This window comes from Equus przewalskii, chromosome 8, assembly GCF_037783145.1.
Source record: "Equus przewalskii isolate Varuska chromosome 8, EquPr2, whole genome shotgun sequence".
In the NCBI taxonomy this organism is placed as follows: Eukaryota; Metazoa; Chordata; class Mammalia; order Perissodactyla; family Equidae; genus Equus; species Equus przewalskii.
The window spans coordinates 42,522,043-42,632,907 of record NC_091838.1 but is presented as its reverse complement, the minus strand read 5'-3'; the positions used below and the strand labels follow the sequence as shown (position 1 = coordinate 42,632,907).

The 110,865-nt window shown below is 38.8% G+C and overlaps 2 protein-coding genes, 1 long non-coding RNA gene and 1 pseudogene across 20 annotated transcripts; 3 read left to right on the top strand and 1 right to left on the bottom strand.

Moving 5' to 3' along the window:
- Positions 1 to 6,646: 6,646 nt before the first annotated feature.
- ESRP1 (epithelial splicing regulatory protein 1) lies at positions 6,647 to 63,433 on the bottom strand. Of its 17 annotated transcripts, none has more exons than XM_008540108.2 (16): positions 60,894 to 62,591; positions 60,253 to 60,381; positions 58,893 to 59,006; positions 55,919 to 56,033; positions 45,217 to 45,315; positions 45,026 to 45,080; positions 43,650 to 43,760; positions 43,394 to 43,526; positions 43,257 to 43,299; positions 40,978 to 41,279; positions 37,566 to 37,784; positions 35,018 to 35,216; positions 31,625 to 31,793; positions 18,142 to 18,292; positions 14,656 to 14,764; positions 6,647 to 8,195 (listed from the first exon to the last, which is right to left on the bottom strand). In XM_008540108.2, the coding sequence occupies exons 1-15, from the start codon at positions 61,023 to 61,025 to the stop codon at positions 14,690 to 14,692; spliced, it is 2,046 nt and encodes a 681-aa protein (XP_008538330.2). In that variant the 5' UTR covers positions 61,026 to 62,591; the 3' UTR covers positions 6,647 to 8,195; positions 14,656 to 14,689. The 17 variants fall into 17 exon arrangements, with proteins under 17 accessions (XP_008538330.2, XP_008538333.2, XP_008538332.2 ...); XM_008540111.2 differs by having other exon boundaries at positions 31,625 to 31,763; XM_008540110.2 differs by having other exon boundaries at positions 35,030 to 35,216.
- Positions 62,703 to 64,417, top strand: LOC103564396 (uncharacterized). Of its 2 annotated transcripts, none has more exons than XM_070631748.1 (3): positions 62,703 to 63,853; positions 64,077 to 64,147; positions 64,259 to 64,417. In XM_070631748.1, exon 1 carries the CDS (start codon positions 62,703 to 62,705, stop codon positions 63,423 to 63,425), a length of 723 nt encoding a protein of 240 aa, XP_070487849.1. In that variant the 3' UTR covers positions 63,426 to 63,853; positions 64,077 to 64,147; positions 64,259 to 64,417. The 2 variants fall into 2 exon arrangements, with proteins under 2 accessions (XP_070487849.1, XP_070487848.1); XM_070631747.1 differs by having other exon boundaries at positions 64,077 to 64,166.
- Positions 64,091 to 71,638, top strand: LOC103564399 (large ribosomal subunit protein uL11 pseudogene; annotated as a pseudogene).
- Positions 71,639 to 74,038: 2,400 nt separating this feature from the next.
- LOC139085245 (uncharacterized) lies at positions 74,039 to 100,744 on the top strand. The gene is made up of 3 exons (XR_011543444.1): positions 74,039 to 74,186; positions 80,379 to 80,471; positions 100,663 to 100,744. It is a non-coding gene; the product is annotated as an uncharacterized lncRNA (long non-coding RNA).
- Positions 100,745 to 110,865: the final 10,121 nt, after the last annotated feature.

Here is a 110,865-nt window from a genome sequence, read left to right as displayed (position 1 = left end):
TACTTTGGTGCCTCGTGAATACATTTGCCCGTTATCACTCATCATAAGGGTCTGCTGTCTTTCTTTTCCACTGACTGGGAGAGCTACAATCTTACAAACCAGCAGAGTCAAACTGGGACTATATAATTCTCCCAAGTGGGATATATTAAACAATGTGTATTCTATTTAAACATTTTTAAATTGAACATATTAAACATCTTAGGATATTTTCTAAAGTACAGTTTTTTTCTAGAGTTAAAACTCCTCCAGGAAGAGATTTCTGACCAAATGGCATATGAAATAATACTCATCAATTAAGCAAAGAATTATTGTTACCAGGTGGCCTATTGTTGAGATTTTCCCAGGCAAAGCTTCTATTATATTTTATTTATTAATCTTTTTGTTGAGGAAGAGTAGCCCTGTGCTAACATCTGTTGCTAATCTTCCTCTTTTTCTTTTTTTTGCTTGAGAAAGATCAGCCCAGAGCCAACAGCTGTGCCAATCTTCCTCCACTTTATATTTGGGTTGCTGCCACAGCATGGCTAACAAGTGGTGTAGGTCTGCACCAAAGATCTGAACCAGTGAACCTAAGCTGCCAAAGTGGAGCATGCCAAACTTAACCACTATGCCATGGGAGTGGCCCCAAAGCTTCTATTTTAGTAGACAAAGTTTGCCAACTTTGTACCAAGATTTCTTCCTCTCTTCTTTCAGATAGTAAGCCCTCTAAATATTTGTGAAATTGAGTTGAATTGAATTATATTAGAGTTGCCAGATAAAATACGGGACATTTAGCATATGTCCCATTCAATATTTGGGCCATACTTAAACCAAAATTATTTGTAGGGGCTGGCCCCGTGGCCGAGTGGTTAAGTTCGCGTGCTCCACTGCAGGCGGCCCAGTGTTTCGTTGGTTCGAATCCTGGGCGAGGACATGGCACTGCTCATCAAACCACGCTGAGGTGGCGTCCCACATGCCACAACTAGAAGGACCCACAACGAAGAATATACAGCTATGTACCTGGGGGCTTTGGGGAGAAAAAGGAAAAAAATAAAATCTTTAAAACAAAAATTATTTGTTGTTTATCTGAAATTCCCATTTGATTGAGTATGCTGTTTTTGGTTTGGTTTGGTTTTTTATTTGTTTTTACTAACTCTGTCAATCCTATTTATGACTTGAGACTGCCCTATTAGAAGCCATCTATCATCGATTACTCTCAAGCTTTCTGGGCACATGTAAATAACAAATTGAATTCTTTCTTCTAATAGAGTGAAGGCAGTTAGATAGCACACGGCCTCTGAGTACCTCAGTTGCATTAATTCAGAAAAGCAGCTGCCATTCCTAAAGTCCTGATGCATGAACTTGCTTCTGCTATTTTCCCACCCTGCAAAAGGCTCGGTCAAGACCTTGGCGGGTCTAGTGCAGTCTGGAGCTGCTTCTGAACAGTTTCTCAGTCGACCAGCCAGTGAAGATGACTTACCAGGCATATTTAGACCTGCCATGTTGAGGACTAACCCCACTTCCAAATTCTAGGTATCTTAAAACCAAAAGAGCACAATGATTTTTTGGGAAAAAAATGTTTCCCACCAAAAGTATGGCTTACCACCGTAATAATTTAGGTGTAACAGGGAAATTGCCACGACACTTTTTATCTTTTTATACAGTAAAAAAAAAAAATTCACCAATTATGACGTAATTTTAAAATCGTTTTGGAATCCTGGATAACCACTCTGGCTGAGAATAGGACCCTGAATAGCCAGTACTAGTACGTGTCCAGTAGATGGCAGAAGCAGCCGATATCATCCTATTTAGGTAAATTTCATACCAAACTCTCTTTGGATGAATTGAATTTTTACTTCAATGTAAAAAGCATACCATTAATAACTGGATTAATACTAACATTTTAAACTTTTTTTTTAAATGGTGCTAAAGAAAAACAGTTTTTGCTGTTTAGCAACATTTGAATTCATAAAAATTCTTAAAAGAAAACTATACAGGGGCTGGCCCCGTGGCCGAGTGGTTAAGTTCTCGCACTCTGCTGCAGGCGGCCCAGTGTTTCATTGGTTCGAATCCTGGGCACGGACTTGGCACCGCTCATCACTCATCAAACCACGCTGAGGCGGTGTCCCACATGCCACAACTAGAAGGACCCACAACGAAGAATATACAAGTATGTACCAGGGGGCTTTGGGGATAAAAAGGAAAAAAGAAAGAGAAAACTATATAGAATCACATTAGTTTTCCCTGCAGGAATGACCATAAATTTATTTGTTCAACAAATATTTATTGTGTATATCCCAAGCACTGGCTAGCTTCTAAGGATCCAGTGGGAAAGAAGACATACACTGCTGTGATGGAAGTTATAGCCAATTACAGGGAGATCTCACTGAGTCTAGTGAGTCAGAAAAGCTCTTCCACAGAAAATAAGATTTCTGAGTAGCAGTTAAGCAGTGAAGAGAGGAATAACAGAAAAAAAGTTATTTCAGGCAGAAGAAACAAAGACTAAAGCCCATCACTCCTGCAAAAAACTAGAAAATGTACAATAAAGAGTAGAACATGAAAGGGAGAGTGCCTTGAAAGAAGCTCAAGAGGTAGGCAGGAGTCAGCTCATGCAATATCATGCAGTCATACAGGTGTTTCCTGTAGCAAATGGGAACCTTTAAGAACCCATAATCACATTGTGTTCTTATCACACATACACAAAGAAGCAAAGAGGGCAGGAGGAAATTTGGGGAGGTGATGGATGTTTGTGGCATTGATGGTGGTGATGGTTTCACTGGTGTAGACTTACCTCCAAACTCATCAAGCTGTACACATTAAATATGTACACCTTTTTGTATTTCACGCATACCTCAAAAGAGGTTTTAAAAAAAAAACACGTAATCAGATGTGGTTTTTTTTTTAAAGATTTTATTTTTTCCTTTTTCTCCCCAAAGCTCCCCGGTACATAGTTGTATATTCTTCGTTGTGGGTCCTTCTAGTTGTGGCATGCGGGACACTGCCTCAGCATGGCTTGATGAGCAGTGCCATGTCCTCGCCCAGGATTCAAACCAACGAAGCACTGGGCCGCCTGCAGCGGAGCGCGCTAACTTAACCACTTGGCCACGGGGCCAGCCCCATCAGATGTGTTTTTAAAAGGTTTTTTTTTTTTTTTTTTAAGAAAAAAGCATTCTGTGCAAATCAAAACTACATTGAGATATTACCTTACACCTGTTAGAATGGCTATAATCGCCAAGACAAAAAATAACAAACATTGGAGAGGATGTGAAGGAAAGGGAACCCTCATACACTGCTGGTGGGAATGCAAACTGGTGCAGCCTCTATGGAAAACAGTATGGAGATTTTTCAAAAATTTAAAAGTAGAAATACCTTATGACCCAGCTATCCCACTACTGGGTATTTATCCAAACAACTAGAAATCAACAATTCAGAGACACATGCACCCCTATGTTCATTGCAGCACTATTCACAACAGCCAAGACATGGAAGCAACCCAGGTGCCCATGGACTGATGAGTGGATAAAGAAGATGTGGTATACAAATACAATGGAATACTACTCAGCCATAAAAAAGACAAAATTGTCCCATTTGCAACAACATGGATGGCCCTTAAGGGTATTATATTAAGTGAAATAAGCCAGACAGAGAAAGACAAACACCGTATGATTTCACTCATATGTGGAAGATAAACAAACACATGGACAAAGAGAACAGATTAATGGTTACCAGAGAGGAAAGGGGTTGGGGGGTGGGCATAACAGGTAAAGGGGCACAGATTTGGTGACAAATAATAATGTACAACTGAAATTTCACAATCTTACAAACTATTATGATCTCAATTTAAAAAAACTTTTAAAGACTTTCTTTTAAAGATTTTTCTTTTTCCTTTTTCTCACCAAAGCGCCCTGGCACATAGTTGTGTATTTTTACTTGTGAGTCCTTCTAGCTGTGGCACGTGGGAAGCCACCTCAGCATGGCTTGATGAGCAGTGCCATGTCCGCGCCCAGGATCAGAACCAGCAAAACCCTGGGCCGCCGCAGCGGAGCACGCAGACTTAACCACTCGGCCACGAGCTGCCCCAAAAAAGGCTTTCTTAACCTTAACACCCAGCAGTATATGCTGCTGCTTCCTGAAGTAAAAAGAACGCAAGGAGCAGCAGGTTTTTGGACACAGAAAGCTAAGTTCTATTTTAAGCGTGTTGAATTTGAAATGTCTAGAGAGAAGTCCTAATGGAAATGTCTGTTATATTGTTGGGTAAAGATGTCTGTAGCTCCACAGAGGGGTGTGGGAGTAAATGACTGAGTTTGCCCGGAGAACGAATAGATGGAGAAGGCACCTGAGGAAGTAACCATGAGAAACACCATCAGGTAGGGGAAGATGAATCACAAAGGAGGCTGGGAACCAGAACAAGCTGAGAATTCCACATTGATTTTTTTAAATGTGTTTCTAGTGTTTAACTCTACTATCACACGGGTTTCAGTTATAAAACACAAATTTGAGTCTGTAACCAGCAACTTTGCTACCCATTTATCAACATTCACTTTTATATTTACATTTTTTTTTATTTTTGAGGAAGATTAGCCCTGAGCTAACTACTGCCAGTCTTCCTCTTTTTGCTGAGGAAGCCTGGCCCTGAGCTAACATCCCTGCCCATCTTCCTCTACTTTATATGTGGGACACCTGCACAGCATGGCATGCCAAGTGGTGCCATGTCCGCACCCAGGATCTGAACGGGCAAACCCTGGGCCGCCAAGAAGTGGAATATGGGAACTTAATTGCTGCGCCACTGGGCCAGCCCCTCAACATTCACTTTTAGAACAGCAATAATATGCAGCTGCTGAATAATTCAGCTGCTGAATTAATGGCACACTGACAATAGGGTAAAAAGGCAGGAACACTATGAAGTCCCACTCTGTGACAATGTAAACAATGAACTACATTTGTGCAATGCAAAGAAAAGAACCACAGCAGATAAAGCAACTATGAGAACACTAATCACATCAACTGGTCTCTTATTTTATCTTCCAGATCCCTTCCTTTACTTTGTGCAACCACGAGCAGCTTTTACTTAACCTATGTTTCAGTTTCCTACTCTATAGAATAATAGTAGTACCTACTGTAATAGGTTGTTGTGAAGATTCATTTAACCAATACAATGCTTATTATTGTTGGGCATACATGATCTCAGCGGTTGTTTTGTTGTAGCTAGAGCTCCATTTTTAACTTGACCCAAAGAATTTGCTTCAAAATAATTCAACAGGGGGGAAAGTGGGAAGAAACATAAAGCAAAATTGGCCTGGAGTTCATAATTGTTGAAACTTGGTTCATTATATTACTCTATCTACTTTTTATAAATTCTCCCCAAAGCCCCCCAGTACATAGTTGTTTACTCTAGTTTTAAATGCCCCTCGTTGTCCCATGTGGGATGCCACCCCAGCGTGGCCTGATGAGCAGTGCCATGTCGGCACCTGGGATCTGAACCCACGAAACCCCAGGCCACTGAAGAGGAGTGCACGGGGCCAGCCCCCTCTATAAGTTTTTAAAAGACTTTTTTTCCCCCCAAAGAGCTGGAGAAAGCAGGGAGAACAGAAATTATGTTATTAACTATAAACCTAAGAGATGGGCTTTTTAAGATCTTTTGTGTATTTTGGTCCTCTTTACTCTTTCTCCCTTTTTACCCCCCTCAGCCTTACTCAATTCCACATCCTCCTAACTACCCATTTTCTTTTCTGCCAGGAGGAGAGCAGCTACACGGGGTACTATTTCAGGGAGGTAAATAGGGAAACCAGTTTAGCCCAGGCAACTCTGTTTTTGCTGAAGGCAGGGATGAGCCTGGGCAACATCAAATGCCTGCCAGAGACATCAAAGCAAAGAGGACCATGGTCAGAATCTCTGCTTGCTTAGAGAACTCTGCTGCCTCCTTGCACATAATGGCCAGAGAAACCCAAAGCTGAAGTACAAACCTGAAAGCAGTTGCTCCATTTTTGTAAATGATGTTGGTAAGGACTAGGACTGAAAAACCTCCCCAGGTGAACTAAACTTCAATGAATGCTTAACAAGGGCATATTCAGTCGACAGAATTTGCTAGAAATGAGGGAAATAGAGATATACTTCCTGCCCTTGAGGTTATATTCTAAATTTGGAATTGATACACTTGAGCTCTATAACAAGAGTATATAGGTCAAGTGATACTGACAATAAATATAGCTCTGAAATGGTAGAAGTTAAGCAAGACTTAACGATGGCCCTAAGGAATGGATAGAATTTTGATTAGAGAATATTGGAAAACTTGGTATCAGCAAAGACAGAGTAATCAGAATAGAGGAGGAGCGTATGGGATACAGAAACACGCAAGTTGTAGATCTTATTAGATTTACGTGGCTTAAATTTTCCAAACTGTCAAGCAAATAGAACTCCAGTAATAAGATGCAAGGACAAATATTAATATCTATGACTACCATAATTGTTAAGAGTTTCAAAATCAAAGTCAATGATTTATGCTCTAAGGATAGTTGTGTGAACTGGTCTCTGGAGCACGTTTATCATTGATAGCTTTTACAAATACCTATGGAAAGCTTAGGAAAAACCTTACCACCTACGGAAAAGATGGCTTACCACACCCTTCCACCATTACCACAACTTCTCCTACTAACAAAAAAGAACGCAAACATTGAGGTTAAACAGGTGAGTTTTATTATCAAATGTAACAATTCTACAAAAACTCAGTAGTACTGCAGCAAGTCTTACTGCCTATCGTAAAGTCTTTCAGAGCTTTGGTCAGACAGCATTTTAAGGCATCAAGTATAAAGAACTTTTTTCTGATCTTAAGTGCCAGTTATAACCAATTTCCACACACAATAGTTTTTGTTTTATTTTTATTTTTCCTACTGTAGTTGAAGGGCCATTGCTGGTCAGCTGAAGAGGGAATGTTTGGGTCTCCATTCAAGGTGTTAATGAAAGTAATGTAAAGTAAATAAAAATAGCAGCCACATAAATCTGCATGGCATTGCATCCAAGCAAAGGACAATGAGTAACTTAAAGAAACATGTGCACTTAGTTGATCAAATCCTGTTTTCCTCTTTGGAGTTACATGAGGCAGCAGTACTAGCTAGCTAGTGTCTAATATTGCACTTTCATAGCATAAACACAGCTAAACACATAGTGCTAAACACTGACAGCAACAGTACCTGCTCTAATCACATCAGTGTTTACTTCTCAGTCTAGCATGCTGAGTATAATCCTATGCTTTTAAAAGTTTTAATTATTTGACAGTTAAGGCATTAGAGAAAAAGGTTTAAGGTTATCTTAATATATACAAGCATTTACTTCAGTTCAGTTAGTATATTGCTTTCTAGAATACACTGTTCAAATAGTCTGATTTTTGTGATATTAAAAACTATGGAATTTCTCTTATTAAAGTCCAAACCATCGATAATAGGAAAAGTACAATATAAAATAATACACATGAAGCCACAATATTCACTTATGTTCAAACTAGAAATTACTAACTACATGTAGCTGCTTCATTTTTGGTTTTGCATTTTGGCCCCTAATTCATTCTTATTTACAAGTGGTACCTGCTGAGAAGAAAGATCCAATTTCTTAACTATGTATGTTTTGTAATGGGTGTGCTATTTCTTCTACTTAATCCCAAGGTGTTTTAAGAAACATTTATTGATTTTTGACTATAAGACATCATGATGGCCAAGAGACTGGGAAAATATTAGTTTTATTTCTTTTAAGTTTGTGATTTAAGTTTTCCAAGACCCTATTCTTGAATTATTTAGTAAGAGGGCATGACTGTGCAGAAGATAGGGAGATGGAGAGAGAAGAGTGGGAACACACAAAAGTGAAGTTTCCATTACAGAGTTCCTCGTGGAGACGGCGGACATTGGTGGAGTATTCTTTTTTTTCCAAGACTTAAAACTTAGGAAACACCTATGATGCCATGTTAGCTGGAAGTAATGGAGATATCCGATTTCAAATTCACATTTTAAATGCCTATTTGCAATCAGCAAGGAGCCAGTCATACTGCTTGCTATAAGGATTTGGCTTCACTGGCTCAAATTTTTCACTCCACCAAAAGATAGAGCATAGGCCCACTGTCCAATCATGTTTGCTAAAAATACTGCAGCCTGAGTGTAGACAAACTTCCTCTGAAGTTGCCAGAAGCTGTCTTACATCTGATGGTTTCAGGATCACCATACATCTTTCAAACACTGAAAAAAATGAATAAAAGGAAATATTATAGTCTCTAAATTTTTCAATTCTTAGCAACCATTAAAAAAATTATTTTGAATTCCTAAAGGTCTAAAAAAGCCTTAAAGTAGTCCAAATCTTTATTTTACAGAGATATAGTTTGCATTTACATGCCAAATACTCAGGGAGTACAGTGCTGCTGAGTGAAGTTTATGTGATAATTGGCATTTCCATAACTCCCTACCCTTTGCATTATCATGTGTGGAATAATGTGTATGTTTTCACCTCCCCACTTGACTCCTTTGTGGAGACTATTTTATTCATTCCTTAGTCTGGGCCCCCAACTTATCACAGCATTCTTCTGATATCAGAGGCTCAATATCATTTTAAAAATAAAACCATTAAGACAAACTTTAAAAATTAAATTCTAATACATGAAATTTCAAACAAAAATATTTGAATCAATAAGCAGCACTGGGGAATGACATGACAGCAAACATGACAGTGACTAGTTGATAAGCAACCTTTATGTGGATTATTTCATCCTCCTGACCACCCCATTACTATGTTATCCCCATTTTACAGATGTGGGAACTGAGGCACAGAGCAATTAAGCCAATAATTGGCAGATCCAGAATTTGAATGCAGATTGATTCCACTGTGCTATTTCACTTATATACCAAAATCTTTAAAATGAAAACTTTAACTAGACATTGTGCATACTTTCACATGTAAATGAAAAACAGAAATAAAGATAGAAATGAAAACAGCTTTTGAGATTCAGTCTTGTTCATATGACCAGTTTGAAATTGTGGTAAAGATTAGATTTGCTTTAATGACAGATTCTAAAATTGGTACAAATTTAGAATCAGGTATTTAAAAAAGAGAAATATTTGTTAGAATTCATTTTTGAAATGCAGTTTACAAAGTGACCATAATTTAACACAACTTAAAATACTGTGTGCTGAAAGCTTCTCCTTGGATACTAAATACAGATAAGAAAATCTCTATCAATGACCCAACAACACTATTGCCCCAAATGAATTACTGTTATTTTGGCAATAGCACCTGAATTTTCCTTAAATAACTGCCCCCTCACCCAGTCTCAAGGCCATAAAGAGGTAACTTTATCACTGAACCCAATAAGTGACCTAGACATTGCTAATTAGAGCTCTGTATGTCCCTGGCCATAGTGGTTTCAGAGATAGACTTAAGCCAGGCCAGTGAAACTCAATTCCTGCCTTGCTTCTGGACTTAAAATGGAAGGGTATAAGCCAAGAGTTGCTGGGGGCATGTCATGGAGAGAGTCCGGCTGAGAGTGAGCCCTTGGATCCAGCCAAATCAGTCAACCCTGGTCCTGTCTGTTATCAGAGTCAATGAAATGCCACCTTTCCCATTCCCAGCCCATATTATTATTTATTATTCCAGTAGGCAACCACTGTAGATGCTGAAAATTATACCTTCATATTCTGTAAAAATGTGGGAAAGGATGGAAGAAATTAAAAGTTTAACCTGCTTTTCAATTTGAGTGTATCCAACGGAGTCTTAGTGTTTAGCAGTTAAAACTGCAGACTCCTAGCTGCTAGCTAAAAAAACCCAAACAAACCTAGGATAAGGAGAAAATGTTTCCTATTCTTTACCTGCAGAAAAGTAAACACTATTATGCAAAGACAATTTTGAAGTTACGACTGCAATCGTTCATGACTCTTTCCTTTCTAGTAAGATCTGCGTTAAAATATATAGTTTTATTTTGCACTAAACTGTCATGAAAAGTAGTACATACACAAAAGTCTTATAAGATGTCTAGATTTCACCAACCGGTGTTATGGCCTATGTGATGAATCTAAACCCTTAAAAAGGCTGCAACTCTGAATGGTTGTAATATTTTATTTCCTTATAGTAATTTTGACATCTCTTTTCTGAAAAGTATAATCATTTGTGAGATTTCTTAAGAAGAGGAACAGTTTCTTCTTCCTTATATAAAAGATAAAATAAAACCCGTAACTCAGATTCTTCAATCAAAGAAAGTTTGACGGCCTTTTGGTTATTTAAATCAATACCATCAGCATTCATTTAGCTGTTCTTGCCCACTATTATAAATATTAGCTGGAAGAGGAAGAGAGAGAAATTTTGTCTAATTTTGAAAGCTGTTTATTCTCCAAAAGATACCTTGAATTACAGGGGCAGTGGTTTTGTAATGATTATTGCAATCACCACAACAAAATAGTTATTTGTGTGTGTGCGTGTGTATATATATCTTTATAGCTCATAAAACTGCTTTATACTCACTAATCCACCTGAATCTCACCCCCTAAAAATGTTAAGTCACATATGTAGAAGTGATTTTATGGCCATTTTATAGAGCAGGAAAATGTCATCTTAAAGACATGCCTTCTCCATACGTCTGAAAATAGTCATATCCAAGCACTTGTGGACAGATTTAAATTTATGAGCTGACCCTGCCCATTTAAGACCCTAGGAGTACAAGACTTTGAGCTTTAAAAAACAACAGTAACGACAAAAAGCAACAAAAGCTGGGGAAAAACAAACAAACTCTCGCCATCTGAGGAGGCATTTTTTCCAGTCAGCCATCAAACCTCCTTCCCTGGAGGGCCCCTTGGGCACCTTCAATGGCTTGTGAGCTCTCTGTCAGGGGTCTTATATGACAAAAGAGGCATGTCTACAGTAGTTCCTGCGGGCAGTCAACAAATGTCAGTGAGGTTGAGAGGACAAGACTACACGAGCAGACAGAATAGTATGCCTTCTTTACCTTATCATGGGCTTTGGCTACCTTTATCTGATTCTATAACCAGCGACAACATCATTCTTTCATTCAGTTTTTAGAGCACTATATTAGTTTCCTATGGCTGCTGTAACAAATTACTACAAATTTGGTGACTAACAACAACAGAAATTTATTCTCTTATGATTCTGGAGGCCAGAAGTCAAAAATCAAGGTGTCAGCCAGGCTGTACACTCTCTGGTGGCTCTAGGGAACAATCTGTTCTTTGCCTCTTCCAGCTCCTGGTGGCTGCAGGTGTTCCTTGGTTTGTGTCCGCATCACGCCAATCTCTGCCTCCATGGTCACACTGCCTCCTCCTCTCCTATACATGTCTGTCTGATCCCCCTCTGCCTCTCTACAATCACATTTAGGGTCTACCCAGATAATCCAGGATACACTCCTCCTCTCAAGATCCTTAATTTACATCTTTTGCTAGGTAAGATAATAGTCACAGGTCCCAGGGATTAGGATGTGGACATATATTGGGGGCCACCATTCAGCCCACTACAAGAACTTACTCTGCCATGCTCTTATTTGGTCATCAGAAAAGACCACCAAGACCGAAGCTAGAAGTTACAGTCTTTTGGTCAGCTTGGTCATTAGCTATATTACTCTGTGAAAGTTGTCTAACCTCTCCAGCTTTCATTTCCTCATCTGTCAAATGAAGCCATGGGTGCCCACCCAGATGCCTCACAGGGCTCTGGTGAGACTCAAATGAGACTGTAGATATAAAAGTGCTTTAAGAGCACAAGCTGCTCTATGGGTGTAAAAGATGACTGGTGATGATGAATTTGGTATCAATATGGCTGAGGAGAAAACTGTATCAACATATAGTTACAACATAAGGTTAAGGGGAAAGAAACAAGGTCCAACATTGTATGAGGGCATACAAAAAAAGAAGCTGAAAGGAAATAGTCATTGTGGTTATTTCTGGATAGTGGGATTATTAGTGATTTCTTTGTACCTGTCTATATGTTCCAAATTCTTTACAATGAGCACACAATACTTTTATGATCCTTACTTCCTAGGGTTGTTGCGATAATTAAATAACTTATGCCAAATATTTCACACAGTACTCAATGTGAATTTTTAAAAATTCTCAATATAAAGGTAGATTAATCTGATGTTATTAGAATAAGAAAATGCAATCACCAGGATTTTAACAAAGTACCTGATTTGTTATTCTAGCATGACCCCAAATATATAAACATAAGATAGAATTAGAGGTATCGAGCAATGGTTATATTCAATTTAGGACATTTCTAATGAAATGACAAAAGGGTACATTTCTAGTCATTTCTTATTCAATATACTCATTTTACAATATAGATAGTATGCTTATCAAATTCATAGACATCATTAAGGGGTTGAATAAAGGACATTTGGAAAGACAAAGTGTGGACTATAAAGAACACCAACAGGCTAAAACAATGTGCTCTCACCACTATGAACTAAAGAAGAAAAGACTCGATTCCCACTGCAAAGTGTCTGGACAAGATGCTCTCTGCTAGTACCAAGATATCTTTTTTTTTTTTTTTGAGGAAGATTAGCCCTGAGCTAACTGCTGCCAATCCTCCTCTTTTTGCTGAGGAAGACTGGCTCTGAGCTAACATCCGTACCCATCTTCCTCTACTTTAAACACAGCATGGTGTGCCAAGCAGTGCCATGTCCTCACCAAGGATCCGAACCAGTGAACCACGGGCCACCAAAGCGGAACGTGTGTACTTAACCGCTGCGCCACTGGGCCAGCCCCATACCAAGATATCTTGAAACCTCACTGAAAATGGCAGAGAATCATCGCTTCCAATCCAGACCTGGGGTTTCTACATCTTCAGAATGAGAGGCTAAGACACCAATTGCCATTTCTCAAGGACAACACTTTACTTAGCAACCCTGTATCCAATTTAGAAACCCATATGGTTGAAGCCCACAGGCTCCTCAGCCATGAAAACGGTATTTGAAAATGACACGCCAGCATACCAACTTCAGCAAATCTAACAAGAAAAAATGAAGAAATAAGCCACATCAATTCCTGACCATGTCCTTACAACTCCATCTCTTGGGGAGGCTCACACAGAATGCCAATATCCTTTAAGAAAAGGTTATGAGATAGAAAGAAAAAAACCTATTTTCAAAAACTATCAGTTTTCCTTCCCTCTAGATTTAGTTTTAGAAGAGGAGAAAGACATGCAACAAAATGCTCACCATCATTTTGGAATGAAGCACCTTTAAAAGCATACCCAGATGAACCTTAAAAACATTATACTAGGTGAAATGTCAGTCATGAAAGGACAAATATTGTGTTATTCCACTTTTGAGGTACCTAGAATAGTCAAATGCATAGAAACAGAAAGTAGAATGGTGATTGCTAGGGGCTGGGAGAAGAGGGAAATGGAGATTTATGGTTTAATGTATACAGAGTTTCAATTTAAGAAGATGAAGAAATTCTAGAGCTAGATGGTGGTGACAGGTGTGTAACAATGTGCATGTACTTAATGCCACTAAACTATACACTTAAAAATGGTTAAAATGGCAAATTTTATGTTATGTGTATTTTACCCCAATTTTTTTAGAAAAGAAACTGCGGAAAAAAGTATACCCATCTCAGTAGAATTGTCATACAACTCAGTGATTCTACTCGTAGATATACACCCTAGAGAATTAAAAACAGGTACTCAAGGGCCCAGTCCGGTGGCATAGTGGTTGAATTCTCACACTCTGTTTTGGGGCCCAGGGTTCACAGTTTCAGATCCCAGGCACGGAACTAGCACCGCTTGTCAAGCCACACTGTGGCATCATCCCACATAAAATAGAGAAGATTGGCACATACGTTAGCTCAGGGCCAATCTTTCTTACAAAAAACCCTCAAAAACAAAAAAAAGACAGGTACTCAAATATTTGTACATAAATGTTCATGTCTACACTGTGTGCAATAGCTAGAAGATGGAAACAACCCAAACACCCATCAATGGATAAATGAATAAACAAAATGTTGCATATCCATACAATGGAATATTGAATTATTCAGCCATGAAAAAGAATGAAATACTGATACATGCTACAACATGGATAAACCTCAAAAACATGTGAAGTGAAAGAAGCCAGTCACAAAAGATCATATATGGTATGATTCCATTTATATGAAATATCCAGAATAGGTAAATCCATATAGACAAGAAGATCGGTTGCCAGGGTCTATCAGGAAGGAAAACAGGGAGCTACAGCTTAATGAGCATGGGATTTTCTTTTGGAGTGATGAAAATATTTTGGAACTAGATAGAAATAGTAGTTGCACAATGTTGTAAACATAATACCACCGAATTACATACTTTAAAATGATTACTTTTATGTCACATGATTTTTTTTAACCTCAATTTAAAAAAACAAAACAAAGCATACCCACCCTGTAGTATTCCACATGAGATAGAGCAAGTGAATTTCCAAATGGAAATTTTTCCCTTACCCCAAAATTACATACAACTATCATCCATAAAGATTGCTTAGATACTACCTACTTAGACAACAACCTGAATTCCAGTCTCCATTCCTTCCAGGATTTCTGACACTCTTACATCACACTAAAAGAAAGAGGGAATCTCTCACCTGACTCCTAAAATAAGTCCTAAAAGAACTTTCAGATTCTTTGCCTCTATTTGTTTGGCCCTTCATAATTTAACTTTCACATCATGGAGCCTTACCTTCTTTTCTGAGATGGTCTAACTGCTGGGGCCCTTAAATACAAACCCATTCTTTGGGTAGAGTCCTGGCCTGGTCATTTGTGTGTACAAGTCCATCCTCGGTTGCATACTAAAATGCAAGTTAAAACAAAAAGGATCAAAAGATGGACAAACTGTCACTATGGATGGTTAGTATTTTAACTGAATAGATCTACCCACAGTATTATAGGACATTTAGATGGTAGGAAACAAGTTAACACTGGTAGGAGCCATACACATAAATGTTAACCCCAAATCTTCATTTCTTAAAATATCTAAATACCATAAAAAGTCCCCTCTAGGAGGGAAGTTAGATTGACCATATGGATAAAAAAAAGAACACCATACCACAATAAACACCACTAAACACTTCAGATCTTGCTAACAGTACACTTTCCATACCACCCACAGTTGTGACTAGATAGCAAATATTTGAGCACCAACTATTTGCAAGGTATTGTACAGGAAGCCCAATATCTCCAAACAACTCTGCGAACTTTAAATAGTATTAAATGTATCTGTAATATCAATCTAATTCTCTTAGTAGGATGGCAAGTAAAAATCTTAGCAGTGAGAGGCCCCAAGAGATGATGATTAAAGTCCATCCTTTGAGGAGAGACAAAAACTAGCACTACTGAAAATGCAAAGCCACTGACAGTAAAGAGTAATGCAAAGAGCAAATGAAAAAGTTACAGGAAATATATAAGGATATCTGAGAGTTCATTTCAGAATAAGAGGCTCATAAATCAGAGCATAGATACAGGTTTACTTTCATGACCAGAATGACATTCTCATTAGCAAATATTTTCATGGTAGTTTGTCCTCATAAATTCCATCCTCATTCTATTAATCTCATTTATCAAAATGGGCCTAACTCAATTACTTTAACTTTATAAGATTGCAGATTTGATAGCAGAGCCCATGTCCTGCATCTTGCTTTGGCCGTCAGAATTCTTTCCCTTTTGAAAATCCTTGCCCTTTCCAGCTTTACCCTTTCCCAACCCCAAATGAAGCATGGAAAAATTAAGTTCGAGTTGTTTTATGGAAGGAATTTTGCTGAGGGTACAGGAAACATACATCCAAAAATTGTATTTAAATATAATGTTTATAGAGCATGATATACACCATTATTACATCAGGATACATATATTCTTAAAAAGACATAATCAGAAACCATCGAGAGACTTAGGTCAATCAATTATTACCAAGAATTTGCTTAATTATACAAATAAAATATTATTATGTAAAATTAATCATAAATAACTGGATATCAAATGAGATCCTCCCATTAGACCAGTAACAGTGATAAATACACCATAGGTAAAGACAAGCACAGATTACACTCACGAGAACACAGTTTTAAAACAAGTCATCCACTGATTTTGTCTTATGACAAACCTATACCTGAAGAACCTGGAATCCCATAACTACTGGCTATTACCAAAATAAGTGAGAACAGAAAAAAAAATAAATAAGAAAGCATGTGTTCCTAAAGATAGTAGAAAATATGAGCTTTAAACATGAGCTTTAGAGAGATTTGAAATTGGGTTAGATACAAAAGACTTTGAATGTGTACACTGTAACTACCTTAAAGCTCAAATTACTGAAGACAGACATTGGAATAATTTGATATATGGCATTGGATAATTGAGGTTCTTATGTAATCCGAATTCATTGATCCAGTTCAAAAATTCCAAGCACTTCAGAAATGCAGGCCAAATGCCTTGAGAGTAAATAATTTTGCACAATCTTTGTGCTTCTGATTATACCAGATGACTCTACTCCAACATTGAATTGATTCCCTAGAAAATACTAGAAAGATAAAATAACTTCAGTCTGTAGTGGCTTATCTCAATTTTGAAGCATGTCAATCTTGTAGCCATGAATCTAGAAATAACGGGTATTACTCCTTTGTGGCAGAATAAATACCCACAAAAGCCAGCCATGACACTCTTCATAAGAGTTTTGCTTAATCTCATCATCAACTTATGTGTATAACTGCTTAATTCTATTCAGTGTGAATTTAAAAGTTGATTAATCAAAACAAATAAAATTAATTCAGCTGACCACTGAAACCTAAAACTTTGTACTTTCTAGAATTGTAAAACAATGGAGAAAATATAAAATTCAAATGTTTTCTCCAGGAGATTAAGCAACATTTCCTTCAGTAACATTCTCTATTCCTTTCATAATCTAACGAATCAGATATGAAGTTTGGAAAGTAACTTTTTTACCCCTGCAAGGGCTTCCAATAGGCAGCATAATTGTTTAAGAAGAGCAAAGTATCTGCTAATCTCTGAAAAAAATCTTACTTCCAGTGAGAATGTGCTAAGCTAGGCAGTAACAAGAGATAACTTTTGCCCACTTTCAGTCAGTTTTTCGCTAAGAGTCATAGATTTTCTTCATTTGTCAGAAAATATCCTTTGTACGTTAAAAGCCTGTAAGACCATTTTGGTAACTTGGTAGGTTTGGGGCATCCCTACTGAGATAATTATCGGAGATCCAGAATCCTCCATGATTCACGGATATCAGGCTTGTAAACCCATTCTAATAATGAAACAGCCTCCGTAGGCACAACTCTTAGAAAGCTGCTCAAAGGCGATTTTAGGATTTGATGATTATGTCTATAAACACTTCTCAACTCTAAACTCAAGCAAGGTTCAGCTCCAAGAGGAAAGACAATTTTTGCTGCAAGGTACTGATTTTTAGACATTGCAGAAAAGAAGGCGTTCAGGCTCTAGGTAACTATGTGATTTGAGGAAGCAAAGGCATCTGCTCCGATGAGACGGCAGGGAGGAGATTTTGCTCACAAAGAGCTCTCGCCAAGAAACACCTCATTCTGTAAGCCAGAAAACTTAACTGATGGACACAGGCAGTGGGAAAAAACCTGACAAGAATAAATAGGAATTTCATGAAAACTAACAGGAGATCATCATAAAAGGCTGACTACCCTAGGGCTCATTTGAAGGAGTTACCGTCTAGTCTAAAGATTCATCGAGTCTCTTTTGTTTTTTCCAGGTTAGGCAGGGAGGCCTCTGACCACTTTTTAACTACCCAACTTAAGCTCCATGTTTAAGTACTTTTTTTGTTAGTCAAGAATTTGACTTTGAGGAAAACTTCTTAGCCAATTGTATTCCAGATGAAAAGACCCACACTGCTCTATGCCCTAAAGAGCTTTCCCAAAATACTCCAATTTAAAAGAAAAAAAAAAAGCACCAACAGATTAAGTTGAAACAATTAGAACAGCATGGAAAAGCCCTAATCTTGTCAAAGGGATGAGTTTGAAGTTAGCACTCACACTAGTCCCCCCGACTTTCACTCTGGTTCTTTTTGCCTCCATAAGCAAATCTATTAGCACAGGTACACACATGAGTTTCAGAAGTTCTGCTTCTTTCCTGGCTGCATTCTTCAGGCAAATCAGCTAAAGTGATACGGGCACTGAGTATTTTTCTTCTTCAAGCTACTGACCTGGTAACCTTGGAAGAAGTTAAGAATTTCCTTAACTCCAGTATTGTAGGCCAGGCCCTGCATTCTGACCACCGTGCCAGGCTGTGGAGGGACACCGCTAAGATTAGCAGCTGTAGGGAAGTAGCCAAGACTATTGGGCGAACCTGGGGGGCTAAAGGGAGAAAAAGCACAGTGAACCAATAGAAACAGACAATGTCGAATATTTACTCTAAAAACATTAGTTACTTAAGGAAATAGACTTTCTCAGGGTGATCGTTCTTAGACTTCTCAGAGTCTTCTTCCAAGACAGGTAAGAACACCATAGCTGTTCTGTCCCACATTTCCACAAAAGCCAAAGGTTGAAAGGTAGAAGGGTTACTGTAGAGTTAAAAGCAGTGCTTCCCCAAAGATCCAGTTCTGAGATTCTTAAAGGGAAAGGAAGGAAAAAATTAAGACTTCACAGTCATTCAACCACACAGCACCACTTCCGAAGCCCAGCTCATTGACGATTAACTGGCTAGTTATCAGGAATACTAAGGCATAAAAAGGCATGAATACAAAGGACTGATAGGGACCTTAGCCACAGAGACCAAAAGTATCCAAAGTGACAGCTCCAAAAAATAGACTGTTCTACCCATATACAGCAAATGTACAGCACAATACTACAGCAAGGTATAATAGTGCTCAAGAGTTATTTCTTCCAACCTGACTGAAAGAAACAGAAAAAACAGAGGGGAGGTGAAAATCGAAAGGGATGCATAACAAATTAAATCAATCACAAGTAACACGAGGGGAAATTGATGCATGGGTTCTCTTAGTGCATCTGCAGTAATTACCTCCAAGGAGCACAAGCCAAGTGAACACCTAATTATTCTTTACGTGGCAACTCAAGTTGTTAACCATATTGTTCATTTAGTTTCACCCTGTCCTCCACCCAATCTGTTTTCTACCACAATTGGTGGCTAGTTGTGAAAATTGAAAATACATATAGGGAAATTTTTTAAAGAAGTCATTAGCTTAAAGAGTAATAAAAACCCACAGCCTTAAATTATTAATGATTATAAATCTTTCTGAGTAGGTAATTATTGCATTTCAAAGACAAGTAAACACATACTGGAAGGGACTAAAAAATCATTGCGATTGTCTATCTTACATAATCCTAACTAATGGGTTAATAGAAAGAAGGGTACCAGATGTGCATCTAGTCCCAACTTCCATTTTTTATTAGCACAGTTACATTGAGCAAGTCACTTAATTTCTCTTATCTCTATTTCACCATTTGCTAAATGGAGATGATAGCACCTTCCCAGTTTCACAGAATGTTCTTCGGATTCAATGATTTAACATATCAAATTACTCTATAAACCATAAAATTTATGCTATCTCACTCTTGCTATATCCATAACCATCATTCTATTTCATCATTTTTAAAATATGGGAATCTGAAAATATTACTTGACATCAAGCTGCCCTTAACCTTTTAAGCCTCTAAAGCAGTGATCTTCAACTTATTTGCATATTGAGTCATTTAGCGAGATTTTCAACTCTCTGTATGGAGAGCCTATTTAGACACTAAATGTCAATCTGTGTGCAACTGTGAGAGCAGAGACAGAGGGAATGCAGAACTTTAGGACTTTAGCCATCATTCAGCCACACCACCTCATTTTTCCCTGAGGTGGAAACAGAAACTAAGAGTTAAATAATTTCACACAACCAGTTAGCTCTTCACCAAACCAGAAGAACCAGCCAGATTTCTCAACTTCTAGTTCAGTGCTTCCCCCTATATAATCATCATTCAAAGACTGTATTTGCTCTGTCAAATGCCTGATAGAACACCACTCATCTGTCAGTGGTCATGCTGTGGTGGTGGCTCACATACAAAAAAGAGGAAGATTGACAGTGGATGTTCCTCTGTCTTCCTCAGCAAAAAAACCCCAAAAAACAAACAAACAAAAAACCTGATAGATAACTAACTCTAATTCTCAAAGACCTTCAAGACATCTTCATGTATTTCATTATGAGTTATTCAGACTTTCCAAACTGGATAAGAAAGTCAGATAATTTCCAAAACATACAACTTACTTCCATGACTCTGTCCTGGCATATTCTATTCCTTTTGATAAAGATCTCCTATAAATCTAGGTGTCTAGTGCCTTCAAAATACAACCAAGATAAAATAATAGCAAGATAAAAGTTATCCAACTAGAAATCTAAGGTTATAAATGACAATTACATTCAGCATCTGTAAGGTAGCACCTATTCTGATGAAGCCTAAACACAACACAACTTGGATTCACATCTTTATTTTTTGCACTATGGTTACTTGTTGTATACAAGGCATCTTAAGGAAAATTAAATAATCTATTATCGGGGCCGGCCCCATGGCCGAGTGGTTAAGTTCGAGTGGTTAAGTTCAAGTGCTCCGCTTCGGTGGCCCAGGGTTTCACTGGTTGGGATCCTGGGTGTGGACAAGGCACCGCTCATTAGACCATGTTGAGGCAGCGTCCCACATACCACAACTAGAAGGACCCACAACTAAAATATACAACTATGTACTGGGGGGGTTTGGGGAGAAAAAGCAGGGAAAAAAAAAGATTCGCAACAGTTGTTAGCTCAGGTGCCAATCTTTAGAAAAGAAAATAATAATAATAATCTATTATCTACCTAACAGGGCATGAGAATAAGAATTTTCTATCTACCTAAATTCCACATTCTTTCACAGATTATTGAAAAAAGAATCAGTAAAATAATTTATAGAATAAAACGATAGGATAAAGACAAGGTACACTTATATGCAGAAAATCAGAATTTACTAAAAAACTACTAGAATAAACTAGGTTAGCAAAGTTACAAGATACAAGATGAATACACAAAATAAGTCAATTGCATTTCTATACACTACAATGAACAATTAAAAAATGAAATTAAGAAAGCAATTCCAGTCACAATAGCATCAAAAAGATTAGAATACTTAGGAAAAAATTTAACAAAAGAAGAGCAAAACTTGTACACTGAAAACTACTAACCATTGTTTAAAAAAAAAATCATGTAAATAAATGGAAAGCTAGCCCATGTTCATAAAGATGACATAATATTGCTAAAATGGCATTTCCAAATTGATCTACAGATTCAGTGCAATAACTATCAAATTTCAACAGGCTTCTTTGAAGAAATTAACAAAGCTGAACCTAAAACATGTATGGAATGCAAAGGACTCAGGCAAACTCTCTTGAAAAAGAACAAAGTAAGAGGACTTTTATACTTCCTAAGTTCAAAACTTACTACAACACTGTAGTAATCAAGATAGTGTGGTACTTACATAAAGGTAGTCATATAGGCATACACATCAATGGAATAGAATTGAAAGGCCAGAAATAAACCCTTACATTTATGGTCAATTCAATTTTTTTTTTCCTGGTGAGGAAGACTGGCCCTGAGCTAACATCCATGCCAATCTGCCTCTATTTCGTATGTGGGATGCTGCCACAGCATGACTTGATGAGTGGTGTATAGGTCCACACCCGAGATGCAAACCCATGAATACAAGGCTGCTGAACCATAGTGCGCGAACTTAACCACTATGCCATGGGACCGGCCCCTATGGTCAATTGATTTTTGACAAGAGTTCCGAGACAATTTGATGAAGAAAGAACTGTTTTTTCAATAAATGGTGCTGGAACAACAGAATAGCCACATGCAAAAGGATGAATTTAGACCCCTACCACACACTATACAAAAACCTCAAATTGAATAATATACCTAAATGTAAAAGCCAAAACTCTCACAAGAATATATAGCAGTAAAGCTTCATGACCTCATGTTATACATGAGACCAAAAGTCTAAGTAAGAAAAAACAAATAAATTGGACTTGATCAAGATGTGAAACTTTTGTGCTTTAAAGGACACCATCAAGAAAATGAAGATATTCCACAGACTGGGAGAAAATATTTGTAAATCATATCCTACATGGTCTCATATCTAGAAAGTATAAAGAAATTTGACAACTGAAAATAAGAAAAATAACCCAATTTAAAAGTGTGCAAAGAACTGGAATAAACATGGCTCCAAAGAAAATATACAAATGGCTAATAAGCACATATAAAGATGCTCAAAATCAATAGTCATTAAGGAAATGCCAATCAAAACCATAATTAAATAGCAAATCCACACCCACAATGATGGTTAAAATAAAAGAGTAAGAGTTGGAAAGAATGTAGAGAAATTGGAACTTTCTCTTATACACTGCTAGTGGGAATGTAAAATGCTGAGGCCCCTTTGGAAAACACTTTGGCTGTTTCTCAAAGGTTAAACAGTTACCACATGATGCAGCAATTTCACTCCTACATACATACCCTACCCAAGAAAAGTGAAAATCTATGTCCGTACAAAGACTTGAAACACAAATGTGCACAGCAGCATTATTCCTAATAGCTAAAATGTATAAACAATTCCAAATGTCAAACAACTGATGAATGGATGATAAACTAAATGTGGTACATCCTTATGATGGAATATTATTTAGTCATAAAAAGGAACGAAGTACTGATACATGCTACAACCTGAATGAACTTCAAAAACATGCTAAATGTAAGAAACCAGTCACAAAAGACCATATACAGGGACTGGCCCCATGGCCGAGTGGTTAAGTTCATGTGCTCCGCTTTGGCGGCCCAGGGTTTCGCTGGTTCAGATCCTGGGCGCAGACATGGCACTGCTCGCCAGGCCACACTGAGGTGGCGTCCCACATGCTACAACTAGAAGGACCCACAACTAAAAATACACAACTATGTACCGGGGGGGGGATCTGGGGAGGAAATGCAGGGGAAAAAAAGACCATAAATGAAATGTGATTTCATTTATATGAAACATCCAGAACAGGCAAATCAATAGAACCAGAAAATAAATTGGTAGTTGTTTAGGGATGGGGGAGGGGAAAATGAAGGGGGTAAAAGTGAGGCAAATAGGAGTTGCTACTAACGGGCACCAGGTTTCTTTTTGGGGTGATGATTATTCTAAAATTAGATTGTTAATTATCCAAAAATTAGACTGTAAAATTATTCTAAAATTAGCAACACAACTCTGTAAATACACTAAGAACCAATGAATTGTATACTTAAATTGGGTTAATGGTATGGTATGTAAATTACCTCAATAAAATTGTTTTAAAAACCTAAAAACCAAATCTCAAAATTAACTTTTGAACTAATTCAATTCAGTTAACCATCAATTTACAGTCAATGTTTGAGAAATGTAATGCTTTTCATGAAAAATACATTACTCAGTTATCAGAAAACCTTAGTCTTTTTCAGATTGCACGTAGTTTAAGGAATGTTAGTGAGTGCCGTATGTTATAGGATAAGGGATACAACTTTAAACACAAGAATAGCTTCAAAGTATGTATGGATTTTTCTGACACCACAGAATAAGGATAACATAAAAATCATGTGTGTGCTTTATGGCAGTGGTTTAGAGATAGATAAGGAATTCAAACAGGAAATTTTCTATCCTCACTCCAAATAAGAGAATAAAAGAGAGCTGCCCATCAAAACCAGGCCACATCAGTAGCTCGTCCTAATCTTTATGTTCAATTGTTAGTCACTGTTTTGGGTTCTCACTTCCATTAATATCTTTAGTTAGGTTTCAGATTCTCAAGTACCAGTATTTATCAACGTCTCAGGTGTGCATGATGTCAATAATGTAACTTCTACTCAAATGCTACAAAAGTTCACAAATTGATAGGACTACAAAGGAACCAAAGGGTTAGGGCCAAATGAACAAGTCAATTTAACACTGAATCCAAAAGTCCCACAGTGTTGAAGAGATTGTATCACTTCAAGTAAACCAACCAGGGGAGTGTACGTGAGCTGATGAGAAAGCCCGTTGGGGTTGCCTGAACAAAGAACTGAGGGGAGGTGGGAGGAAATGAAGGAAACAGTAAATAGCACGAGAGGGGCTTTTCTAAAGCTTTACACTCAGAAAACCGCCAGAGCATCACAGCCGTGAAGACATTACTGCTGAGGCTCCTTCAGCAAGTTGCACTGAGATCACGTTAAGAAACTGCTGAACGAAACAAGTGACTGAATGTATTATAAAGTTGATGACGATTTCCTCCACTGCAGCGCTCCGTGTCCTCTCTACATATTTAGGTAAAAATTTTCAAACCCAATGTAGAGAAAAACTATTTCGCTGAGAAGTTATGACTTCCTTTCCTTTGAAGTTATGAGTTTTGCAATTTAAGTTTCCTTTTGTCTGACTACCTGGGCAGAGGCCATGACTGTTATGCCAATTATTAATTTAATTGTCTAATTTTCTGTTGCCAGACTATCCAAATGTTTCTTCCTATCCTATATTTTCCCAGATCCTAATTTATCTCATCTAATTTTATAATATTCAACACATCCTAATAAGTGTGACAAACTTCTTTGTAGAACAAGGAAAGGTATATGAAAATACTGGGGGCCATGATACCTACCATATCTAAACACTCATAATACACACTATTGAAAACTAAGTTCATCATACCCTTCTTCATTTACTTAATAATTAGAAATTACTAAACATTGGTAACACAATGTTATCATATTCATAATTTGAGGACTTGTCACATTTCTCTATAGAAGAGAAGATCAAAGTTTATCCTGTTAGAGAATTAGGTTAAGTGAAAGAAGATCAGAGAACTGTATTCTTCCCTCTGGATGAGTCACAACACATTAACATAGGAAGCACTCTGAGAAGTCCTGCAGAAAGAAATCTATTTCCAATGCCTTGTAAAATTGCTGCACAGAGGCTTTGTACTAACATTCACTAAAACTTCTAGCGTTGCAAAGACCATATATTTTGGAAGTAAAAGGAGAAATATTGTTTCATTCCTGGCAAGTGTGAAGGCTGGAGTCAACTTTCACGGAGGAAATTTTTGAACTTTAAGTTTTCATCTGACATCAACAATCTCAAGGTTAACTTAGCATTCTTTGTGAATATTGCAGCTGCCCACAGACTGATTACTACATCTGGATCCTGGATTTCTGTTAGCTTTTTAAAGGCCAGACAAGCTTCTCTACATACGTGCATCTATCTCTTGTAGAAAGTTTAAGTAGCCAACAAATATAAAAACACATAGGAACAAATAAAGAAATCTTTCAAGGATCTATTTCACCTAAACAGTCAGCAAATTTATGTACTTTCAGAACAGTTTGGTAGCTAAACTTAAATTTACTCCAGTTATGTCAAAGATTATAAAAAGTAACCCTCTACTACAGTTATAATATGCTCCAAAAACATAGTAGACTGCTTACTCAAAACAAAGATAGCCCTGATAAAGACCAACTTCTAATTTGAAAACTGAATCCTATACTAGAAATTATTTTGAAAGTAATCTTGTTGCTCAAGGTACAAAATAATAGCATAGCTGATCCTCTTACATGTTTAGAAAAAAAACGTAGTGTCTTGATAAAAAAAATCTAGATGAAGAAAGCAAGCAAAACACACTGTGATCCATGGACATCTTTCTCCTTGGGAAAGATACAAAAGAAGACAATTTCCAGAGGGGCTCATTTACAAAAATTACTTTTGAAGGTATTTTTGGGTCACTGTTTTTGAAATGCATTTTTGTCTTATTTTTTAATAAGAATAGAGACAACATGGCAAGGTGCAAATACAGAGCAAGTAGCACGACTCCATTACACCATTTACCTTTACAAATCGGAACCTCTCTCTGGAAGCAACTGTTTTCCCACTTCTTGGTTATTATTGGCTGTCTTTTCAGAGACTGTTTATTAATTATTTCAAACTTCAATGGAAAATGTTTCCTAATAAAGCCATTTTGCTTTTGGTGAAATTAAAAAGACCAAAAAATGAGGTATTTTAAAAGACACAACATACGGTAAAGAAAATCAAAGTCAAAAGTCATTAATTTGCATTGTTGAACAAAAGTCACAGACAAATCTCAATTCTTCCTTTAGGCTTCCTTTAGTGTAATCTCGTAAAGACAGACAAAGGACATGTTTAAATGGGGCAATAGAGGCAAAGTAGGGTTATTTTGTTTATCAAGGTTGGACACATGTTTTATTAAGTTCTCCTGCTTTAACTAAAGTCATTAATGCTTTAAGAATAAGGTGCTTAATTTAAAGATACATTTGGCACATAAATAATAGCAGGTGAAAGAAATGATCTCTAGGTCTTGTGCTTTAAAATGTTCTGGGAGTAGGAGTGTTGTAGGGTAAACAGTGGAAATAAATGAAACAATACTGGCAAAATATTGATATTGTTAATATCATAATATATATTATATATACAAGATAATAATATATATAATGGTAATATATATAACATAATATAAAATGATACATATTATATGTTATATCATAATATCATAATGTTATAAGGTGTTTGAGTGATTATTTTTCCTTGAGGTTTGCTGCGCTTGATAATTTTCTGCAATGCGAAGAAGAATTTTAGGCATTTTTTCATTTTAATTCCTGGACCTGCTCATTATATGAATAAGGTCCTTAGACTAGCAAGTGACTATGTCCTCTATGGAAGCTATGCTGATCTCTCACTGACTGACAGGAAAGACCGAATTGCCCACAGCAGTTCTTCTTGGTTACATCATTTAGAAATATCATCCCAACTGAAAAAACTGAGTGACAATCATCCCCACCAACAAAACTTATCTGACTCTTCTTCATTACTACAATATTACAATTGAATTACAATAATATAATGCTTGATATTGCATTATCACAATATTCTAGTATCATTTCATTGTATGCTGAATTCCAGTTTGCATTTGTGGTACTAAGTTGTAAAAAAAATTTTAACCAAGACGAATATAACCCCATACTAAGGATATATTTTTTCTTAGTCCTATTAGGAAACTTTCAACAGGTAAATTAGAAAGTAAGCTGGTTGCCAAATGTTACTATTGGGAGAAACTAGGTAATTGTATATGGGATCTCTCTGTACTATTTGTTATAACTGCATGTGAACATATCTTATTAAAGATAAGCATACCTATACTTATTAAAAACACAAATAGAAAAAGTAAACTTGAACTAGAAAGCAAAGTGTTCAAAATAAGAAATGCTGGCATCTCTCAGAGGCTTGGTATCCTTGTGGTTTAAGTGCAAAGAATTCCAGAATAAAATACAACATTATACAACAAAGCAAACACTGCAGAAGGCCTCAATATTACTAAATACTCATATTCATTGCTTAGGTAGAAATAAGCTGATTTTACAAGAAATGGTTATCCCAAGGCAAAAAGAATTTCCCCCCACCATAAACCTTTCAAATAGGCATGCAAATGACGCATTACTCATGAAGAAAGTCAAATATCCCTTGCCATCTTTTTTGGTTCAATGTCATGTTACTTGTTAATGTCTAGTGTCCTACAAAAGGTGAGGTGATGCATACAAGGCATTTACGTTAGTCCCTCTTTCCTTAAATTAGATGACATTTAATTGAAGAATCAGCATGCTTCTCAACTGTGCTACAGCTCTGATGCAAGGGAGAATATTCTTTTCTGAGAAAAATAAGAGATCAGAATAAAAGGGAGGGCTTTATGTAATGGGAGAGAAAGGGTGTGATATAACAGAGTTTTGAGTGATGAGCAGGTGGGCATGAACAGAGAGCCTCTTCTAATTCTTTTGTATCCTAGGCTATGCTCTGGGATACTGGGTAACTGAAATCTTCTCCCAAGAGAGGAAAGGAAAAAAAGGTCCATAAGCAGAAAACAGAACCACTTGAGGAACTTGCTCTTCAACATGCTGTTGTCACACCTACTCCTCTAGAATGCTAAAAACTCATCTAACAACAAATGAAAACCAATTCTTTGGTTCACATTTTCTCCTTAAATGTTCCTCAAGTAACCTAAATCCTTAATGATGAAAGATACTATATTCTCGGAGCAATGCCCACTATAGAATTTATCTCCAAATTTTCAAATATAACAAGTTAGAGGAAATAAATAAGGACAAATGCCACCTAGCTGAAGGAGTCCTTTGAAGTCACTGACTTCGCAGAGACGAACTCTGTCAGCTACTTGGGACCAGAAAGTGTCCGGGTCCTATTAATCCTACTATTCCCAATATGGCCACACACACAGGTACTAAATAACAGTTTGTTCAGTTAAATCGAAAGTTAAGAACAGTTAGAACCAATCACTTTTTTTGAAGGACATGGTTTCAGAAATCTGCAAAACACGTTAACATCTTGATGTTTTAAATTAATGAACACATTGCATTAATATGAAGTCAAACTGACATATTTCATTTAAAAAGTGGAGGGAATTAAAAAATTTTAATTTAAAAAGAGACAAACTCCAAAGCCTCTGATTTAGTATCTTTTTTTAGCCTAAAGTATGGTATCTCAGCCTTTCCTACTTATCAAAGAATAGGCCACAATATCCTTGAATATTTACATAACAGTTTTCCAATAGCCTCAAAAGACACATAGTCATGTGCGGTTAGAGATTAACGGTGTTCTGCCAAAACCATAAAATCTTTTTATTGTTTTTGGAATTTGTTTTTTAAATTATTCCAGATTTTACAGTATAACAGCATGGTGCCATGTTTGAACACTTTTATGCATTTGTGTGGGTAATTTCACTAGAATTAGGGAAATGTACATTAATGAAACAAATCAGAGGTTATTTGGAAGCATCAATTTAAATATAATGCACATGACCTTCGATTTAAAAATTCCACTTCTGTAAAATCATCCTACAGAAATATAAGCATTATTTTTCAGCTTGAAATAGATTATTCATTTTTTTTTTATTACAGTAACATTGGTTTATAGCATTATATAAATTTCAGGTATATATCATGTATTTTGATTTCTGTGCAGGTGATGTGATGTTCAACATCCATCACCACACACATGTGCCTAATCACCCCTTTCCCCCCCCCCTCCCTCCGCCCTGCCCCTCTGGTAGCCAACAAACCAATCTCTGTCTCTACGTGTGTGTTTGTTGTTATCTTCTATTTCTGAATGAGATCATATGGTATTTGACCAGAAATATAAGTATTTAAAGATGAATATGAGCTTTACTTAATAGAGAAAAATGAAATGAGTTGTCTAAAAATAAAGGAATTGTTAAGTTATGATGTATTTTCACTGTTGGGACATCATGTGGAAGTTAGAAGAGTAAGGTAAATATATAAATATTCCTTAGGGAAGAAGTCAATGACATGCTGGCAAGTTACAAAAAAAAATAAAAGAACAAGGGGGGCAGTACATGTTAAGTATGCCACATTATTTAGAAGCAGACACATATGCGTGTTACTAAACTGCCAACAGCGATTACTACTGGACTTGGAGGTGTGTAAAATGGGAGCCTAATTTTACCCACTACACTTCTACACTCCTAGACTCAACAAAGGGGACATTACAAACTTTAAAACTACTAGTAGAAAAAAATTAAGTACAGTCAGGAGCCCAAAGTTACAGGAATCATTAAACCACAAATGTCAGGTTCTCCTGCCTTTGGGGCTTCGATTCAAGACATGAGTTCCCATCTCACTGTGATGGGAAACTATTTCTAAGAGATCCCTTCTTTTAACACTGTCCAGATAGCAAGTCAATGGTGAAACCGGATACACTGCAAATGTATTGTAGGCAAGAGAAAGTGCACCAGGCTTCCAGTGGCACAGTGCATTCCATTCCTGACATTCTGATAGTGTAAGAAAGGTAGACAAAGATTGCTCTTATAACCAGAATCCACTACCTGCAAGTGATTGTTTACAGAATCCAGAGAAGGTGACAGATTGGGATTGGGCTAGGTGCCTGACGTGGCACTCAACCATGAACAATTACTCATGCTTCTGAACCTTTTCAAGTCTTCAAAAACATGGCCAGCTGAGGATTATCATGGCTTTCTCCCTATTCTTGTTCCCCAGTAGAATAAAGAATATCTCCAATAGCATTAATCAGTGTTTTAAAAATTCCTAAAAAAATAAACAAATGTAATTAACAGTGGCTACAAACTTCATTGCTGTGATTCCAAAGTTCTTTATCCCTAATGGAAAACTATAGATGGAGAGAGAAGAAAATAACAATGTGGCACAGCAACTGTAGGGATCAGATAGGTTAGTTCCAGGCCACTTATCAAAAACTTCACTTACATATTGGATGTACTCAAAAGATTTAGTCTAAATAAGCTTGAGAAGAAAAAATAAGGCCTGGTATAATTTTTAAAATTTTGAGCAATATTGCTTGTGCCAAAGTAAAATCTTATTTTAATAAAGTGACTGGTTACTTGCTAAAAAGTTTTTTTGCTTTTTTTTTGGATTAGGAAGATTTGCCCTGAGCTAACATACGTTACTAATCCTCTTTTTTTGCTTGAGGAATATTAGCCCTGAGCTAACATCTGTGGCAGTTTTCTTCTACTTTGTAGGTGGGATGCTTCCACAGCATGACTGATGAGTGGAGTAGGTCCGTGCCCGGGATCTGTAAATCCAGGCCACTGAAGGAGAGCATGCCGAACTTTAACCACTCAGGCATGGGGCCAGCCCCTAAATAAAGTTTTTTAAAAATTTTTTGAAAAGAAAATTGAGAACGAGAAGTCATTATATATCCAAGTTAGAATCACAGGCATTCAGACCTGAAAGGACTCCAAAAACTTGACCAATCCCATCATTTTATTAAAGGTTTTGTTTAGATTTAATTTTTCCTTCTTCTCCCCAAAGCCCCCCAGCACATAATTGTATATTGTAGTTGTGGCATATGGGATGCCACCTCCGTATGGCTTGACGAGTGGTGCTAGATCCGCACCCAGGATCTGAACTGATGAAACCTCGGGCTGCTGAAGCAGAGCGCAAGAGCTTAACCACTTGGCCATGGGGCTGGCCCCCCACTCCCATTATTTTATAAGAGCCAGAAAGGTTAAGTGACTTGTCCCAGTTAGAAGAAGAGATGAAACTAAAACTCAGGTCTCCTAAGTCCACACTGATAACTTTCTCTCCATTATACCCTGCTGCCTCCCAGAAATTGAGCACAACTCAAAAGAATCAGATTAAAAATATATTGAATAATCTCATTCTGGACTTGTTTGTTAAGATTTAGAGGGGAAAGAATACAAGCCCTGTAAAATTTAAAACAACAATTTGCATTTATTGTGGCTTGACATATGAATTCATGCTACTTAAAAATATAATTATTCTCGTTACGTATTTTCCTATTTTATAATTCATTCACATGATACTGCCATCCTATTACAGTGATTACTGTGCTACTCACTAATGGCCCTAAGATAGGAAAAGGAAAAAAGGAAAGTTGTATACATAGGTAACCTAAAAGATCATACTGTCAATACTACATGGTTAAAAAATAAACTTATTTCAGTTTGTCTTGAAACAACTTTCTTGGTCACAGATACGACCAGAGGCTGTTACCTGCCTTGCTAACCTTCAATGTGGCCGACAGTGTTCTTTTGTGAACTCAGGCACTGGCCATCAAGGGAGTCTTTTGTTTCTGTCCCTCATTCCCCCTCCATCAGAGCCTTACCTAGGATAGTATGCTGTGTAGTTCATGAAGAGCTGAGTGCCCGCTGGGTAGTACGCTGTGGAGGGCTGCAGTGCTCGTGGATTCAAAAGCACAGAGGGCTGATAAATGGCAGCTTCGGTAGGAATAACTGCTGCAGGAGCTGGAAATGTGTAGGAAGGAGGAGACAGGCCTAAATAAGCAAAGAGAGAGACTTTGAGACACATTTGTAACAGCTGACACATGTGCTGGCACTAAAGCTGTAAGGTCACCATTCCATATGCACATTTTGAAGAAAGAAATCAGTTCCTTATATCATCCCAAGCAACCTCCTTTTGATTAGATATCACTTAGAAGTAATCTCATCTCTCACACTCCATCAACCTAAAGAAACGTTTTTACTCTGAAATTTGGAAAAACCAACATCGAGTAGACTTTCAAGCCTTCTCAACCATTTCATGACATGTGATTTTTTTCCCCGAATCTTGAGTGCCAGGTACCGTAAACTAACCCTTTGAGGAAAGAAACATGGGACTGACATTTAGTGTAACTTTAAACCAAAAGCTGGGTTCTCTTTTTTTTTGTTGTTGAGAGCCATGCTGCTATTCCATCTTGCTATCTACTCCACAGTACAACATAAAATGAAAAAGGCTATAAAATGCTATTTGCCAGTACTATGTATTATACCAAAGCATAGATTGTGCCAAAGTGAACTGACCCAAAAGGATATTAACTCTGCATTATTTTCACCTAAAGGCAATCCAGAAGATGGGCTTTGAAGCTAATCTACATCTTCACACGCGTTAAAAAAAAAAAATCTAACCTGAAAAATAACCCAAATTAATATATGTATAAGTCTCCCTGAGAGTCAACTGATAAAAACTCAACTCAGGTTGAAAAGAAAATAGAAAAGATGAAATTCCTTTGTCTTCTGGCTACTCAACTTCTTCCAGGCCCAATAACACACTTAAGTCAGACCAGTTGCTGGTCACCAGCTTTAACATGTGGGATGAACACAACTATCCAGGCCATCTGTACCCAACAGAAGAGATAACTGAGAGGTTGCCCGAATTTGGGGTCCCTGACTTTAATTTTCACACTTAGAACTACCTAACATATTTTGCAAATACCAGAGGACCAAAGGATAACTTTTCACATGAAAATCTCTATTGTCTTTTGCTCTTCTTATGAGTTTCTATGTCAATGGAATTGAGTACTAACACCAAAGACCAACATATTGATCTTATATTCAACATTTGGGTCCTTCATATTCACCAAAAACTGTGCTACATGTTAGATACCAAATGTAGATGAACTTTTAAATTATGATCCCTGGCCTTAAAGAGTCCACAAAATGGCAAATGACAATTCGAGGCTCCCAAGTCACGTAGAAAATTATAAAGCCTGTGCCTATATCCTGCTTTCAAAACTATCAAACAATTCATTATCCGACAGTCCTTCACACCAATAAGACACGTATATAGAAAGTGTCAATCTGTCCTGCCTCAAAACAAAGAAGCAGAAATTTTTGATAACTAAACAGATTGGGCTGCTCAGATTTGAGTATTCCTCAAACGAAAGGACAGCTATTCCAGTATTCCTAGAAGAGAATCAGACTTACATATTCATAGATTAGAAAAATGGAGTTGACCTTAAAATTTTAACTTTTTCAAAAAGTTAAAAAATAAACAAATTAAAGTTTAAAACTTCAAAACAATGAGACTTTAACAGAATTTCTTTCCCAAATTTAATAAACCCCTCAGTGGGGAATAACCAATTACTTTTAACTGCTTTAGTCCTTCAGATTAGATCAAAATCCCGCAATTTCTGTAAATTTTTTGGCTGCTGTATAAATAGGCAATCACCTAAAATGAGCTGGCAGGAAAGAAAGTTCAGTAGAACAGGCGTAATATTAGCATGTATAAATTGGAATTCTGATTTTTTTTTTTTAAATGAGTAATCTCTTCCACTGAAATAAAAAGCAGCCAAATTTTAGTTAAAATTTTTGGAAAGTATTAAAGGATATAGAAATTTATTTTTATGTTTTGAAAAATGCATTTTAAATTTTTTCTATTATTTTAGGACTTGTGAGAAGAAAGGGGAAGAAACTGAAGTCTTATGAAGAAAGTCTGTAATGACCAGTTTTCCCCCAGGAAGAGAGAGAAGAAAAAGGATATCCCAGCAGAAGAATTTGGGTTACACATGATAGAGAAATTCCCCTATCTCAATGTGCTTGATAGATTTTCATTAAAGGAAACTGTAGAAGTCACTGACATTATCAGTGTTTTATGGGCAGAATGCATATGACTAAGATGACTTTAGGATATTCACTTAAGCCTAATCATAAATTTGCAAAACATGACAGTCATTAGTGATCAACTCTTACATATTCACCAACAGCAAGCAGCAGATAAATGGACTATTAGCATTTAGAAATTCCAAGGAATAAAAAGGATTAAGCCCCACTGAATGTTCTATGAATAATACTTTATCAAATAGGTACATTGGTATAGATTCCTCTTTACTAGAAAGTGATGTCCTAACACTCCCCATTTTCTGGAAATCGAGTACATAATCCAGTTTACTTTCTCAGTTATCTTTGGACTGTATTCCAGTTGCTACAGTCTTTAAACACACAAAACATGCCTCCTAACAAGGTATGTCTTATTCAAAAGTGAAAACTGCATCAAAAAGATTCAAGTTTTAAACATCAGATCCCCAAATATTCCTTAATCACTAACCAGAACTTGGTCTCCAAACTAAAGGGCTTATTCCTCTCAAACAGGATTCCAGATGGCTTGCACCCAGGTGCCAATGAGCAAGAGCATGGCTTGAAATTAAGCACTGATCCTGTGGTCCAGTGGAAACTTTGGCTAACTTATTTACGCATTTGTATTTTTTACTAACTTGCTCATTCCAGATATTCTGGAGAGCAAGAGAAGTGCTCCCCAGGTTATCCTTTCCAAAAATACTTAATGCTCAAAAAATTGAAAAATGTAAAATGGGCATCAAATCACCCTTCTAAAAAGCTAAATGTGCTACAGAAAGGAAAAAAAAAAGATCCAGCCATATTTATTTTACCTTTAAATGCGTATTAAAATATCTACATAGCCAGGTTGCCTCCCAGAGTCAGTGCTTATCTTGAGGACACTAAGCTTCAGAAATCAAGTGCTTATCACTGGAAAAGCAAGAATATAATTTGAAAGGAGGTATTTGTAGCATCTCTAATTATGGGTGTCCACAACCAAGGTCTTAAATGATTACCAGATACTACCGATTTCAGATGGGAAAGCCTTATGTAACCGTAACCACCTTGCCTGCCTCAGAAAGAACCAGGGGCACAGAAAGTTATGAAAGCAGCTTAAGCACCTACCAGCATATAGCGTAGAATAGCGCCAAGACCCAAGAAAAACTTACATGGTAACTTACATGGCGGTGGGGATAAGCCATTTCGATTTAAAGTGCCCCCCATTAACACAAAGTTCATCTCCTCAGCTGAACACTGAAAGACTTCAACATATCTGTCCTTCATGGTTTTTTTATGACACTTCTGTGCAGCCATAAATGCTCTGTCGGCAGACTTCATCTGGATAAAGGCATCTCCTGATGGGCGGCCCTGAGCGTGTGGGGGAAGAATAGAAACAAAAGGAGACTGTCTCCTTCAACAAGGAAATGGTTACTTACAAAACATGCAAAGTGACAATCACCCACAGTATAGATATTTTAGCCACAAAATCTGGGTGACAGTATGATCTACTGATATCTGACTTGCATTTCATCACCTAATCACCAGAATGGCCCACAAAACTTTGAAGAAGCAGTTTTGAGAGCTCATAGCTGAAAGTGATCCTTTTTGGTTTCTATTAATTAGTATCAGATTTATGGAATTTTGAAAGGGTCTCCTTGTGACTGTGGTTTCAAAGTATAGCACTGTATATTGGGTTTTTCCTTTCTGAAAAATCTGATTAAATCTTATTTGATTGAGAAAAGCTAGTAACAGAACCAGTATTAGAGCTTTATGTATCCTCCTGCATGAAACTGAACAAACCAGTGTTCTCTTTTGGCTCTCACTGGTCTGCAACATCCCTTTCTCCATTCCCTAAAGCCTAAGTTGGACATGGCTTGGGCATAGGGAAGGGGGATAAGGAATTGGGAGCTGCAAAGCACAGCAAGGGCTGGTGAGAGCTATATCACCAGCTTTGCTTGAAAGCCCTTCTCTCATCTCTTCCCTTGCACTGCCACCTTAAACGTTGGTCAAACAGGCGTTTATAGACATTTCCTCTGTTACTAATAGCTCACTAAAAAAACCCTATTTAAAACCAAGCTGATAGATTTCTGTTCCACAGAACCAGAATGGCTTAAATTTATTTAACATGGACATTTTATAAGGGAGAAAAAGACACAACCAGCTTATAAGACTCCTTTCTTATTTTATGGGTTTAAGTCTCTAGGGGATCGTTTTGTGCAAATTATTACCATGCAAGTTACCATAAGAGTTAACATACAAGGGAAATTAGGGATACCAGGGAAACCCAGTCCAAGATGGAAACCTAACATCTTCGAGGCAGCTAAGAGCTCATCCATTATCAAAGAGGCATTCCTCCCAAGTGCAATCACAATAGGTCAACAGGTCACATGGGTCAATGAGAGGCAAATCTGTCTACTGTTGTTAATCAAAGAGTAATAATAGCCCCTAGGTTATTAGAAATGGTGACTCAAAGAGAAACCAAACAATTCCCTGGTGATGCTGAATTGTGGGGAGTTTTATTTGAAAGGACTCCCACCAGTAAAGCATGCTGAGAGAGTACCTAGTCAGATAAAAGTTGCATAGCTTATTATTAACTTAAGAGTTAGAACGAGCATGTGCTGGTGTGGAAAACCAAGCAGGGGCTCAGGATGTTTTCTGATTCCTTGTCCCCAGTGGCATGTACTTTGTATTTCCAATACAAACCTAATTCAACCCATAATGTTCAGAAAACATCTTATTTTCAAAACTTAATACAACTTTGCTTTTAATAAAGAGTTCTAAAATTTTAGTTAGTACTACTTGGTTTACCGATTTTTAGAACTCTATCCTGCTTGTGATAGCACAAAATACTGGCAAATTGTCCAGCAACTAATATGAATTTTATTTAGCCAAAATCAAGAGACATCAAGCCAGGAACTACTTTTGTTTGTTTTTTTGAGGAACATTAGCCCTGAGCTAACATCCATGCCCATCTTCCTCTACTTTATATGTGGGACGCCTACCACAAGATGGCTTGCCAAGCGGTGCCATGTCCACACCCGGGATCCAAACCTGCGAGCCCCGGGCCACCAAAGCAGAACATGCGCACTTAACCACAGTGCCACCAGGCTGGCCCCAGGAACTACTTTTAATATGCTTTGAATATATACTTACATACCATAATAATTTGGTTAGATAGAGGCTTCCCAACGATAATTCATTAATACATTTGAATGCCTGTTATGATCACATAGTGTTCCAGGTAGTGCAGATACAAGTCCTTACTGAGTTTGTACTCTACTGAATGTAATTTGATGCCTAACATATATATATGGAATAAGGCATTTCTAAACAGTCTATGGATACAAAACACTCTGGAACACAGACACGCTCATTGATTTATATATTGTCAATGATTGCTTTTACACTACAACAGCCGAGTTACAGAGTTCAGTAGTTACAACAGTAAAACGTTGTATTAGACTGATAATGTATTTGTCTCCTACCTGGTGCTATTGATAATTTGATGGATATATGTGATGACAGAATCAGAGCTGAATTTGAATACCATACCAATGATAGCATTCTTTGTGGAGTTCATCCTAAAGACCTATTGCATTTATAGCTAAAGCTTTCCTTTAAGACTTAGTATACTACTGCTGAACATTTGTACTTTTTTATTGGAAGAGTTTTTGAGAAGAATAAGCAAATCAGTTTTCCAATAAGCAACTTTCTTACCTGGTGATTCAATACCATATGAACCCCGTGAGTTCGAATGTCTGTGGAAAACTCCCCCAGAAAGTCCAGGATATCCTCAATTGTGGCCGCGTAGGGAAGACCTCGAAGGCGTATACAGTCTCTAACATTTGTAGGAGGCACAAATTGCTGAGGTAGTACTGGAATAATGGGAGGGGTTGGAAGTGGAATGAGAGGGGCCGAGGAGAATCGATTCAGCACCTGTACTCAAAGCAAAACAGAAGTGATTTAGAGCCTTGCTCCTCCAATGCTGTCTGCAGATCAGCACTGGCATCACTGGGGAGCCTGTTAGAAATGCATGATCTCAGCTCCACCCCAGACCTAGTCCATATGAATCTGCGTTTTAACAGGATCCCCAGGTGATTCATAGGCATATTAAAGTTTAGAAGCACTCATAGAGAAAGGGACTCATGCTTTTCACCTTGGAAAGCATCATACCCACTTTTGTCAAATGCATGCTGAGGCATACACCACACACAACACAGTGTGCTTAGATTAAAGATTTGTCTACTAGACAGATGCATCACTATCTGCCTTGGGACAAATATCCTTCAAGTCCGTCACCTTCATAAAAATCTGGACATATTGTTAAAATGTAGACTTTTGTAGCAATCTATTAGATTTCATTTCACTAAGTACAGTGTTTCCCTTAATATCATCTTCACATTCCTCCTCCAAATCCAAAGAAAGAGAATGACCTAGTAAGGAACCACAGGTCAAACAATGACTCTGGGTTATATTAAAATATAATGCCACATGTATAATGATATATAAAGCTCAAGACAGAATGGCTGAATGTAAAAGAGAAAAAAATTATTTAGTTACCATGAAAATAATTACTTAGTTTCTGCGTGAATTTGAGAAAGTTGTAAGACAGAGGATCTCGACTATCTTTTAAATTCATGGAGTTCAGCCATCTTGAGAATGGATGAGAGGTCAGATACATTTTGGAGAAAGGATTACTCCCAGGCAAAACTCGTATTACAAGGTTCTTGTCGACTTTTGTCTCAGTTTAGGACATGCCTCCTAGTTCATACTACTAGGAGGTCCTTGTGCAAATACCATGGAGAGCATCCCTAGGTATTTTGAACAACTTACCACGGTAGCCTTCATCATCCCATGAACTGAAAATACACAAGAATTGAATCCCTCCCAAAAATTTACCCTAATTTCCTCACTCACACCCTCTCCAGTTGCTATCTAAATAAAAGGTGATGAAAATCAAAGAAGACAACACAGCCAAAGAAATTTCATGACAAAGAGGCAAGGCCTTTAAAAATTGTACAGACTGTCCAGACACAGCACAAACATTAGAGGATGAACACGAATAGAAATGTGATTATAGACAAACTTGGGAGAGGAAATGGTCAAGAACCTTATAGTACCTGCCAAATAGGAGGTGAGCAATAGTTACAGTTCCATAGTTATTGATCAAAACGATTGTTAATAATGACAAGAAGACAGTGCATAGCCTATGACCATTTCAACATTTGTTAAGTAAGTCAGTAGGGATGGGCGCTGAAGAGGAAGCTCATCAATACCCAAAACCACCTTTTGGTAAAGCCATAAAGAGGCAGCATTTGCTTGTACCCAAACCTACCAATATACAGTAGCCAAGCCCTGAGGTGGTCCATTCTAGGCCATGATTTCCATAAAAACTGTTCTTCCGATTAAAGATAGAAAGTCTCATTTTTTCCCCCTCTAGTTTGGGACAGATGTATATAACGTTTAAAGCCTCAAGCATGTTTAGCATATTTTAGATACAGAATTTATGATACTTATTTTCAACAAGGTACAGAATTGTTTAACTGCAAATATATTCAGAGTCTAGGGTTCAAGAGCATTGATACAACAGAATGCATAACTAACTTAAAGTTCACCGATATTTATTCTAGATATAAAAATCATTTTGGGGGCCGGCCCCATGGCTGAGTGGTTAAGTTAGTGTGCTCTGCTGCGGCATCCTGGGGTTGCACCGGTTCAGATCCTAGGCGCGGACGTGGCACTGCTCATCAAGCCATGCTGAGGTGGCGTCCACATAGCACAACCATAAGGACCTACAACTAGAATATACAACTATGTACTCTGGGGCTTTGGGGAGAAGAAGAAGAAGAAAAAGAAGAAGAAGAAGATTGGCAACAGATGTTAGCTCAGGTGCCAATCTCTGAAAGAAAAAAAATAATTTTGGTAACCTAGAAGGCAAAAGGTTCTTTTTAACTTTGGGCAATTATTTTAAATATTAATATAAAATGGGGTTTGCAGAAGCTAGGCAAAATCATTTTATGAACTCACAGAAATAACAGTAGAGTCAGTATCCTAGTGCTTGTAAAAAAAAAAAAGACCAAAGGAATCATAAAAGTGACTCTGTTCTACCATGGGATCCAAGCAGAGTAAGTTGGAAGAGCCATGTGAAGCAGTCTACATGGTCTCAGTTAAAAGGAAACACGAACTAACCCTTGAAGAAGAATGTTCAGCCAGTAACTCAAGAAGAACAGTCAAAAGGCTTGAGACCCTAAAAACAGTTTTATGCCTGGATCTTAGCACATTCTGGGGAACTAATTTTCCCATTGTGCCTCAAAAACAACTCTGAGTTCTGAAAGGTAGTAACAGGACGAAAGGGTACTTCACATTTTCACCAGCAATATGGAACTGATCAATCATTTTGGGAAATAAATTTAGCAAGACATTAAAAATCTTAAAAGCTCACACCCCTCTAGCCAGCGCTAAAGAAATCAATCAGAAACAGACTTTATAAGCAAGTTTATCAAGAATTTTTTTTTCTTTTTGCTGATGATGACTTGCCCTGCAGTTAACATCTGTTGCCAGTCTTCCTTTTTGCTTAAGGAAGATTCACCCTAAGCTAACATCTGTGCTAATCTTCCTCTGTTTTTGTATGTGGATTGCTGCCACAGCATGGCCGCCGATGAATGGTGTAGCTCTGTGCCCTGGAACCAAACCCAGGCCGCCGAAGCAGAGCACATGGAACTCACCCACTAGGCAACAGGGCCAGCCCAAGAAATTTCTCATACGGGAGGACAAAAACTCCACATGTACAGTGGAATTTGTAAATAAATTATGTACTCTGTGAGACCTAATATTAACTTAAAGATGAATTTTTAGACATGGGTAATCATTCAAGATATGTAGTTTTCAAACAGAATATAAAAGTATATCTATAGCAGTATTCCAGTTATATAAAAACACATAATATTTTTTCTGTGTGTATACAAGATAATAATGGCTATCTTTTGGTTAAGAATGAGATTTTTTTCATGCATTTACACTTTTTGTATCTTCCAAGTTTTATTTTAATGCAGTGAATAATGTAGGATTGTTCTCGGAAATAAAGAAAGGAAATTCACGCAAAGCCATCAACATTCTTTTAAAAACCAACCTGCTGAACTTCAGCTGCTGTGCTCCTGAAGAGTTCAATGTATCTTTTACCCAACAAGTCCTTATGCTTCCTCAATGCATTCTGTGCATATTCCTCACAGGCAAAAAGGACAAAAGCATCCCCTGTTGGTCTACCGTCTGGGTAGGTAACAAAGAGGATGCCTTCCTTCCCCCCAGTGATGGGGCAATGCTGTCCAAAGAAGGCCACCACTTCATCAGCTGTGGCTGTGAAAGGGAGCCCCCGCATGCGGACAATGACTTGATTTTCTTTGGAGAGAAATTGGGCTACTTCATTGGATGTACCTGTGGAATACAAACATCAGGAAAGCATGGGGAGAAATGGTTAAGATATCAACTTTACCAAATTTAAAATGGTAAAATTCTTGGCAACATCTTGAGTTCATAATTAAAACCCACACTCCCACTGAATTCATAACATCCCAGGAATCAGAATTCTCTTCCTATAAATTAGAAACTTTCCCCCTACCACTGTCATAAAACACCTCTCTTGATTTAGAAAGGTGGTCAGATAATTAAAGCATGGTTCAACCACTGTATGCCTCTTATGGAGAGGCAGTAAGTAATCACAGTGGGTAAGGGCACAGGTCCTGGAGCTAGAACGCCTAGGTCCAATCTTGGCTACTAGAGTATGATCTTAGTCAAGTTTAACCTCTGTGTCTTAGTTTCCTCATCTGTAAAATGGGGGTAAAATTACCTACCTCATAAATTATGATAATTAAATAAGTTATTACATATAAAGCACTTTGCTGATTTTTGTTATTATATTCCTGATTTACTTTTTATTGAGAAATAAAAGTTCAAACATACCCAAGCAAAGAGAAGAGTATAATGAACATACTTGGCAACCAGTTTCAACATTTATCAACATTCTGCCAAACAGAAAGCATTCTGTACAGTACTGCCATGTAGCAAATACTCATATGCACATCCTTGAAACTCATACACTGTAACATTTTCCCTTAAGAGTAAACTGTTATCATACTGCCCACATACCATGAAATCCCAGGCATTAATGTGAGTTATTAGTTAACTTTGCCATCTGCAGTTTACAATGTTACATACCATGGAACCTCAGAACCATAGCAAATCCAAATATACTTTATCCCCAACCAATATCAAACATTGCTTTGGAACTTTGGAAACACTATGAAACTTGAAGCTCTGAATTTGGAGGCCTTCGTTTATCTAAAGAAATAAGTACCAGAATAGAAATATACCAGCAAATTGTGCAAAGAGGATGCTTTTACTATAAGTTCTACAGTCAGAGAGATTTTCACCAGGGTTATATAATGCAGGGATACAAACGTCCTCTGTATTTAAACGCATTTAAATTCTCTGGATTTAAGTATATTTTGGCAATAGGTGTCAAAAGCCTCTTAAAAGGTCCACACAGATTCTTTGATTCAGCTCTCTTACTTTTAGAGATTTATCCTAACGAGTGGCGTATACAGAGATACAAAATTATTCACTGCAACATACTTAGAGTGAAGAGATGGAAAGAAGCGCTAAATGCCCAACAGGGATGTTTAAGAAAAATGTACGGTACATGTAACATTGTATAGCAATTAACACTTGTAATACAGTGTTGAAAACTGAGTAATATAGGAAGATATTCATAATAAACTAAAAGGAGAAAGGAAGTTACAAAGCAGTATGAACAAAGCAATAGAAACTTAAAAGTAATTAACTGTATAGAAAGAAATCTGTCGGAAAGACCAGTTAATATTTTTTATGTACCTGTTACTTTCAGGTTTTAAAGTTACAAATCACTCAAGAATTGGACAAAGACTATATCTGTTCCCTTTCTTTCTGACCATATTACTGCAAACACTACATATCCAAAAATATCAGAAGCCAGAAAACTACCATCTTCCTGGCCACTGATGAGTTAAGGAAGTTTAAGAGAAAAACTAGAAGCACATATGCAACAACTCTAGGTATTCTGGTGTGGCTGTTTCAAAGTAGTTTTCAGACTATTTAATTTCTTACAAGAACTACTCTTTCCCTTTGTGCACAACTTTATATGACCCTTTCACCTCTGTATAGTACTATTTTTAATGGCTATTTAACTACAGTTGATTGACTCAAGCCTTAGGGCAAGTGTTATATATTACACTCACTGATACTATTGGACATTTCTGCCTTCCATTTAAAAAAAAAAAAAAATCAATTCCTACATTTCATTGAGAAATAAAAACCATTCATGATCCTATTTATTTAAGATTCTTCTTATAGCCACATTATATAAAAGGTACTCACCACCAGCAATTTTAAGAAAATCTTCACCTGTTGCTTTGTAAACCTAAGAAAAGAAAAAGAAATTAAATACAGTTTCTGAGTCTTCTAATGTTAACACTCATTCAAGACATCAAGGGTCTCAGGTTTTGAGGACATACCTCAATGTACCGGGTCCCCATGTGATGTTTGTGCCTCTGTAGTGCTAGGTCTCTGTGCTCCTCACTTACAAACCTAACCAGAGCTTCTCCATTCCTTCGACCCTGGGCATTGAGACAAAGTGCTGCACCACCCCTTTGAAAAGAATAGAACAGATAGGATAGACATAGGGGAAAAAAAATACAGTGAGCAAAACATAATAGGAAACCCATCCTCCCTTTGGGATTATTAAGTAAAATAAGACTAAAGAAAACCAACTTGGCAATATTGAGTCCTTTGAAGAATCTTGCGATATCTTGATCCGAAGACTGCCATGGTAAACCTCGTGCCCGAACTACAGTGTTGTCATCAATAAGTTCCATCTTGCTGCTGTGGATCAAGCAAAACTTCAGGTTGCCTGATTGACACTAGTGAGTCTGACCCCCTAATAAGACAATTTGCCTATTTACACATGAGGTATTATTTATTTGGAGTTCAGACAGACTTGTAATACTGCCTGATTTACCTCACAACCTCAAAAATTATCTGGTCACAGTTCAAAGAATTCTTTAGGCAGTTTACTATAGAAAGGTGACTGCCCATGCAGGTCCAACACAGCTGGCTCACCCAGCAAACCATCTATCTCCATCAAGTTGCTGCCTGCTTGCCACAAATGCTAAAGGATCCAGGATCAATTCATAGGAAGCAAAGTCTCCCAATACCCTGATGGCCTGTAAGTTCCTAGAACCAAGAATGATAGGTTTAAATTCACTCTCAGAGGTAGCCAGTACACAAGTAGGGTTTAAATCCAGTTTGACAGCAAAATTTAGGATCCGTATAAAGCTGGCAATTAACTCACATCAGGAATGTGAGCACGTGGTCAGAAGTCTGCCATTAAATTATCTCCCCTATTAAACAGGGGAGCAAACATGAGAGCCTTCAGAGAGTGTTTATGGAAATGCTTGGGAGTCCCCACACCTTAATGAGTCATTTGCAAATCATCTATTATATATCTTAACTACATTAGATGTTTTATTCCTCCCATATTCATATTTCCAGTACTCCTAGGACATTTTCCTAATGACTCACTTTCTCCACAACTAAATAGGCTTCAAAGTCTCTCTATGAGCGAAGATGTCAGATGATTCTATTCACTTTAGGCACCAGGCAATCTCACGCAATTCACTACAGTGAATCACAAACTGAAACAGGTCTCCCTGTGATCACAAACAGAGATACCACCATTTCATACTCCTCCTCAGTTATTTCCTTTGCTTTAAAGTCAATGCTGATAGAACATACTTAAAATTATCTCAGTAAAAATCTTGTGAACTCTTTTAAAACCTATGATTTTTCCTTTGGAAGTTTTCCAGTGAGAGGATGGACAGTTCAGAGAGGCTAAAATAAGAATCACAGATGCGAACACATAATGTACCTAGGGCCACAATGACCAAGGATGCAGATATTTCATTAAATGTTAATCCCAACATCCAAGCTTACTTTAAAATATACTCTTCTTTTATAAATTAACCCAATATTAAAAAATGGATGCCAAAAGGTTTAGTAAAGTTACTAAAACATAAGGGGAGTTAAATATCACAATATGAATAAAAACAAATCTAAGGGCTCAGATGGAATAGTAGTTGAGTGCTTACCAAGTGCCACTTTCAAATTTGTAATTTACTCTCTCAGGATCTGAAAACTTGTGGTCTAAAAATGAGAACATATAGGTCATCATTTTAGCTTTTAGAGAGACAAAGCTGTGGTAGGAAATTCAAAAGTATAGGTGAGGGGAAGAGGGTAGGATCAAATTCTATGTCTGTGTTTTTACAAGAGCAATACTTACTATAAGGCTCTGAAATCATTGCTAAAATTATATTCCCCATATCTTCAACTTGAGAGGCTCCATACCGGGAAACTGAGCTATTCTTCTCAAAATGTAAATCTGGGAGATTAAGTTAAGGAAACATTTTGGGGAGGTAAAATAAGATTGCTTCTAAGGCAAAATTACAATCACATGGAGCAAGAAAGATGACAAGTAAAATGCATCTAGATCGGCAATTGTTTGAAATCTCAGAATGGCTGCTTCCCGTCAGTTGGGAATTCACCCACACCTCCTAAGTCTCCAATTGCCCTCTTGGGTAAAATGGCCAATCAACCCTATCCTGAAGTACTACCAGTAATCAAATTTCTGTTTACAGAGTAGTAGGAAATGCATGAATACTGAGCACTTTTTCTGGTTTCAAACCATGAAGTATGCAACAAAGTTAACAAAATCCTTCATTCTGTCTATCTTCCCAGCACACAAAAGGCAATGACCATGATGACTAAAGATATGGTTACATCAGTCAAGACCATGAGGTATAAATGGCTACTTTTAGCCTAATAAACGTTTAAGACGCCTCAGATTACTGACGACACTATTTCTATGTCACTTTTACTCAAACTTTCCTTCTAGGTTTTTGGAGCCCCACAGTATAACCATCTTGGATGGCAGCAAATGCTTGACCTTTATGAGTAAATTTGTAGAAAGAATTCAAGCAGTCAGAGCCAACATTGGCTGCTGTAGCTCTTGATCAAGTGAGTACACTGTTTGGGTAAGCCACGAAACGGGGCTTTTAAGAAATGCATGGCTCAAATTGGGTTTGAGTGTGAAACCAAAAGAGATTTTCATCAAGTTTTACAAATTTGCAAACTCTCTAAGCTTGTATCTTTGTCAAAATAGTTACTTTAGGAAGCTAACAGTCATTGAAATGCTTAATTTCTTTATGTTTATGTTTCAGTGCTATAGTCATACTTTGTATTATGTATAAATTTGCATGAATTTTGTGATGTAGTACAATGCATATAACAGATAGTACTATAGGACTCTATTTTTTCTTGAGTTTAAAATGAAAACAGCCATCTAAGTGGTGGTTATTAGAATGTTTGCCTTATTTTATAGTTTTATCACTGGTATTTTATAAAGGTAAAATATGAAGACAGATATTAAGAAAAAGTCCTTGTGTTCTATTTAACTGCAAACTCAGAGGATACAATGTTAAAACAATTCAAAGAGCTCCCTCTCACCAAGAATTAAAGCCAGTCATCTGAAGAGTTAATTCAAAGAGTAATATCCTTTTCCATTGTCAATTCAAAATCCCTTTGTTTCATCTCCTAGCTTCCTCCTTCCTTTCTCCAGTAAAGAGACATTGCTTTGCTTTCCCACTGCACTAGGCAAATTAATTTTTGTGTTTTCCCTCAACTAGCTACATTCCTCTGTAGTTCAATTATACTATGTGTAGAAATGCAGCCATATGTTCCTTGGCAAATTACTTAACCCTACTAAACTTTAGCTTATCTGTAAAGCCAAAGCTGTGATAACCTTTACTTCCCTGGGCTTTCTTGTGAAGATTAAATGAGGTAAAACAAGCCCAGGCCACAAAGCAGGCATTTAACAAGTGATGTCCTCTCCCTTCTTCCTAGAGCCCTCAGGTGACCAACTTTCATAACCCTCAATAATCACACTTGGAGGGTCACATTTATGACTCAAACATCTGAACTCACCAGATGCCTATTTGTATACTCATAGGAGAATCATAGAGCTAAAACGGTAAGTAATTTTATCTCCACAATCCCACTCTACCTCATCTAGTGATGAAATAAATGTGTGCCTATTGAGGGATAAGAAAATCAATCCCAGAGATGTTCAAGCAACAGAGCAATGACCACCAATTGCGGTCATTAAAATGAAGACAACTGTGCTAAATTTTCGGGGGGGGGGGGGCGGGGTGCGGGCAGTGCTTTCAGGATCCTTACAGAACTAAGATTAGCTGTGACTAGCCATAGTTTATCATGCAAACTCTGCGACTGAACAATCATCTGGAATCCTGCAAGTCTAATAACACTTTGAGTTTTGTCAGGGCCTACAGTGGCACAGGATCCAAGAAATGGAGACCAATCTCATTGTATAAGCCAGTTTCTCAACCTTGGCACTATTGGCATGTAGGGTAGATAATTCTTTGTCAGCGGGGTTGGGGGGGCAGTTCCTGTGTACCATAGGATTTTTAATACTATGCTGGCCTCTACCTACCACACAGTTACGATAATTAAAATGTCTCTAGACATTGCCATATGTCCCCAGGTGGGCAAAACCACTCCAGGTTCAGAACCACTGGGGTAAGCAAACAGTTCCCAATAGCTCCAACTTCACCTCCTACCATCTATCAGTCCTTCAGAGAAAACATTTACATGTAAGAGACCATTATTGGCCAGAGATTTTGAAGAAAATTGGCCAAGGCAACACTGCGTAAGGACCAATGTGATGCTGTGTTAGAACCCCAATCAGCAGACAGACAGATACACACACCCTTAGGGAACATGGAAGAAAAATGCTCACAGCAGGAATCCTCAGCCTCTTTTTGCGCAGCCCAGAGAAAAGTATGGATTTTACCTTTTTAAAGGATTGTAAAAAGAATATGAGCAGAGACCACCTGTGGGCCACAAAAGCCTAAAATCTTGACTGTCTGACCCTTTACTGAAAAGGTGTGCTGACCTCTAACCTAGAGTAATAGAGATAGAGTAATAGAGTTTGCCACATCATAACTTTCTATCCCAAAACAAAATATTGGGGAAAAAGTAAGCTTTAGAGGAAAAGGAGTGGGAAAGTTAATTCCTTTTAAACCAACTGCTTTTTCTCTTCCATAAGTGACAAGAGGTATCTAGCCTTCTCACCTTTGCTCAGGTAACTCCCCTAAAAGCCTTCTTATCTCCCTAATCCCCTAACCAAATTAGATCCTGGGTAACTCCCGCCCAGCTCCAAAGCCTTCCCTAACTGCTCTAGGCCACAACCATCAATTTAAGAGTTAAGTAGATACTGGGGCCAGCCCGGTGGTACAGCGGTTGGGTTTGCACATTCCGCTTTGGCGGCCTGAGGTTTGCCAGTTCGGATCCTGGGTGCAGACATGGCACCCCTTGGCAAGCCATGCTGTGGCAGGCGTCCCACATATAAAGTAGAGGAAGATGGGCACGGATGTTAGCTCAGGGCCAGTCTTCCTCAGCAAAAAGAGGAGGATTGGCAGCTGATGTTAGCTCAGTGCTGATCTTCCTCAAAAAAAAAAAAAAAAAGAAGAAGAAGAAAAAGAGTTAAGTAGATACTATTCCTATAATATATTACTCTCTTCTTAGCTGTATTATACATTTCCTGAGCATAGGCCCCTACCTTCCTCTGATCTCTATCTACCACAGCCCCTATCACTTCTAAAGATCATTGACATAAATGAAGACATCTATTAAACACCATTTTGTGCCAAACATCATTTATTTCCTCCAGTTTTCACAATAGCCCTGCCAGGTAGCTAAGCGTAAAACCAAACAGATGAAGAAACAAGGATTTAGAGAAGTTCTGTAACTCACCCAGTCTCCTGGCTGGTGGGTAATGGAGCTGGAATTCTAAGACAGCTTTGATTTGACTGTGTGTACATAATTCCCAGCAGCAAGATAAGTTACTTAATTGGTTTTGTTTTGGGCAATACTTAGTGAGAAGCTTTCTAAATGCATATATCAACACTAAGTAAAAGAGATAGAGCAAAAGTCAAAATGTAAAGTACTTGTCTCTGTAGACAGATTTGTAGAGAAATATTATTTTACTGAATTCTACTTTTTAATTAAGAATATGTTCTGGACATTTGACTAACTTGGTTCCACAAAACACGTCCCAACAAGTTTCCCTTCAAGTCATCACACACCAAGATCAGCAGCTCTAAGCTCCTAACAACTTTCAAAAGTCACCCAACCTCCTGCATGCCCAAACCACCCCCTTCCACACACACCCTTCTCTTTGGAAGATTCATTTAAACCATAGCCGCTACCAGAACTTAACATGAATAACAAATAAAGATGAGTGAGAAAAAAGTTTTAGTACCAGTTCTTTCCCCTATCAATTTATAATTATATATCGAATTATTTACTGTACGTCTGATCTTGAGAGAAGGAAAGATGAGTCTGTGCCTCCTGATTTATGGCTCTTCATGCAGCTTACTCATTCTGCCCTTGAGGCAGCCACAACAGCACGAACAGGCTTAGCCAGCTTTATACATACGAGAGATGCCATGAGGAAATGAGGAAGGGTAGAGCCAGACATGGTGGGAACAATACTAACATTTCAAGGTACAATTGAGCAAAGTGCTGCATTTATACAGAGCTTCAAGAAGTCCAGACACTCGGCCTGTATTTGAAGAGGAGGAACATCTTCCTAAGTGCCACCTTTAGTGAAACAGACTTTAGGATTTAACCCATGCTTATATCAGCTGAAGGAGGAATTCAGAGAGAAACTTGACAAGTTCATCAATATTAGCCTACCCACTGAAAAAAGTTCTTTTCCAACTGCCTAAAAATGGACACATTTGATTGCAAAACACCCAATTTTCACTTGTAAATAACATCTTTTTTGACTAAATCTTGTTTCTATTTAAGAGAATTACACATTTAAAATAACAAATACCTTGCTAACTACATTATAATTGCATCCCAATTCAAAATTCCAACTCAGGCACTTTTTGCTGCACAGACGGCAAGTTTATTTCTTCTCCCTCTGTTTACTTCTCCATTTATAACACAATTGCCTATATTGACAGAGATATTAAAATAAAATACCTATGACTGAATTTCCTACAATTATGTGAAGGAAAGAAGTGATAGATTATCATTAAATGAGTTGCATAGTTTAAAAAATAGGTTCTACAAATAATCTGCTATATTTTAAAGTGAGCTTCCAAAGAAGCAAATCAAGATGCCACCGTAAAAAAATAACTACGAGTCAAGGCAACAAAAACTTTTTTATACCAGTACTAACAAAATGCCGGGAAAAGAATCTGAAACCATAGTTTTAACTCTTATTCCACAGAAGCTTACTCTTTCCAAGAGGAAAAGAATGAGACTCATCCTAACAAATATTACTTCAGGAGGTATTATTATTATTATTTTTAGAAGTTATCTTTATTTATTTAATTGAAGATTGGCAACAGATGTTAGCACAGGTGCCAATCTTCTTTTTTTTCTTCTTCTTCCCAAAGCCCCCTAGCACACTGTTGTATATTCTGGTTGTGACCGCCTCTGGTTGTGCTGTGTGGGACGCCACCTCAGCATGGCCTGATGAGTGGTGCCATGCCAGTGCCCAGGATCAGAACCCACGAAACCCTGGGCCACCAAAGCGGAGCATGGGAACTTAACCACTGGGCCATGAGGCCCGCACCCTACTTCAGGAGGTGTTATTATGACAAAGCACAAAAATGACAACTCAGTTATACCCTCAAGGAAATAAGATGGAAGACGGGGCTAATGTAACAAGAGATGAAAATTTTTTACTTTAGAAAAAACATTTATATGAAATAAATTAGGAAAGGTAGACATCATTATAACAAATCTTTTAAAGCCCCCTAAAACAAATTATCCTGAAATTCCAAAACTCACATTTTGAAAGCAAATTTATTTTATAATTAAAATAAACCACACAAAATTAATATAACGACTGAGTGTTGGCCAAGAATATACAGTATTTTTTGTCACTTACCTTATTACTGACCCACAAACCCGAGTATTTGCCGATTTGGCTCCCATCATGCCAATGCGATGCCAAAGATAATTTCTTCCCCACTCCAGCTAACAAGGTCAACTACTAACCCAGCTTAACTGTACACTTAGTGCTATTTAAAATCCCTTTCATAGTCAGAAAAGTACCAAGTAGGATTCAGCACCTCCCTCAGCTTTTTAAGCAGGGCAATGAATGTTTGTGAGATTGCAAAGGGCCTATTCAAATAACCAGAATAAGCACAGGCATGAACCACGCTCGTGATATTTTACCATTGGAGAAGCAAAATTAACCTTGAAGTTTACCTGTATTGATGTGTAGCTGATGCTTTAAAAGATCTATATCCAGTTTAAAAAAATTTTAAGTGTAAAATAGTTTAAATAAGGAAGTCCTTTTCAATAAGGAAGTCCTTTTCAAAGTCATTGGGAGCTGTTTTTCTTCATCTGAGACACCCAACAACCTGGTGAGGTTCAAAGGGTCACAGTCAACATTGGAAAGGCACTCGCTAAGTGGCTGCATATACTATCTCATTATTCCTTACAAGAGTCACGCCCATTCTAAGACGGGGAAACTAAGGCCGAGAGGTGCAGTAAATTCACCCCCAATAAATCTGACTGTAGAGCTCACGTTCTTAACCACTGTGCTATTAAGGCTATTATATCCATCTTTAAGATAGGGGAGAAACAGGCCAAAGTCATTTTGTTGGTAGCACGTGCATGTGCACACACACGTATCCTTTACCCCCACCAAGATGTGATGAAACACGCACACACACACCAACTAACCCTTGGATGGACAGACAAGAGTGGTTTGGTGATTTTTTTTTACTGACAATGGAAAGCTGCACTAGTGAAATGGCATTTGCTAATAACGTCAAACAGCACATATGGATGCAATATCCCACACAACTGGATAGAAATTTTACAAAATTAAATTCCCTTTCCTGCTGAATAGCTTAGCCAGTATGTGCTCAGGAAATACAGACTATAAGTTTATAAGGGAGATAATCTATGTAAATAGCCAACCCCACCCTCAAATGCTATTTATGAATTCTAGACTACTACCCCCTAGTTAACAAGCAGGATTTTTGCATCAGATAGACTCAGGTTCAAATGCTGGCACTTCCAACTAACTTAAGACAAAACCTCCAAGCCTCAGTTTCCCCAGCTATAAAAAGGGAGTGACACCTCCTCCACTGGGCTGTTGTGAGGCTATTGATGCAATATATAGTAAGCACTCAATTGACAGTTCTCTTCTTTCACCTGCTCTCCTTACAAGGCCATACTTTAGCAGAGGCTTGGCAAAGTGAAGTAAACACACTGGCAGAGGTCTTGATTAATGAGAATAAATCAGTTCACAAATAACAAAGCTAACAAACAATAGGTTAAGAAACCAGCAGGAAGTACTTCTATCCAACTTGGGGGGTGGGGGGAGAATAGGGTTGCTTTTTCAAAAAAATGGATAAAAGAAGTCATTTATACAAATAGTCCCACAATCAAAATGTCCTTTCAGCAGGAGACAGCTACTATTAATTTCCGCTAGGGATCTAAGAAAATTTCTTCCTCAAACCAAAAAAACCACAGAGGGCACCAATCCTTATCACACCCTCACCACCTCACCTGATTAAGTAAAAAGCTTACAAAATGCCACCCACAGTTCACCTGCTAAATGAGGTCTTCTCTCCAGCTGGGACTGCGTACTTCAAAGGCAGGTAACAAAACTACAACTGGAATAACCCAGAGAGGCCCAATACTAACACCAGAAGTGGTTTCAGAACTGACACAAGGACAAAAGAGGGAAATAAGTGCTAAAATAAGAACCAGAACTGCATTCAAGAACTTCCTCAACCCTTTCTTTTACCAAAGTGGTCATACTTTTTCATTTACATAGCACCTGATGGCTTACAAACCTTTTCTTTGGCAATACCTGAGGTAAAGTGAGGCTTGGAGGAGGAAGGTAACTTTCCCAGGGAAGTGAAGCTGCACGTTCTCTTACTTCTTCCTTTCCAAAGATTGGCAAGAGTCTCTTTCCCTCCCCTGCTAATTGACCTGGTGGAACAGATAATCCCTTAGGAGCAAATGACTCTCCATCTACTTGGCAAAACCATCATGGATGTAGTATTGACCATCTTTATCTTTCCAAATTCAGTGTAATTTCCATATTAGAAAGGAATATGTTTAGTGGTCTGCAAGAAAAGGATTAACTCATCAGTTCAGACGTTGTAGAAACTCTTTGCATAGATAAGGACAAGTTGATAGTTAAATTTGATATGATTGCTTTTGATCTGAGGAATTGTTTTGGTTGCCCAGTCAGGGAAATAATGATTCCTCTGAATAGGAGTCATAAAATGATCATAGCAGCAATGTAAAATAAAAACCACTGCTGGGAAAGCTTAATAACGTTTCTTAGCTGTAATAAAATGGGAAGGAAACACGCAAATTTAACATTAATAAAAACATTTAAAATTAAAATCCACTTTTTGATTGGCAATAAAACTATAACTCTAAGACTTTTCCAGTTTAAGGCCAAAGAAATTAGGCTATAATGAATTTTGCTTTTCAGGGAAAGATTCGCCCTGAGCTAACATCTGTTCCCAGTCTTCCTTCTTTTTCCCCTCCCCAAAGTCCCAGTGGATGGTTGTATATCCCAGCTGTAAGTCCTTCTAGTTCTATGTAAGCTGCCACCACAGCACGGCAACAGACAGATGGGTGGTGTGGTTCCATGACCAGGAAATGAACCTGGGCCGCCGAAGCAGTGAACACCAGATTTTAACCATTAGACCATCAGGGTTGGCTCTAAGAAATACAAAATTCCCTAGTTTTTCAACAAATGAATTATTTAATAGCCATGAGATCCTTCCACAAATTGCAGGTGTGATGTGCCTGAAATGGCGCCCAACTCAGCTTTATTCACAATTCATCTGTTTACTGTAGTCAAGTATTTCTGATTTTCATATCCATGGCACTTGGAAAAGAACCACCACCAAATAGTTAAAAAGCTAGGACTGAAAGGAATTACAGAAAAAATAATTGGCATCTAACATCCTACCGGTTCACCTAAAGGTCAGATAATGCAACTTTTTATTTTAGAATTTACTATATACTAGTATGTAGATAATACAGCATAGAGCAAGCCCAGGTTACCATATTGAAAATGTTTACTAATAACCCAAAATCTTATATTTGTGATGCTCTTAAGAAGAAATCAAGGAGAAAAAAAAAGGATAAACTTTTAATAAGCTTTCTCTAAACTGTCAAAACATTGAGAAAACCAAAATACCTGAACACAAAAACATCCCATTTATAGCTATGGAAATTTCTCCTAGTATCTGACCTGTAGTCACTAGGAAAAGATTTTCTTTGCTATAAAAGATGCAACTGAATAATCAGGGATAAATAATTCTTAAAATATACTGCCTTTCACTCAAACTGTCTTTCTAAATTAAGAGAACTTACTAGACATTCCCTCCACTATTTGCTGATTTTTTTGGTTTTCTATTTTGTACCAAGGCATCAAATAGTTTAGCATTTGCTATGGACTGAATTTTGTCCCTCCCCAGAATTCTTATGTTGAATCCGTAACCCTAATGTGACTGTATCAGGAGATAGAGTGTTTAGGAGGCAATTAAGGTTAAATGAAGCCATAAGGAAGGGGCTCTAATCTGTTAAGCCTGTGGCCTTATAAAGAGAGGAAAAGAAAGATACATGTGAGACACAGCAAGGAGGTAGCCATCTGCAAGCCAAAGAGCCCTCACCAGAATCTGACCACGCTGGCACCTTCATCTTGGACTTGCCAGACTCCCGAAGTGTGAGAAAATAAATTCCTGTTGTTTAAGCCAACAAGTCCATGGTATTTGTTACAGCAGCCCAAGCTAACTAATACAATTTTCAAACCATCAAAACAAATAGTAAGAATTTTTCTGCTGTCCCAACATTCCAATGAAATTCTTACAATTCCCTCAAAATGAGATCAGTCCACCCTTCTCCCAGCACTATCGGGAGCTAAACTAGTAACTAACCAATAGCTAAACCAAAATTCCAGCTAATTACTTCTAGGAAGAAGGCAAATAAAATGGATTTGATCTGCTTACAAGTGGTTAGGAAAAATGTGTAAATCACCTTTTCCAATCACGAAGAGAAATTCTGAAATAAAACAAAAACCAGACTTTAGCTTTGGAAAAAGAACTAGAAAGTTTAAGAATAAATATCTATAACCCACAATTCCTGGAAGTAACTTAAATCTGATTTCATGACGATTCTTATAGCAGCTTTGGGCAAGTCACCTAACTCTTCTACTACTCAGTGTTACATCTGATATGTTAGCACATGATTGCTTGTTAGTGAGAACTTTAAAGACTTACTAGTTGAAAGATGATGGGTCATTCATGACTACATGATTTGTGATTATAAAATTTACTTTTACAACACATAGTGCATCAGATATACTATCTTGGTAATGAAAGAATTTGAGGTAAAATCCCAACTTCATTTTATCATCAGGAAAGATTAAAAGAGATATCAATGAACAGCCATTTGTGAAGAGCATATATCCACTACTTAAAAAAATTCTTATCCATTCAAAAGAAGCCAAAATAAACCCTAAAACCAAAATAATCGAGAACAAGAAACCCTGGAGTCAGCAAAGAAAGGAGTCTTCACATTCAATTCATCAACAACCAAAAAAAAAACCACCACAAACCACTCCCATAATCTGAAATTGAATTCTATTTTGGATGTGTTCAACTCACAAAAATTCATCTCTAAGTCCATCTAAGTCACTATTCAAATTCAGTAAATTATAACTACTTTGAAAGATGCCTATAACTGTACTATTAGTTCTTACTAGCCTAGTAGACAAATTTTAAACAGGCCAATTTCATTCATACACTGACAAAGTTAAAAATGTTTTAAAGTTTCTTAAATTGCCATTTTTTCTGGAGCTACCTTTTTGAATGATTCTTGGGTAATTACTTAAAGGATACACTCTGTCATCGCTGCAACATCCAGTTTATCCATATCTGGTGAACCAGGGCAAGACTTCTTGAATTCTTTCCGAAGATCAAAAAAGGAATAGAAGCATTCAGGCAATAATACATTCTGAGGAAGGACAAGGTAGACACTGTTAACTAGATGAATTTAGTTCAGTGTTTTCCTAATAATTAGGAACCTAAGAATTGAGTGTAAGTATATTTTACCACAAATAAAAAAAAATTTTTTTTAAATCGAATGTAAGATTGACTTTATTTTGTTACAGTATTATATCCTATATACAAGTCTCACAGAAAAAAATTCATCTTATTTTAAGGTAGTGGATTATAATGCTTGTGATCTATTATGCATTCCATTCAAAATACTTCTAAAGCTATAATACATTTGGGCTGTTATATTTTATATTTCTGGTTGATGAAACTCACTCTTTTCCAGCCATAATCATTTTAGACTACTTGTATTTTCAGGCAGCAATCTTAGCCCTCTCTGTGCTCATACAGATCCATATGTTTACAGTGTACACCTGGACAAAGGATTCAGTTATAAAACATAGTAGTTTTAAATACTGGGTTCTGATAATGCATATTTTCTGTATTAAAGTCAGATTAAGAAAGTAAATTCCTGATTACCTGAACAGGATTATTTTTGTGCTAAATTATAGTCCTACATTAGTTTTCCTTACCAATATTCTGGCCATATCTAACAACTCAAATTAGATTTAAAAGAAGATATTACAAATCTCAGAGACAAAGGAGAAATAGCTACCTGCTGCTCTTAGCTACCAGAACCATTCTTATAGTTATTAAACAAAGCTCAACTGGAGAAATTTATTACACTAGTGTTCCATTCCTTTCCTGAAAAAAAATCCCTCAATGAATAACTTTCAAAGATTAATTTTTTTTAAACTAAATTTAGATTTTTCTTAAAATTTCAAAATTGTCTGTTTTTACTTACTGGGAATTTCTACCCATTTATACACTAGAATGTCAAGGAAATGAATACCTTTAAATGTTTGTGACCCATAACACCTATGCAATAATGTCTCTTTCTGTCCAAACTTCCTCTAATGGATTCTATTAGATGTGAGCTGCTCATGCTATATTTGAAACAGATATCACTGTCTCATGGTCAGTTTTCATAATAGTTACCAAAAGAATCATGAATCCTCAAGATTACCTACAAAAAAGCTCATTTAAAAGCTGTTTATAATGAAAATAACTCAAGTCCAGCAATAAAATATTGGCTTAAATATCTATATCCATTTAAAATATTTTATTTAGTGCTTACAAAAGATATTGATGCTATATTAAATTATAAAGTACACTAAAAGGTTAATGTAGCACGACTGCTCCTTGTAAAAGTTTGGCTTTTCTACAAAAATTTGGAAGAATATATCCAAATATGTTCATATCAGAGAAAAATACTTCAACATATTGTTTTCTGAGTGGCAGGATTGTTTTATGTTTTCCCATTTTCCCTATTTTTCTTTAATGAATTATTTTCATCATGGTACTAAATTGTTTTATGATACTAAATTGTTTTAGTTTTCTTTATCAAATCCTAGTAGAAGTAACTCAGTTTTTCTCTGGAGGTTTTCCCATATCCAAAGCAGTCCATCTAAAATAACAAAAACAGCCGTTTTCCTCCAGCCCAATAGGGAAGGGATTAAGTTGTATCCCTCCTCTTGAGTTTGAGGGGGAAAAAAATCCTTATATGTATCTATTTCTCGATCAAGGGTATAGCAATTGACCTAGCATTTAATCAACAAAAATTACTCCACTTTTTTAATCAAATAAGTATTAAGGTTGCTGTAAAAAAAAGAGTGACATAGGAACTTGAGTTTCTCCTTCAAACTTTTAAAATAGCCACTATCCATTTAACTCATTTCTTCCCTTTTCCCTACTGGAGTAAAAACAAAGAAAAATTGCACGACTACTCACTTACTTGTGATGTCAATTGTCAGTCTAAACCCTTCATTATAAGACTTGCCTCGCACAGTTTCCTCAAAAATATTTTACTTCCACCTTTTCAAGTTCAGTATCTGTCTACCACAATAAAAATTTACAGCTCAAACTAATTAAGTTGATAAGATCAACTATATTAGCAATGATTGGCTACACTGGGTCTGCTGTCTATGCTCTCCATTTTCTCATAGACCTCAGTGTTCTTCCTAGAGATAGAAATCACATTATATCTACAGTAAGATTGTATTTTTCTTGTTCCATACTCTTTTCCATATCAGAAAGATAAGCTGACTCTATCATTTTGACACAGATTCAATCAGTTTGGACATTCACTTTAAGTCAGACACAGCACAGCAAGCTCTAATTGTTTCACTAATTACACGGTTGTCTTACTTTACAGTACAGTGCTTTACTCTGTGCTTACAGCACAAAGCTTTTCAATAAAATTATTAGAATTACAATGAAAAAGGTTTGATTGAAGTTTTTTCTTTGCTCTGTCCTTTCTAGGATAAAGTATTTGCCACATGCATAGGGATATTACAATGTATTAAAATACAGTTCTCTCCTACCTACTTGCAGTTACTTTAAGTGTCAAAAAGTCAGCTAATATGCTTTGGAAAAGGGAGACTGTCGAGCATCTCAGAAACTTGCCATAAACAAAAACAGAAACTGTTTTTATTAAGTCACCAAGGGATATCCATAAAATTACTGTAATCTCAGACATCTCTATGAAAGTGTCTTGAATTTTTTATTGTGGTAAAATATACACAACACAGTATTTACCAATTTTAAAGTATACAGTTAAGTGGCATTAAGTATACTCTCATTGTTGTGTAACTATCACAACCATCCTTTTGTCATCTTCTCAAACTGAAATTATGTACCCATGAAACAGTAACTCAGCATATGCATGTTTTTAAAATAGAGAAACTTGGATAAACCATTTTTTTAAGAAAAGCCTGCAGGCACCCCAAATCATTTTTTGAGAAGCCAGCACTCTTACCTTCTTAGAAGCCTCAGGATGTAGGATTTGCCTGACATGAAGCTGCCCATCAGTACAGAGACAGAAGGAGGTTCCTACCCCAATATTCAGTTCATTGCTCACTGATTGGTTAAACTGAAAAGAACAAGACACACATAGGGACAGAACCAATGTAGGATTTACAAACTCTGCAAAGTGGCCCCACTTAGCTGTAACCAGAGAAAATGGCACTAACTGCCTTGAAGGGGGATCCCGGTGTTGGGGGCAACATTAGAAAGAGAGACTGTTGCCACAAACTGCTTGCTTCCTTTAGACAGGGAAGCTTTCCAATCAACCTGCAATTTACATACAGAAGAACTTAGTAAATGCATTCTTCCTTCTGTTCCCCCTCTATTCTTGCGATAAATCCATTCAAGACTTTTAAGTCAGGTCTCATTTCATCAGCAGGTTGCCTTCAGATTACATCATTTCTTGATGCCTTTTTTTTTTTTTTTAAATGTTTGGATATTCCAGGCTTAAGAAAGATACCAGTTTTTGATAAACAATTGTGGGTAATGAGTATATAGACTTCTGGAAAGTCTGGTAACGTTTCCTAGAACACAACCCAGAAATGATACTTCCTCCTACAATTCGCACCAAGTGTGCGAAGGGGCCGTGAGAGCGCCACTCACCTGTGCATAGGTGTTTAGCGCCCCGCCCTATCCCCAATGCACTACCCGCCAGCACCCTGGGGCAGCCGGTTTTTAGGTCACCTCAATTCCAGCAAGGGGATTCCACTAGTTTCACGGTGACCCAAAGAGAAGCCCTACATGTTCGGGCCTGCAAACCCTCCCCGGCGCCAGGACAAAGGCGACTGAAGAAGTAAGAAGGGCACCGGAATCGAGCCTTTAGGAGTTCAGAAGCCTGAAACCAAGCAGGCACCTTCGGATTCCCACTAAACTGGGCCCGGCTCTGGCCCTCAGCGCGGGGCCCGCCCGCTCCTCTACGCCACAGCGCCCCCTGCCCCAGGGCTGAGTCACAGACCCAAACCCCGGCAGAGCACAGACGCATCTGCGGTCTGGGCCGGGGGATGGGGGCGCTAGGATTCAAACTCGGCTGATTCTCTGGCCTCAAGAATGACTCAGGAGGCAACTCGAAAACCAGCGAATTTTGGCCCAAGACCCTGGGGGTTAGGAGGCGAAGAGGAGCAGCCACCTCTTCCCAAAAGGTCCACCCAAGCCTCCAGGCCGGGTTTCCACCCACGCCGCCGGGCGTCTGGCCACCCTCCCCGAGGACGCGCGTGGACCGCCCGGCGAGGGCGTGGGGCCTGGTAGGGCTGGCCGGCTTGAGGGCTGCCTGGGCGGCTTGGATGGGGGTGCGTGGCGCGGCCCAGGGCTGTCACCTGTCGGAGGGCTTGGTCCAGCTGCGGCGCCGAGGACAAGCTTTCGATGTCGATCTTAGTTTCTTCTTTACAATCCTCCGTCAGCTCCAATTGATCCGGTCTAACTAGTACTTCGTGCAACTGTCCCACCTTCGGGGAGAAAAGCAGCAGGGGTCAGTTTCTCCTTTCATCAGTTTGGGAGCCTCTATCTTCACCTTCCTCCCTCGCTCCCCTTCTGGGGCGACCCGCACCTCTCAAGGGTTCTGGCCGCAAAATCAAAGCTCACTTGTCACCGGCGGCTCCGGCGGCCGGGAGGTCGGCGCGGTCCTGCCCCCGGCCCACCCCCACGCGACCAGGTCGGAAAGGCCCTGGAAGTGGGCACCAGGCCCCCAGGGATCCCACCCCAGCTCCGCCGGGCGTCCGGCGACCGGCGGAAAACCTGGCTCCGCTGCTCCCGGCCTCCCCACCTGAGCCAGATTTCGACGGACTGAAATGGCTCCAAGGCGCTTGGCCAACAAGTTTGGTTTTACTCTGGATTCTCTAGGCCTCGGGTCCAGCCTCACAAGTGGGCAAACAAGAGCACTTGTTTACCGACTCCTCAAACTTCTACAACAAACTTCCTTCCCTACTCCTATCGTTCGGACAGAAACGTGGAGAAATACCTTCTTGTTGGCCAGATCCACCACTTTCCACAACAGCAGGATCAGCTCCTTCTCATCCGAGCCCAGCTTGGCCCCGGTGGCCCCAGCAGTGATCCCAAAAAGCACCACCAAGTAATCCGGAGACGCCGTCATGACGATAGGTGGGGAGGGGGAGAAGGGGGGTCGGGAGGCGACGAGGTGGGGTGGAAGTGAGAACGAGAAAACCTGTGCTAAAACCTCTTCTAAGAGAAAAAGAAAGAACGCCCACCCCCCCCCTCCTCACCGCCAGTGCAAAAGGCGGTAACCAACCACCTAAGCCCACACCTGGCCCGAGCTCCACACCCTGGGCAGGAAGGGGGGTGGGAAGAAGGGCGAAGGAGGCCTGCCCTTTTTGTATTCAATTGCCGGTGCGTCTATGCAAAAAGCAAGGAGCAGGGCTGCACCCCCGGGAGGCGCGCGCAATGGCTGAAAGCTTTTCTGTTTTGGGATGTGGCTCTACCTGCCCGCCCCTTCCCCCTCCCCCACGTGGTGCAGGTAAGAGACACCTGGCGGCGCCGGCCCATTGGCTCCTTCAAACCACGACGTGGCAGCGGTGGGGGAGGAGGCCGCTTGGGGAAAGGGGAGGAGGGGGCGGGAGACAATGGCTGGATGAATGGAGAGGGGAGGGCGAGAAAGGAGGAGGAAGAGACCCGAGGGGCGGGGGAGAAGCAGTTGCCACCCGGAGGGTAGTGGGTAGAGGGAAAGGGGTGAGGGGTAAAGGGGCGGCTGGACTCGCTTGTGGGGGGTACCCCTTTGGAGGTAACCAATAGGTGTGGGGGGCTTGGAGAAATGCCGGCTGTGGGGAACGAGGCCGGAGGTTCTAAAGGGTCAAACGAAAAGGCCTGGCGCGGGGAGGCGAAAGGAGGCAAGGGGCGAGGCCTGGGGTGCGGAGCAGCCCAGGGCGCGGCGCCCCGAGAGAGCAAGCCACGGAGGGAGGGACTGGCCAACGGCCTCGGGGAGGTGACGGGGGCAATTGCCAAGCACCGGAAAAGCCGCTCCCGAGCCCAACACACCTTTAAATGCAAACAGCAGGCCAAACCCTGCAGGCCCACCCCCTCTCCGGGCGGGAGCCGGGGCGCACGCTCCTCCAAACCCGGAGGCGCTGCCCACCTTGGGGAGTGAAACCCCGACGCGCCGCCGAACCAGACGCCCGGGGCTGGATGCCCAGCCCAAGTTACGCCCAAAGACGCAGTTGCGGCGCGCGAAGCAGCAGGAGGACCCCACTCTCTTTTCTCGCAACCACTCCCTTAATTGCTACGTCCTGTTTCGTCCTGAGGGCTAGTTCGAGACTAGTACGTCCTCCGGGGCGGGAACCCACTCCCCTTGACTTGCCCTGAGCTCTAAATAAAACGCATCTACTCCGCGTAGGTGTTTGTCTAAATCAAGCTTTTGTAAACAAGCTTTTTCCTCAGTTCCCCACTCCAGTCACACGCCCTCTACTCATACTTTTGCCTTTGTACTTATGTGTCGATTTTTGGCCAGGTTGCCGAGCAGCCTCTCTACTCTGCTCAGCTAGGTCTGCGCCGAGGCTTGTGCGCTCACCATCACCCCCAGCCACCAGTTGGACGGCAATGTGGTGGGCCTGTTGACAGAGAGAAAAGCGCCAGAGGTGGTTTCCTCGAGTTTTATATTTCAAAGTGCTCTATTCTTGAGAACAAAATTCCTTCTGAAGTATTACTAATCCGGCTCCAGGTGTCCAACGCTGCATATTCATGATGTGAAATTAGGCAACACACGCCTATCGCTACAGTAACCCACTCCAGGGACACATCCGAGAACCTTTCAGGATGCATGTCAGGGGAAGCTGGAGACGACGCTTCTCGGACCCGGAGGAAGCGCGGACTTAGCGGGGACGAGCTGAGGCTGAGGGAAGGAGGGGAGCAGGGGTTTGAGGAGCCCGAGGCCGGCGCCGCCGAGTTCCTCCTTCGCAGGAGATGGTGCCGGCGGAGGCGCTGCCGCCCGCGGCGCAGGTGGCACCTTGCGTCCCCCGAGAGCGGGCGGAGGCCGGGCTCTGCCGGGGCCAGGCAGCGCTGCAAGGGCGCTCGAAGGTGCACTGTGCCACCCTTGTCTGCAGCTCGAGTTTCAGCGGCGCGTGCTTTTCGCTCTGGGACTTCAGGGAGCAGGGTCGCAAAAGGGCCCCCGTCGTCCTGGTTGGCTCGCAGCAGCAACCTCGCCCCGCCCCCAGTCCCCCTATCTCGGAGCCACCCTCCTGGGCCTACAGGCGCCGCGGGGCCAGGGACTGGGCGCGGATCGAGGCGGGGAGGGACCTGGAAAAACCACCCAGATTGCATTGCAGTGGGTGAGGCAGCCCGGAGAGCCGGTTCTCCTGAGCCACCTCCCTGCGGGGCTTTTTCGGTGCGCTGTTCCCAGGTGCTCTATCCTACCTGGGCCAGGGAGTGCCGCCTCGCAGGGACGCGGGACCCGCTGCGTGGCCCCGCGGAGCGGCCCCGAGCGCGCGCGGCGGCTGCCCGGAGGCCCAAGGCCCGGCGTGCGACTGTTGCTGCGAATGGTTAGAACAGCTCAGGAAGTCGCGCCCCGCCGTCCTTTTTGGCGCCTGGTGTTCGGATTAATCATTTGTATAGCGCGTTTGGATAAACTGAGAACTTTATGAGCGCGTTTGCCAGGGATTCTGCAGCGTCATCCGTGTTAGAATCGAATCTCAGAGCTCCCCCTTTTCACAGAGGCTTGCCTTTTCTTTTTTAAGGAAGTCGGATCCCTGGTGTCTGATTTTTTTAAATTTAAAGTTTAATCTGCCTAACTAGGTTACACGGACAGGATTTTTTTGTTTTATTTTGTTTTCTAATGTATTCCCGGGGCTTGGAACAGAGCCAGAAATATACTAGGCATTCAACAAATATTTGTTGAATGATTTTAGTGAGTAACACCCAACCATTTTTGTAGTTCTTTGTCTCCTGAGCTGGGCAGAGTTCATCACCGCAAAGGTGAGATTCTGAAAATGGGAGTCTGCAGGTAATTTGTCTCAGTGTTTAAAAAGAGTTGGTGCTAATTCTTTAACAGACAAACTTATTTTTGTTAAAGAAATTAAACTGTCGTAAAATGCAGGAATGCTGAGAAAAAAAAATCTATGTAATACAAGCAGATCTGTTCTGATAACAAAAAATGTTTTCTTGTCCATCCTACGATCTGTAAATTATTCTAATACAGTAAGAATAATCAGGATGAGGTGCCTGGGAAGAACCTTGAGAAGAGTGGCTCATTCTACCTGTGGGCTTCAGGTAAAACTCCCCAAAACAAGTAAGAACCTTTTTTTTTATTAAAAAACAGCAGAGACCAGAGTTGAGGGACAGGCTGCAAAATAACTGGCTTCTATTCTTAAATCTATTAAGGTCATGAAAGGCAACTGAAGAACTGTTCCAGAATAAAGGAACTTGTGAGGCATCACAACTAAATGCAACATGGAACCTGGATGAAAACATTTTTTTGCTTTAAGAGACATTATTGGGACAATAGGAGAAATTTGAATAAGATCTGCAGGTTAAATATTAGTATCGTATCAGTTTTAATTTCTCAATTTTTGTAATATTACTGTGGTTCAGCAGGAAAAATGTCCTTTGTTTTAGGAAGTACACAGGATTTAGGGATAAATGAGAATTGTGTCTATAACTTACCCTTACAATTCTGACAAAATATACACATATGTATATAGACAGAGAAAATGATAAAGCAAATGTGGTAAAGTGTTAACATTGGGGAATATGAGTGAAGGAATTCTTTATACTATTCTTTGCACCTTTTAAAAAGTTTTTTAAAAGCATGAGGACTTTTCTTTTTTTTAAAGATTGGCACCTGAGCTAATATCTATTGCCAATCTTTTCTTCTTCTTCTTCTTCTTCTTCCCAAATCCCCCCAGTACATAGTTGTATATTTTAGTTGTGGGTCCTTCTAAGTTGTGGCATGTGGGATGCCGCCTCAGCATGGCCTGACGAGCGGTGCCGTGTCCTCGCCCAGGATCCGAACTGGCAAAACCCTGGGCTGCCAAAGCTGAGGGAGCAAACTTAACCACTCCGTCTGGGGCCAGTCCCAAAAGTATCGGAGGACTTTTTGCTGCCACCACCATTTGGTGTTTAACAAAGCTCTGTCTCGTGACTTTTTATGCTAACCTAATCCTCCATACTGTAGAATGAACCCATTTGTCCTTTCCTTAGTGAAAGAAGGAGAACAAAAGGTCACCATTTTTTGTATAACAATCCTTTCATATACTTTAAGGTTGTTCTTAACTTTCCTAGACTAAATTACTGCAAGTTCTTTAAAGCTTTCCTTGTCAATCTTACTTTCCTGCTCTTTACTTATCTTCATTACCTTCCTTGGATCCTTTTGCTCGCATCACTTTTAGAGAGCAGCTCTTGAACTGGACAAAAGACAAATGTGTCCTCTGTGGCCTGTCCGTTGACACAATGGTACCTATATGTCTTCTAATTTGTCGTGAAGTTCCCTTTTTAAGACTATGGTAGCAGGACTACCTTTACTGGCTCCAGTTTTGTTTGAGATCTCTAGATCTTTCTTGGAGTTCTCGCTTGCACATACTCAGTTGTTCTCTTGTACCTGTAAAAAAAGAGCCTTCAAAAGTGAATCAAAGTATGAAAATGGTACCGAATTAGTGGTGATGGTCACATAAACACGAATATACTAAAAACCACTAAAGTGTACATTTTAAAAGGGTGAATATTATGGTATGTGAATTATATCTCAGTTTTTAAAAATGCTAACCAAAGTTAAAAGCCTGTTCTGAGGCTATCACAACCATTGGTATTTCTTAGTTATTTGTATTAGGTGCACTTGTAAAAGACATCATGTTTTATGCTCCTTGGACAAGTGCAACCTCTGAAGTGGAGAGGTAGGGGGAAGTGATGGTCAGGATAACTAAATACATTATAATTTTCTCTGAATTACTCTGTGCATTACACACTTAACCAAATTACTGGTCTGAACATTTATTATAGCAATTATTATAGATGGTCTGTGTGGAAAAAGTATGGGTTTAATAATTGGCCCTGCCATTTGCTGCCTTGTGGCCTTGGGCGTGTTCCTTACCCTCACAAGACTCAGTTTCTCACCTGTAAAAATGGGGATGATGATAACGTACACTTCATAGGTTTTAAGGGGAGAGGAAGTGTGTAAAGATGCGTCTTCTTTAAAGATAACAAACCTGAGAACCAGGAAGATTACTACTCAAGAGGCATCTCCAAGTGACGAGGGCTCTCTTCAGACAACAACCACAAAGGCTGGTAACCCTCCAACCTTAGCTTAGTCTAAAGACACCATCAAGGCAGTCTGGAATATTTAAACATGACTTTACTCACTGCCATGTCATGGGGAAATACACAGAAAAATTACGCATATGGAAATGCTCCATGAATCTGCACAAGATATGCCTTCTTCTTGGGGACCACAGAACTGATTTAACTGGGCATCCAGGGAAATGCCACCTGAGGAATTCCTCCCTCCTTGTTCCTGGCCTCATGCCCTTTGCTCAGGAGTGCATCCCTGCCTCTCCCAAAATCCAGTCAGAGAGGGGAGCACAGCAGCAAACCTTGTCTTTCATCTCAGGATGGGTTGACAGGAGTGAGTGTTTAAAGAAAGATTTTAAGAAGGAAAAGAAGTTTTGTTTCTCTTATTTCTATTTCCTAAGTTCCCCTGTTTTCCTGTAGCGTGCCTGCTCATTCACCCATTTGGCTGATAAAGGACCAATTTTCTTATTCTGCCAAAAGACCAGGAAATTGTAGCCATGCTTTCTGTTTGAAGTATTTAAAGTGTTATGAAGTTGAGATAGTATACTTGGTGGAAACGGTCATTTGGATACAGTGAAGACAATTTTTATGATAAGCCTGTATCTCTTCCATTTGCATGTCACTGCATTCTCACGTATAGATTTCTAAGTGATTATAAAATCTATACAAAGTGTTGGAACTGATGGATACATTCAGTCTTTATCTAAAATACTTATTGACACCATAGTATGTACCAGGCAAGGAAGGTGTTAGGCACTGGAAACACAACAGGAAATAAACACAAGCATGGATCCTTGCCCTTATTAGGGGACACAGATAATCACAAAAACAAATGTATCAATACAAACAGTGATAAGTGTTCTAACGTTACACAGTGCTCTGGGATTGCACAACAAGAGTACTGAACAGCACCAGGGAGATCAGGAAGAGTTCAATGAGCAGTGGCATGTGAATTAAAATCTGCACGTAGAGGTCAAATAAGCAAAGAGGTAGGAACAGGTAAGGAATACGGAAAGAACCTTCTCAGCAGCAGATGTGCAAAGGTCCATGGTGGGAAGGCACTTGGCAGTGGAAATAACTGAGGAATGGCCAAAGATTGAAGATGCTTGAGCAGGAGAAGTGAGATCTCAAGAATCCGCCTTGACTTCTCCTAATGTCCAGTTGGTCACCAAGTCCCTTGGAGTTTTCCCCAGGGATAACATGCTTGGATCACTCCTCCTCCATTCCTCAGGTGACCCCTCTTGCACAGAACTATAGAATCTTTCCAATGGCTGCAACTGCCTACCATTGTATATACTAACCTTTCCCATGCATCCATTTGGTGGTTTCTAGGAATACTGGATTTCACAGTTCTTTAAAATTTAACCAAAAAGGAGGGAAGGGTATAGAAAGGATTTCAATCTCTAATTTTGCTAAGAAGGATACGTAAAAACAAAACAAAACCAATTACCATTTACTGTCTCTTTCATTTCATAAAAGAAGGCTATTTTAGCATTGAAAAGAAAGGTAGACTAATCTCAGAAAAAAGGACACTTTTATATTATATGGATCAGCTTTATTAAACATTTGCCACATTGTAGTTTGTCTCATTCCACTGCACATTGGAGAAAATCATGTACCAGGATTTGGGAGCCAATTCCAAAAATTGTTAATTTGGTGCTCAATTGATCAATTATCAAACCAATTATCAATATTTTTCTAAAATTCACTTCTGTTTTTAAAGTTAATTTATATTTATTTAAATCAAAGTAATACAAATTTATCACACTTTACAAATCTAATAGTTCTACATGATTTATAATAAAGAAACCTACAATCACCTGTCTCTCCTCCCCCGAACTCTGATTCCTGTTTCCCAGAGGCAGCTACTATCCACTTTCAGCTGCTTTTCTGTTCTTGTAATTACCACCTTATTTGTAAATAACATGTACTTACTAATATTAAAAATTACCTTTTTTTAAGTATAAAAGCCTACTTTAATCTTGTTGCTTCCCTCCTCAAACTGAATTGGAGCTATGGAATAAAATACATACTCTAGCTCAAATCTAAATCTATCTATGGTGCTTCCCAGATAGTTAAGCCCTCAGTGATTACCACTACAGACTATATACTTAAAACACTGTCCTGTATTATTTATTTCAAGTAGGCAATGAGTTTTATTTCTTAAAATTCTAGACTCTCCCAACTAATGGTCACTTTATGGCTGCTTTCATTCCCATTGTTGTAATCTCCTATGTGTACTTTCAAAACCAGTGGAACTCGTTCATGTCAGAGCTTGGGAAGGGGCTAGGAGAGGGTATCCACCAATTATGCCAGCCTTAGAGGGAAGAATAAACACTTCTGAAATAGAAGAACTGCTCTCCGTAATAGACATCCCTTTCTTGTCCAAATCTGTATCCCTGCTTTAGCTGGTAGAGGAAATAATCTGATTTTAATCAGAATCCATTTTTGCAAACAAGATTTTGAATCAGATCACTCTGAAAGGCAACATAAAAGACCACTAGCACTTATTCTCTCTGAGGAGTGGGTCCACGGAGTTGATGGGGGGAGAGCAGAAAGGAGATCTTTCTCTTTACATACATAAATAACAATAATAAAATAGTTTTTATTTATTGAATCGACGCTATATACCAAGCACCATTCAAAGCCCTTGCAAGTATTGTCTCATTTAATTCTTACAACAGCCAAATGATGTAAAAGTAGTTTTTTACCTTACTTTAAAACTGAGGAAACTGGCAATTGAGAATAACTTGGTAGCAATGACATGGGTGGCACTGACGGAGCTGGGACTTATATCTAGGAAGTCTGACTCCAGAAACTATGCTTTTAGCCACTGCATTATACTGAACATGAACCACTTTTATACTTTAGAAAATCTTATTAATAGACTAAAATAGGGCAGACTGTCACAGAGTAAAACATTTCTCCCTATGAGAGCTGGGCTACAAGACATACATATGACCAATAATACACCACAAAAACAGTATTACAGCTTAAATTTTATAAAATAACCTGCATTTTATATCTTAGCTTGTTTTAAGATAACCACAATTTATGAAGTATTTTTGAGATCCCTTAAAGAGGTAACATTGTACAATAGTTATAAATAGCATGGTAGTTAAAATATGTATTAAATATGTCATCAAAGCTTACTGTTTTCATATTTGGAAGAGACTTTTGTAAATTTTAGTCCAATTCCTTTGTTTCACAAGAGGCCAAGGAAGTTAAGTGACTTGCCTAACCAAGGTGACACAGCTAATTGGCGGCAGCACTCTACTCAGAGCTCAAGTCTCCTGGCTCCCAGCCCAGTGCTCTCCCCCTGTTGTGTCCATGACTACCTAGACCGTGTGCTCCCTCTGAGAATATGACAGGCTTTCTAGATGGGACTGGGAGGTGCCTGTGTAGCTGGCTTTGATTAAAATGATGTCTCTTGTTAAAGTTTTGGTAGGAGAAAGACATCCTGGTTGAGAGATCTTCTTTGCAGCTTAGGGGATGGAAAGAGGACTTGGATGTCCGACTCTGATGCTGACACACCTCTTCTTGCTATCCTGGAGTCTGCTTTTAGGGCTACCACATGACACATTGAGAATTTAGAAGAGTTTTCGTGGGGGGACAGGAGGTGGGAGGTGGAATTTAGATGAGCCATTCTTTTTTTAAAAACTGTCCAAAGAAATTTTAATGGATACATTCTTTTGATTTTGGTAAATCTCTCTGTAAAAGACACAGATATGCAGGACATGATCTCTGCTGTTGAGGAGCTTGAAATCCAATAAAAGGCAAAGCTCAAAGAACTTGGCTGCCTGATGTGGTGTGAACGCCTTAAGAACATGCCCTTAGGGGCCGGCCCAGTGGCGCAGTTAAGTGTGTACGTTATGCTTTGGCAGCCTGGGGTTCGCCAGTTCAGATCCCAGGTGCGGACATGGCACTGCTTGGCATGCCATGCTGTGGTAGGTGTCCCACATATAAAGTAGAGGAGGATGGGCATGGATATTAGCTCAGGGCCAGTCTTCCTCAGCAAAAAGAGGAGGATTGGCAGCAGTTAGGGCTAATCTTCCTCAAAAAAAAAAAAAAAAAAAGAACAAAAGAACATGGCCTTGGCCCAGAACAAGCATAAAAAGGATGCTACAGCAGATGGTCTGTACAGGAATGCTTTTCTGAACTGCTGGGTCACCAATATGGCTATCCCATTTCTATCCTCGCTTTGTTACCTCCTCCAACTTGTACCTACCCTATCAGCTCTCCATCTTCCTTATTGAACGCTCAGGCTTCAACTACATTCTTTACCCTGAAGTGTGATCTCTACTGACTGACAGTTGGCTAGCAAGATTCCTCCCATGGTTTAGTCAGTGGCTCTATTCTTCTTTGGTATAAAACCCTCAACTAACTTCCCTACCTCCCCTGCCCTCAAAAAAATGACAACAACCACGTAGAAGTAGAAGATTATGTGTGGTGAGGGGCTGGATCAGGCATTCAGTGTCCTTTCTTATCTCTCTCCAGCCTGTCTTTCCAGCTCCTTTTCTCTCATTCTCCTTACCCCTAACATATCAGCCATATAAATGACAGCCTTACTGTTTCCTCTTCTCCCAGCATCCTACTCGTTTAGACAGAGTTGGTCACTTGCTCCTCTAACCTCTCACAACTGTCCACACTTTCTATCATATAGTATTTAAGACCCTATCAGCCCAGATGGCTTCACCAAATAATTAAAGAAGAATTGACACCAACCCTTGACAAACACTTCCAAAAAATAAAAGAGGAGGGAACACGTTCCCAACTCATTCTATGAGGCTGGTATTACCCTGATACCAAAACCCGACAGACATCACACGAAAAGAAAACTACAGACCAATATCTCTTATGAATATACAAAATAAAGCAAATGGGCTTTTGGCTTTCAGCTTGGAGGTAGCCAAGGTACAACATTCCTTTGGTTGTCCCGAATCCAGGTTCACGCAACACCAGCCACCTCCACCAAGCCGCCTAAGTTCAACCCCAGTGACATCAAAGTCATGTACCTGAGCTGCACCAGTGGGGAAGTGGGTGCCGCGTCTACCCTGGCCCCCAAGTTCAACCCCCTGAGTCTGTCTCCAAAAAAGCCTGGTGATGCCAATGAAACTAGTAATTGGAAGGGTCTGAGGATTAGACCAAAACTGACCATCCAGAACCAACAGGCTCAGATTGAGGTGGTACCTTCTCCTCTGCCCTGATCATCAAAGACCTCAAGGAACTGCCAAGAGACAGGAAGAAGCAGAGAAACATTAAGCACAATGGAAATGTCATGTTTGATAAGACTGTCAGCATTGCCTGACAGATGTGGTACTGATCATTGGCCAGAGAACTCCTTGGAACTGTTAAAGAGATCCGGGGGACAGCCCAGTCTGGGCTGCCATGTTGTTGGCTGACACCCTCATGTTGTCATAGATGACATCAATAATGGTGCAGTGGAATACCCAGCTAGTTAAGAATCACTAAGGAAAATACTTTTTTTTTTTTTGAGGAAGATTAGCCCTGTGCTAACTACTGCCAGTCCTTCTCTTTGCTGAGGAAGACTGGCCCTGAGCTAACATCCATGCCCATCTTCCTCTACTTTATATGTGGGACGCCTACCACAGCGTGGCTTTTGCCAAGCAGTGCCATGTCCACACCCAGGATCCAAACTGGTGAACCCTGGGCTGCCAAGAAGCGGAACGTGCGAACTTAACCACTGCGCCAGCGGGCTGGCCCCAGAAAATACTTTAATAAAGGATCACTTGACAACCAAAGAAAAAAAAAAGAAAGAAAATAAAGCAAGTTGAATCCAGAAACATATTAAATAGATTATACACCTTGATCAATGGAATTTATCCCAGGAATGCCACGTTGGATCAACATGCAAAAATCAATGCAATACATCATATTAATAGAATAAAGGACTAGATTCACATGATTGTCTGAATTAACACAGAAAAAGCATTTGACAAAATCCACCACACTTTTATAATAGAAAAACACTCAAAAACTAGGAATAGAAGGGAACTTCCTCAACCTGATAAAAAGCATCTATGAAAAACCCACAGCCAACCTCATATTTAATGGTGAAAGACTGGATACTTTCTCCCTAAGATCAGGAACAAGACAGGAATGTCTGTTCTTGCCAGTTCTATTCAACACTATACAGGAAGTTTTAGCTCAGGAAATTAGTTGCGAAAAATAAAAGGCATCCAGATGGAAAAGGAAGAAATAAAACTATTCACAGATGACATGATATTGTATACAGAAATCCTAAGGAATTAGCACAAGAAAATATTAGAACTAAAAAACTATCAACAAGGTTGCAGGCTACAAGATTGATATACAAAAATCAATTGTATTTCTATACAGTAGCAATGAAAAATCCAAAAATGGAATTAAAAAAACAATTCCATTTACAATTGCATCATAAAGAATAAAATAATTAGGAATAAATTTAACAAAAGAAGTGCAAGATTAGTACGCTGAAAACCATGAAACATTGTTGAAAGAAATTAGAGAAGACCTAAATAAATGGAAAGACATTTCATGTTCATGGATTGGAAGACTCAATGTTGTTAAGATGGAAATACTCTTCGAAGTGATCTGTGGATTCAATGCAATCCCTATCAAAATCCTAGTGGCCTTTTTTGCAGAAACTGGCAGGCTGATCCTACAATTCAGAGGGAAGGCCAAGGAACTAGAATAGTTAAAACAATCTTGAACAAGAAGAAAATACTTTGAGTACTCTCACTTCCTGACTTCAAAGCTTAATACAAAGCTATAGTAATCAAGACAGTGTGGGACTGGTTTATGGATAAACATAGATCAATAGAATTGAGAGTCAAAAAAGAAATCCTTAAATTTATGGTCAATTGATCTTCTACAGGGATGTCAAGACTATTCAGTAGGGAAAGAATAGTCTTTTCAAAAATGGTGTGGGGACAACTAGATAGCCATATGCAAAAGAATGAAGCTATACTGTATACTATACACAAAAATTAACTCAAATGGATCGTATACCTAAATGTAAAAAATGTGGTATATTCATACCATGGAATTTTATTCAACTATAAAAAGGAATGAAGTACTGATACATGCTACAACCTGGGTGAAACTTGAAAACATTATGTTAAGTGAAAGAAGCCAGACACAAAAGGCCACCTACTGTATGATTCTATTTATATGAAATGTCCAGAATAGGCAAGTTTATATAGAGAGAAAGTTGATTAGTGGTTGCCAGGGGCTGGAAGGGAGGGAGAAATGGGGAATTTCAGATAAGGAACATGGGATTTCTTCTTGGGATGATGAAATGTTCTAAATTTAGATAATGATGTTGGTTTTACAACTCTGTGATATACTGAAAACCACTGAACTGTACACTGTGAAAGAATGAATTTTATGGTGTGTGAATTATATGCCAATAAAGCTATTATATAAAAAAGGAACCTATCATATAACAGTAATATTATGAGTTTCTATGTATTTCTCCTCTTACTAGAATTAGACCATGAACTCTCTTCATCCTTACACATTGTAGATACTCAATGAACACAATAATTACTTGATCCAGTAATTAATTTAGTGAAATCTTTGAAAGAAGTTTAAGACATTGACAGGCAGTTGGAAGGAAAGACTATTGGCTGCTGAGCAGAGGTGTGGAGAAGGCAGAGCACCGGGTCTGAGCAGCCAGCCATTCCCATCTGGCTAGGAGACACCGGAGAGGAAGTAGTCCAGATGCAAGTGGTAAGGGCAGTACTACCTACGAAGTTTGTTTCATTCTTCATTGTTGTTAAATGTTGTTAATTGATGATGTTTGCTAACAAAAAATATTTTCAGACAAAATGCTGATTCAACCTCTCTCCCCTACACTTTTTCCTATCTCCTCAGTTCAGTCAAAAGCTACCAGGGAAGTTGCTCCAATTGGAACAAAACAGGAGGAAAGTGGTTTCATCTTTGGCTACCACAACCAGCTCTGCCCAGTCTGGAAATCCTGCTTTAAAAGCCTAACGTGTGGGGCCAGCCTGGTGGCGCAGCGGTTAAGTAAACACGTTCTGTTTCAATGGCACGGGGTTCGCCAGTTCCGATCCCGGGTGTGGACATAGCAGCGCTTGCCAAGCCATGCTGTGTTAGGCGTCCCACATATAAAGTAGAGCAAGATGGGCACAGATGTTAGCTCAGGGTCAGGCTTCCTCAGCAAAAAGAGGAGGATTGGCAGCCGATGTTAGCGCAGGGCTAATCTTCCTCAAAAAATAAATAAATAAATAAATAAAAAGCCTAAGGTGTTCATCATGCCTCATTCACATAACTATTCTGCCCTACTTTCACACAGCTCTAAAGCCAGGAACCTAATGTTTGCACCTATCTGCCCAGTTTCATTCCTTCCTTCATTCATCCAACAGATATTTATCAAGCACTTGCTTTTTGCCGTATATCGTGCCAGGCACTGGATATGGCATTGAATACGTAAACTGTGCCCTCAGTATATGTCATGGTATCCAGTGTTGAGTCAAAGTGTTTCTATTGGACTATTAGTAGCAATGTTCTAGAAAGAGCTTAAAAACCAGACTCTAATGAATGTGTGAGAATGCAATCTTGTATTTGAATAGAACTATGCCGTTTTCAAGGATTTCACATATCAGATGTTGTTAATTCAGTATTTAGAGGAAAACCTCTTTGCTCTTAAATGCTTTCAGTACTAAAAAAAAAGTTTGATACGCAAATCTATTAAAGAGAAAAAGGATAAGGCAAGTATTATCTTCATTTTGCAGATAAGACTAATGAAAGTTGGGTAGGTTAAAGGATTCCTTCAAGCTCACATGTATAGTAAGCAGCAAACTCCGCTTAGGAAGCCAGCTGCTCCTTCTCCTGGCTTGCTTTTTCTATTACCCCTTACTGAGACTGGGAGGTCTGCAGGGGGCAGGGTGGGGGCGGGGGCAGCTGCCCTGTCTGTGTGTAAACAATAAAGTAGCAGAGAACTGTTAGGTTTGCTCTTTTTAAATTTTTGATAAGCCATCACTGTGCTTATTATCAATTTTATAAACAGGCAGCTGTCAAGGAGCAAAGTAATGAACCCAGCAGATGGGGACATTGTGAAAATATGTTTCTGTGAGACTTGTAAGCGCACAGTTAATCAGAACAGTAATCGAATCTTTAGACTTAGTCTCTAGCAATATGTGCAGTTCCTGACACAAGGTTCTGTCCTGGAGTTCTTTCTCATTTACCTCAGCTATCGGCCTCTGTGGGAACGACTTCCAAATTCAATTCAACAAATGTTATGGGAGTGACAAAACGCCTGTGTAGTAAGAACATAATCAAGAATGAGGCCCCACCCCAGCTTTCAGAGTGCCTAATCTACATTAGGGAAACAAAGAATCAGAATACAATGTGAGGGGCCGGCAGCGTGACCTAGTGGTTGGGTTCCCACTCACTCTGCTTCGGCCGCAGGGGTGTCGGGGTTCGGATCCTGGGCACGGATGTGGCACTGCTCGTGAGGCTGTGCTGAGGCAGTGTCCCGCATGCTGCAGCTGGAAGGACTCACAACTAGAAATATGCAACTATGTGCCAGGGGGCTTTGGGGAGAAAAAGGAAAATTTTTTTTTTAATTTAAAAAAAATTAAAAAAAAGAATACAATATTAATATACATTATAATGGGCAAGTGCTGTAATGATATAGAATATTCTTAAGAAACAAAGTTAGGGAACAATTACTTATGAGTAGGAAACAATTACTTATACTTAAGAATAATTCTACATCTGAAATCTTTCAGACATCCTCCAAGCTTTCCAGCTTCCTTAATGAGAATAACATTTTTATTGACCAACTATTATGTACTAGACATTATGCTAACTGCTTTACTGGTGGTATATCTCATTTAATCCTCATAACAACCCTATGATTATTTTTCATTTTGCAAATAAGAAATCTGAGCCTCAGAGAGCTTAAATGACTTGTTCCAGGTCCTACAGCTGCTGTGATCCAGCCACGCCAAACCACTAACAGTTACCCCACTGGTGTGTGGAGTGGCACCTCTTTTTCTTTGTGCACAGGGTTCCCACTGCTTGGATGAGCCAAATCACAGAGCCACCAAACCCATTTTGAAATCTGGCAGGGTGAAAGATGGACAGGAACCATAATGGTAGAGTATATTTGAAAAGTTAATATGTCACTCTCATAATAGTGAAAGAATTAAAGAAATTACAGAACTGGAACATTCATGGCAGACTTTACAGATGAAAAGATTTTACTGGTACAATGTGGGGAATACACTTTCTCCAAGCATAGTTGTAAGATTCACATAATTTAATCCTGTATTATAGGACAGCTACACATAGTTAATACCTTAGGATATTACTTCTTTATATGGCATTCTTAGACAATGACAAAAATTTTTTTAATGTTTTTAATGCAATATCTTTTAAAATAAATTCATATACAAATGTATGTGCATATGTATGTGTGTGTATATATATGTATATAAACATATATATTCTAATAAATAAAACCTAAGTTATGAAGCAAATCTAGATCACAATATCATCAGTTTTCCAAACAACCAAAATTAAAATATAAGATACATATCAGATGCTGTTAACTCAATATTAGAGGAAAACATCTTTGCCATTAAATACTTATAGTAGTAAAAAAAATTTTAAGAAAGAAACATGAGGGTGGGCCCAGTGGTGCAGCGTTAAGTGCACACGTTCTGCTTTGGCAGCCCAGGATTCGCCAGTTCAGATCCCGGGTGTGGACATGGCACTGCTTGGCAAGCCATGCTGTGGTAGGCGTCCCACATATAAAGTAGAGGAAGATGGGCACGGATGTGAGCTCAGGGTGGGTCTTCCTCAGCGAAAAGAGGAGGATTGGCAGCAGATGTTAGCTCAGGCTAATCTTCCTCAAAAAAATAATAAAAAAAGAAATGTGATGAATTAAGTCTCTGTCTAAAGACTACAAAAAACACAAACTGTTTTTTTTACAATCCAGTTCTGTCATATGTTAACATTTTACCATATTTTATGTAAAATTAGGGATTTGAAGAATCAGTTTTAATTTTTTTTAAGATTTTATTTTTTCCTTTTTCTCACCAAAACCCCCCAGTACATAGTTGTATATTTTTAGTTGTGGGTCCTTCTAGTTGTGGCATGTGGGACGCCACCTCAGCATGGCCTGTCCGTGCCCAGGATCTGAACCAGCAAAACCCTGGGCCACCAAAGTGGAGCACATGAACTTAACCACTTGGCCATGGGGACGGCCCCAGTTTTGTTAATTTTTAAAGAACCATATTGGTTTGCTTATCACTTCTATTTTTTGTCTTTATTTTATATAATTGATGACAAATCAACAGTCTGCTTAGGAAAAAATTGAGAAACCACCAGCTTAGTTAATAAAATAAAAGGAAAATTCAAATTAAGAAAATCATAGACAGAAAAAAGGTGATACAACTCAAACATATTTTTTTTAAATGACAGGAATGTTATTTTAAGCCACAAGCTTATAAAATGTGCTAAAGAAGTGGAAGAGGATAACTGTGTCTAGTAGTGTAAAGATACCAAATTCAAGGTAGCCAAAGAGAAACCATGAAGACAAACACAGCAGACAAAGAAGTAGGTGCTTACTTCAAATGATTAATAGAACAACAACAAAAAAGCCACCATTTCATGCACTATTTCTGGGAATGTAAACTAGTAGAACTTTTCTGGAATACCATTTAGAAATATCAAGATTTTTTTGTGGCTACCATTTGATCCAGCAATTATACTTTAGATATTTTTACTAAAGAAGTGTTTAAATATGAATGGTTCAAAAAAAAAGAGATTGTTCACCAGAGATAATTTTTGAGAATAAAAAAATTTAGAAACTATCTAAATTTGATGTGGCATAGAAACAGTACAATTTTATATGTATTGACATACGTGATGCCAGAATTCTATTGATAAAATAAAATTACAAGTTATAAAAGGTATCTGTGTATTACCCAATAAAAAAAGGCTGGGAGGATGTATATGAAACTGGTAACAGTGTTTATCTCTAGTGAGTGAGATTTGAAGACTTCACTTTTACTTAAAACATTTCAATTGTCCTTTTTTTTTTTTACAGTGACTAAAATTGGTAAAATCAATGAAGATATTTCTGTTTAGGGAAAAATGGTCACTTGACTCAAAAGATTCTTAGAAAGCTTTTCCAAACTTTCAAAAACTGTACAATCCTCATATTATATTATATTACATAATCCTCATATTATATTACATTACTTTTTTTTAGAAGATGGCAACATATTTTACAATTTTACTTATTTTATGAGATTAATGTTATTTCTAATTTTTTCCAGCTTTATTGAGGTATGAGTGACAAGTATATATATTTAAGATATACAACGTGATGTTTTGATATACACATACCCAAGTCTCCGGTCTTCAATGTAGACCTCTCCTCCCAATGTTTACATCCTCTAGTTCAGACCTGGGCTTCAATCCTAATTCTGCCACCCACTTTAGGCAATTTATTTAGCTTATCTATTAATTATTTGTCTCATCTGAAAATAAAGTACCCTCCAAAAGAGTTGAGAAATTAGGTTTGTAAAGCACTGATCACAGTATCTATCATATTTGATCAATAAATGTTAGCTACTTGCCACCTACATTCAATTGTTCTGAATACATGACAAAAGCTCTGTATGTCCCAAACTAACTTGCTATTTTCTCTACTTGTAAATCCACTCATCCTTCTAAACTCCCTTCTGAGCTACACTATGTAGAATCCTGCATCACGCCAGACTTTTCTCCTTCTCTGTCACTCCTCACTTTCAATATATCGCATGGCCTTACAGATTCTTGTTTCTTAAAATCTCATCCCCAGTGCCTCTTCTCCATCCCTGCTTCCTCTTGGCTGGTTCAGGCCCTCTAGTTGCTCATCTTAGCTACTCCAAGAACCTCCGAACTCGTCTCACTGGCTCCAGAGTTGCCCTCTTAACTCCATCCTGTACCCCCCACCCCCACCCCTAGTGACCTTGCTAAAACATTACTCTGACTGGGTCAGCTCCTCTCCAAACCCTAACAGTGTTTTTGAGTTAACAAGGAAACTGAGCAAAGGGAAGAACCCTGCCCAGTGGTACAGTTTGGTGGTTTCTCACTGAGCTCTCTCTCTCCACATTGAAAGGCATATTTGTTAGTTTTAGATAGTTCCATCTAATAGCAATTCAGTTCTTTGTGATTAATTTCACACTCCCCATAAATCTCTTTTAAATTGCAAATATTCCAGGGAGTGATAATAGAGTAAACCCTTGATGCTTTACTGTGCAGTTTGAGAGAGAAGGCCACTGTATGAGACTCTCTGAATGGGGCCACTGAGGACAAGTTTTACTGAGGGCAGGAGTTTTTGTCTAGCAATGTATAAAGAATTTGAAAGAATGTTCCTTTCCTGATTGGACTACCTCTTCTAAATATATTGGGGCTTTGGGCAAAGGTGGCCCTTTGATCACATACTAGAATAGATGTTGGATGCCCACTCAGTACCCCCTACCAGATCCTAGGCTTTTTATCCACATCTCCCAACAACTCTGAACCAACTCATTTAATCAGTGAGGAACCTCAGGCTTGTAACCCTGTTCTGCTCTTAGAAGCAAATAGTTTCTGAATCACTCAAGACCTAAACATGATTCCTGGGTGTGGGATTCCAAAACAAGTGCTCTTTCACCTTTCAATCCCTTCTCCACTTCCTCTAGGCTAGTGGTTCTCAAAGTGTGATCCCCAGACCAGCAGCATTACCATCACCTTGGGAACTTTTCAGAAACATAAATTCTCAGGCCCCACCCTTGGTGTGGCTGGAGGATAGAGAGAGAAGGAGGGGAGGATGATGGCTGAGATACTGGGAAAAAAAAAGAGGCCAAGGCCTGGAGGATCAAACTAAGATCAGAGAACAGCTACATTAGAATGACAAGAGGCCCTATGGGGTCTTGATTAAGAGGGTGCACTTGGGAGCCCAACCTGGCTCTATTTAGCAGCTGTGGGACCTGGAACAAGTCACTTAACCTCTCTGAGCCTCAAATTTCTTATCTATTAAATGAAAAATAATCATAGGGTTGTTGTGAGGATTAAACGAGATAAACTACCTATAGAGCAGTTAGCATAATGTCCAGCACATAACAGGTATTCAATAAAAATGCTATTTTCAGGGTGAGGTGACATCAGCATCATGGCAGAGTGAGTTATTCCCTTTGTCTCTCCCCTCTAGGTTACAACTAAGTGGACATTCATTAACCAATAGAGGATTCCCTACCCAGCACAACAGGATGCCTAAAAGATCTGTGCAGCCATACAGCTGAAGGTGAGTGAACTGGATCCCTGGGAAGCAGTGGAACTAGCTGAGCAGAACCCTCTGCATCCCTGGTGACAGCTATCCAGGTTGCAGGTCCTCACACAGCAGCTAGTGCAACTGTAAGAGAAGGCAGGGGCAGCCTGGCTTGCATGCAAATGCTTTCTGAGTGGTAACCTATCCCTCAGGAATGCCTACTTGGCCACACTAGCCCTACCCATGGGAATGCTCCCCACCAAGTGGCAGCAGCTCAGCCCCCACAAAGGAGCCCCTCCCACCTAGCAGCTCAGCTGGTCCTGTCCCTAGCACAGTGATTCTGCCGCCATGAAAGCGACCTGCCAGTGGAGCATAGAGGCCCCACCTGCATGTGTGTGCATGACCCACCAAGTGGCTGTGGCCAGCACACAAATACAGAGCAGCCCTACTGGCATAACTTCCGGCAGACAGGGCAGGATCAGAAAACACAGCTCCTGCCCAACTCCTAGCAGTGGCAGGTGGAATCTGTGACCTGATACTACCACAAATGTACCAGCAAAGGATCAATTCATGAAATGCCATGAAGAACTACATAACACTTCAGAGTAGAAGGAAAATGACAAGTCTCCAGAAACCAATCCTGAAATCACAGAAACTTACAATCTAAATGAGAGAGAATTCAAAATGGTTGTCATAAAGAAACTCAACAAATTATGAGAAAACTCAGAAAGACAGCCAATGAGCTCAGGAATAAAATTAATGAGCAGAAGGAATACTTTACCAAAGAGATTGAAGCTCTAAAAGAAGACCAAACAGAAATTCTGGATATGAAGAACACAGTTAATAAGATAAAAAATAATCTAGAAACCATAAAAAAAATAGAGCTGATATTATGGAGGACAGAATTAGTGATTTAGAGGATAGAAATATAGAAATTCATCAGGTGAAAGAGGAGAGAGAACTAAAGTTTTTTTTTAAATGAAGAAATTCTTTGAGATATATCCAACTCAATTAGGAAAAGCAACATAAGGATTATAGGTATTCAAGAGGGAGAAAAAAGAGAGAAAGGAGCTTGTTCAAAGAAATAACAGTTGAGAACTTCCCATACCTGGGGAAAGAACTAGACTTACAAGTACTTGAAGCCACTGTAACTCCTAATTACATCAATGCAAAAAGACCTTCTCCAAGGCATATAATATTAAAACTGGCAAAAGTCAATGACAAAGAAAAAATATTAAGGGCAGCAAGGCAGAAGAAAATAACCTACAAAGGAACCCCTATCACGTTTTCAGCACCCCACTTACATCAATGGTAATCATCAATGATAGATCATCCAGACAGAGTCGACAAGGAAACAGTCAAATTAAATGAAATACTAGACCAGATGGATTTACTAGATATATATAGAACATTCCATCCAAAAACTTCTTCTCAAGTGCACATGGAACATTCTCAAAGATAGACCATATGTTGGGAAACAAGGCAAGCCTCAATAAATATAGGAAGATTGAAATCATATGAAGCATCTTTTCTGACCACAATGCTATGAAACTAGAAATCAACTACAAGAAAAAAGCTGGTAAAGTCACAAATATCTGGAGACTAAACAACATGTTACTGAACAACCATTAGATCAATGAAGAAATCAAAGGAGAAATAAAAAAGTACCTGGAGACAAATGAAAATGAAAATATATAATACCAACTCTTATGGGATGCAGCAAAAGTGGTATTAAGAGGGAAATTCATAGCAATACAGGCCCACCTCAATAAACAAGAAAAATCTTAAATAAGTAATCTTAAACTATGCCTAAAGGAGCTAGAAAAAGAAGAAGAAACAAAGCCCAAAGTCAGCAGAAGGAGGGAAATAATAAAAATTACGGCAGAAATAAATGAAATTGAAACAAACAAACAAACAAAAAACAGTAGAAAGGATCAATGAAACTATGACCTGGTTCTTTGAGAAGATAAACAAAATTGACAAACCCTTAGCCAGACTCACTAAGAAAGAAAGAGAGAAGTCTCAAATAAATGAAGTTAGAAATGAAAGAGGAGAAATTACAATGGATACCACAGAAATACAGAGGATTATAAGAGAATACTATGAAAAAGTATATGCCAACAAATTGGCTAACCTAGAAGAAATAAGTAAATTCTTAGAATCATACAACCTTCCAAAACTGAATCAAGAAGAAATAAAGAATATGAATAGATCAATCACAAGTAAAGAGATTGAGATAGTAATCAAAAACCTCCCCCAAAACAAAAGTCCAGGACCAGATGGCTTCTCTGGAGAATTCTACCAAACATTCACAGATTTAATACCTACCTTTCTCAAACTATTCCAAAAAATTGAAGAAGAAGGAATGCTTCCTAACTTATTCTGATCGCCAACATCACCCTGATACCAAAACCAGGCAAGGACATTACAACGAAGGAGAATTACAGGCCCATATCACCGAGGAACATAGATGCAAAAACCCTCAACAAAATATTGGCAAATCGAATACAGCAATCCATTAAAAGGATCACACACCATGATCAAGTGGGATTTATACCAGGGACACAGGAGGGTTCAACATCCGCAAGACAATCAGTGTGATACCCCACATGAACAAAACGAGGACTAAAAATCACATGATTGTCTCAATAGATGCAGAGAAAGCATTTGACAAAATCCAACCTCCATTTGTGATAAAAACTCTCAATAAAATGGATATAGAAGGAAAGAACCGCAACATAATAAAGGCCATATATGGCAAGCCCATAGCCAACATCATACATAACAGTGAAAAACTGAAAGCCATCCCTATGAGAACAGGAACAGGACAAAGGTGCCCACTCTTCACCACTCCTATTCAATATAGTACTGAAGGTTTTGGCCAGAGCAATTAGGTGAGAAAAAAGAAATAAAAGGTATCTAAATTGGAAAGGAAGAAGTAAAACTCTCACTGTTTACAGATGACATCGTCCTATATATAGAAAACCATAAAGAATCCACCAGAAAACTACTAGAAATAATCAACAACTACAGCAAAGTTGTGAGGTACAAAATCAACTTACAAAGATCAGTTTCATTTCTTTTTTCTTTGAGGAAGATTATCCTTGCGCTAAAATCTGCTGCCAATCCTCCTCTTTTTGCTGAGGAAGACTGGCCCTGAGCTACCATCCATGCCCATCTTCCTCTACTTTATACGTGGGATGCCTACGTATAAAAGCATGGCTTTTGCCAAGTGGTGCCATGTCCTCACCCTGGATCCAAACTGGCAAACCCTGGGCCGCCGAAGTGGAATGTGTGAACTTAACCACTGCACCACTGGGCCGGCCCCAATCAGTTGCATTTCTATACACTAATAATGAACTAGCAGAAAGAGAAGACAAGGATACAATCCTATTTACAATTGCAATGAAAAGAATAAAATATCTAGGAATAAACTTAACCAAGGAAGTGAAAGACCTATACACTGAAAACTACAAGACATTATGGAAAGAAATTGAGGAAGACATCAAGAAATGGAAAGATATTCCATGCTCATGGGTTGGAAGAATAAACACAGTTAAAATGTCCATATTACCTAAAGCAATCTATACATTCAGTGCAATCCCAATCAGAATCCCAATGACATTCTTCATGGAAACAGAACAAAGAGTCCTACAATTTATATGGAACAACAAAAGACCCTGAATAGCCAAAGCAATCCTGAGAAAAAAGAACAAAGCTGAAGGCATCACAACCCCTGACTTCAAAACACACTACAAAGCTATAGTAATCAAATCAGCATGGTAATGGCACAAAAACAGACACACAAATTAATGGAACAGAATTGAAAGCCCAGAAATAAAACCACACATCTATGGACGGCTAATCTTCGACAAAGGAGCCAAGAATACACAATGGAGAAAGGAAAATCTCTTCAATAAATGGTGTTGGGAAAACTGGACAGCCACATGCCAAAGAATGAAAGTAGACCATTATCTTACACCATACACAAAAATTAACTCAAAATGGATTAAAGATTTGAATGTAAAACTTGAAACCATAAAACTCCTAGGAGAAAACATAGGCAGTGCACTGTTTGGCATCAGTCTTAGTGGCATCTTTTTGAATATGATGTCTACTCAGGCAAAGGAAACAAAAGAAAAAATAAACAAATGGGACTATATCAGACTAAAAAGCTTCTGCAAGGCAAAGGAAACCATGAACAAAAAGAAAAGACTACCCACCAACTGGGAAAAAAATATTTTTAAATCATGTATCTGACAAGAGATTAATTTCCAAAATATATAAAGAACTCATACAACTCAACAACAACAAAAAACCCAATCAAAAACTGGGCAGAGCATATGAACAGACATTTTTCCAAAGAAGATATGTGGATGGCCAACAGGCACATGAAAAGATGTTCAATATCACTAATTATTAGGGAAATGTAAATCAAAATTACAAGATATCACCTCACACCCCTCAGAATGGCTATAATTAACAAGACAAGAAATAAGTGTTGGAAAGGATGTGGAGAAAAGAGAATGGTTATACACTGCTGTTGGGAATGCAAACTGGTGCAGCCACTATGGAAAACAGTATGGAGATTTCTCAAAAAATTAAAATTAGAACTATCATAAGATCTAGTTATCCCACTACTGGGTATTTATTCAAAGAACATGAAATCCACAACACAAAGAGATTTATGCACCCCTATGTTTGTTGCAGCATTATTCACAATAGCCCAGACGTGGAAGCAACCCAACTGCCCATTAACTGATGAACAGATAAAGATGTGGCATATATGTGCAATGGAATACTACTCAGTCATAAAAAAGACAAAATCGTCCCATTTGCAACAATGTGGATGGAATTTGAGGGTAGTATGTTAAACAAAATAAGCCAGACAGAGACAGACAAACACTGTATGATTTCACTCATATGAGGAAGATTAAAAAAAGGACAAAGAGAACAGATTAGTCGTTACTAGAGGGGAAGAGGGTGAGGGAGTGGGCGAAAGCACTAAAAGGGCTCATATGCATGGTGATGGTTAAAAACTAGACTATTGGTGGTGAGCACAATGCAGTCTATACAGAAACTGATATACAGTAATGTACATCTGAAATGAAACAGTGTTATAAACTAATATGACCTCAATAAAATAATTTTTTTAAATGCTATTTTTCATTAAGGAAGCTGGAAATCTTGGAGGATGGGGCCCAGTGAACTATGTTTTAACAAGCCCTCCAGTGATTCTGAAGAGTCTTGAGGACCACAATAGAATTACCTGGAGAGTTTGCAAAACTCCCATACCCTGACTGCACCACAGACCTATAAAACCAGAATCTCTGGAAGTGGAGCCAGTCCCGGCCATGATGTTAGTGCTTCCCAGGTGATTCCAGTGTGCAGCCAAGATAGCCATTGCTTACATTCACACTAATATAATGTCATGGCCATCATTTATTAAGCACTTAAAATGTGCCAACATTGAGCTTCTTATTTACATTTACATATCATCCTCACAACAACTCTAAGACTTTAGCATATTATTATTCCTACTTTAAAGAAATTAATATTGAGGCTTAAGATAAAGATTTGCATCTTGCCCACCTGCACTAATTTGGCAGAGTCAGGACTCAAACTCAGGATTTTCTGACTCAAAATCTGGGCTGCAGCTCCCTACCCACTGCCAGATATACAGCACTCTTGGAACTATCATTAGTGTATGAGCAAGCGTGGTCAGTAGCAAGGTGAGACTAGAGACTTCATTGTAGGTGGTGGCTCAGCAATTGCTAAAAAGAACCTACAGAGAAGCATTCAGCAATCCTGGTGGAAGAACTTAGGCTTAGGACGCAGACTAACCCAGCTTTAATGCTGGCTCTGCCTAAGGTCCTACTTTGTGACTTAACCTCCCTGAGCATCAGTTTCTTCAGGTATAAAATGGAGATATTAATACTTTGTAGAGTTGCTGTGAAGATCAAATGAGATAACACCCATGATAGTGTCTGTACAGACTAAGAGCACAATAAATGTTTGTTTACCCCATCCTGGATGACGAATTACTCCTCCACTTTGACCCTAATTGTTAGCGCCTAGGGGGTGGAGGTTGTTATGTCCACAGGAATCAGCCTTGGAAATAGCAATTTCTCTTTCTTCCATGTTTTCCAATAAGTGACTCTATTTACATTTTCTATTCTTCCCTCAGTCAATTCTTCCTTCTCCTTGCCTCAGTCAATTCTTCCCTCTCCTTGCCACTGTTTGAATCACTCCACCCAAACCTTTGCCGAAATGTGTGAAACAAAGCACCTCCCTTTTCTAGTTTGACAGTCATTATGCACAAGTCAGGTCCCTCCTCCTTTCCTGCTTAACCGCCCCATCTCTATGGTCCAATGCCTACAAGGTCTTGCCTGCCATTGAGGCCTAAGTGTAATTACAATGTTGTCCTGCACATCCTTGGGCCGAGAGCACATGCTTTGATCATAATCTCCTGGTCCCTAAGAATATCTAGCCTCTGGAAAGGCTCCAACTGAATTGACCTTCTAACTTCTCATTCTCCACCTAGATTCACCAGTCTTTATTCAGCATCCCACTACTCCTGGCTAAAAAGGCTTGTTTCTCTAGACTCAGGCAAAACTTAAAGAGGGAATTTTGAGTCCATCTCTTTTGTTTTGTAGGTGAGAAAACAAACTGCTCTAGGTCAAGTGGAAAGTTGGTGGTGGAGCCCCAGACTGTAGCTCAGGTTTTCTTACCCCCGACAAAGCACACCTGCATCAGGAAGCTATTTCATAGTGGAGACTGCTCTGGACTAGACTCGCAGTCCTGTGACCTTACTAGGCTTCAGGGACTTTCTTGCAATTTTTTTGGATAATATTTTAAATTGTGTATTAATTAAAATGTGATCACAGTAGAAAAATGCAACAAAAAGAAGAAAAGTAAAAATCAAGAGAAAGAGACAGAAAAGAAGGTGGGATGGAGAGAGAAGCAGCTAAAATTATGTGGCAGGAAGAGAAGAGAAGGAAAATGGCAAATCAAATCTGAGGCATGGAATGCATGAGCAACCGGCACCAACCTTGTTGGTCAGAGGTGGACCCCCGGTTTCTGGTTGTGTTGCACACATAATCACTGAGAACATCTCCTTTCCCACCGTTGAGTTCCCACCCAACCCAACTGCCGCACACCACAGATCTAAGGCTCTATTACTGTTCCCTTCCCCCCCCCCCCACCCTTAATACTGTCCCCTTTCAGTAGCCGAGCCCAAAGAATCAGGGAAAACTCAGGGTTTATGTGTTGGAATAGCTGGCTCAGGAAAATAAAAATGTTGCGATGCTCAGTATAGAAGTTAGTTTCCCCTGGCTCTCAACATAGGAAACCCTCTGGGAATTGAATTATTCTGGGGAAATAATTCTCTGCCTGATTTAATAATCAGGGTCAAATATGGATATACCTCAATCTCTAACCCACTCACTCAAAGGGCATTGAGTCAAACTGGGGATTCCAAGAACAAGGCCATATCTCATTCCATTACCCTTTGGGAAGGGAAGTAATACACAGGCAAGAACCAGGAGCCAGAGACACGCTCTGACTCATTCATTTTTTTTTAATTGAAGTTTTTATTGCAATAATTATAGATTCATATGTAGTTGTAAGAAATTAAACAGAAAGATCCTGTGTACCCTTTACCCAGTGTTTCCCAATGGTAACATTTTGCAAAACTATAGTACAATATCATAACCAGGAGGTTGACATTGATGTAATCCATTAATCAGACTTCTCCAGTTTTACTTGTACTCATTTGTGTGTGCATGTATATCTAGATCTATGCACTTTTATCGCACGTGAAGGTTCATGTGTCCACCATTACAGTGTAGATACTGAGCAGCTCCATCACCACAAAGATCCCTTGTGTTCCTTTATTATCACCACACCCTCCTCCCTCCAGCCTCACCTTCTACCATACCTAACCCCTTGGCAACCACTATTGTATTGTGTTTCTACAATTTCGTCAAGTCAAAAATTTTATATAAATGGAATCAGAGAGTATGTAATCTTTTGGGGTTGGGTTTTTTCACTCAGTATAATTCCTTGAAGAGTCATCCAAATTGTTGCATGTATCACTAGTTTGTTCCTTTTCATTGCTGAGTGTATTCACCTTTTCACTCTGTGATCATGAACAAAATCGCTTAGATGTTTGTACTTTTCTGCATGAAGGACCCTGGAAATTGTCTTAACCCTTTTAAGCCTCCATTTATTCATCTGTTTTTTGTTATGTTTTGCTTTGTTTTGTTTTAAACAGTGGGAAGTTGATAAGAGCATAGTTTCTCCCAAGATTGATATAAAGTTCAAGTGAAGTCGTAGACATAATGACGCATTGTGAACTGTAAAGTCACGTGCACATGTAAGACTAAGTTACTATAATGGGCTGTTTGAGGGAAGCTACTGTTTTAAATTTTGTTTTTCCTGCTTCTTTCAGACATATCAAATTACTCCCATTTTGAGATTTTCTTCCAGCCAGCTAAGCTCAAGGGGCAGGGATTTAACTGTCAGGCCTCCCTTGAGGAAATTGCTTACCTAGACAGAGGTGGTGGGGGTGGGGAGGGAGAATGAAAGAGAGAAGAAGAGAGAGAGGGAGAAAGAATTACAGAGAGAGGGAGTGAGGGGTGCGGAGAGAGAGACAGAAGGAAAGAGAGAGAGGAGGATGTAGGAGGAGGGAGAGAGAGGGATAGACAGACAGAGCATGAAGTTTTCAGGACGTTTTTCAAGCATTCTCAAACCTGTTCTGATGACAGAGTACATAAAAGTCTACATGTAATTTGCATAACACTGTCAACATTGCTAAAAATGACTCCACTATTCAGCACAAAAAACAATATCAATGGCAGAAAAAATTACCTCTAATTCTTCCTGTGCAGTATGAAATCATAGTCATGAGCACACATATCCATTAGAAAGAGTTAGATATCTAAGCATGGTTACCTGTCTCTGAGTTTTTCTGTAAATGTTCATTTTGTGTTCTAAAGTTCATCAGAAGACAAGTGATAGCAAGCTCTAAAGGTTGAAAGAAAATTCAGGGGAGATAAACTTAAAATTTGAAAGTTCTACGAATTAATGTTTTTTTTTCAAACCAGGAGAAAGTATTTACTCTGTTTTGGTGGGAATATTTCCGCCCAGCTCACTGTCTACTCTAATCAGCTAAATCAGGATTACATGAGGAGCTTTTAAAAAAATATAGATTCCATTAGTAAAAACTAAATTCAAAACTAATGATAATAAAAATAATAATTTACAAATATATATATTCCAATTCCCACTCCTACTAATTCAGTAGATCTGACCAGGAAGCTTGTTTTGTTTTTAATTTCCCCGGGTGATTCTAACATTCAGCCAGGTTGGGAACCTCTTCTATTTAGGATTTGTCTTCAGTGCCCCCTGATGGACTTTTGCTGACATCTCTGTATATTCCTCCTGTAAGGTCTGTCTTCACAAGTTTTCTTTTTTACCAAAACCTGGTTTCCAGTGGGGTTTCAGCCTCCTCACTCTCTGTAACTATCTTTGTCCAGGTCATCATCACTTCTCTTTCTCAGTTTACTCAACAACTCAGCAGCATTTGTCATGGTGGCACACCCTCTCAGCTTAAAATACTTTCAACTCGATTTCTGCGATGTTGGGCTGTCCTACCTCTCAGATTCTTCTTTCTCAGCTCCTTTGCTAGCTGCACCTCCCCTGCCTCACTCCTCAAGGTGTATGCCTAGAGCTCTGGCTGCCCTCCCTTTTCTGCCCCTCTGCTCTCAGTCCCTAGATGATCTCATTTAGGCGGATGGCTTTAAATACTATCCATATGTTAATTGTGTTTATAGTTCCACCCCTGCCCTTCTTCCAGAGCTGCGTAGTTTGATATCTCCATTGGATATCTAATAGGCATCTCAAACTTAGCACGTCCAAAATAGAACCTTTTGATGCCCCACCCGCACACCCACACTACCAGCTGGTTCTGCAGTCCTCATTTCATTTAACAGCACCACCATCCATGGAGTTGTTCAAGCTAAACATTTAGCTGTCGTCTGTGCTTCCGCTTACCTCCCTCATTCACCTACCAAACATAGTCAAAATCCTTCCAATTCTCAACTCTATTTCTCTAGTCCATGCCAACATCCTCTCTCATGGGAAACTATTGCAATTTCTCCCTATTTGGTCTCTCTGTTTCCATTTTTACCTCCTTTGTGCTGATGCTCCGTCAAGCACTATCAAAAATGTAAATGACGGCCCGGCCCCTGGCGTGGCGGAGTGGTTACGTTTCTGCATGCATTCCGCTTAAGCGGAGCAGGGTTTCGCCAGTTCGGATCCTGGGCGCGGACATGGCACTGTTCATCAAGCTATGCTGAGGCAGTGTCCCACATGTCACAACTAGGAGGACCCACAACTAAAAATATACAACTATGTAAGGGGGGGTGGCTGGGCTTTGGGGAGAAAAAGGAAAGAATAAAACCTAAAAAAAAAGAAAACTTAACTATGTAAATGAGGTAGACCACTCTCTTACCTAAAACTCTCTAATGAATTTTCATTGCAAACAGAATAAAATCTAACCCCTTATTTTAGAGCTTACAAAGTCTAAACAACACAGCCCTGAACACTCATGTTGCTGTCCTGTCTGCCTGGAAGGTTCTTCCCACAGATCTTTGCATTGCTGGCTCCTCATCATTTAGGTCTTGGAGGGCATCACCCTTAGAGAGACTTCTCCTGAGCATCTTATCTGAAGACTTAACCTGCCCAGTCTTTCTCTTTCTCTTTCTCTTTCTCTTTCTCTGTTTTCTCCATTGCCTTTTAACCAACCCAATTTTTTGTATGTATTTGTTTACTTGTTTATTGCTGGTACAGCCTCACTAGAATGCAAGCTCTAGCTCCACAAAGCAGATGTTCAATTAGCATTTGTTTAATAATAAATGACTCATTCACCATGGTATAAATGACTGACAGGTACTCTAAGTATTCCATTTTTCTTAGGCATTGCTTTGAACTGGGTTCAAATCTTTAAGATCGGGAAAAAGCAAGCTAGTAAGATTTCAATCAATTTACTGACTGAGGAGAATTTCTTCACCACTCCCCTGAAAAATCGTCTCTATTTTATGGGCCGCCCCCATTTTCTGTCTGTACTTGCTTCTGGATCCCCTCCAACTTTCCTGGGAGGTTACCTCAGAAAACTGTCCTTCTCTAGTTGACCCCCTTCCTTTTTTAGTAGATGTTTAAGCATCCAGGCTTATAGATTCTTGTGTGCGGTAGTGATACCTTGGTCCCTTGGCAGAGGCAACGCCAGGTTATGGGGTCAGTTGAGCCCTTGCATGTCAGCAGTTTGCAGTAGCCTACTGCCACCTCAGCGTTGTGCTTTTGGTGTGTCCACACCTCATTCCCACCTACCAGCTCTGCTGAGCCCATGTTTCCTGTGCCTTTTCTGGCCTGTACCTTTTCTTGCTTTTTTACCAGCTAGATGCCTAAATTCTGCTTCCAACTTCTGCATTTCTGGAAACATTTCATCATTACTGTTGCAATTCTGCCCCCTAGTAGCTGAAACTAGAAACACACACCTCTGATGGGAATCACAGCATTCGCTCTTTCTAGAGCAGTTCTCTCCATCATCAGCTTTCATTTCCAGAAGGACCCAATTGCTGGAGAATCTCTCAACTCAAGGGGGTTCAGGAGAACTGGCTTTCTCCACGGCAAGCTGAAGCCCAAGGTGTTTCTGTCTACAAGTCACTCTCTCCACCTCACCCCGTCAATGGTATATTCCCTTTTATTTCTTCCTGTCCCTTGTTCATGACAGGGATGGCAGTTACCCCCAGGGCTGGACTGAGAATCTGGTACCCCATCAAATTAGCAGATATTCTAAATGTTCAACATTTATTTAATGAGGGTATAGACAAACTAGTTTTCTGTTAATATAAATTCCTCAAACTAAAGGATTTATAGCGTGTAATTTTCTAAACCAGAAAACTTCCTGGGAAGAATAGAGATAACCACAATTTGACTTCTATTACAATAGACTAGATTTTCCTATTGTTGAACTTCATATAAATGGAATTATATGATATGTAATTTCTTTTGTCTGACTTCTTTCGCTCAGCATGTTTTTGGGATTTATCCATGTTGTTGCATGTAATAGTCCCTTTTAATGCTGAATAGTATTCCATCATATAGATATACCATAATTTGTTTATTTATTCCCCTAAATATCCATTGTTTATCCACTCATGGACATTTAGACTGTTTCTAGATATTTTCAGGCCATTATGAATAAAGCTGCTATGAACATTTGTGTACAGCACTTTTCATGGACATATGTATTAATTTCTCTTGGGAAGTTATTTAGAAGTAGAATTGCTGGGTCGTAGGGCATATATTTAAGTTTGTTAGAAACTGCCAGTTTTCCTAAGTGATTGTGTCATTTTGCATTCTGGGAGACATACAAAACTATTTAAAATTTGGATAATAAAATAACACCCTCAGTGACTAGCCCTATACTATGCTTTATTCAGTATGAGAATGTCATCAGTTGTGACCACCAGACTCCAGGAAACTGTCAGCTGGAAGGTCTTGGGGCTGGAGGCTCATCTTTTAGTTGTATTGCACAAACTGTACATTCAGGTTGCAAAATGAGTCACTCAAGATTGGCCAGTTCTAGCAAGGCGTGGCTTTTTATTTCTCCAAAAAATACTGTGTTCTTCTGTTCAGTTCTGTAAGGAGTCAGATGGAAGCCCAAGTTAACAGGTATAATATTTCAGATTTATTCTAGTGATGTTTTTAGTGTCCCATAAAGGTCACTGCTTGGAAAATTCAGGGCATATGTGTGTGTTTCTCTTATTGTTCTTTTGTTTTAGGAGATGGGGATGGAAATACCTCTACTGTACCATCTAAAACCCAAAATCTTTTTAAGTTATAACAGAAATATTTTTTAAAAGCATAAAACAAGCATACAGCTTAGTGAATTATTATAAGGCAAATACTCTTGTAATCACCCTCCATGAAGGTGATTTTTTTTCTGTAAAATATGTCTTTTACACCTCTAAATCTATAGATTGCCCTTTATCTGTTTTTTCCCCTTCACAATTTATTTGTTGAAGAAACTGGATCATTTGTTCTATAGAATTTCCCAGAGTCAGGATTTTTATGTAGTTATTTATCATTATCCCCTACCCTCTGCACGTCCTGCAAATTGATAGTTGAACCTAGAGGCTTCATCAGACTCAAGTTTGACATTTTGGGAGGAAGACTCTTTTGTAGGTGGTGTTGTCTTCTTCATCAAGAAGAACATAGTGTCCAAGTGGCTCTGTTTTTGTGTTGCTAGCAGCCACTGAGGTTTAATTCATCAAGGGTTGCAAAATGATGATATTCCAATTCTATCATCTCTTCTTCATTTATTGTTGAAATGCTTCTATACAGAGAAACTTCCCCCATCTTCCCTGGCTACAGTGATACATTCAAGGGAAGGCAAGATAAATTTCTTGAGTCTTTCTCTTTATTCACCAGTTTTCAAAATACTGTAAAGAGTTAGTTCCCAAGAAGAGTCCCAAGATGACCAAATTTTTCTTTAATATTATTGTGAAACATGAATTTGAACATATTTGTATCTTTATTGATACTCAAACTGTCCTATCTTCGGCCAGTGGCAACCTCTTCGAATTACCTCCCAAATCTTTTAACATGACTCTATCAATATTTGACAGATTTTTTTTTTTCTCTCTGGTATGACATGATTTCCCAGGCTCATCTCCACATTTCCTGCCTTAGTCCTGGGATCAGCTTTTTTTTTCCTAGGAAGCTTTGCTTTTTAGTGGGAAATGGTATTTCAAGACAACATTTGGCTGTTAGAGTTATTAATCGCTATTGGGTTTATCATTCTTTCTTTCTTTCTCTTCCTCCCTCCTTTCCTTTCTCCCTTCCTTCCTTTCTTTTTTTGGTAAAATACTTCATGAGTCATACTGATACTTTCAATTCACATTCAGGAGTATAAGAGTTTTACATAACCTTATATATTACATCTGTGCCTTATTTTCTCATCACTAAAACTCCTGATTCTCAAGGACACTGGAGATAATGAAATAGAATACCATGTAATTTCTCATTTGTTTTATTCCTCTTCTTTATTTTTTTTAAAATTCAGGTTTATTGAAGTATAATTGACTTACATTAAATTCACTTATTTTAGGTATACAATTTGATGAGTTTTGACAAATATGTATAGTTGTGTAGCCATCATCACAATACAAGATATAGGACATTGCCAGCTCAGACTCAATGTGAGAGGGGACTACACAAGGGCATGAATAGTGGGAGGCATGGTTCATTGGAGCCATCTTTGGAGACTTGCTACATGTCAAGCTTCCATTTGGGGCCCTCTTCTTTCCTTCTCGTTCACATACTCTCCCAGGCAATTTAATCTATTTCCATTCCTTTAATTACTGGCTCATGACAACTTCCAAATCCATATTTCCTGAGCTCTAGACCTGACCTGCAGACATGGCCTCCTGAAGGTGACACATTATCTTTTCCCAAATCTGCTCCTCTCCTGCCTTATCTTAGTTATTACCAATTACCCAGTGATTTATCTTTCATCTTATACCATACTACCTCTCCCTCACTTCTACTTCAATTCCTACAGCCAACAGATTTCAAATCTGTCAATTCTCTTTTGAAATATCTCTGGACTTAGTCCTTCCCACTACAATTTTTTGAGTTTGTGCTCTTTTCATCTCTCATCTAAAGACCTTTTTGTTTCTGTAGTTTCTCCTTCCAGTCTAATTCTTCCCTCCTCTCCATCCCTCCCCTCCTTCTCACACTTCTTCCTCCTTCCCATCTCTTACTGTCTTTCTATCCTCAAGAGTCTGCAGAATTATACTTCAAAATAGAAATCAGATCATACAATTCTGCACCTAAAATTCTTGAATTACTTGCCTCTGTTTATAGGATAAAATCCAAACATATTTGAATCCTATACAGTGACATTTTCACATTCTAAAATATACTTGCATTTCCCCCAAATAAGCCATGATTTTTCCTTCCTGCTTATGGTTCTCTTTTCTTGGTATGCCCTTCCACATTTCTTTATCCATAAATATCCATAAATATCCTACCTCTCCTTCAGGAGACTGAGCAGGAGCTTCCTCTTCTGTGAAGCCTGCCTTGATTTTCCCAGAGAGACTTAGGATTGCTCTCCTTATATCCTTTACATAACTCAATTATGTTTGTTTATATAATCCTCACTACTCCCCTCACCTCATTCTGGAAATTGTGCTTCTTCAGAATAAGAACTACATCTTTTTTAGTACTATATTCTCTTTTCTAACATGGAGATGGGCTACATCAGTTAGAGTCTTCTGTTATTAACAATGGAAGCCTGATTCTGATTAACCTAACCCAAAGTGAATTTATAAGAGGGATATCAGCTTATAGAACCAATGGGAAGGATAGAGGGCCAGATTTGGAAGTAGGAAGGATCCAGGGCTGTTCTTGAGAGATAGGAGACAGAAGTGGAGAGAACAGTACTGCATCAATAAGAACAGTAAGGTGAGCAAACTGGATGAACTTCAACAATTTTCTGTCTCTGGATGGGCAAAGTTCAAGAAAGGAGTGTCCAATTGTAATAGCTATGTCCTTCTCTAGCAATGAGAACAAGGCCCCTGATGAAGTCCTATATAACTGGCCAATGGGGATGAGGTAATTTCTTGAAAGGAAATAACATGATACTGGGAAGAGAAAATGGATACCTAGTAGCTAAAAAGACAGCATTCATTATACTAGTGCATAGTAAGTGCTCAATAAATATTTTAATGTGAATCAATGAATGAATACTTGAAATTTTTATTTCCTGCTGTACTAAACTGCAGCCATTCACTGGATGTCTTAGATAATCTCTTGCTTTCCCACTTTTGCATGCCACCTCCATTGGGATGGTTTGCTCTCCTCTTGTCTGCCTGGGAATGTGTTCTCTATGATTCACCTTAAATGAAACAACCTCTTGGAGACTTTTCATGTCCTTTCTCCATCTCGTGCTCTTACAGTAGACTCTGTGTTCCTCTGTCACACTGCTTCCTTGATAACTTTCCTTTACACAACAGGCTTCCCCAGAGTTAATTACTGGTGCTCATAGCAAAAACGTCCTTACTGATAGACCAAGACAGGCACATCTCCTGTTCTACACCTTACATTCTAGAAGGAGACCTATCTGGTAGCAAAATTCGGCTTCCAGTGTTGTGGGTTTGGTCACTAAATTCCCATTTTTATCAGTTTGGTCATCAAATCACCAATTTAAAAACTTTCTATTGGAAATCTTGTGCTGAGTACCTAAAACTAACTAATAAACTATAGAAACATATGATATTGTAAGTTGTGTCCCATCTACTTATATATTTCAACAAATATTTATTGCACTGTGAGGGATCTGTGGAAGAATAAAACCTACTTCCTGGACAATTTTTGTTTCTGAGCTCAGGAATTTACATGTAGATTCTATTGGGAAAGACAGGCTTTTAAATACCTAATTATAACTGAAGGCAAAACAGACGTACACAAACACAGGCCACATGGCTCTTGTGAAATACTTTTTTAAAAAAGTCAGTTCTCTAAGGACCAAGAATTATGCTTTACCTCATTTCCGTCCTTCAGGATGCCTGCCAGTGTGATGTTCACAAAAGAGGCTCAATGAACAGTGTTTGATTAATTCTCGGGTATTGAGAAATTGGTTGATGGTATAAAAGGTGCCTCAGCAGAGATTAAGAAAGGGAGGAGTTGTAAATAAATATGTTCTTGAAATGTCATATAGTAATGGATGAGATAATGCTTACTGGGCACCTTAAAATTTCAGCCTGAGATTCCTGCTTATGCCTAATGTGTCATTTTAAGTATAAACAATATTGTCCCAGTGCTGACTCAGAAGGAAATTTTCTCTTACTAAACCCCCTATATTATGTCCCTGAGCACACTAGGTTTTCCCTGAAGGTTTCTAAAGGCATCCATTTAGAATGAATTAATTGGGGAGAATAGTATAATAGATCAGGATTCCATTTAGAATTTTTCTATTTTTCATTAAGTTGTTTTTCAATGACAAACATTTCAAGAGACTATAGAACATTTTTCGGGAAGAATATTTTTCACAAGTGTTATTTTTAATTTTAAGGTTAAAAAATAAAAATCTCTTTTCAGACCACCAAGTTCAGGTGTGAAATGGAGAAAATGAGTCATTAGGAATAGGAGTTAATTTTTACAACAAAAAATATTATATGTACTGTAAAATTTTTTATTTGAAGCTTAAAGGTTAATTCTTTACAGTTAAAATAAAGGCTTCTATGGGGCCAGCTCCATGGCCAAGTGGTTAAGTTTGTGTGCTCTGCTTCGGTGGCCCAGGTTTTCGCCGGTTCAGATCCTGGGCGCAGACATGGCACCACTCATCAGGCCATGTTGAGGTGGCATCCCACATGCCACAACTAGAAGGACCCACAACTGAAATACACAGCTATGTACTGGGGGGATTTGGGGAGAAAAAGCAAAAAAAAAAAAAAAAGAGAGAAAAAAATTATAGGCTTCTATTAAAACCTAAGAATTCTAGCAAAAAATAGAAAGTGAAAATCTTTTTATAATCTTTTAAAATGTAAAGTATGTTGTTGATCCACAAAATAATTTTGTGGGATAGAATGGTGATTGAGAATGCAAGTTTGGTAATCACCTGATTGCACACACCCAGACATCTATTTTCAAAACTAGTGAAAGGAGTTTCACTGCAAAGACCTGCATAATTTTGACTATGCTATGCCCAGGTTAATTTCAGAAATCGCTTAAAGCAGGGTGGGGATTAGCAAGGTAACCAAAAAAGACCAAAATATAAAAGGGTCATGTCCATATATGTTTTTTAATTCTCAAAGCAGGAGCTTTGACTTTTACCCTATCCTCTTTCCAAGCTGCCAAACTGGCTTTTCTGGAGGCAGGTTTGGTCTGGATGAGTGACGGTGATATTTCTGTTTGGGTAAAATCTCATTTGAATTTTTGGTCTCTTGCTCCCATTAACTCTTAACTTTTAATCTTAACTCTTTAATTTTTCTCTTTTTTCTACTTTTAGCTCTTTGTCATGTCCTTTGGCTTTGCTTGGTTTCCTCTGGGTTCTGTGCTTGCCCTCTCTAGCATTTCCCTCAGAACACCTCCTTCCCTCACTTGCCATGCTTTCCCACAGCCATCTAGTTCCATGCCTGTTTTCCTACACAAAGTGTTTAGGAGGTGTCCAGGGGTGGAAAAGTAAATAGCATACTTTGTTTTCCACTGTCCTGGGTCAAATGTTAATTAGTGTGACAAATCTTAATAAACAAGTATAATTGTTTGTTGGTAGTGTGCTTGCTAAGGGTACACAAGATATACAATATGTGGGTGGCTCTCACACCCAGTAGAGTGACATTATTTAAAAAAAAGGAAAATAACAAGTGTTGGCAAGGGTGTGCATTGCTGGTGGGAATGTAAAATGGTGTAGCTACTGTAGACAACAGTTTGGAAGTTCCTCAAAAAGTTAACATAGAATTACCCTATGACCCAGCAACTCCACTTCTAGGTATATACCCAGAAGAATTAAATGCAGGGACTTGAACAGGTACTTGCACACCAGTGGTTATAGTAGCATTATTCACAATGGCCAAAAGGTGGAAACAACCCAAGTGTCCATCAACTGATGAATAGGTAAACAAAATGTGATACATATATGGGTATGTATGTATATACACAATGGAATATTATTCAGCCATAAAAAGTTATGAAATTCTGACACATGCTACAACATGGATAAACCTTGAAAACATTATGCTAAGTGAAGTAAACCAGACACAAAGGGACAAATATTGTATGATTCCACTTATATGAGGTACCCGGAGTAGTTCAGTTCATGGAGACAGAAAGAAGAAAGGTGGTTGCCAAGGCCTGGGGGTAAGGACATATGAAGAAGTAGTGCTTAATGAGTATAAAGTTTCTGTTTGGGATGATGAAAAAGTTCTGGAAATGGATAGTGGTGATGGTTACATCACATCGTTAATGTACTTACTTAATGCCGCTGAATTGTTTACTCAAAAGTGATTACAATGGTAAATTTTATGTTATGGATATCTTACTACGCACAAAAAAATGTAGGTGTTTGTGGCCATCCCAGACTGGGTTCCGCTAAAGTACTTTTTCCTCATGAGGGCCATCTTTGGGCTTTCTGAGCCAGCTCTGTATCTGCTTTGACTCTAAGGACCTAGAGAAGATCAAATGTGTCTTCCCTAACCTCTCTAGAGTGGGAAATACTGTCATTAAGTGGAGCAGTTTCAAGAAAGAGCTATTAAATAAGAATCAGAGCTTTGGGAAAAGCTCAGAGCCGTGCATTATAACTGTTTGTAATATGTGACTTTTCTAGAGTTAATATATTGAAGAATATTAAATTATAAAAAAACTCTTACTTTTATTGCCAAAATAACACCTGTTTTATTATAGAAAATTTAGAAAATAAAAGTAACCAGGAAATAAAAATCACTTATAATCCCATTGTCCAAAGACAGGTAACTATAACATTTTGTTGGATATCCTTTCAATTATTTGAAATAATTCTATATCTATATCTAATATCTCTAGCTATAAAAATATGTATAACTGTTTTATAAGCTCCTTTTTGAATTTTTTTTTGGGGGGGAAGATTAGCCCTGAGCTAACATCTGCTGCCAATCCTCCTCTTGTTGCTGAGGAAGACTGGCCCTGAGCTAACATCCGTACCCATCTTCCTCTACTTTATATGTGGGACACCTGCCACAGCATGGCTTGCCAAGTGGTGCCATGTCCGCACCCGAGATCCAAACTGGCAAACTCCGGGCTGCCGAAGTGGAACAGGTGCACTTAACCACTGCGCCACCGGGCAGGCCCCTCCTTTTTGAATTTAACAATTTATTATAAATATCTTTTGAGGGGAAACATTTAGATAAACTATTAGATGGTTATTTAATTAAATTTGTTCTATCAAGTTTTTTTTGGCTTTAAATAAACTTTTATTCTGGAATAATTTTAGATTTACAGAAAAGTTGCAAAGGTGGTATAGAGAGTTCCTGTACATCCTTCACCCAGCTTCCCCTAATGCTAACATCTTACATGACCTTGACACATTTGTCAAAAATAATAAATTCATCTTGGTACATTACTAAACTGCAGAATTTATTTGAATTTCACTAATTTTTCGATTAATCTCCTTTTTCTGTTCTAGGATCCAATCTGGAATATCACATTGCATGTAAAACAAGTATTTTTTTGGCCAAGATATTCTAGAGGATGCAAAAATAAGTAAGTTGCAGGCTCGTCCCCAAAGAATTCTCAGTCTACTGAGGAGGTAATACAAGTATATAAACCCCAATAGTTCAGGGCAAATTACAATAACCATGTAAGAAAAGAACAAAGGGATGTAGTGAGTCCATTTGGGAGGTCAGAAATGTTTAGTGAAAGAAGTGGGCTAGTCTTGGACAAGTCATGGACATGGGAAGGTTGAAAGTTTTTCGGAGATTGTAAATAGCAGTTAAGTGTGTCAATTGCACAGGCCTGGTGACCCTTTCTCAGGTCTGACTATGAATCAAACTCATCTCTATGGCTTTTTAAAAATTCAGATGTCTAAGTCCAACTCCCCTATCCATTGAATCTGAATTTAAGAAAGAATGGCCGAACAGCCTTTTTGTTTAAGACGCCATGGGTGATGGGAGCATTAGGAGAGAATCCAGTAGACAAGGTTAAAATAAAAGCAGAGAATCACTAAATTGAATTGACTCTATTAGTTTTGTGGGTTTTTTTAAAGGTATGCTTTTTTGGTGGTGAGGAAGTTTGGCCCTGAGCTATCATCTGTTGCCAATCTTCCTCTTTTTTTTTTTTCTCCCCAAAGCCCCTGTACATTGTTGTATATCTTAGTTGTAAGTCATTCTAGTTCTTCTGTGTGCGATGCCACCACAGCACGGCTTGATGAGCAGTGTGTAGTCCACACCTAGGATCTGAACCTGGGAAGCTGGGCCAAAGTGGAGGGCGAACTTAACCAGTTGACTATGAGGCCAGCCCCTCTATTAGTTTTTTGATAAATTTGAGCTCATTCCTTTTAGTAGATTCATTAATAGAGATGTGAAATAGAGACGTTTTCCCGTGAAGTTGATTAGATGCTCATTATAAATTGACCAGTCACCCATACATCTTTACTTATACATGCTGGAATAATTCCAGCTGCCTATCAGTGGTCAACTGACTGCAATATTGGCGGGAACTTCTGTACATGAGGTTATCCTTGCGATTCCTCATCTGTGAAGTGGTGGGTAGCACTCGGAATATGTTGGACTTGTCATTTTATGGTTTAATGTTGCTTTTAGCATGGCTGAGACACTTATCTTTCAGTATCCAGGGCCCCTAAATTCTTTTTTCAGCCACTTTTGAGAGTGATCTATTTGGGGTATAAAAGAAGCACAGATGTGTATGAAAAGCTGAGTTTGCTCTGATTCTTTGCTACATGATCTACTGGAGCATGTCTGCACACACACAGTGATTACACTTTGGATCCTCAGGACCTCGCTTTTGCTTAGAACACTCTCTTTGTCACAATGGCCCCTTAACCACTTTGGTGGTGCAGCAAATAAACAGAAAAGGCTCCCAGGCATTATATAATATGAGGAAACCAGGACTGGGCTGCCTTATGCAATTTGGTCCTCTAGTTTAGATACATGTTGGATTGGAGCAAGTCAAAGGTAAAGATTACACCTAGAAAAAAAACTGAGGGGGCTCTGTTGACAAAATGGGTGGAGCCTCTACAGTTCAGACTCCCCCTGGTGGCCACTTGGAGTCGGTCTAGTAATTTGCAGCATTACAACTCTGCCTCCCTCCCCAACATTTATTAATGTTCCTTAAAAATGACAGCCCTATTGAGGAGCTCTTCATACCAAGAGAGAAGAGAGCTTCTTTAAGGCTTTTGTTTTTGAGTTCCAGAATTCTGTCCTAAAAGTGAGAATAATGTCAACACCTTAATTTGAAAGCAGTAAGGACAATAATAAAAGACAAATTATAGGTTCCATTGAATAAAACATAGTTAACAATTGGGGCATTTAGGAATAGTTCCAACATTAATCAAATATGAAATATGAACCAAAACATAAACAGCCATTCTAACCCCCCACTACGATGTTTTCAAATACTCAACAGGCAGGTAAAACTATATCCAGCTAAAGTGCATCTGTTTAATTTTGTGCTTATAAGTAGTAACCTCCATGAATCCAAGAACATGTCAATATGTGTAACAGATTCTTGGGCAGACTACATACCAGCTGCTCTTTTAAAGTAAAAGAAATATTTAATCGTCTAGAATGTTACATCCCTCTGAACTAATACACAAATCGAATTTTTCCTTCCTACATGGAAAAACAGATTGTTGGAAGATCCTGACCAGGCTCAAGTGCTGGAACATAGCAGCCTGGGCAGGTGAAAAATCAGAGCAAAGGTTATTTTCATAACAGCTTTCTTTGCTAGATGGATCTAGTCAAAGGGTGTGGCTTGGGCTGTGGCCAAGTTGGGAGAGGAGCTGGCCATAGGTGAATACAGTCTCATTGTGGCAAGTCCTCTGTGTGGGAATGAGTTGGCTTCTTCAGAGAATCTGTACCTTGAGGAGGCAATCTGTGGCTGCCATAGCATTCTACCTCTGACCCAACACTGTCAGTGTTGATACCACTTATGCATTTTGTCCAAACTTAGAGCTTTCCCACACGTGGTTCCCTCTTTCCCCACTCTTCACAGCACTTGTTCCCTATCCTTCGAGTCTCAGCTTAAACGTTACCTTCTTACACAGGGCTTTGCTGACCACTGTGTCTGTTCTTCTCCATCAGGACCCTGTTCCTTCCTAGCACTCCTCTTAATTTTTAATGGTGTTTATTGGTTCATTTACCTGGTGTGTCTCTTCTCCTCCATAGACTCTAAACTCCATTAGGGCAGAATCTGTGTCCATTTCCATCAACGTTTGTCTAGCGTAGTTCATGGCTTATAGTGAAAACTTTATACATATATGTTGAATGATTGGGTAAATTTAGCATTGGCTAAAAATAGGAATACAGTATAACTTTTCTCTCTCATGCTGGCCTATTGCTGTGGAGCACTTATGTTGGGAAGGATTCTGAGATGAAGTCTGTACTCAGTAAGAGTTGAAAGATTGATCATTATGGTAGGCTGAATAACATCCTCAACCTAATCCCTGGAACCTGTGAATATGTTCCCTCAAATGGCAAAATGGACTTTGCAGATGGGATTAAGTTATGGATTGAGAGAGGAAAGATTATCCTCGATTATCTAGGTGGGCGCAATGTAATCACAGGGTCCTTATAAGAAGAGAGGATATAATGATAGAAGCAGAGGTCAGAAATTGAGAGAGCAGAAGATGCTATGCTGCTGGCTTTGAAGATGGTTGAAGGTAATTCCTATAGCTAAGGAATAGAAAAGGCAATAAAACAGATTTCCCTTAAAGTCTCCTGAAGGACTATAGCCCTGATGCCCAATTTTAGGCTTGTTACCTATAGAGCTATAAGATAATAAATTTGTGATGTTTTAAAGCACTGAGTTCGTGGCAGTTTGTTACAGCAGACATAGGAAATCAATACACTCAGCACTGATACGATATTCTCACAATATTCCTGAATAATTAATAATAAGCTTTTGTGAGCTGGTACAAGGTGACTCCAACATACCATTTCAACAAGAATAAGAATGGCCAGTAACTTAACTGAGGAGGGAGTGTCCTGTTTTCTGGCATTTATTTCCTACCCACTGGCATGTAGGTGTCTTAGCAGTAGGATATTTATTATTTCCTGACCTCCAAGATCTGTTAACATAAAATTAGCAATGTCTTGAACAAGTGTGATGTTTTTTAGAGTGATGAGATGATCAAGGTTCCTAAAGGTTAAATTATTGCCGGAAATGGAGAGTTAATTTAGTCCCAAGTCGAAGGCGTAAAGTTATATTGTTATTCCCAAAAGATGAAAGAAATTGTTTCCAGTATTTTTTGAATATGGGGATGGAGAAAAATAGCATTTCCTGGATCAGCAAATGTATACCATGTGCTGGGATCTGTATTGATTTGCTTCAGCAGGTATACCACATCTCAAAACCTTTCTGACCTTATTCACTGGCGTCATTCAAAATCAGTTCCTCTTCTGCACCTGCCATAGTGGAGATTTAAATGGGACGTGCTAGGTATCACCACCTCTTTCAAGTCATTGACAATGTCGTTAATCTCAGGAATTCTCCAGGGGATGTGTTTTATTTTTTTGTTTAATTTGTAAACTTATTTTTTAATAGATAACACACTGACATAAATTTAAAAATTTAAAAGGTGCAAAAGAGATTACAGTGAACATTCTATCCTACGTCTTCCCTAGTCACCTAGTTTCCCTCCTCAGAGGATGCCAATGTTTTCAATTTATTGGATATTCTTCCATATGTCTCATGTAAAGACTTCTATATATTCTTACTTCCAACCTTTTGAAAAATCAGCTTTGTTGAGGTATAATTTGCATACAATACGATGAATCCATTTTAAGTCTTTGGTTTAGTGAGTTTTGACAAATGTATACACTCATGTAAGCACCACCCCAGTAAAGATATAGAACATTTTCATCACCTTGAAAAGTTTTCTCCTGTTTCCTTCTAGACAATCTCCCCCGATCCCCATCTTCTGTCCCAGATAACCACTGATGTGATTTCTGTCACTATAGATTAGTTCTCCCTACTTTAGTACTTTGTATAAGTGGAACAATACAGTATGTACTCTTTTGTTCTGGCTTTTCATACTCAGCATATATTTTCGAATTCATCTATGTGGTTGTATGTAAGAGTAGTTCATACCTTTTTATTGTTAAGTAGTTATTCTATTGAGGTGGCTCACGGAATATACAGGAATGCTGGAGAGCCAGGCCTGGGCTAAAACCAAGCAAGTAAAGCGTAGCTAAATTCCTACCTTAGGAATGAATTTTTTAGGATACTACTGCTGATATATAGCTGCAGGCCTCTTGCCATTAGGCTGGTGGAGTTCACCACCCTTGGACACTCCTCCCTGAGCCACTGGACTCTTGACTCCACTGTAGATACCTAAAGTATCTCTACCTGACCCTGAAGCTTTGGGTCATTCCCCCAAGCATCAGAAGCAGGCACTTAATTACATGCCCATGCTGCTGTTGCCAGGAGACAATGGCAGGGCCCCCTTTAGGTTTCCATATTGGACAGTGATGCCCTGCCTCTTGTTGATTTTGAGATTGCTCCAAAAAGGAAGGGTATTTAGAAGTTGGACAACTGAAATGAGCAAATTTCCACTACAGAATTTGTCCATTATCTCCTTTGAAATAATAGTCATATTATATATTTTTGCTTGTCTATTTCTCCACTAAACCATCAATTCCTTGAGGATAGTGACCTCATCTTTTCACCTCTATAATAGCACTTAGCACACTAGTTGGCACAAAACCTACATAAAAGAATACTTATTCAGATCAATTAATACATATAAACTACTCTTATTGGGTAGTGTATTACATTATCTGCTTTGTAGTGTTATTCAAAGTAGCTTTTATTCTAAGCTACAATATAATATTTTTACACATATATATACTTCTTATTTTGAAATAATTTGACTCACAAGAAGTTGCAAAAACAATACTGAGAATTCCCACCTGCCAATTACGCACCTCCTCCCAATGATAATCAATGTAACTTTTAAAAAATGCCTGGTTGAGTTTTTCTTGACCCGCTGACTTTTTAGTCACTTCTCATGTTGCCAGTTGATATGACTGCAGGGAACTTACACTATTTAATGTTTCCTCTACCAGTTATTCCCATCTTCTAATTTTCCCGTCTTTCTTCCTGTTCTGCCTCTTTCTCTATTTGCTTCTATGGCTATTGTTTGATGCCTCTCCTTTCATTCTTCTTGTACTCACTTTAAACTATACTTAAAATGCTTTAATTCCAAAGATACTTGGAGGCATAGTAAAATATGCACAGGTGTGCACACACATACACACATGGATCTGGTCGTAAATTGGTGGTGAAAGGAAAGGCAGCACTGAAGCACAGGAGTTAATCTCATGCGTCCCTCTTCCACCCACAGTCCCTCTCACCAAGTCCGCAGCCATCTCCAATAAGGGCACTCTAAGGTCTCAGAAGTTCTTTCTCTGTTTGCCGCAGACTGAATGGCCCCCTTGATTATAGCAACCTCTTCTATCAAATCCCATAGGGGCAAAGGTGTGTTCACTACAAGGGACAGAATATTAGTCTGCTCAGACTGCCATTACAAAATACCATAGGCTGGAGGGCTTAAACAATAGAAATTTATTTCACATCGTTCTGGAGGCTGGGAAGTCCACAATCAAGGCGCCTGCCACTTTGGTCCTGGTGAGAGCTCTTTTCTGGCTGGCAGATAGCCACATTCTTGCTACGCCCTCTCATAGTCCTCCCTCTGTTTGTGCATGCAAAGAGAGACAGAAGCTTCTCTCTCTCTTCTTTCTTCTTTTTTTTTTTTTTAAGATTTTATTTTTTCCTTTTTCTCCCCAAAGCCCCCCGGTACATAGTTGTGTATTCTTCGCTGTGGGTTCCTCCAGTTGTGGCATGTGGGACGCTGCCTCAGCGTGGTCTGACGAGCAGTGCCATGTCCGCGCCCAGGATTCGAACCGACGAAACACTGGGCCGCCTGCAGCGGAGCGCGAGAACCCAACCACTCGGCCACGGGGCCAGCCCCTCTTCTTTCTTCTTATAAGGCCAATCCTGTTGAATTACGACTCTACCCTATGACCTCATTTAACCTTAATTATCTCCTAAAAGCCTGTCTCCTAATACAATAACATTGGAGGTTAGGCCTTCAACATATGAATTCTGGGAGTACACAAATCCACTCACAGCAGTGGAGCGTGAGCTGGATGGGTGTGCACTACGCACTTTAGAGATTTTGTAGACCACAGAGTCCAGCTGTATGTACTCTCTACTGTATGTCTCAATTGTTGTATTAAATCTTTGGTAAAAACTTTGTGGTAAATTGCAAACTTAACTGTACAAGAGAGCAAACAAGTTGAAATTTTATTATTTTTGCAATAATGGAGTGTACTGTCTGTATTTCTAAACCCAAAATAAAATTGACTAAACGTGGTCTGATTTTCATTATCACTATGTGCCAGTAATTCTAAACAATGTAAGCAACAAACTACCACTCTAAAAAATCTCGTAAGTTCTAAAGACTTGCTACAGTTACTGTTGAGAGATTTAACAGCTTCAAATTGACATATTTTTATTAGTTATTCTTTGATAAACATGGTATTCTACATGGAAGTGAATTGTGAGAACTCCTAATTATACAGTGGCTCCTATTACAACTGGACTCAGCTATACACATTCATTTCAAGAGTAAATTCATAAAGCTTCAAAATAACCTGAGCTTACTTCAGGCTTAGTTCATATCTCCAACCTTTGTGTTATTACATATTCTTGTGTTTAAACAGTAGATTTGAGATATATAATGATAGCACAGTAATTGTATAGACAAAGAAACAGAATTTGAATTATTTCATTTCTGCCATTCTGTGTGACAACTTGAACTTTTTATTTGTGTTGAAAATTTAAAACACTGACATGGAGTGTAAACTGCAAGTTGTGGTATTGTGTGTGTTTGGTGAGTGCAAGTTTTAGTTCATAGATGAAATGTTTGACCAGATTTGAATACTACCTTTACAATTGAAGTGTAGTATTCTTTTAAAATTGTTAATTGTTTTAAACCTAGAAAAATAATCAAGAAAATACAAAGTTACATCAGTGGTACAATTTTGTAGTTGCCTAAATTGTGCCTTTTGCAAGCAGTTTGATTTTATTAAAATCTATTAGTTACTGATAATTATTTGCATGAAATATTATTGTGTTATGGTGTAACCAAAGGATCAAAGTTCAAACTTACAGGTAGATGTAAAATCTTTTGAATAAACAGTTGTGCTTTTTTCCTTTTTGTACTATAATATTTATTTTATTATTTAATTTTTTGTACTGGTACACATATATGTATAAAGATCAGTCGAAAAAATTTTCCATTGTCTCTGTATTTTCTTGTTATTGTTATTCATTTAATTTCTTGATTTTCTTTTTTTGAGGAAGATTAGCCCTGAGCTAACATCTGCCGCCAATCCTCCTCTTTTTGCTGAGGAAGACTGGCCCTGAGCTAACATCCATGCCCATCTTCCTCTACTTTATATGTGGGACGCCTACCACACCATGGCTTGCCAAGTGGTGCCACATCCTCACCAGGGATCCGAACCGGCGAACCCACGAACCCCAGGCTGCCGAAGTGGGACGTGCGCACTTAACTGCTGGGCCACTGGGCTGGCCCTGTAATTTCTTGATTATTAATAATGATCCACTTGTGGTGACAAAAATGCTAGGTATATCTCAGCCCACCCCAACTTCTCTCTCTTGAGATTCTCCTCACTTCTCTCTGGGTCATTTGCCCCAATTCACTAATTCCTGTCATTTCTTAAGCACAATTGTCTAACTACCTCTGTGAAAAAAAAAAGGCATCTGTAAGTGTTATAGGGAGTTAAGAGGAAAGGAGTGTGCCTGTATGGAGGTCAGAATTTTCAAAGTGCACCTGTAGGACAGCACTAGAGATATCCAAGAGGAAAATGAGTTGGAGCGAACAAGAGTAGAGGCTATGAGAGCCAGCTGCCCTTTTCCTGTTGGGAGTCTCCAACCTTTGACAAACCTCAGCTAGATTCTGTCAAGGGAGACAGAACCTTCCTTATGATCTGTTTATCCAACTGCCCCTGGAAGGCTGGAAGTGTGCCTTACACTTTCTTGTGTCCTCAGCTCCTCCTAGGGCATAATATTAGTCTGAAATTGTGGATTTTGTAGGTCAAAAAATGTCGAACAGTTGCAATTTCATGTGGCTCAAGTGTTTCTTGTTGTTGATCCTGATGATTATGATGAAGAATGTCTCTCAATTCTGTGATATCAAGGTGTTCTTTCACAGGTAGCTCCAGGAGGCTACTGGTCCCATTCACAGATTCACAATGAGCCTCAACCTAGTAGGCCTCAACTTACAGTAATAGGAATGATCTCTACAGAGATATACTATTACAATGGAAGGGAGAAATTAATCATGTAACTTTCAATTTGTGTCCTATTACCAGACCACACAACTTGTAAAATGCCATGAATACTTCTTAAATAAATCCTCTAGTTATTTTGTGATTTATATAATTAATTATATTGTGTTATGTATTTTGTATTAAAAAGGATTAATGTGTTAAATGTAAACATTTCAAACATACCACAATTCTTATAACTGTTTTCCGTTTCTTCAATTCTTTTTTTAAAAAATTTTTTATTGAGTTAATGATATGTTACAATCTTGTGAAATTTCAGTTGTACATTATTGTCTGTCAGTTGTGTTGTAGGTGCACCCCTTCACCTTTTGTGCCCACCCCCACCCCACCTTTCCCCTGATAGCCACTAATCTGTTCTGTTTGTCCACATGTTTAAATTCCTCATATGAGTGGAGTCATACAGAGATTGTCCTTCTCTGACTGGCTTATTTCACTTAACATAATTCCCTCAAGGTCCATCCATGTTGTTGCAAATGGGACGATTTTGTTCTTTTTTATGGCTGAGTAGTATTCCATTGTGTATATATATATATATATATATATATATATATATATGTACCACATCTTGTTTATCCAAACATCTGTTGATGGGCGCTTAGGTTGCTTCCACGCCTTGGCTATTGTAAATAATGCTGCAATGAACATTGGGGTGCATGGGACATTTGGAATTGCTAACTTCAAGCTCTTTGGATAGATACCCAGTAGTGGGATAGCTGGGTCGTATGGTAGTTCTATTTTTAATCTTTTGAGGAATCTCCATACCGTTTTCCATAGTGGCTGCACCAGTTTGCATTCCCACCAGCAGTGTATGAGGGTTCCTTTTTCTTCACAACCTCTCCAACATTTGTTACTATTTGTTTTAGTTATTTTTGTCATTCTAATGGGTGTAAGTTGGTATCTTAGTGTAGTTTTGATTTTCATTTCCCTGATGATCAGTGATGATGAACATCTTTTCATGGGCCTATTGGCCATCCGTGTATCTTCTTTGGAGAAATGTCTGTTCATGTTTCCTGCCCATTTTTTGATCGGGTTGTTTAATTTTTTGTTGTTGAGTTGTGTGAGTTCTTTATATATTATGGAGATTAAGCCTTTGTCGGATGTATGACTTGCAAATATTTTTTCCCAGTTAGTGGGTTGTTTTTTTGTTTCAATCCTGTTTTCATTTGCCTTGAAGAAGCTCTTTAGTCTGATGAAGTCCCATTTGTTTATTCTTTCTATTGTTTCCCTTGTCTGAGAAGACATGGTGTCCAAAAAGATCCTTTTAATACTGATGT

Bases quoted from the DNA above. Each gene is read 5' to 3' on its own strand.
- LOC103564396 (XM_070631748.1), top strand. From the start codon at position 62,703: ATGTCAGGGGAAGCTGGAGACGACGCTTCTCGGACCCGGAGGAAGCGC.
- ESRP1 (XM_008540108.2), bottom strand. From the start codon at position 61,025: ATGACGGCGTCTCCGGATTACTTGGTGGTGCTTTTTGGGATCACTGCT. The intron at 43,761-45,025 runs GTAAGCACTCAA...CTTGATCCACAG, and splicing joins AAATTTGAAAGTGGCACTTG to CAGCAAGATGGAACTTATTG. The intron at 37,785-40,977 runs GTTGGTTTTTAA...CTTTGAGTACAG, and splicing joins CAGCAGCTGAAGTTCAGCAG to GTGCTGAATCGATTCTCCTC.